This window comes from Vulpes vulpes, chromosome 12, assembly GCF_048418805.1.
Source record: "Vulpes vulpes isolate BD-2025 chromosome 12, VulVul3, whole genome shotgun sequence".
NCBI classification, from domain to species: Eukaryota; Metazoa; Chordata; class Mammalia; order Carnivora; family Canidae; genus Vulpes; species Vulpes vulpes.
Window position 1 is genome coordinate 20,563,448 of NC_132791.1, and position 119,116 is coordinate 20,682,563.

At 45.0% G+C, this 119,116-nt stretch overlaps 3 protein-coding genes across 8 annotated transcripts; 2 read left to right on the top strand and 1 right to left on the bottom strand.

Annotated features, from left to right (window-relative positions):
• Positions 1-7,019: 7,019 nt before the first annotated feature.
• Positions 7,020-17,366, top strand: TOMM5 (translocase of outer mitochondrial membrane 5). 2 transcript variants are annotated; one of them, XR_003237218.2, is made up of 3 exons: positions 7,020-7,219; positions 10,413-10,704; positions 14,332-17,366. XR_003237218.2 is itself a non-coding variant. In XM_026013326.2 (2 exons), exons 1-2 carry the CDS (start codon positions 7,099-7,101, stop codon positions 10,445-10,447), a joined length of 156 nt encoding a protein of 51 aa, XP_025869111.1. In that variant the 5' UTR covers positions 7,020-7,098; the 3' UTR covers positions 10,448-11,027. The 2 variants fall into 2 exon arrangements, 1 of the variants encoding a protein (XP_025869111.1); XM_026013326.2 differs by lacking the exon at positions 14,332-17,366 and having other exon boundaries at positions 10,413-11,027.
• Positions 17,367-20,956: 3,590 nt separating this feature from the next.
• Positions 20,957-72,755, top strand: FBXO10 (F-box protein 10). 5 transcript variants are annotated; one of them, XM_072727911.1, is made up of 14 exons: positions 20,985-21,074; positions 23,799-23,917; positions 29,131-29,297; positions 47,123-47,713; positions 50,985-51,818; positions 54,861-55,010; positions 57,503-57,639; positions 62,185-62,255; positions 63,976-64,128; positions 65,307-65,576; positions 67,130-67,443; positions 68,499-68,680; positions 70,919-71,089; positions 71,448-72,755. In XM_072727911.1, exons 3-14 carry the CDS (start codon positions 29,295-29,297, stop codon positions 71,467-71,469), a joined length of 2,898 nt encoding a protein of 965 aa, XP_072584012.1. In that variant the 5' UTR covers positions 20,985-21,074; positions 23,799-23,917; positions 29,131-29,294; the 3' UTR covers positions 71,470-72,755. The 5 variants fall into 5 exon arrangements, with proteins under 5 accessions (XP_025869106.2, XP_025869110.1, XP_072584010.1 ...); XM_026013321.2 differs by lacking the exons at positions 23,799-23,917; positions 29,131-29,297 and having other exon boundaries at positions 20,957-21,074; XM_072727909.1 differs by lacking the exons at positions 29,131-29,297; positions 71,448-72,755 and having other exon boundaries at positions 20,969-21,074; positions 70,919-71,355.
• Positions 72,756-97,219: 24,464 nt separating this feature from the next.
• Positions 97,220-111,341, bottom strand: POLR1E (RNA polymerase I subunit E). Its single transcript, XM_026013232.2, has 12 exons — positions 111,134-111,341; positions 110,514-110,617; positions 109,185-109,261; positions 108,260-108,345; positions 106,950-107,008; positions 106,020-106,164; positions 103,543-103,650; positions 102,872-102,968; positions 100,809-100,942; positions 99,812-99,893; positions 98,928-99,059; positions 97,220-97,564 (listed from the first exon to the last, which is right to left on the bottom strand). The coding sequence occupies exons 1-12, from the start codon at positions 111,207-111,209 to the stop codon at positions 97,405-97,407; spliced, it is 1,260 nt and encodes a 419-aa protein (XP_025869017.1). The 5' UTR covers positions 111,210-111,341; the 3' UTR covers positions 97,220-97,404.
• Positions 111,342-119,116: the final 7,775 nt, after the last annotated feature.

Consider the following 119,116-nt stretch of genomic DNA (forward strand, 5'->3'; position numbering starts at 1 on the left):
GAGAATAGATACTGATAGCTTACCTTTGTTTTCTGTGGAGACTGGATATAAAGAGCTCACTTCTTGCTTTTTAAAAGGGCTCTTGACATGGGATGAGAGGTCATCCAGCAGTGTAGAACTGGACCTATAATCACTGAATCAATAAATAATTATCTCTTTCCTCTTCTTTCACTTTATAAATATTAATCAAACACCTGTTATACTACAGGCAAGAAACCTGCACTTTTTATTGAAGGCAAAAAACTATACCCAGCTGTATAAACACATGTCCATAACATATATGTGTGTTTTTGTGCAATGGAGATAGTGTGGGAGTAGTGACAATATCAGCTCTCCAATCTCAGTGGGGAGATGGCTGGTAATTGTTATGTGTTCTAAATAATGTCAATGCAAACTAAGACCTTCAGTATGCTTTACTTTCCCTGCTGCAAAATAAAAAGAATTTACAGCACAAGGCAGCAAACCTCCTTTAAAAACAAATAAAATAAAAACAAAAAGTTTCCACCCCTTGTTTGTAGTTCTCAAAGGTGTTGAGATCTGACACCTACACTCTTGGCCAAACAGAGCTTTTTCCTCAGACAAAAAGAAGGTCACTAGGAAAAATTAAGAACTTTGAACTTAAGGTAATAATTGTAATGATTGGAAATTTTTTTTATGTGTGCACAAAGATATTGTTAGAATCATGTTCCCTGGAATTTATTTATAGAAAAAATATGAAAGCACATTAAATGGCCAAAGGTAGAGGAATAGTTAGATAAATTTTGGTACATCCATGTAATGGAATACCATACAGCCACCATTAATGATGCTTAGAAGAATATTTAAAGATATAGGAAGATAGTCAATATAACTTAAACAAAAAATGCAAGTTAAAATAGCATATACCATATGGCATATATATGTGGTGTGTAGATGTGTATATATATATATATATATATATATATATATATATATACACACACACACATGTCCAAAAAAAAGAAAGCTATACATGTATACAAATAGAAGAAGAAAGGCTGATAGATTGATTACCAATACGTCAATAGTGGTTGTGTGATATGGGGGATTGTTCTTTTTTTCTTTTCCCTTAATTATATATTTTCTGGGACACCTGGGTGGCTCAGCAGTTGAGCATCTGCTTTCGGTTCAGGGAGTGATCCCAGGGTTCAGGGATCCAAGCCTGTATCAGGCTTTCTGCGGGGAGCCTGCTTCTCCCTCTACCTATGTCTCTGCCTCTCTCTGTCTCTCATGAATAAATGAATAAAATCTTTAAAAGAAAAAAAAAGAGGGGGATCCCTGGGTGGCGCAGCGGTTTGGCGCCTGCCTTTGGCCCAGGGCGCGATCCTGGAGACCCGGGATCGAATCCCACATCAGGCTCTCGGTGCATGGAGCCTGCTTCTCCCTCCGCCTGTGTCTCTGCCTCTCTCTCTCTCTCTGTGACTATCATAAATAAATAAAAAATTTAAAAAAAAAAAGAAAAAAAAGAGGGATCCCTGGGTGGTGCAGCAGTTTAGCGCCTGCCTTTGGCCCAGGGCACGATCCTGGAGACCCGGGATCGAATCCCACGTCGGGCTCCCGGTGCATGGAGCCTGCTTCTGCCTGTGTCTCTGCCTCTCTCTCTCTCTCTGTGACTATCATAAATAAAAAAAAAAAAAGAAAGAAAGAAAGACAGAAAAAGAAAGCAGAGTAGGGGTATTGAGGAAACAGGACGATCATTGAATCCAGGGGAGGGATGCTTACAGATTGGACTCTTTTGTCTCCTTTTGAAATTCTCCATAACATCAAAAATCCCAAAGAGCATGGGTCATAAGATCAAGCCCCACCTTGGGCTTCACACTGAGTGGGGAGTCGGCTTGAGATTCTTACTCCCTCTCCCTCTCCTGCCTGTGCTCTCTCTCTCTGATAAATAATAAAAATAAATCTTTTAAAAAATTATGTGTTTTCTAAGTTGTATAAAAATAAACATGTACTTTTGTGGAAAAAGTTATTAAAAGCATATGGTTATATTATTACATATAATATATATTTTACTATATATGGTTTCAACTAGTTATATAGCCATAAATAAGTTAAAGCAAGTAAATTTTGAAGTTCTTTTTTTTAAAGTTCTTTCCTTAATCTTGCCTATGATATATAAAAATTATTTAACATATTTTAAAATCATTATTTAAGGATTTTTATTTAGGCAAACAAAAACAAGTTATACAAAAAGAGGTAAAAATAAATCACTACATTAAAATATTATGGAGGACTTTGGGTAAATTTCTATGGGGACAATTTCCTTTTTACATGATAGATATACAAAGCTACCAATTTTTCTTTTTCTTTTTCCTTTTTTTTTTCAATTTTTCAATTCTAAAGGTTAGCAGATATGAAGTTCATCCACTCAAGGGGTACTTTCTGAGTTTTTACCATGTATAAATATCAGTCCTGTTGTTTGGAGGATTAACGTGAATGTTCCTTGTACTTGAGGTACTTCCAGTCTACTTTGAAAGATAAAACATTCATGAATCATCCAGACAACAAAGCCCTAAAAATTAGAACAGAGAATAGGGTATTATAGAAGGTAAACGCCAGTGAGGTGAAGGTTATCAAAAATCTACTTATGTTCTAAAGTCCAAAAGGTCCCTCTTCCTGACGATGCCTCTTGCTGGGCAATAATTTCTAGAAGTAAGCTATCCCATTTGCTGGGTGAGGACTCTAGTTAACATCTATCACAGAGCACCCCTTCCCCTGTCCTCACTTTTGTTTCATTCATGGTGGGTCCTGGATGGACTTCAAAACAAAGTTTATTTGGGGAACATCAGACCATGTTCATCTCCTAAAGGAATGAGGAAGAAGATATATGGAGCTGTCTAGTAACACAGTCCAGATTAACTACTACTGATGGGGGTGGAAACATGGAAAGAAGGACTGCATTCATCAAGAGGGTGATGAATGCAACCACCCTTTCTCCTGTCCCTCTCAAACTGAGGTTGAACAACACCCCATTCTTCCAATCCTTACCTCGGAGGGGAGGATCATCCCCTCAGATGATTCTCTCAAAGTATTTAAATCTGCAAAGTAGTGGGGGAAAGTGCTGAACTGGAAGCCCAGAGACCTACCTGAGTTTACACTAGCTCTACCTCTAGACTCCTTCTAGGCCTCAGTCTCCTCCTCTGTCAAATGAAGGGTTGAACTGTGCAATACCCAAAGCCTATAGCTCCCTATACATTAGAAACCACAAGGTTTCTGTGAATATATGTCCAAATTATTCCCCAAACGTGAATCATCCATAAATCTCTGACCCTGTAAATACAAATTCCACCCCAATGATGGAATTGAAATGCTTAATTTTCTTACGGGTAAATTGGATACATCAAACAATTGTGTGTCTGGGAAGTCGAGGCAAAGGAAATAGCTCCTAAATCCCTCTTGTGATCAAAATGGAAAAGAAGATAGGCTATGACATCAGCTACCATTTCCTCTATGATCAGACTAGAAGTATCAATATGAAATTATGTGTGCATACTTTTTCATTTTTACCTTTCCTAACAAAATCATAGGGAATCCTTTGCTTTTAGCCTTTCAGCAAGGTTATGAAGGAAGAACAGGAAAGATGAACATAATTTCAGCATTTTTGAGCTGCAAGTGATATTAAAGATTAGGCCCAACCCCCTCATCATTCCAATGTGGGAAAAAAAATGAAGAGTCCAAGCTGTGGCATAGCCCACTCTGATGCGAACTTCCTCAAGTGTGTCCTCTCAATTTGTCTCATGTAAACCAATGGTCAGTGGACTATACCGCCACCCATAGGCCAAAAAAGGAGGGGCGCCCCCCCAAAAAAAGAGGAGCCTAAGCTCTTTTAATGAGTTTTCTTCATTCCAAGTGGAGGAGCCATGCAAGGGGAAGACAGAGTTCAGGCATTTTTTAAACAGTTCACCCTCCTAAGCTGTATCCAGAACCAGTTCCTCCCCTCAAGACCGACTGCTCCTTATTTCTTTCCACTACCTTCCTTTCTCCCTATAGGTAGGCTGCCAAGCACCACATACCTCTTTAAGAGAATTGTTATGAGAATAATGTTGCCCTTTAACAGGTCAGCTATTTGCCACATCACCAGTCCAGTCAATAAGTGCTGCTTCATATAGCATTGGATGAATAAAATTCAAACGCTAAAAAGTGGATCTTTTTACCAAGATACATGACTTTTTGCTAATTTCTCCCCTCTTTGAATCCCTGTGAACCCAGGCAAGTTACTCAAAAACATCTCAGTAAAGAAAAAATGGTAGTTCTATATGAGAACTGTGTATCTGGGGATCCCTGGGTGGCACAGCGGTTTGGCGCCTGCCTTTGGCCCAGGGCGCGATCCTGGAGACCCGGGATCGAATCCCACATCGGGCTCCCGGTGCATGGAGCCTGCTTCTCCCTCTGCCTGTGTCTCTGCCTCTCTCTCTCTCTCTGTGACTATCATAAATAAATAAAAATTAAAAAAAAAAGAAAAAAAAGAACTGTGTATCTAAACTCAGCATCAGGGACCTCAGTTACTGGTCCTCATTCCTTGAGGAATGAGGTCTGCCCATCACCAGCAGAAAGATTTGCCAACTCATTTTGCCAACTCATTTTGCCTCACTATTTAGATGGATGAGATATGCCTTCTTGTTACATTCTCCCTACTGCATTCTTCTTCCTGGCTGCCTTGATGCTTGATGTCAGACCACATTTGATAATATTTTGATTCCCATACACTCCAGACCAGAATGCCCTAGATGATGCAATTAGAAATCAAAATGCTTAGATTGTTAGAACTGAACAGGACTCTCAAGAGCATTTAATCATATCTTCTCCTTTTACAACTAAAGAAATGGAATTGCATTGAAACAGAGACTTGTCCCTCATCACATGGCTTGATGGTGGCAGTGCCAAATCTAGAGGCTGTATCTCCAGTCTTCCTGTCCAGTTTCTTTCCACAGGCCCTGCTGCTTTCCAGGGTCAGTGCAGGCTTTCTATACACTCTCAAAGTGTTGGATAGTGGCTGCTCCTTGGGAGCAGCCCCTTCCATTCCAGAGCTGCCTCTGCTATTCCCCTACATGAGTTAGGGATAGGAGAGGTTACTAAAGCCCGAATATGTAGAGGAGTTCTCTTTCTTGCCCCAATGTCTTACATTCTATCAATCAGGAAGGTGGGCAGCACTGCTTTAGTTACCAGTTACTGCAGTAAATTAATGTTCTAATTTATCCAAATCCAATGTTGTGCAATGTGCAGTCAGGAAGGCACATTATGGTTTTTTTTGTTTGTTTGTTTTTTAGAGACGGCAGCTGGTGGAGGGAGGGAGAGAGATAATCCCAAGCAGGCTCCATGCCCAGCTCAGAGCTCAAGGTGGGGCTCAATCTCACAACCCTGAAATCATGATCTGAGTTGAAATCAACAGTTGGACGCTTGACAGACTGAGCCACTCAGGCATCCCAGATATATTCTGGTTTTGAATTATGTGAGCAATTCAATCATCTGGTTTGTGTCTAAAAATTATAAATGGCTGGGCACTTGGGTGGCTCAGCGGTTAAGCATCTAGACGCCTTTGGCTCAGGTCATGATCCTGGGGTTCTGGGATCAAGCACCCTGCAGGGAGCCTGCTTCTCCCTCTGCCTGTCTCTGCCTCTCTCTCTGTGTCTCCCATGAATGAATAAATAAATAATCTTTAAAAAATTGTATATGGCTAGTTGGCCTGCAAAATTGGGGGCTGCACTCTTTTGATGACTCTGTGACAGGGAATCTGATTGCACTAAACCTCTACCTCCTGACTCCAGTCTTGGCTATCCAGGCAGGCACTAATGGTTAAAGATTAAGAGAGGAGCAGTGGGGTGCAGGGGAAAGAGAGTGCAACTTGATATTATAATTATCTGCATTAGAACCCTGCCCGTGGGCACCTGGGTGGCTCAGTGGTTGAGCTTCTGCCTTTGGCTCAGGTCATGATCCCTGGGGCCTGGGATGGAGTCTCACTCACATCCAGCTCCCCTTGGGGAGCCCGCCTCTCCCTCTGCCTATGTCTCTGCCTCTCTCTCTCTCTCTCTCTTTTTTTCACGAATAAATGGATAAAATCTCAAAAACCCCCATCACTACCTATCACTAGCAGAATGACTCTAAGCAGTGCATTTGGTTTCTCAGCTCCCCCTCCTCATCTGTGAAATGTTGAAAGGACCTGAACTTGTTTTATATATACTGTATTACTGGGCCAATATGATAATCTATCAGGAACAATTAACACCAGAAATGAGAATATAGCGATAATATGGAGTTAAAAACTTTTATGTCCGAGTCCTACAAATGTAAACATAAAACCCTACTGCAGGGGTGCCTAGCTGGCTCTGTCAGTATAGCATGGGACTTTTGATCTCAGGGTTCTGAGTTCAAGTCCCAGGTGGGGCATAGGGCTCACTTTAAACAAACAAACAAACTTCTGTATATAATAAAATGAGGATGACAATAACATTTTTAAAAACCTATTGCATTTACTAGTGTGTAATGTAAAGCAAGTTTCATCATCTTCATCTTTTGTTTTAACTTCTCAGGAAATTTTTCAAACATGCTCAAAATAGACTAATTAAAATGCTATATTAATCGTTCTAATTGATTTTCAACATTTTTCTAATATCCTTTCATCTCCCTTCCTCAACACTCCCCCCCCCCCCCCGCCCGCCAAGGTATTTTAAAGTATATTTGGGCAAGTTGTTTTAAAGCTCTCTGTGCTTCAATTTTCTCACCCAGGAAATGGAGGTTTTGATACCTAACTCACGGCGCAGAACCGTAGCTATTATGATGTACGGCGGGGTCTTCGTGCACCGCCCGCTCGGAGGTGTAAAAGCGCTCGCAGCGTACAGCGCCGGGCTCAGGACACAGGAGGACCCGGCGTCGCGCGTGACTGAGAGACCACGACCGCCCTCTTCAGGCAGCTCCCTGCAGAACCTCTCAGGCAGGAAGAGGGTTGTCCCTCGCAGCCCCCCGTCGCCGCGCGCGAACACGAGGGGCGGGAACAGGAAATGGGGTGGGGCCGAGTTCCGGGCGCCCGGCAGCCTCTGAGGAGAGCAGAGCGTGGCCGCCGCGAGGCTGAGAAGCAGAGCCGTGATGTTCCGCATCGAGGGCCTTGCGCCGAAGCTGGACCCGGAGGAGATGAAACGGAAGATGCGCGAGGATGTGATCTCGTCCATACGGAACTTTCTTATCTACGTGGCCCTGCTGCGAGTCAGTGAGTGTCCTTCCCGGGGTGCGGCCGCGAGACCCGCGGGGAGCTGGCGGACATGGCCCGCCCGACTCTGGTCCTGGGGTTCTGTGGGGGCCCGCGAGCTGAGCGGTCGCGGGGAGGGTAGGACATGTGTGTCGAGGAGAGCGGGCGCAGGCGCAGCTGGGGTCTGCGGGTCGGGGTCCGGGTACAGAAGTGCCTGCGGTGGCTCGGGCTGCGAGGGTAGTCCCGCCTCGCCCTGCCTTAAGAGCGTTTGAATGGAAGGAGCCTCGAGCGTTACTACCTCCGCCTCGCAGCAGCTCTCGTTTTGCCGACAGAAACGGAGAGCTCGAATGGAGAAATGGCTGGCTCAAGGTCACGCAGATCCAGTGAACGATCTTGATCTAGAATCCACAGTTCTTAATACCACGTTTCCTTCCTTCAGTGCTGACCTCTGAGATACAAAAAAATATTGCTTATTTGTACAGAGGGTGAGGTAAATAATTGCTTTTTTTCTTTTCTTTTTTCTTTCTTTCTTTTTTTTTTTTTTTGATAGAAATGAGAAGGAAAGGGTATGAGTCTATATGGCTAATAATAATAATACCTCAAGGTTTATTTGAATTTACGTTTGGCCGAAGCATATTTTTGCGTTGTCTGGTCTTGACAGTAGTGCTTTGAGGGAGACCAGGCTTAAGATTCTGTATATCCCGCCTGCAAATGAGAACTCACCTCTCAGAGGGTCTTAACACAAAATGTCAGAGCTAAAGGCACACTGGATATTAGAGCTGGGTGCACCTCTGTAGGTCACGTCTCTAGCTTTGCTGATAGGAATCTCAGAAGTGATTTGCACCCCACCCCCCAATTCTCACTTCACCTCTCTTTTCATTGCACCTTGTTGTGTTTTGCGAACATGTCTGGTGGAGAGGCAGAAGTGATTCAAATAAATAAAGGCCATACCGAGGTCACCCTGTAGAAGGCTCATGTTGGGCCTAGGCCAGAGCTCACTGAAGCTTGGTACCCCATCGCTGACTATGGTATTACCTTGCTTCCCCAGGAGAGGGAGCCCTGCTGAACAGAAACCCAAATCTTCAGCTTTTTTTTTTTTTTTTTTTTTGCAACTCCCAACTTATTTTTCTCTTCTTACCTTTTTTCTCTTCTTACCCATCAAACTGTGATCCATAGCAGCTGTACTATTTTACATTCTTTTTTGTTGACTTAGCTGCCAGTAAAACATTTGCTTCTTTTCAGTGACCTTTGTATCTGATATGAATTAGTTTTCTTAGGAAAAAAAAAGAGGATACTGTTTCACATTACCACTTTTTATTATTTTTTTAAATATTGGGGATCCCTGGGTGGCGCAGCGGTTTAGCGCCTGCCTTTGGCCCAGGGCGCAATCCTGGAGACCCGGGATCGAATCCCACGTCGGGCTCCCGTTGCATGGAGCCTGCTTCTCCCTCTGCCTATGTCTCTGCCTCTCTCTCTCTCTCTCTCTCTCTATGTGTGTGTGACTATCATAAATAAATAAAATTTAAAAAAAATAAAATTTTATTTATTTATTCATGAGAGGCACAGAGAGAGAGAGAGGCAGAGACACAGGCAGAGGGAGAAGCAGGCTCCATGCAGGGAGCATGACGTGGGACTCGATCCTGGGTCTCCAGGATCAAACCCTGGGCTGAAGGCAGCGCTAAACTGCTGAGCCACCTTACCGCTTTTTAAAAGAAGATATAATTTACATGTATACAGTTCACCCATTTAAAGTGTGCAGTTCAACCTAAGGGTCTGTCTATAAACGGACAAAGAAGATGTGGTGTGTATATACAGTGGAATATTACTTAGATATAAAAATCTTCCCATTTGCAACAACATGGATGGACCTATAGGCTATCATGCTGTGTAAAATAAGTCAGAGAAAGATAAATATCATAGGATTTCACTTATATATAATTTAGTGGTTCTTAGCATAGTCAGGGTTGTGCAACCATCACCACCATCTCCAGAACTCTTTATCTTGTAAAACCAAAACTCTGTGATTTTGACATCTCTTAAGGCTCTCATATAAGTGGAATCCTACAATATTTGTCTTTTTGTAACTGGCTTATTTGACTTTGCAGAGTCCTAAGGTTCATCCATGTTATAGCATATGTCCAAATCTCCTTTTTAAGGCTGAATCATATTTTATCATATACCACAGTTTGCTATCCATTCATCCGTCTTGGATTCAGATTGCTTCTACATTTTAGCTACTGTGAGTAATTCTGCTATAACATGGATATACAGATATCTCTTTTTAATTTTTTGAGGACCCATCAAACTGTGATCCATAGCAGCTGTACTATTTTACATTCCCACAAACAGTGCACAAGGGTTCCCATTTTTCCACATCCTTGCCAACAGTTTGATAGTAGCCATCCTAATGGGTGTTAAGTGGTATCTCATTGTAGTTTTAATTTGCATTGTCCTAGTGATTGGTGATGTTAAACATCTTTTTGTGTGCTTTTTATTTCGGCCAGAGCACTTTTAATATAGGACAGTCATAACACTTCTTTAGATTTAGATCAGTCTAACAACATTTTTGTTTTCTAGCCCTTTCTCTTTGCACCTTCCTACCAAACCCTATAAGAACTGAAGTAGGATTGTATCATAAATGATTTGGATTACATAAGTGATATATAGCTTTATTTATTTGGGAGAGGGGAACAGAGGGAGATGGAGAGAGAGAATCCCAAGCAGACTCTGTGCTGAGCAGGGACCCCTGGTGCCGGGCTCAGTCTCAGATCCTGAGATCATGACCTGAGCTGAAATCAAGAGTCAGACCTTTACCAACAGAGCTACCCAGCACCCTTCAGATAGGTTTTTAAAGGTGAAAAATGGCAATTTGTTTTTTCTAGTGTTTTATTCCTTTAACGGTTAAATCACCCAAAGTAAAAAGAGTGTCCTTTAAAGGAGGATTGAATTTGTTCTTTATGGTCGTAAGAGAACTACCTGGAGAAAAGATTTTATATAGTGTAAAAGTGGACCTTAGAATATAGTCAGAGCTTCATGACATTGGAAAGATGGTGATCTTTTACTAGGTTTTCAGTCTCAGGTTTGGCCATTATTTGGAGTTGTTTTTAAAAATGTACTAAACTAAATCTCTAAGATTTCCCCTCCAGTCTTATAAATTCTGTAATGTAACTTTTGGGCTAATAGATCTGAAATTCTGGGTTTATTTTTCTTTCAGCACCTTTTATCCTAAAGAAATTGGACAGCATATGAAGATGGGCATCACATGTGAATGCGAGATATGAGGAACCCAGTTACAATTTCTACTCGATCTGCAAATGAATAGGCCCAGAAAGATGTAAGAGACTCTTTGATGAATGGACATAAAAATTCTACTTGTTAAGAACAAGTGTGGCTCTGGTAACTGACCTTCATAGCTAAAGTTTAAAAATACTTGGGAAGTAAAGACATCTTGTGATAGTACACCCATATGCCTGTGATGTTCAGCTTCTGTGAATGTTGATATAATTGTAAGTAATGTCAAACTCTATTTTCTAACAAGTATTAATTATAAGGGAATTCTGTCTACAATAGCACTGTCTTGCTAATTTCTGTTTACATTTTTACTTCTTTCTGGAGTACATATACTGAATTGTTCCTTATGATTAAGTTATATTTTACAAAAGCCAGCACACAGCCACAACACTTGAGCACAGGACCGTTGGTCTATATTTTTAATTAAAGTATCAACTGAGGAAAAAAATTGGGATTTTATTTCTCTTAACCTACTTTTTGCTGCAGACCTCTTTGATACTGTAATTATTACAAACTACATTAAACTGAGTTCCTCTTGTTTTGGACTGAAGGATTTGCTGATGCTGATAAAGTGACATTATTTAATTGTTGAGCAATCTTTATGTATGAAAGGCAACATTACTGCTTGATGCTGGGAATCTATAGTACCACCAAAGGGAAAAATGCTGTATTTTACATCAGATAGTTCTCTAAGTTTATTGGAGGAAGGGGACAGTTCTTAACCTTCTTCCCAGAGGCAACTACAGTTACCTCTTTTAGCTAATTGTTTTGGTATTTACCTTCATGTCTCTAAACAGCATGATTATATTGTTATTTTTTGAATTTTCTCTTTAGACCTTGCCTTCTCCATGTATGGAAGGATTAGGTCTCTTTCCTCTCCTTAACTCCATCACTCTTACCTCTCCTCATTTCTTCTTCCTTCCAATGTACCTAGTGTGCTTTTGTTTGAATTAATTTCATAAGAACTCTAAGTGCTGTTTGTTTTCTTTTCCTATACGTCTTTTTGTTTTCCTAGGCTTTATTTTCTATGAACTTACCACTAAATCAACTAGACTTTTTGCCAAGTATCTAAATTGATCCCAGTGTTCAGTTTCACTAGATACTCTGATCTTGTCAAGTAAGTCTTTTCTAGGGCTTTATGACCTGTCCCAGTCTGGACTGTAGTCTCCTGTGCCTGGTAAAGGGCTGTATTCTGGGAACTCCCTTCACTGCAATCCTGAGAATTCCTTTCCTCTTCTTGGATCTCTTGAAGAGATGTTGGATCTCTTGTTTCTGTATCTTGTTTTCTTTATCTCCTGTCTTTTTTATCACTGACTTTTTAAAAATTCAGGTCATAAACTCCACAGGGTTGTGGGGTGTCTAATACTTAATAAACAGTTTGAACATGGTACATCAGAAAACAATTGGCCATGTGCATACATTTGGTTTGAAGGTGTAATGTGAAATAGGAAAGAACCATAGCAGATTGGAGTTTTGTAAACTTAAAATGGAGCATAACAAGAAATGTGGATAATTGGGAGAAAATATTATTCCACAAATTTTATAGAGGGATACAATCTTAGAATTTTGCTCCTCAATCAGGTTAGTGTTCTTCCTACTACCAGAGTTTCATTATTAAACTCCTTATCATTGCTTTTTGAAGTTCTTCCGTAAATAAGTTACCATTTCAATAACACTGTGTTCCATAGGTTACAGGTGGGCAAACATGGGCCTAGATTTGGAAGGAAGAACAAGTGTAGGAGTGTGAACTTTCTTCCCCCTCCTTTGCTTGAGCTAAGCATATCTGTTTACCTCTAAGATCAGGCAGGCACCAGATAGATACAGTAGATGGTACAGAAAGGAAATCAGCAAGACATTTTAACCTTCTGGTAAGGGTCAAATGATAAATACTTTAGACTTTGTGAGCTCTGTGCCCTGTCAACTCTTCTTGCAGTGTGAAAGCAGCCATAGACAATATGTAAACCAGTGCAGCTTTGAGCTGTCAGCAGCCAAAACTCTTAGCTGCTCGGGGAATGAGTGCCTTGGTCCTAAGGTTGAGATCTGGGTCATTCACCACAACATCCACCATAGTCCTCTTGAATCCTCACCCCTCCACATCTAGCATGCCATTTCTCTGTTCTCTTTCATAGTTCAGTGCCTCAGTGAATTGTTTTTTTTTTTTTTCTTTTAAGATTTTATTTATTTATTTATTCATGAGACACACACACAGAGAGAGAGGCATTGAGATAGGCAGAGGGAGAAGCAGGCTTCCATGCAGGGAGCCTGACGTGGGACTCGATCCCGGGACTCCAGGATCATGCCCTGAGCTGAAGGCAGATGCTCAACCGCTGAGCCATCCAGGGATCCCGAAGTGGTTTATTTTCATTTCCTTTCTCTGGTGGTCTGTTGAGCCCACTCCAGTTAGGCTTATATCCCCAGTGATCCTCTGAAACTGATCTTGTCAAGGTTAACACTGACCTGTCTCACACTGTCTGCTGCACTGGACACACTATTTCATTATTGTAACCACCTTGCAGACCTTCCATAACACTAATCTCCTAATTTTCTTTCCACCCTTTCTATTCCACTTACCCACTCTTCTTCAGGTTCTTTTGTGGGTTCCTCCTTATTTCTAACATGAAACTTGCAGTACCCCAGCCTTTAGTCCTCAGATCTCTTCTCTTTATTTATTGAATCTACTGCTTAAAATTCTCCAAAACCTCCCTATCTTGCTCAGTAAAAGCCACAGTGCCTCCAGTTGCCTACAAGGTCCTGTACAGTCTGGTCCTCATTACATCTCTGATCTCCTCTTTTATGACCCTTGCCTTCTTCACAGCATTCCAGCTACACTGGCCTCCTAGCTTCCTCAAACAAACTAGACATGGTGCCTCAGGTCCTTTGCATTGGCTGTTTCCTCTGTCTGGAATGTTCTTCCCTTAGATTTTTAAATGTCTCACTCCTTCAGGTCTCTGCTTAATGGCATTTTTTTTTCAGTGAGACCTTTCCCACTGTTTTATAAGTTATGGGATGTTTCAACTTGTGAAAATCCAGCAAGTTGTATACTTATGCAATTTCTTTTGTTATCTGTCTCCCTTCATTTAGTACATGCTTTATGAGGGTAGGGATTTTGTCTGTTATGTTCACTGTAGTATCTTAGTACCTAGAAGGCATCCTGGCACCTTATAGGTACGGAGTATTCATTAAATAGAATTAGAATGAAGATGTTTTTAAATTAGTTATGAGAAGTGTGAGAATAAGTTAACTAGAGAAAGCTAAGCTTGTCAGATGAGATTGGTACCCCAGTTAAGATGGGGGATTATGAATTTGCAGTGCCTCGATGTGGCCTTTTTCTCTAGCACTGCTTTGCTGTCCAAAGGCAGGCTCAGAGAACGTAGAGAGTTGGGTTCATCCAGAGCTGGGGCTTGCCACATGGCTGAGGTGAAATGACAGGGTGAGGGAGTGATTGAAATAATGCACAAGCCATCTAAGCTGGATCAGGAAGAAAAGAAAGGAGCTGATGGGCAGAAGAAAATAGAGGGGTCAGTGCTGCTGAGGTTAACTGCAAGAGTGGGAACAGTGGAGCAGCAGCCCTGAAGACCTCTTTATGCCTGAAATATCTTTCCTTCACATTCCATGTAGATAAAAGTTCCTCTTCTCTGAAATAGAATCCATTCATTTTGTGTTCTAAAAGAAAGAAATATCACCAATGTTGTGTGGCCTTTCAGGTTGTTAGCACAGGAGATGGTATATTTGAGTTTGTTGGTTTTACAGCTAAGTATGTATTGGAGGGGAGGGTTCTGACAAGGACCACATCCGGCCCTACTACCACAACTTACTCTTCCCCAATTTATATGTTCATTTAGGAGGAAAGAAAATCGCTAAGTGCAAATATGTTCATGATACCAGGAGACTGAAGACTAATTTTTATGGGACAGTGCGGAAACATCATGGAGACTACTGCTGGATGTGATACAGCAATGGGAGTTTATAAGATGCTTTTCTTCCCAAAATTCAAGTTGCATTGCCTCTGATTATTTGAGCCGATGGGATAGAAAGCAATACATAGATAATTTAAAATAATAAAAATATTGCAAAGAAAAAGTTTTTAGGAATGTGGTAGATAAGAAAACAAGGAAATATAGGAAATGATCAAATGAATTGCTCTCATAGTATTAGTACAATGCAGCTTTTATATAACTTTAGTGTACTTCTGAGTAAAATTTAATAGGCTTAATATATATTTACATCAGCAAAAATTTTATAAATACTCAATTTTCATAATTATTCTTTTCATTGGTCTGAAGCAAATGACAAAGAATCTTTATTGAACATGAAAGTAAAAGTACAAATAAGATCTTAAGCCTACTAAGTCTAAAAAATGATTCTTAATAAAATATTGTTATTAGCTTAGTGAAACAATGATTGCTATTAAAGTGTTGAGGGAAAAGGCATTTAGTTTAACATTTTTTTCCTCTTTAACCTTCACTTTTTTTTTTTTTTTTTTAAGATTTTATTTATTTATTCATGAGAAACAGAGACCGAGAGGCAGAGACACAGGCAGAGGGTGAAGCAAGCTCCATGCAGGGAGCCCAACGTGGTACTCGATCCCTGGTCTCCAGGGTCACGCCCTGGGCCAAAGGCAGGCCCCAAACCACTGAGCCATCCAGGGATCCCCTTAACCTTCACTTTTGTTAGCAAGCACTCTACTGAACTTGTGCTAGATAACAGACTCAAAACATCACTTAGTTCCTTCTTCCTGATTCATGTCTAAAAAGATGGTAAAATAGCATATTTTTAATATCTGTTTATTGGTAGAAAAGGGACTCTAAGATAAATGTAAATGTGTCTTCATATTTATGAGGAACTGATGTTCCATTCACATACAACTTTAATAAGAGTAAATGGCTGCTGGTTGTCAGATACCTGGGTATCAAAGAATGCATACTTAATGTTTGGAAGGATTTTCATACACCGGTACCTCTTGGCTCCCTGCCGCAGGAGAGCTTCAAGTATAACGGAAAAAAACCCTGGTAATGAGTATGGTATATAAGGCAGTGTCAGGCATTGTGCACAGAGGTGCTTTCCTTTTTTTTTTTTACAGAGGTGCTTTCCAAAACAAGCTACATACCAAATCACATGGGAAGCTTTTATTTTTTTATTAATTTGTGATAGTCACAGAGAGAGAAAGAGAGAGGCAGAGACACAGGCAGAAGGAGAAGCAGGCTCCATGCACCAGGAGCCCGATGTGGGATTCGATCCCGGGTCTCCAGGATCACGCCCTGGGCCAAAGGCAGGCGCCAAACCGCTGCACCACCCAGGGATCCCACATGGGAAGCTTTTAAACAAAAAATTCTAAATTAAAATTGCTCTGGATGGAGCCCAGGCATCTTTTTGAAAAGCATCCAGGTGTTTTAATTCGTCCAAGATCTGCTTTGGGTAATCACTAAGTGAGTTAACCTTAAGGCCCCTTCCAATTAATGAAATTCTGGGCTGATTTAGGAATAAGAGTCACAACTAAAAATGAAAGCAATTTTAGATTGCGTTTGTAAAATGACAATATTAAGGTCTCCTGACAGACTTCAGGAGTAGCCAACTTGTCAGAGTAGAGTTTGGTAGTTAGAGTACTAGAGGTGACTGGAAAGCCTGCTATGAAGATTCAAAGAATTAACGGTATTTAACCTTGAGAAGACCTAACAGTGGGAGTCTGAGTGCTGTTCTTAAGAACTAAAAGTGGGACACCTGGGTGGCTCAGCGGTTGGGCATCTGCCTTCAGCTAAGGGCGTGATCCCGGAATCTGGGATCGAGTCCATGGGGCTCCCTGCAAGGAGCCCGCTTCCCTCTCTGCCCCTCTCTCTGTCTCTCATGAATGAATAGATAAAATCTTTAAAAAAAAAAACAAACTAACTAAAAGTGTATTGTCATAGAATTGTCCCAGCAGACAGATTAGGATGAAGGTATAGAAGCTAAGAAAGATTCCTTCTTGAACTCCCTAACAGCTGCTGTGACCAATGTGGGCCAGGTTGGATATAGGCTCTTTGCTGGAAACAAGTAAGAATCTGAATATGGATACTCTAAAACAGGGATTGCTATTATGGGAAAAGGGTTACTATCATTGTCTTTTTCTCTGTTACTGAAAGACTGAATACAAGTGCTGTCTCACACGTTTTTCTGTCCCACATAGTATCTTTACAAAGAAGGGGCTGAATAAATGAGTGCTATATTGAAGGTGGAAAAACTGACTTTCTGGACAACACCTGTTGTATAGGCCTCAGAAAAATAATTCTGATTCTGTTTGGTGGAGGTGTGCACATTCACAGATATTTATTCAGTGGCTACAGAGGAGCAGGCACTGATAGCTGAGACTGAAGGGAATTCAGTCATGGTACCTGTCTTTAAGAGGCTTACAAGCTAGCAGGAAAGGCAGACATTACCTAATACTCTATAAAATTTTGTGGGGGTGATAGCGCAGGTAGTTGTGAGAACTTGAAATAGGGAAGCCCTGACCTGTTGGGTTGGGGAGGAAGTAGGGAAAGCTCCCTGAGGAAGTGATACACCAAAAAAAAAAAAATAAAAATAAGATTATAGATGAATAGTAATTGACCAGATAAAAGAATGGGAAGACTTTTGAAAGAGTGTTAAAGCATGTGTGTTTAAGGAAGAAAGGCCAGTGTGATCCAGTGTGTTTTGAGCACAGAAGAGCAAGAAAACCTTCAGTCCTTTCAGAAACTCCTGTTTATTTTATTTTCATTCTTTAGTCTTAAGAAAGAGATTGCATCCTGACATCTGCTGGCTAATGTATATACTGCAGTTGAAAATTACACAGGAATAACCACCAGAAACTTATTTTCTCAAAGGCTACAGTAGGAAATTACAAATAAAGCACCTGGTCTTTTCCCTACCTTGCATTATGGACTTCACATAGGAGACTGAATGGTTGTGACTTATAGGCTACTTGTGTGAACTCAGTATTACAGATGTGTATGTGGTGCCACTTGTCTACTTTTGTACAAGTTCACAAACACATAGAAATCATATATATAAAAGTTGAATAGACTTGTTACAAGATGTAAAAAAATTACAAAATCACTATCTTTTAAACACTACCCGATGAAATGTTTTGTGAAACGTTCTCAAACTATATCCTTCACAAAACACCTATCTTTAAGGCAGTAAACATTCTACTAAGGCTTAAGGTGTACTTTAAGCACATCTGATAATTTTCATCTTTTTCTCAGCCACATTTGTATATTAATTTTTCACTTATGTCTATAAAGGACAAAAAAAGTTAGTATTACATAAGCAGCTGTACTGACAATGATACTGCTGCATCTCAAACTTGCACTGGCAGCTGCTTCACCATACAGTCGTTTGAAATAATCAGCTGGCATTAAAAGGATAAGTTTGGTGAACAAAGGGTGATTCAGAGATATCAATTTGTAATGTAAAAAAAATGTGTTGTTGGAGAGTAAAGATTTATGTTAGGAAGGAACACTAGATTAGTAGTTAAAAGTCTTTGGTTATAGTTTCAGTTCCACTCTTAATTATGTGACTATGAGTCAGATTTTTTTTGCTTGAAACACCCAATTCTAGTTTGGGTAGATTTAAAGACAAAAGTAATTCATTGAAACTGTTAAAGATCATTTAGCATCACCCGGAGGCCTGGAGAATAGGGCTCAGACTAGGCAACTAGAACATCACCCTTTGTTACTTGGTCCTTCCACACAACCTTGTGCAGTGAAGATCCCGTCTCTGCCAAGGATTAGATGCCACCATTAACCAAAGCCACAGACCCAGAACCCTGTGGCTGCACTATCCTGACAGCCAGTGTTGCTCTAAGAACTTCACCTTGCTGTGTTTGCCATGGTCACCAAAGAGAATTATGCCAGGTCTCCACTTTGCTGTCTCTGGCTTCCAATTCAGAGTCCAGGGGATAATTTGTACTGTCAGGGTCATGTGGAGAAGCAGAGAAAATATCTGGATCTCAGCTTTTAAAGTGAAAGATCTGCTCTGATTCCCAACAAGCTCAAAGATGGGGAATTCCCAAATATAGCAAGGGAGTTCAGATAACTGGACAGCCAAAAAGAATAACACATCTACTATGTTGACCCTGGACAAATCACAGCCTTAATTTTCTGTAAAACAAGGTAAATAAAGATTACATGGCCAAGGAGATGGCATATGTTTACATATCCATTTTATAGTAAATACCAACTATGCTAGGCTGCAAAGGTGAGCAAGTTCTCACCTAATGGAGAAATCAGTAGACAGCAAGTGGTAGAATAGAGGCATGCATGAAAGATACAAGCAGAAAGAAGGGAGAGAGAAAATGTGAAAAATCACATTTTCCATGGAGCAAGTGAGGCTTGCACAAAAAGGCAGACAGCATGCTCTTGTGGAGAGCTGCTGTTGTACTCTTGAAGGGCTTAGCTGTTCTATAGAAACACCAAAACAATGTTGGCTGGCACAAATCCAGAAAGTCAGGCTTTTGATTGCTTATTGACATATATCTAGACTGCCAGTTTCATACAATAGGACACTTTTCAAAGGATTAAACATGTCATAGTTTTGCCAGTCATCAATAAGATAAATCATCAAGCTCATTGTAGTGTGAACCACCCCTATTCTGATCTGACCTAAGTCAGAGCAGTCTTTCTACTATATCTGGCTACTGTGTATACAGCTTTGTGTCTTTGCTCAAAAGAAATTGTTGGCTTTAGGCTTAGGGTGTTTTTTGCTTTGTTTTGTTTCAATTTATAAAGGAAAGCAGCTGCATGGTAACTTGGACCTTATCCAGAATCTGTAATGCCAAATTCATCATGTGGTGATAACAGATGGAATACATTTTTATCGAATACATTCTATAGAACCAGAACAGAGGTCAATGGGACCACAACAGTCAGCTATTACAAACCTCAATCCAGTGCAAAAATTAATTTTTCACAGCATTCTCAAGTTAAATTTCTGTAGCTGACATTCTCTTCTATAAAATCTAAGGGTCTACGGGGCACCTGGGTGGCTCAGTTCATTAAGCATTTGACTCTGGATATCAGCTCAGGTCTTGATCTCAGGGTCGTCAGTTCAAGCCCTGTGTTTAAAGTAATTAAAATCCAGGGGTCTAGATCCAGCTGTCGTTCTGATCACTTCATTTGGATGACCTGGCATCTTAAATTTAACAAGTCCTAAATTGATTTTTTGATCTCCCACTTGTAAATATCTTCCTCGTACAGTAGTTAACCAGTTCAATGAATAGCACCTCCATGTGCCCAGTGAACTAAGCTAAATGAGGAATCCCTGTAATGACCCACATCAAACCGGTTTGACTCTACCTCAAAAAAAGTATCTCAAATCTATTTCGCTCTGTCTTCATTACCATTACCCCAGTCCAAGTCTTAACCAATTTTCCTGCTTCCAGTCTTACTTTTGTCTATTCTCCACATAGTAGCTGGCATAGTTTTTTGTTTTTCTTATAAAGGTAGGAAACCATTCACACCCTCCACCACATCAATGGCTTCCTTTTACATAAAAATGTAAAACCCTTATCATGGCCTAGTAAGTGCTACATGATCTGGCACCTACCTACCTAACTTCACTTACACTGTTCTCTCTTAACAATCTGGACATCTTCCATTTACCTAAAGAGCAACCTTCTTTCCTTTGCCCTGCCTTGCCTCCCCCATCCCACCCAAAAGCCTTCACTCAGGCTTTCCCTGCCTCTCCTCCATCTGGCTAACCCCTTACCTTCCTCTGAGAAATCTTCCCCAACCACGTTCACCTTGCCCCATAATTTAAAATCGGGGTTCCTTCAGTGAACTTACCATAATTTTAAATACGTTTATTTAAATGATATGTGATTAATGTCTACCTTATCCACTCAAGAATTAACTTTAGGAGGGCGGGAACCATGTAAGTTTTGTTCATCTCTGTGTCCCTAACACCGGCAGCAACCACTAACACCAATGCAACATTTGCTGTGTGCCTGGCATTGTGTTCAGCACTATACACACAATAATTTAATACATATATTGTCTGGCCCCTAGCCAGTGGTCAGTTCGTTGAATGTGCTCCTGCGTACACACCCACAAGTCGCTCACCGCCTCCTGGAGCAGCGCATCACCCTGACAGATAACTGGTGATTGGAAGACTCTTCCTTGTATTGACCCCAGCACACCTCCCTGCAATTTCCGCCCACTGATTCTATTTCTGCCCTTCTGGGGCCATGCAGCAGGAGCCGTAACCGTCCTTCCACAAGCTCCACTTGGCAGCATCCGAAGCGTCTCCCTGGCGTCTCCCTCTGGCTCCCCTCCGCGACCCCTCCCTGCAGGGAGTCCTGGCCCTGCTCCTCGGCGGGGGTCTGGGAGCGTGACCCCCGCCGCCCGCCCGCCGGGCTCCCGGCATCCCCCGCCCCGCGCGTCACGTGACGGCGCCCGCCCGCAGGAGCCCCGCAGGTGTCCGCCCCCGGGCGGGGCTCGCGGCGCGTCCTCCCGCCCCTGGCCGCGCGCCGCAGTCCTCGTGGCTCGGCTGCGGCGCGGCTCCGGCTCCGGCTCCGGCTCCGGCTCCCTCGGCCCGGACTGCTGCGGGCGAGCGCCCCCGGAGAGCCCCCGGAGAGGTAAGAGGCGGCCGGCTCGCAGAGGCCGAGGGCGAAGTTGTGCCGCTCGCGTCCCCGGGATGCCCGGGGCCCCGAGCAGGGGGCGGCCTCCCGGGGACCTGAGGCGCTTGCCGCCGAGGCGCCGCGGCCCTGGCGGAGGCTGAACACCTGGCCCCGGCGGGACCGGGAGGGGGTGCCCTCGGCCGCCCGCGGGCGGCGCTCCCGCTCTCCGCCGGCACCTGGAGGCTGTGCCTCGTTTTCCCAGCCTGTAACACGGCCCGGCGGAGAAAGTGGACCTCCGCGGTTGCCTTCAGCCTTGAGGTTTTGCGGGTGTGTGAGTGAAGCCGAAGAGGAAGAAGCAGGTTCCTGGGATGGGGAGAGCCCTCCCCAGGATGGCAGGGGCGCCTGGGGCCGGGCACGTACTAAGTGTCCTCTGTATTCTGTGCAAGCCCCAAGTCTCTCGGAGAGTCTGTGTTTCCATCTTTTAAAGTAGAAGTGGTAACCCCAGCCCTGCCTCCGTCTTAGGACTGCAGTGGAGAACAGGTGGGACAGCCCTTTGAAGAACCGAACTCTGGAGTCAGGTTGACCTGGGTTCAAATCCTAGTTCGGCCACCTACCAGCTGTGTGACCTTGAGCCAGACAAAACCCTCATCAGTTAAAAGTAGATAATGATAGTACTTCGCTTGTGAAGTTGCCGCGAGGTTCTGTGTAAAGGGCTTAGCACAGTGTCCGGCGCAGAAGTGTTCAATGTTTCCATGTAAATACTGTTGAGTTAATTTAGTAAGCTAGAGAGTGCTTCACATGAGGGGTATTTAGAGTAATCACACTTCAGGTTGTATATATTTAGTCCTGAAAAGAGTACTGTTAGGATGTCCTAAGAAAGAGGCCAAGTGAGATCCTTTCCCCCTTTCTCTTCCTGGGCCCCCTTTGACTTCTCATTTACAATTGGCATGTGAACCTGTTGTTCCTACCAAATGAGTCAGGCAGGATGGGAACATTAATGTGCCGGAGCAGATGGGTATCAGATTCCTTCTGAGGGGGAAAGAAAAGTGCCAGGCATGTGCTGCCACCAAAAAAAGAACAGTACAGTGACTGATGGAGTAGGAAGATGCCTGGGAAACTCTGATCCAGCTGTCTCCCTTCTCACATGAAGAAACTGGACCCAGAATGAGGACAGGACTTTAATTCCTGGTCCCCAACAGCATGTTGGCACTGGGTGGTAGAAAGAACACATACTGTTAACCAGACGCTGTGCTTTCCCTGACTTCTAAGATAATTCATGTACTCAGCATGTATTAGTGGAGACCTACTATGTGCTTGTACACCTACTAGGAGCTAGGGGAGAAGTTATTTCTCTCCCTCTGCTGGTTCTCAGTACATTTTATAATAACAGTAAGTTCTGTCTCCCAGCGAGCTTTCCTCCTAGCAGCTGGCCCCAAGGGACAGAAGCACACAGAGAGGTCTGAATTATTTCATGATCTGTCACTGCGGGTCCCTTAGCTCTCGTTGAAGCCTCTAGAAGCTGAAGAAAATGCTGCTTTGTCAGGGCTTTTAGGAAAGGATTTCCTTCTGGCCTGAAGCACTTGGATTTCTTTGTCTTTCTGGTTTCAGGCCTCTTATTGTTTTTAGATTTCTGAAAAGAGCCACCCTCGCCACAGTGCCTTCATTTTGGTTTCCATGGTTATCAGATGAATTGTTTTTATGATAGCACAAGTAGCTGTTAAGTAATACATGGTCAAGCAGTCCTCAGCTCACTGTGGGTTTCTGCTTTCTAGTGGTGGTCCTCTGTTTTTTTTTTTTTCCAGTGCAGTGCATTCATACTATTCCATCCTCCTTTCCTCCATTCTTTCCTTTAAGAAACATGTATTGGTGCCAGGGCCAAGAGGAGTGGGAATAAGTAGAAATAGAGGTAAAAACAAAGATAGACCCTGGTTTAGGGAACTCGTAATCTTTGGGGGGATAGTCTGAGGGCATTACCATGTGCAAGGACAGATCTGTGGGGCACTGATAAAGGTGTAGATTAGGAGCCAGGGAGAGCTCTGAGAGGTGGGAGTGTCCTGGACAACCAAGAAGACATCACATAGTAGGGGCACCTGAATAGCTCAGTCAGTTAAGTGTCTGACTCTTGAACTCAGGGTTGTGAATTCAAGCCCTGCATTGGGCTCCATACTAAGCATGGAGCCTACTTTACAAAGAGAGGAGATATCACATATTAAGATGCTCTACAAGGAAGACGTAAAAGAAACGAATTCCTTTTACGTGTCTCAGTCAGAGTAGTAATAGATGGTACAAGAAGCATTTATTCTTTCAGTTTGTCTTAATGAACCTTCTCTTAAGTCACCTATCATGGACTTTGTTTGAAATGCCTGCTCATTTCTCTCATTACCCTCCTTCTGTTAGTGATATATTACTTTCCTGCTCATACACGTGGTATTGTGTGTCTAAAGGTAGATAATAGAGACACTTGGTTAAGATTTTGCCTGTTTCAGATATTTAACCTGTGTTAAACCAGGTTTAACCTGGTCTCATTTCACCAGTTGGGTTCAAATACAGTCAAAAATTTCTTTACTTTTCAAGTAATCTCCCAAGTCCTCTAATGCCCTTTAGTGAGAATTCTGAAGTCTCCCACTTCCAAGCGCCCTGGGGGCTTAAACAATCCAAAGAAGTCCCTCTGACTTCCACTCTCCAGAGGAGAGAGAACTCCAGAGTCTAAGCAGTCCACCCACATTGTTATTTCTGACACAGCTATATGGTATCACTATTGAAGAGCTGTCCTGCATACTCCAAGGATGTGTGGTCACTGCTGCTCAGCGCCCTTATTGGACCAGGTTCCTGTCAGCTTGATCCCATGCCTGGATTCCAAGGTTAGAGCTTTTCTAGTTTGTGCTCACATGCTTATTAGCCTTTCTCTTTTGAAGCACCTCACTCTGGGCAGTGTGTTGAGCATGTCACCAAGCTGCTTTCCCCCAGTCCTCTAGTGAGTTCTCTTTGAGGGAGGGGTGGGGCTTTTGTGCTAGCAGCCTTGGTCAGGGCCACCCCAGACCACTCAGGAGATTACCCTATTTTCAAACCTTTTGTCAGGGTTCGGCGGCTCAGTCCCTTCCTAACCCTAACCCAAGGCGTTTTGGCGAATTGGTTCTATCTCCTCTTCAGGATTGTGCTTACTAAGAATTCTCAAATGGCAGGTAGCTATCCTAGGACATTGGGTGCCTATTTAACTTTTTATATATAAGAGGAGTCTGGAAGACTCTTGGCAAACCATATTGCTGTTCCTAGGAAACTGTTTCTCCACCTGTAATCCCAAGAAAAGTAGGCATTATTGCAAATTTAAATGGCATGTATTCTGTTAGGAATTGGGAGCAAGGTTTTAATTTAAAAATGAAGTTACCTCAACTTTTCTAAGAATCAAACAATAATCAGTATGTTCGTTTCATTGTCTTTATTTTTTTATGATTTTATTTATTTGAGAGAGAGCACATGCCCACAGGTGGAGGGAGGGGAAGAGGGAGAATCAGACTCCCTGATGAGCAGGGAGCCCAACGCAGGGCTCGATCCCAGGACCCTGGGATTATGATGTGAACCAAAGGCAGCTACCCAACCAACTGAGGCACCCAGGTGCCCCTCATTTTCTTTATTTTAAACTTTAAAAATATGAGATATAACAATGCATGCAAGGAAACCCTACAAATGTATACATAGGGCAGCCCCAGTGGCCCAGTGGTTTGGCGCTGCCTTCGGCCCAGGGTGTGATCCTGGAGACCCAGGATCGAGTCCCACGTCAGGCTCCCTGCATGGGAGCATGGGGCCTGCTTCTCTCCCTCCCCCTCTGCCTGTGTCTCTGCCTCTCTGTCTCTTTCTGTCATGAATAAATAAATCTTAAAAATGTATACATAGTTTAACAATTCTAAGAGACATATAGGTGGAACCACCATCCATGTCAACAAGTGGAACATTGCCAGTACTCAGTAGCACCCCTTCTAAATCAACCTCCTTCCCAGAGAAGCCACTACTTTGACTTATGTGATAATCATGTTTCTCTGTAGTTTTGTCACCTATATTGGCACTCCTAAACAGTATAGTTTAATTTTACTAGTTTTGTAATTTCATACATAGAATTAATACTGTGTGTGTTTTGTGTTTGCTTTTGCTTTGTGTGTTGCATCCATGAGATTACCACACTCATTTTCACTGGTACAGTGTTTCATGATATATGTCATAATCCATTCTATAGTTTACAGATATTTGTGTTGCTTATAGCTTCTATCAAGAACAGTGCAGCTGAGAACATCCTTAGACATTTTCTGTTGTATTTGTGAAGCTTCTTTAGATAATCTGTCAGAGTAGAATTGTTTTGCTAGATAATGCCAGTTTTCTAAGAGATTGTACCAGTTTTCTTTCCTGCCAGCAGTATGTCAAGAGTTCCAGTTGCTTTTACATTCTTATAAATAGTATCATCCGTTTAAAATTTTTTAACTATTCTCGTGGGTCTATAATATCTTTTGTGGTTTTAATTTTCTTTTCCTTGCTTGCTACTAATGTCGAGTGCTTTTTTATTAATTGAATATCCTCTTTTGTGTACTGCCTATTCAAGTCTTTTGCCTGTTTTTCAGTTTTTCTTACTGATTTGTTGGAGTTCTTTATATACTTTGGTCCCTTGTCAGTTACATGTTTTAAGGTTATCTCCTACTCTGTGAGTCTCTTTTCACCCTCCTAAATAGTGATATCTTAGATCCTATTCTGTAGAGGCAGGGCCTAGAATGATGGGAATTCGTGTTCAAGTGGTATACTGGCAAACCTGCTCAGGAAAAGGAGAATGAGAGAAGCAGGATGGAGGGAGGAGGGGAACTGTATAACCAGGTGAGGTGGCAGTTTTCCAGAGAAGGGACATTAGTACATTGTAATCAGCTGACACTCCTATCTGGAGGATGGGTATGCTGGCTAGTAGAGACTCTGGTTAGGTTACTAATAGTATTCTCTACATTCTTTTCTTTTGTTAAATTCACTCCACCCAGATACAGCTGTAGGATTCTGGTTGGTCATAATTTCTGTGAAAATTTACAGGAGGAAGGTTAGTGGGACAAAGTATAATCCCTACTGCCACAGCTAGCGCAAAAATGTAACTAATGCCTGTTACCTTCCTCACCTACCATCCATTCTAGTTTCCTCTCATTTGTGCCTTGAATGTTTGGAGAATTCAGTGACGAAGCCATCTGGTTCTGGAAATTTTATTTTGTATTATTTTTGACCATAGATTCAATGTTTTTAATGGTTATAAAACAATTTAAAATTTTTCTTCTTTAGTTTTACTAAGTGATATTTTTCCAGGAATTGGTCCCTTTATTTTTTTTTTTTGAATTGGTCCCTTTAAAGGTTTCAAATTTATTTATATAAAATTGTTTATAATATTGTTATATTAATGTCTGCAGCATCTGTAGAGATGTGCCCCTTTTTGTTCCAGTTTCATTTTTAAATTTTCTCCCATTTACTCTTCCTTAGTTTTCAGTAATTTCCTTGCAAAGAACCAGCTTTTATGTTCATGGGTATTCTCCATAGTAAGTTGGTTTTCTATTTCATTAAGTGCTGCTCTTTTATTTTTTCATTCTACTTTCCTTGGAAATAACTTGGATTTTTTTTCCCCTCCAATTTCTTGAGATTGATGCTTAGTTCATTCATTCATATCCCCCTTTTTTTTTTTTTTTTTAAGATATTTATTTGAGAGAGTGAGCAAGGGAGAGTGGCAGAGAGAAGCAGACTCCCTGCTGAGCAGGGAGCCCAAACTCAGGACTTGATCCCAGGACACTGGGATCATGACCTGAGCTGAAGGCAGACCCTTAACTAACTGAGCCACCCAGGCGCCCCTCATTTGTATTCTTTCGATTTTTCCATTTAAGGCTACATATTTTCCTCTAAATACTGCTTAGGAAGTGCTCACAAGTTTTGATATGTGGTATTTTAGCCATTTATTTCTAAATATTTTATAATTTCCATTGTGATTGCCCCTTTGACTCATAGGTATCTTAGAATTGTGCTTAATTTTCAAACATGAGTATTTTCTAGTTATCTTTTATTAATTGATGATGGTCCGTGATCTTGTTCTGAATAATTTTAATCCTTTGAAATTTGTTGAAATTTTTGTTAGGTCTCTGTTTATGGTCCGTTTAAATGTTACATGTGTGCTTGAAAGTAATGTGACTTCTGTAGTTACTGGATTCAGTGTTCTGTATTCCAGTGGGTCAAACTTATTAATTCAGATCTTCTGATTTATTTTTGCCTATTTTAGCTATTAAAGAGAGAAATGTGTTAAAATATCCAACTATGATTATGAATTTGCCTGTACTTTTAATTTTTTTCTATCTTTGAGCCATATTATCAAATGTATGTAAATAAAAAGTTATTATATCTTCCTGGTAAATTAACCTTTTTATCATTATAAGGTTGCCCTTTTTACCTCTATTTAAAGAATGGTGGGGTTTTTTGTTTGGTTAGTTTGGGGGTGGGAAGAGGCCTTGAACTCTATCTGATACCAGTGTAGCTACAGCATCTGTTTTTGATTATGCAAGGTATATCTTCTCTCGTCGTTTTAGTTTCATTCTTTCTGTGCTGTGTGTTTTAGATAGGTCTTTTTTTTTTTTTTTAATAATTTTTATTTATTTTTTCATGAGAGATACAGAGAAGGAGAGAGAGGCAGAGACACAGGTAGAGGGAGAAGCAGGCTCCATGCAGGGAGCCTGACATAGGGGACTCGATCCCAGGTCTCCAGGATGAGGCCCTGGGCTGAAGGCAGCGCTAAACCACTGAGACACCAGGCTGCCCTAGATTTGTCTTTTATAAATCGCATGTGGGTTCTGTTTTTTCATCACCTGTTTTTCTCTTAATTGGAAAATTTAGTCCATATTTATTTAATATAACTACTGATGTACTTAGGGTTAAGTCGGTCTTTGTGTTTATGCTTTTAATGTATTTGTCCTGCCAGCACTCCATTTTATTTTAGCTCTTCCCTCCTTTTGGGATGTTTTTAGTCATTTTCTCTCTTTCCTTCTAGTTTGGACATTATATACTTACTCTCCTTTAATGTTTGCCCTTGAAATTTTAATTTAACGAAAGTTGATAAATTATAGAGGTGGTAAATATCCCTGTCTTGTTTTGGACAGTATGAGGACCTTAGACCACTCGATCTCTTATTTATCTCATCCCACTTAGTGGTAGACTAATCATAACACACGTCAGCTTTGATTAGTCATTTAAGGACCCACAAAACAAATGTGATGAGGGAGGAAAAAGGAAAGAGAGCAAAGAATTTACTTGAGAAAATGATACTGTTTTGTCAGAACTCTTGGTTGCAAGTGATTAACTTACTAGATAGACTCTCTGAACTTTAAAAAGAAAATGTTTGCTTATAAAACTGCATAGCTGGATCCAGGGGTTCAAAAAATCTTTTTAGATTTGAAATCTTGCATGTCTTAATTCAGCTTCATTCCTCAAACTCTCCTGAGTGGTCCCCATCCTTGGCGGGAGTGATGGAATCTTCTGATTCTACTTTGGGCCAAGTATGAGATGGAGGGCTGAGGCACTATGAATGATAGCCCCACCCCTAAATGGACTAAATGGAGTGGGAGCAGAATTCCTCTGAGCAACCAGAAGAGGGAAGGTTTGCTGGGCAAAGACAAGTCATGGCTACCACAGTCCACCTTGCCAAGTAGTGGCTTGGAAGAGTAACACAGAAAGAAGAGGATATGATTGGAATTAACTCCGTTAATCTGTACAAGTAAAAGGGGGAAGACATCACCTCTTCATGAGCCCATTGACGGGGAAGGAGGAGTCGGGTCAGGCAGTCCCTTCACCCACCAACTAATGCCAGTGGCGGTGCTTTGGCATTGCTGGTGATCCACAGCAGCAGAGATGAGGGAGAGCTAGTGTGGGACTCTCTAATATGTGGAGATGTATTCCACATGTCAGCTGTGCTGCTTGTTATTCCCATGGACCTAAGAGAAAGTTCTACCTCCACAGCTCTCAGTCATGTCAGCCCCACATAACCATGTTTTCTATAATAAAATCTTGCTCTGTTCCTCCTCCTTAGTCAGAACTTCCTGGGCCAGAGCTGAATGTCAGACCCAAGAACGGCCAATTCATAGGCTCACCAAGGACCTGTAATATGATCTACTGGAAAACAAGATGCATGTTCCTAGAAATGTGAACTGGGAATTATGGAACAGCACTTAAGCCACAGAAACTGAAGCTGAAATGGTATGTAGAGAGAAGCCATGAGGTAGAGTGAGGCCTTTAGTAATACTGGCTAGCTGGTATTACAGGGAAGCAGAAGCACTGAGACAGAAAAGGGTGGATAGACTCCAGGTAAAAGGAGATTGGAGCTGACCCATGGGTAGTGGCTGAGACATGAGAGGGCTAGCCGCTGAGGGCCTTGGGGCTGCTGTGGATCCAGACCTTTCATTCTAGACTCTGGGAGACTCAACCCTACATGGTCCTAGTCTATAAAATCCCATATCCTTAATAGCTCACATAAGTTTTTAAGATAAGCCCTCCCTTGTTTGCACTTGCTGCAATCAGAATACTCACTAGAACAGATACTTGGAACTTGCGGGCAACGCCCACGGGGGTGAATTTCTGTTACTGCCAATGACTGCTCTGGAAAGAAGTCTCACTCTCTTTTGTAATTGGATGGTGAGCAGCTACAAAACATGTTGGCTTGGTGACAATAAAGAATACACCCACTGCTTGGCCTGGTGTCAATGTCTGTATTGTTGGCCACGGAGTGGGGCAGTGGGCTCAGCAGTGAGCTCCACTCCCTCTGTGGTCTCCTTGTTCCCTGCCTCACACAGAAAACCCTAAATTATTGCCCATCAATTAATTTTTTTTCTAAGATGTTGGAGGATTGGTCCAAATGCATTACAATGAAAGAAATTAGGGAAAGGAAAGGGTCTTAGGAGAAAAGGAATTCATCACCATTTATTGTGTGTTTACTATGCGTCAGACACAATGTTAAAGGGATTTCCATCCATTCTCTCATTTCATCCTCACAACAACTCCCTAAGGTATTATCCCCACTTTCATAGATAAGCTGAGACACATGATGGTCTGACTCCATTGAATGTGTAATTTCGAGTATAAAGTAACAATCACTTGGTGTGGAACTGCCTCAAGCTGAGAGCGATTAAGGAGAAATGTTGAGAAAAAAAAAAAAAAAGGAGAAATGTTGGAGGAGTGTGTGGTCGTGTGGGAGGCAGGAGGTAGTGAGAAGGGCTCTGATCAGGTGTTCCCTTCACAGACCATGCCTGGGAGGAGGCCCAGAACTAATGCGTAATAATTGCAGGATTATAGTCATCCTTATTTCATGATCTGGGAGCTTATGTGTCTGTGTGGTGAGGTTAGAAGGTCCTCCACCATCATTTCACAAATTAGGAACCCCAGAAGCTCAGGAAGGGAACTAGGGGGCAGGCTGTTGTAGTGGAAAGAGCAGAGGTTCTGGACTCAGTCCAGGTGTAGGAACTAAAGCTGTCCCACTTACTAACTAAATAAAAAGCACAGTAACTATTCCTGGAATTGGGGCTAAGACCACTACCTCTGATGTTGTAATTGCTCACTTAGATGACATATAAAAGGCACCTGGTTTAGTAAGTGCTCAGTACACTGCTCCCTGCCCCCTCAAGGTCACCCAGTTGATCAGAATCAGGACTGAAACCCAGGTTTTAGGATTTCTCAAGCCCAGTGCCCTCTAAGTGAACTGCTGTGAAAGGGCTGCACATTGGAGGGAGAGAGGGCCCTTACCAACCACACTCAGCACCAAACGTGCATCAGAACACAGCGTTCTGGTCTATGCCATCAAATTTCAAAGCTAAAATAAGAAACAGCTGGTTATTTTTCAGGCTGAGGAGAGCTGAGGTTTGAAGAAATGATGAAAAGCCCAGCTGCGATTTTTGTCATCTTCAAAGCCTTAAGTTTTGTCTCATTTCCAGTAGTATGTGTGTAGGTATGTATACAGGGAGGGTTCTTTCTTGGTTTACAGTATTTTACTCTATTTTCAAACTAAAACCCACAAAACTCCAGAGAAATTTACTTTGATTTGAAGAAAGATCTAAACCTATTACAGTTGCTCCCTTAGTTCAGTTTGTGGTTATTTTCACTGGTTTCAGTATGCTTCATAACCGGGAGGATATATGTTTTTCCCCTTCGTTGATACTAGATAGAGTTCTGAGCTGTTCTAGAATCTCCCCCACCCCTTTCATTTATTAAAAGCAGAATTCCTGCCACTTTGATACTGATCTGGCCTCCCCTAGGTAGGAAGTAAGTGCATTTTCTTCAGTAAACAATGAAGAACATGGGAGCTGATTGTATAATATACACAGCAGAGTTGTGAAGTCCCCTTTCTCAAATGAAAAGCGTGTTGGGTCCCTTTTATCGGAGTCATCTCATTATGGGGTAGAACCTTTTGTGCTGGGACTCAAGGCAGTTCCCCACTGCCCGCAAAATTAATGAAAGCTCTGTGAACTGATTCCGCCAGCCTTTTTTCCTGACCCTTTCAGACTCCTGGAGCTGCTGCCAGACTGAGCTTCATACTGTGTCCTCGGCCTGCTTAGAGGTTCCATACCCTGCAGCTTTGCTGACATGCTTTCCTCTGCCTGCAGTCCCCTTTCCTGGATTCCCTGGATGCCCCAGCCCTGCCCATATCTCAGAGTGCAGCTCAGAGGCCAGCTCTTCCCTGAAGCTTGGCTTATTAATGGTTGAAAACCTAGTCTTTGGGGGTCAAACCTGGTTCACAAGGGGATTCTGCGGCTCTCCAGCACAGTGATTTGGGATAAGTCATTTGTCACGTTAGTTTCTCCCAGACTTAGTTTCTTCACTTGTAAAGTGATACTTTAGATCAGGGCTTCTCAAACATAGGTGCACAGGAGTTCCCTGGTGATCTTGTTAAAATGCTAGTTCTGATCCAGTAGGTATGAGATAGTGCCCAAGAGTTGGCATTTCTAACCAGCTCCTGGGTCCTAGGAACAGCATTCGGAGTTGCAAAGCTTTGGAGGGATATTGGGAGAATAGAATGAAATAATGCATGAAAAGTGCTTAATATGGTGTCTTTCAAATATTCATGCTGAGTAAGTGGTTGTTGCTGCTGTTATGGTTGCCTTCTATTACTGGTTGATTTGTCTACCTGGAAGTCACATTTATATTCTTTAAACAAAGGCTTTTTCCCCTCTTATGGCACTGAGCACCTCTTCACTCATACTGATTTTATGGGAGTAGAGATAGCTTTGTCTCCTACCAGAGTTGAGGATAGGGTCTTTATCTTGTTTCTGATTCCCTCACGGTGCTTCACCACACAATCTTCTATATAGTAAGAATGGACTACATACTCAGGCTTCATTTACTTCTTTTTTTATTCGATAGGGATCTATGTCACGGTAGGAATTCAGTGGCTAATGGTTTAAATAGTCTCAGCTATTCTAATACACCAGATGATGATAGTGATTATTCATTTAGTAAATGTTTATTGAGTACCTATCACAGACAAGGCAGAGATCTAGGCAAAGTTCCTATGCCTTTCTGTCCTTATGGGACTTGCTCAGGGGAGCCAGACAATAAATAAAGAAAAGCATATTTTTATAAAAAGATAAGCTCCTTGAGCACAGAGAAGGTATCTAATTCATCATGGTGAATTTCCTCATAGTAGGTGTTCAGACACTGTATCACCTGGGCACTCTACATCTGCAAACACTGTCTCACTTTCACATGGTAGTCCTTGTGGTATAACTCGGCACTCCCTCGTGTCCCTCCCACCTGCCCCACAAATCCACTCACACAAGCCTAAATGAACTATATAGATGTCACTAGAGGTTTTACTCCTAAGCCCACCCTGCCTGCCCATCATGATGCTCAGCAAACTAATAGGCCAATAGACCCATTCTCTCAAAAGCAGTGGGAGTCTAGACAGCAAAGCAAAGCTTCACTTTCAGTGCCTCACATTGATCAGAGCCCTGTACAGTCCTCTAAGTATTCAGTCCCAATTTCTCCTTTGCTGGGTCCTTTTCCATTTCATGCCCTTTATATTTCACCTGGCAAGGACTTGGTCATCAGACTTTTTTTCTCTAGTGATCTCATCCCATCCCATGACTTTAAATGTCATTTGGATCTCTATTCAAATGTCACTTCCTCAGAGACCTTCCTTGATGACCCTATCTAAGTGGCACACATGTTCATGCTCAGGTACATGTGCACACCCCTTAGCCTGCTTTATTTTCTCCTTGCAGCATCTGTTATTTTTTAAATTTATTGTCTCTAAAGGTAGGGACTTTGTCTTGTTGTTCACTGCTTGTCAGTCCTTAGAACAATGCCTAGTGTGATAGTAAACAATATATTCAGATTTGTTGAATAAATGATTATTTTTCCTTGGAAATTCTTGAAATGCTCATGAAATGTAGCAGGACAGCCATCATGAACGTGTTTACATATGAGGAAATGGGTTCAGAGGGGTTAAAGGATTTGCCTCAAGTCACAAGGCTGGGAAGCAGTAGAGCTTGCTTGTTGAGACTCAGGTCTTATGGGACTCATGTCCCAAGAGGGTAGCCTCTGCCCCTCCCACTAAGGCTGGGGACACCCTGTGGCCCAGAGGGTTAAGAGTGCCATACAGAAGCTCTGAGTTCTCACATTCTTGGGAACACACAAAGGGAACAGCTTGAGGCCTACCTCAGGCCCTGGTCCCTCATCCCAAACAAGTTCCCACTTTGTTTCTCCAGCTCTTTACAGGCTCACACTCCAGGTGCGCCAGCCCTAGGGGACATTCGTTACTTTTAATTCCATAGTTCAGAGGCCTCAATGGGAAAAAGGAAGGGCAAAACTTGAATACCTTTTTTTTTTTTAAGTGTTACCTGGTTATAGAAATCCCTGTTGCTGCATAGATCCCCATGGATTAGTGTAAAGATATAGTAAATAAAGCCAAATGGAACAACAGGGAGTGTGACCGTTGAATAAAAGGAAATCCTCTTTGAGTTCGGAGGGTCCTATGTGTAGAATTGTCAGCCTCATTCTAGATTCAGCCCATGGGGTGTTGCCAGATTTGGGGACATGTCCAAGTTTGGAGGAAAGAAAGCTCTGAAATGTGGAAAATCCCCTGCTGCCGTATCTTCCTTCCATTGACAGGCCTGCCACAAGACCCTTAGCTTTCCAGGCACCTTTGCCCCAAATCCTCTGGAGACCCTCACATCATCCTGAGGGAAAGAAACTGTCATTTAATATTTGCTGAGTTGTAAGTTTCTGCTCACTGTTCTACCTGTTGTGGATGGATCTTGAAATAGAGCTCTGATCAGGCCATTTCCCTCCTGAGGAATCTGCAATAGAATACAAGCTTCCATTGTTCACATCCAAGGCCCATACCAACATGCAACATCTGTAAGAGAGCAGAACTCTAGGGACTCCAAGGGAGCAGAACTGAAACCAACTGAAGAAGGAGCTAAGAGCTGGATTTTGGCTCAGTTTTAGGAAATATACCAAAGTTGGCTGCAGACAAACCATGGAATGGGCCATCTCAGGGTGTCCAGGAGCTTCCTGCTAGTGGCCTTTACAGTTTCACATGCTCTATAAGTCAGGAAGGGACAGGTTATACTGTAGCAACAGTCCTCAAATTCTTTTTTTTTTTTTTTTTAAGATTTTATTTATTTATTCATGACAGAGAGGCAGAGGGAGAAGCAGGCCCCATGCAAGGAGCCTGATGTGGGACTCAATCCTGGGCCTCCAGGGTCACACCCCAGACCAAAGGCGGCGCTAAACCACTGAGCCACCGGGGCTGCCCAGTCCTCAAATTCTTAATGCCTTAACCTGAAACAAAGGATTATGTTTTATGTATGATGTGTGTCTATTTTGGGTTAGCATGGGGACTCTACAAGAGTAGCTGTTGTCTCAAATGTTGCCAGTTGCTATGCCAGAGAAAAACAGAGCTCTGGTTGGTCTTGCATAGGCAGTTAAATCTTTAGTCAAGAGATAGCACACACCTCTTCTCAAAACTCACTGATTAGGGATCCCTGGGTGGCTCAGCGGTTTGGCACCTGCCTTCAGCCAGGTGTGATCCTAGAGTTCCAGGATCAAGTCCCACGTTGGGCTCCCTGCATAGAGCCTGCTTCTCCCTCTGCCTGTGTCTCTGCCTCTCTCTCTGTATCTCTCTCTCTCTCTCTCTCTGTGTGTGCGTGTCTCATGGATAAATAAATCTTAAAAAAAAAAAAAAAACTCACTGATTAATACTAGCCATGTGTCCCACCCAACCACTGGAAGGGCCAGTACAATCCTATCAGGTATGCAGGAGGGGAAACTGGGACTAGTTGCTGAAAAGCACTAATTCCCAGCAGTGTACATTGGATCTCTTCTTGGTTGCAAAAATCTTCTGGGGTAGTATCAGGGTCTCTAGTTTATATATGAGGAAACCAAAGGCCAGGGCTTAATTAAGTGACTTCCTCAAGGTCTCATACAGCATGGTCCAAGTCTTCTGACTTTGAGATAATACAGGGAGGTCCATATCACCAAGAAGGTTGAAAACTGAAGAGAGTCATTCATTGAGGATGCTACATCAAAGTGTGGAAGGGAGACCCTTTTCATGCAGTCACCAGGGAGCTTGATAAGCATGCCGATAATTAATTCCACTCCAGAGAGTCTCATTTCTGGAGATCTAAAGTGGGAGTAGGAGCAAGCCCTGGGTAATTCTGAAGTAGATGGCCAAGAGCCATGTTTTAAGAACCACTGTTACAGAAATCTCACATGCCTGGTTTAAAAATAGCCTGAGCTCTGTAAGCTGCAATAGTGCTCAATTCTTGCTATCCCAGGCTGTCCATTTCCTATCAATTGTTTTCTCATCCCAGTATCCCCCATACTCCATAAGGGCTATATTTGCAAAACAAATGAACTAAGGAATAAAAGGATTTTTTATTCTTTAAATTTTTTATTCCCAGTTGAATTTTAAGAATTTCTACATGGGAATTTTTATATGGATGCAGGAAACTTGAGTGGAGAGTGAAGGTCCTTGAAACTGGATTTCTTTTTTTTTTTTTTTTTTTTTTTTTTGAAACTGGATTTCTATAGTAAATTTACATAAGTTTGCAAAAATGAGATAAAAATTGGGGTGGTGCCATGATGGAAATTCACCTCTACCTATTCATTTACTTAAAAACACTATTAAGCATGTACTTGGTGCAGGTATTAAATGGTGTGTTTGGTTCTTGCCATACTCTATACTTCAGTTGTAGTGGCCCAGAGTATTCCTTATTGATGGACTGCTAGAGTAACTGGGAAACTCATCTGGGACAGAGATTGGCAGTGCTGGGTGCTGTGCAATGTCACATGGGGCATACAGTAGGTTGGCTGGGTCAAACACATAGTGAACAAGGTTCCAGTCAGCAGTGAAGCAAGATGCATTGGTGGTTGTAATTTGGGTAGTTGTGATTTGGGTCTCTTATATCCTCTGGAGAATTAGAATAGTGACCATTAACAATAGGTCCCAGAGAAGGCCCTATTGGGCAGACCTACCAAAGGCCATATGGAAGTCTCTCACCTGAAAAGCTATGTGGGTTAGGTCCCCTTAAGGTTAGTGGATTCACTCACATACAGCTATCAGAGTTGTCTCCTGTAGAAAGAACATCCTGGTTAAGGCATGTCGGAAAGTATACAATTTATGATGCTCTCAGGAAGAACAGCAGAGTCAGAGAAGCTAATAAATTGGAAAGTAGGAGATAGAAACAAAGAGAACAAGGAGCCTAAGAAGTCAAAGCTCTTAAAAAAAAAAAAAAACTTTCAGATGGCAGCAGTTGACCCTTGTTAAGAGGTTACCCTTTGGTGGGGCACCTGGGTGGCACAGTGGGCTAAGCATCTGCCTTCAGCTCAGGTCATGACCCCAGGGTCCTAGGATCTAGCCCAGAGTCTGGCTGCCTGCTCAGTGGTAAGTCTGCTGTTACCTCTGCCCACCACCCTCCCCAACCCCACACATGGACTCTCGTGTGCCCGCACACTGTCTCTCTCAGGTAAGTAAGTTCTTTAAAAAAAAAAAAAAAAGATTACCCTTTGGGAAGAAATGCTTGAGTGGTTGATAATTTGTCTACTTTCATATAGGAACTAGTTTTGTTTTTGTTTTTTTACAGAGGAGGGAGGAGCAGAGGAAGAGAGAGAGAATCTTAAGCAGGCTCCACACCCAGTGAAGAACCCATTAGAGAGCTCAACCTCATAACCCTGAGATCATGACCTGTGTGGAAATCAAGAGTCAGATGCTTAACTAGCTGAGCCACTCAGACGCGCCTCATATAGGAACTTGTTAAAATGAGGATAATAGTGTTCTTCTGGTGTTTTTAAATTGAAATGCAAAACAATAAGGAAAAAAAAGAAGTGAAGCAAAGATAACTAGGAACGTATTATAAATGAGCTCCTTTTAATAGGGAGATGAAAAATTTAGAAAGGTAAATGTAAACTGTATGGGACATATGATGGTCTTTATGTGGGAGAAGGAGGTTGAATCTGAGCTAGTCAGAAGAAAGGAACCTTGTGAAGGGTTGGGACTAGCTAGAAGAAATGTGATATATGAAGTCACTAAATTCAGAGAACCTTGTACAGGTCACCAAGACCTTATGGAGAAACAGCAAAGTAACATTTTAATATTATTATTATCATTATTATCTTTTAAGTGAGGTGAGCCAAAAACAGAGTTGAGGAAAGGTTCTAATTAAGACTGAATTACATCTAACCCCCTCAGAGTAGCCCTGGCATCAGAACTCCTTTCTTATGCAAATGATATCCTAATAAGAGCAATAGTCAAATTAGGAAAAGAATAATTAGAGGCAGAGCCACAAAAGATCTGGGAAGAAAGTTGATTTGGAGTACAGGATAGGAAGCTATGAGAGAAAGGAGTTATGTGAGAGTTAAATATAGAAGAGTTTGTCTTACCAGAAGTACTGCCGACCTGTTTCTTTTCCAGTGACTCTGGTCAAGTCAGTTGTGGGTAATACTAAATCATGTAGTTATTTCCTCTGGTTTACTTATTGGCATCATTTCCGGCAAGAACCTGGAGCGTAGGAAAAACCAGAGTCACACTCATTGTATCTGCGAAGAGTGGACCTGGTATTAGAGTAACCTAGGGTGTATCCTCTCACTTTTCTGTTGCTCTGACTAGTTGGAGTAGAGAAGGGGATCAGCACCAGGTACTGAACTTTCTGAGATCAAAGTATCCAGTCCCTATCTCCAAAGAACCCCACAATCTGATAGAGGAGCCAGGAATCCATTGAAAAGCCTTAGAAACAATGACCAAACCTAGTAGAAATAAACATCTCTAATACACTGGTTGTGGTATTGAAATATGACTTCCAATTAAAGCAACCAGGACAAAAATAAGCTCAACTGATTTTTGACAAAAGTACAAAAGCAATTCAATGGAGAAATGATAGCATTTTCTACAAATGGTGCTGGGACAAACAATCATAGGGCAAACAAAAACAAAAAAACTTCAAATTAAGCCTTACATCTTAATCAAAAATTAACTCAAAATGGATCGCTAATTTGCATGTAAAAGGTAAAATTATAAAACTTTAAGAAAAAGCAAAATCTTCAGGATCCAGAGCTAGGTAAAGAGTTCTTAGACTTGACACCAGAAGCATAATTCATAAAAGGGTAAATGTCAGAAATGTGCTAAAGTGGTGCTAGCATGAGGATTAAAAAATAGATCCATGAAACAGAATAAATCACCCAGAAATAGACCCACGCTACTGTTATTTGATTTTTGACAAAGGTACCAAAACAACCCAACTGGGGATAGTAGATTGTTTTCAACAACTGGTGCTGGAATAACTGAATTCTCACATAAAAAAATTTAATTTCAACCACTGCATCATACCATAACAAAAATTAATTCATGATGGATCATAGATCAAAATGTTAAAGTTAAAATCACAACACTTTTAGAAGAAAATACAGAGAAGAATGTCAGGCATCTGGGTGGCTCAGTTGGTTAGGTTTCTGCCTTCAGCTCAGGTCATGATCTCAGGCTCCTGGGATTGAGCCCCCACATCCCACTCCCAGCTCAGCAGGAAGTCTGCTTTTCCCTCTCCCTCTGCTGCTCACCCTACTTGTGCTCTCTGGTTCTATCGCTCTGCCAAAGAAAGAAAGAAGGAAGGAAGAGAGAGAGAGAGAGAGAGAGAAAATATATATATATAAAGAAAATGTCTTTCTGACACAGGAATTAGCAAAGCCTTCTCAGAAGGGATCAGTCATTTGGAAAAGGTGAATTAGACTTCATCAAAATGTAAAACTTCTCATCAAAAGACACCATCAAGAAAAGGAAAAGATAAGCTATAAACAGGGAGAAAGTATTCCCAGACCATATATCTAGTAAAGGATATATTAAAAAGTCCTACAATTGAATATTAAAAAGACAACCCAATTAAAAAAAAAAATAGAAGATGTGAACACACTCCTGAAAGGAGATACATGAATGGCAGTAAGCACATGAAAAAGTGCTCAACATCATTAGTCACAAGGGAAGTGAAAATTAAAACCAAAATGAGATGCCATTGCTTACCCACCAGAATGATAGAATTAGACCAACAACAATAAATGGTAGTGAAGTTGTAGAGCAGTATTTCTTATACATTCGTGGTGAGAGTGTAAAATGGTATAATTTGTTTGGAGAAAAGACCCAGCAGTTCCACTTTTGTAAGTATTTACTCAAGAGAAATTAAAACATATGCCCACAAAGCATTTGTATAAGAATATTCACAGCAGCATTATTCATAATAGCTTCAAATTGGAAACAGTTCAGTCTTTCCTCCATAGTAGAATCGATTTTTAAAAACTGATATATCAATATATTATACAGTGAAATAACTACTCAGCAATAAAAAGGGATGAGTTACTGATACATACAACATAATGGATGAATCTCAAAAAAATGTTATACTAAGTGAAAGAGCCTTAACACAAAAGCATACATACTACGTATTTCCATTTATATGAAATTCTAGAACAGACAAAACTAGTCTATGTGGAAATGTCACGACAGCAGTTGCTGCTTGGGGTTTGGGGTGGGAATTGACAGAAAAGTCATGAGGGAATATTTTGGGGGTGATAGTAATACTCTATTTTTGATACGGGTTGGAATTACATGCGTGAATGCATTTGACAAGATTATCTGGTTGCATCTGTGGCACATCCATACCATGGGATGTTCCTTAGCATTTTAAAGGAACAAACTAGTGATGCACACAACTTGAATCTCTAAGGAATTATGCTGATCGGGGAGGAAAAAAAAAGCCAGTCTCAAGAGATTATGTACTGTATGATTCCATTTATATGACATCTTTGAAGTGACACAGTTTTAGAAATGGAAGACAGATTAATGGTTGTCAGGGATTAAGAACAGGGAAGAGGAGTCAGGATGGGATCTTGTGGTATCAGAACTTTTTGGTATTTTGATTGTGCTAGTGGATACCCAAACCTACACAGGTGATAAAAGGTAATGGTTAGAACATAATACAAACACACAACAATGAATGAGTCCAGGTGAAACTGAGGAACTCTAAAGAAGGTGATAGATTATATCAATGTCATTATGCTGGTTGTGATTATAGTGTTGCAAAATGTTACCAGTGGGAGAAACTGAGAAAGTATACAAGAGGTTTCTCTGTATTATTTCTTACAACTACCTATGAACCTACAATTATATTAATAAAAACTTCAATTAAAAAATATCTTAGGGGCATCTGGGTGGCTCAGTTAAGTGTCTGCCTATGGCTCAGGTCATGATCTCAGGGTCCTGGGATCAAGCCCTGTATCAGACTGCTCAGCAGGGTGTCTGCTTCTTCCTCTCTATCCTTGTTCTCCCTCCTGTCTCTCTCTCAAGTAAATAAAATCTTAAAAAAAAAACTAAAATAAAATAAATAATTTTTTTTTAAAATTTCTTACATGTCTGATACCATGTCTGGGCAGGAAATGTAAAAACTGAGCCAGGAACATCTTGACATACCACATGGCAAGGACACTATCAAAAATTACTGAGGTTGTGTCAAAATGACTGAGGTACCAAATTGAGGTTCAATTTGAGCTTCAATAAGAATAGCAATTTCAAAGACTTGAAACCTGTAAAATATATTTAAATACATAGATTCTCATAATACACACACACACAAATTGCTTACCTTCAAAGAATCACAAAGACAATTCATTGTCTTGAGACTTGGGAAATGAAGACCTTTCCTAAATATATGGTACAACTGGGTAACTTTAAAGAATAGATGAAGAGGAGCATCTCCCAATATAATTACTTCATCAAAAGAATCCACCAAATGATACAGTTAGAGTTAGTACCATTTTGTTACCTCCAGGTGAATTAATGGATCCAGGCAATGAGTATCAGTGGACACTAACATCAGAAAAGAGACGGCCGGACTTGTGGACGTTTTCTGATAAAAACATGCAGTACCACTTGTAGCCTTGCTAAAGGGATCAAGGCCTGAGTCTCATCTGGCCTCTGGATCCAGCTGCCAATGTGCAGAAGAGACGAAAGGGCAACAAGGTGAACTCTCCGATGAGAAAGCATGCAGTCAGCAAAATTAAGACTGAGAAACTGGTCAGATTATTGAGGTTCTTCAACAGACAGCTTGTAAAGAAAGGAAAGGGATGAAATGGAACCCTGTGGATGGAATGAGAATCGAACACATACCAAGCTAAAAACCTGAGGACAAAACTAAATCTCTAGAACCTCAGGTTGCATACTTAGGTGATAAAACCACAAAGCCCCAAGGAAGTGATTACTACAGAAACAGGAATATGTTTTACCTTTGCAGGGAGGATTAGAGTGGGGCACATGGGGAGGCTTCTGGAGTAGCTGGCAAAATTCTGTTTTCTGATCTCGGTAGTTGTTAGTAGGATGTTTGCCTTATAAAATAATTCACTAAACTATACATTTGCTCTGTGTACTCCATTTTCATTTACACTGTAAGAAGGCTATGATAGAACTAAAGTAGTTGTGGGAGGCCGGAAGAGGCACTTGACGTCTGAGGAGAGAGGATGAAGAAAGATCCTTTGAGCAAGGTGCTATTGGGAGCACAAGGGTAGGTGGGGTGGATGTCAGTGATGAGGCTAGAGAAATAGACCAGCACATGACCTGTCATCTGTACTAGGTTTTCTTTTGGAAGGCATGGGAACCATTGAGGAATTCTTAGCTGATATATGGCATGCCCACATTTATACTTTAGAAAGCTTCCCTTGGTGGCTGTGTGTGAAGTGGATTGGATGGAGGAGGCGGGACTGGTTCCAGGGAGACCAGTTGAGAATCTACTGTGGTAATCCAGACTAAAGACAGTGAGGCCAGGAACAATTTGGTGACAGAGAGGGGAGAGAGGAAAGGATTAATTTGAGAGTGCTTAAGGAGGCAGAAACAGGACGTGAGAGACTATCTGAGAGAGAAGAAGAGAGAAAAGAAATCAGGAAGGTTTCCCTGGTTACTGACTAGGGTGGCAAAGTGGAAGATGATGGTACCATTAACTGGGACATGGAGTATAGGTGGTAGAGCAGGCCTGGAGATGATAATCTATACGATTTTTTTTAATTGAGATAAAGTTTACATACAATAAAATGCACGGAACAGAAGCACGCAGTCCAGTGAGTTTTTTTCAGATGTGTGTACCCATGTGACTAACACAGCAGTGAAGATGTAAACATTTCCTTCACTCCTGAAGTTTCCATGGGACCCCTTCAAGTGCTATTCTGATTTTTATCACCGTAGATTAGTCTGTTTTTAAACTTCACCCATACGGAATCATACAATATGTTGTCTTTTGTGGCTGGTTTCTTTTCCTTAACATATCTTTGTGGCTCACCTGTCTATTGTATATATATCAGCAATTCATTCCCCTTTACTGCCGAATAGTATTGCATTACATAAATATACCACAATTTGTTTATCTTCTCTTCTGGTGATGGACATTTGGATTGTTTTCAGTTTTTTGTTTGTTCTGCTATTATGAATAAAACCTCTGTAAACATTCTCATAAAAATGTTTGTGTAAATACACATTTTCATTTATCTTGGGTAAATGTCTAGGAGTGGAATTCCTGGGTCATAGCATAGGTGTGTATTTAATTGCAGAAGAAACTAACAAATAGTTTTCTAAAGTGATTGTACTATTTTATACTCCTACCAGCAATGTATGAGGGTCTGGTTGCTTCACATCTCAGTGCTTTGATGCTTTTAGTGTTTTTCTTTTTTTTTGTTGTTTTTTTTGTTTAACCACTGTAGCGAGTGTCTCATACACACACATCTATCTCACTATGGTTTTAATACAAATCAAGCAATGAATAATAATGATGTTGAGCATCTCTTCTTCTTGTCTGTTTTTCTTTTGTGAAGTTTCTTTTCAAATTTTTGCCTGTTCTTTATTGTATTTTTTTTTTATTATTGAGCTATAGGATTCTTGATATAGTCTCTCCTATATGTACATTGCAAATATTTTCTCCCATTCTTTCACTTGTCATTTTCTTAATGATGCCTTTTGATGAGCAGAAAATTCTAAGAGACCAATTTATTTATTTTTTGTCTTTTAGGATTAGTGCCTTTTGTATTCTCAGAAATCTTTGCCTATCCTGAGGTTGCATATTTTCTTAGGTTTTTTTTAAAGATGTATTTATTAATTATAGAGACTGGTGTGTGTGAGAGAGAGGAGGAGCCTGGGGAGGGGAGAGACAATCTCAAACAGACTCCCTGCTGAGCATGAAGCCTGACACAGGGCTCAATCCCACAACCCCAAGATCATGACCCAAGCTGAAATCAAGAGCTGGATGCTTAGCCAACTGAGCCATCCAAGCATCCCTTATGTTTTCTTCTAGAAGCTTTATAGATTTTGTTTTTGTATCGAGGTCTAAAATCAATCTTAAATTTTTGTATATGTTTTATATCAGAAGTTCATTTTTTTCATATGGGTCTCAAGTTTTTCCAGCACCATTTGGTGAAAAGGCTTTTGTTTATCCATGGAATTGCATTGATATTTTGTCAAAAGTCAAGTGCCCAGGGATCCCTGGGTGGCGCAGCGGTTTGGCGCCTGCCTTTGGCCCAGGGCGCGATCCTGGAGACCCGGGATCGAATCCCACATAGGGCTCCCGGTGCATGGAGCCTGCTTCTCCCTCTGCCTGTGTCTCTGCCTCTCTCTCTCTCTCTGTATGACTATCAAAAATAAATAATTTAAAAAAAAAAAAAAGACGGAACGGAAAAAGAAATTATAGAAGGGATTTCTGAAGGAGATTTTTGAAAAAAAAAAAAGTCAAGTGCCCAATATATATATTAGTCTGTTTCTGGACTCTCTTGTAGCTGGCGTGTTGAGGGAGCCTAGATATTGGTGGGGCTTGTTTTTTGTTTTGTTTTGTTTTGTTTTTTTGAGTGGTAAATAGTATTCTAACAGGCAGTTACGTTATTGCCAGAACCCTTTGATCCTATCAAGCTTGCCTTTTTTCTTCTAATTTGAATATGTTCCCATGACATACCCTTTTTGAGTCTCAGTGTGAACATTCCATATTCTGGGCTGGACTTCCATTATCTCCCAGGTCTACATGATCTTTACTATCAACATTTACCCCGTAACAGGCGATCTCCACTAAGTCTGATGAAGGCATGCCCTGTGCATGGGCAGTCCAGGTCTGAGCCAAGAAACGGGCCACCCACCCCACCCTGCCTCACAGATTCCAGCCACTTGAGCATCACAGAACTCCTATCTGCCTGCTCCGTGAGACTGCCACTCTACTTGGGTGCCATCTCCCTACCCCACAATGAGAAGGTGCCCCTGAATGAAAGCTAGAGAAGTTACATGCTCCCCTGTTGTATTTCCCTTCTCTCAAAGATTACGGTCCTGTGCAGTTTACTCTTTGGTGCCTGGAAGCATATATTCGGTCCAACTGTATGGTTTTCATGACAGGAGGGAGAATCTAGTTCCAGTTATTTTGTAATGCCCTAACATGAAAATTGAGGTTCAGTTTTGAATATAATGCTGAGTTTTTAGTATCTGTGGAACATCCCAGGATAAATGCTCAATAGGCATTGGTTACCTGTATGTGGAAGGCCTGAGAGAGACTATTGGGCCTGGAGATCTGGATTTTATAGTTGAAGCCAAGGGAATGGATATGATCACCTAGCTATATTTACCTTCTTAGGATAGAGAAGGAAGAAAAGAACCATTTTCTCTTGAAAAGCCTGAAAACGTATAGCTAAAGGAGGAGGTGAGGAACAGGAGACATGGCTATCACGGAGACCACTGTAAATAAAGCAGTGTTCGTTTGGGGGAGTCACAGCTACCAGGAGCCCAGCCTTTGCTTTGTAATGCTTACCAGTCCAGAGCCTAACTTTTCTTCAGTGCTGTCAAGGTCTTAGTAAAGTCATACTAGGTGATCATTACAGAAAAACCTATGTAACATGGCCCTAATACTAATCTGTGGAGTTAAAACCAGACCTGTCATGATGAAGTCTAGAATTCTTGTAGACATAAATCACACATTTGTGCTTCTGGCCTTCCTGGGCCTAGATAGCTGACAGGTATGATCATGATGTTCATTAAATGGAGAGGCAAACCAAGACCTTGAAGAGGTTAACAACTTGATTACAGTCTGTTGTGAAGTCTGCCCTATTTCCAATTTTAGTTTCTAGTTGTCTAGAGACTTTATAAGGTTTCAGACTTGGAAGTTGCTCTAGGTCATCTAACACAGTCCCCTTGTGTGTTAGGTGGGGAAACGGACACTCATAAATGAGAGGTATAAATAACAGAAATTCAATGAAGCCAACTTGAGCAAAAAGAATTTATCACAAGAGTACAGAGCTAGCTGATGGAATTCAAAAGGCAAAGATAAAGGTGAGTTTTGAGCATGGGCTGGAGCTGTGACCTGGAGTGCTATAGAGAAATTGGGATGGTGTCTGCCCTTCTCTGCTTGTTTCTGTGTCTCTGACTCATTCTTCTCTCAATGTAGACTAGCTGCTTCTGCCCCACCCCACCCTTACCCCCCTGCAAAGAAAATGGGCGCTAGCAGCTTTTCCTGAGTTTTATAACTTTAGGAAAGAAGCCATTCATTATCTTCCATTCAGCAAAGAAGTCAACCTGATTCTAGAATTGCAACTCCTATTCCCCTGGAGAGATCAGTGGCCCAGTTGGAGCCATCCAGAGTCCAACTGTTTGCTGCAATGGTCTGGGGTAGTATTGTCCTCTGACATGGCTACCAGGGGACCCTGCATCTCTAAAAATGTAGATTGTTGGTGTGGGGCAAAAAGCAAGGGGACAGATGGCTGGGCAGCCAGTGGGGTAGGTGTTTAAGACAGTAGAGTTGCATCAGTAGCAGAGCCAGGACCAAAACCCACAGCCTCTGATCCCACAGCAGTCTTTCCTGAAGTTTCCTTACATGAGAAAGCAATGGTAATTATTTGATCTGGCAATGAGGAGAGAGTGACAGATGGACACTCACTGTCTCAGTTCATTTTCCTCTTGGTACGAAGAAATAGAGTTCCCTTCCTTGGGAGTCTAGGGAATCCAGAGCTCTAGGACTGTAACAGCTAAAGGTGGGCTCCCTCTGTATTAGTTCAAAATCTTAGTTACAAGTCATAGAAACTCAAAAACAGCTTAAGCAAAAAAGGTCATTGAGGTACCCTGTAGAATTGAAGAAAGAACCGAAGATTCCAGGGCAGCTTCAGGAATCTGGAATCAGTACCACCAGGACACATACATGTGTGATCACTTACTTTTTCTGTTTTTCATTTTTCATCTTTCACCTCCTCACTTCTGCTTGGCTCTGGTACCGCAAGGTTTTCTCCACAAGTGGGAAGCATGGGTGATAGCAGTTCAGAGGTCATATCCTTATATAATGTCTGATCAAGAGAAAAGAGAGTCTTCCCTGCTGACTCCAGGTAGAAAAGTCCCAGAAGAGGATTCTAGTTGAGGGGATAGAGTCCTATGATTGGCGGTGCCTTGTCTGCTTGCACACTCTTGGGGTCAGGAGAAGGCAGGGAATATTTCAAGAAGGGGAGCTATAAGCAAGGTCAGCAAAAACCTCTCTGGTTTTGTGTCTATCTCTCAGGTGACCATGGAGGCTGGCGGCCTCCCCCTGGAGCTGTGGCGCATGATCTTAGCCTACCTGCACCTGCCCGACCTGGGCCGCTGCAGCCTGGTTTGCAGAGCCTGGTATGAATTGATCCTCAGTCTCGACAGCACTCGCTGGCGGCAGCTGTGTCTGGAATGCACCGAATGCCGCCACCCCAACTGGCCCAACCAGCCTGATGTGGAGCCTGAGTCTTGGAGGGAGGCCTTCAAGCAGCATTACCTGGCCTCCAAGACATGGACCAAGAACGCCCTGGACTTGGAGTCCTCCGTCTGCTTTTCTTTATTTCGTCGGAGGCGGGAACGCCGTACCCTGAGCGTTGGGCCAGGCCACGAGTTTGACAGCCTGGGCAGTGCGTTGGCCATGGCCAGCCTGTATGACAGAATTGAGCTGTTTCCAGGTGTGTACGAAGAGCAAGGTGAAATCATCCTGAAGGTGCCCGTGGAGATCGTAGGGCACGGGAAGTTGGGTGAGGTGGCCCTGCTTGCCAGCATCGATCAGCACTGCTCCACCACACGCCTGTGCAACCTTGTCTTCATGCCCGCCTGGTTCTCACCCTTCATGTTCAAGGTGGGTGTCCACATCCAGATGGGTGGCCTCTTCAGTCCTGACTTGGGCCTCTTCTCAGTGGGTTCGTAACCCCTTTGTTGTTGAAATTGGGAGTTTTTCGTTACTCCTAAAACACACTCCTCTGACCTCTGCACCAGTTGAAAAACGGGTAAGGGATCAGTAACGATCAACATTCTGCTTTATTCCTGGAAAGCTATATTAAAAAATAAGTCGAGGACTCAAGACCCAAACTGCTTTGTACTTCTTCCCTTCCACACTGAACGAACTGGAACCCCAGGTGAAGTAATTAGGTGGAAAAGCCAGGTCCTGGAGTATGCCACATGGTGACAGGAAACAGAACACCTCTTGCCCAGAGTTAGCCAAAGCCAGGAGAGGCTATGCAGAGCCAATGACCTTTAGCACGTTAGCCCCACCTTGTGGAGGAGGGTCAGAGAAGGTCAGGCTTTTACCAAGGGTGACTGAGGAGAGGGTTAGGAAATACCAGCCCAAATTAGAGAAGGTGACAAAACATGAGAGACACCTAACTCGGGGAAACAAACAAGGGGTAGAGGAAGGGGAGGCGGGCACTGAGGGGGGCACTTGACGGGATGAGCACTGGGTGTTATACTGTATGTTGGCAAATCGAACTTCAAAAGAAATAAAAAAAAAGGAAATACCAGCCCAACACTTACCTTCTAGGAACACAGAATGCAAGCTGTATTCAAACCAAAGGATGTATTGACATGTTGATAACTCCTGACAGCAGAGTTTGCAGTTTTACATTGCCTAGAAACATTTTACATTGCCTAGAAACTAGGTTTATTCCTGCTTTATTCCTGGAAAGCTATATTAAAAAATAAGTCGAGGACTCAAACCTAGTCAGTAATAATTATATCACCACTGTTACTACCAAGTAACAACAAATTGTCTCTGAGATTTGTAATGATCATCATACTACAGTCATTTACGTTGCACTTACTGGGTCCCTGGTATAGCTTTATAGCCATTCGTGAGATGGGTAGTGCCATCTGGTTTTATAGATGAACATAATGGGACTCACCAAGATTAAGTGACATGCCCAGGTCTCAGACTTAGTAAGGGACAGAGCTAAGATCTAAAGCCTGTATTCATAGGTGACTATCCATCTCTGACTTCATTTGATCCCCACAATAAACATTTGTGGGAGACAGTAGATGTGGAATCCCCATTTTTAGGTGGGGGTACTAAAGCCTCAGAGATGCTAAGTAACTTTCTCAAGTGGATAATTAATGAGGTTAGAACTCAAATTCTAGACACCTGGGTGGCTCAGCGGTTGAGCGTCTGCCTTTGGCTCCGGGCTTGATCCTGGAGTCCTAGGATCGAGTCCCACAAGGGGCTCCCAGCGTGGAGCCTGCTTCTCTCTCTGCCTGTGTCTCTGCCTTTCTCTCTGTATCTCTCATGAATAAATAAATAAAATCTTAAAAAAAAAAAATCTCAAATTCTAAGTACTTTTGAAATTACCTTGTGCTGGATTTCTTGGAAACTTAAAAGCCTGCTTTTTAGGCCCAGAATGTTTCAGAAGGACTAGTGAACAACTCCTATGCTGATCTGCAGACCCAGAAGAAGAGTTTGATTCGACACCCTTCACGTTTCATACGACATTTATTCTTAGAGTAATATGTTCGAGTCAGCCTTTCCTCCTTTAGAAGGGCAGCCACAGATCCTCATGGGGTGGGGCCTGGCATATATTAGCACCCCTTGAAAACCGGACAAGGGGCTAGGATGACCTTACCTGTAAAATGCAAAGGCCAGGGTGATTCCACAGTGGTTTTCAGTGACTTCTGAGGACAACCCCAGCAATGGTTCTGCACCTCCAGAGAACTGGTGTTCCATCTACAGAGGGGACCAAGTAAGGGAAAATAGATTTAAACTGCAGCAAGGAAAAAGCCATAAGGAAGAGCTTATAGAGGTTAAGGCGAGTGAGTAAGCTCTGGGCCAAGCTCTCCGGGGTGCTCACTGCCAGAGAATGTAAAAACTGTTCAGGGGTGGATGTGTCTGGATTACTCAGTGGAATCATGAAACACTCCGTCATTTTATGGTTCAAATCCATCTGATGGAATTTAGCGTGAAATCCGGAAACAGTTCTTTTTCAGGAATATAGAGTGGCTGGGCTTCTCAGCCATGCCTGGGAGCTAAGGGGCTCAGGTGAGTGGTGCTGTGGGATTCAGCTCTTCCCCACCCCAGAGGAGTCTCTGCTCTTTGTGTCCCTGACCCCAGGTAATGGTAGCTAATTTTTAGTGAGTGCCAACTCTGTACCTGGCTCCCTACCTTGTTCTTTGTTAGCTGGCAAGCCCTCTAGTGCAGACAAAGAGTCTCAGAGAGATGAAGTCCAGCCCAAAGTAACACACTTGAGAAAGGCAGAGCTGAGGGGTACCCCATGCAGTCAGACCCCAGAGCCCATCTTAACTACCGCTCAGCACTGCCCGGCTGTGGCAGGATACCTTGTCCCCCTCTTTAGGGACAGAGCCTGCTATCCTTTGATGTGCCACCCCCCACCCCCCATACCAGTTGCTACACAGGCTGGACTCTTTCCCAGAACCTGTGGCTGGGCCTCCCCTGCTGCCTGCCCCCGCCCGGGCAGGGCTCAGCCCCTCCTGGCCTCTCTTATATCAGCCCTCAGGCTTCTGCCTGGCTCTGTCCTGAGTTCAGATGCCAAGCTGGTGCTATGTGGGGTGCTGCAGGGCTGAGAAGATGGTGAAGGTGCCCTGAAGGAGTGAGACCTAGCAAGTCACCTCACAATCTCACACTTCCTTCGTGTAACCGAGACACCAAGCTGGGACTCCCTCATCCTTCAGGGGGCACAGTAAAATTGTGCTCAAATCCCAGCCTATTCTTGTGTTTGTAAAAGTCCAAAGCTCTCCTTGTCATTCCTGATCATCCCTAGAGCAACACTCACTCTCCTGGCTCACCTCTTGTGTTACCATGTTGACTTATCTCACCTAGCGTCCCTCTGAGCATTCAACTTCCTCCCTCTCTCTTCTCCATCTTCACCCCTCAAAGTTTATATTCTCACTAAATTTGGATTGGAAGGAGGGAAAGTCAGGCAACTCCAAATTATCCTCCCTCTGATGCAGAGCAGCTTCCTATCCCTGTGCCCCTGTGTGGGGGCTGACACATGCCCTTGGTGGGACAGAGAACAGGATCAGCAGGACAGATGGCCTCTCCAGCTCCACCCTCCTTAAAGAGCAGTTAGAGTACTGACTAGCAAAACAATTATCCCTGTTTTATCTATTTTCTCTTTTTTATTCCTCAGACAACATCAGGTCACATCCAGTTTGACAACTGCAACTTTGAAAATGGGCACATCCAGGTCCATGGCCCAGGGACCTGCCAAGTGAAGTTCTGCACCTTCAAAAACACCCATGTTTTTCTGCATAATGTGCCCCTGTGTGTCCTGGAAAACTGTGAATTTGTGGGCAGTGAAAACAACTCCGTGACTGTTGAGGGCCACCCATCAGCAGACAAGAACTGGGCCTACAAGTATCTCCTAGGGCTTATCAAGTCCTCACCCAGCATGCTTCCCACAGAGGACTCTGACTCTCTGATGTCCCTGGACCTGGAGAGCAGGGACCAGGCTTGGAGCCCAAGGACCTGTGACATTGTCATTGAAGGCAGCCAAAGCCCTACCAGCCCAGCCGCTACCTCCCCAAAGCCAGGCTCCAAGGCTGGCTCACAGGAGGCAGAGGTGGGCAGTGATGGGGAAAGGGTGGCCCAGACCCCAGACAGCAGCGATGGAGGCCTGAGTCCTAGTGGCGAGGATGAGGACGAGGACCAGCTCACATACAGACTGTCCTACCAAGTACAGGGCCCACGCCCTGTCCTGGGGGGCTCCTTTCTAGGCCCACCACTTCCAGGAGCGTCCATTCAGCTGCCTAGTTGCCTAGTGCTCAACTCCCTGCAGCAGGAGCTACAGAAGGACAAGGAGGCCATGGGCCTGGCCAGCTCTGTGCAGGGCTGCCTCATCCGCAAGTGCCTCTTCCGGGACGGGAAGGGAGGCGTCTTCGTTTGCTCCTATGGCCGAGCCAAGATGGAAGGAAACATCTTCCGGAACCTGACTTATGCAGTGCGGTGTATACATAATAGCAAGGTGCTGTCATGAGGCTCACTCTGCAGACACGTGAGGCATTACTGGATCACTAGGAACATTTTGATTAATGAGAGGGCTCCTGTGGCTATACACAGGAAGGCTTTGGTGGTGTTATTTTGCTTTCTTTTTTTAATCCTCTTTTCAGCTTATAACATACCCTTGCCTTATGTCTGTCATCTGATTTGGACAGAGCAGAAATTATTCTTCCCATTTTACAGAAGAGGACACAGGCCCAGAGGGCAAATGTGACTTACCCTGGTTCGCACAGCAAGTTAGTGGCAGAACTGGGACTAGAACCCAGGTCTTCCACCTCCTTTCACTATGTCATGCTGCTTCTCAAACATGTCCCCAAGTCCTAGGAGAAGGGACAAGTTTAGCTTGGATGAGAGAAAATTGAGGGACGCGTGATCACTGGCTTTGATCCAAACTGGAAAAGGCTTCCCAGAAGAGGTGTCTAAGCTGTGAAGGCTGAGTTGAAGACAGCCAAGGAATGGAATGGAGGGGAGGAACAAGGTTGGAGGCAAGATCAGTGAGGGGCAGTGGATAATTGTGGTCCAGAGGTGGAAAGGAGGGGACAAGGCAGCCTGGAAGGGTAGAAAGGAAGGCTTTAGGAAAGAGTGGTCAAAGGTGTGAGGCCTAGGTTTCCAACCTGAGTGGCTCAGGCAACAGCAGGAACATGGGAGGTAGAGACGAGGGTGCTAGGTTTGTGGCATTTCTGACATCCAGCAGAGATGCCATCTAGTTACCTGGATCTGGAGCTTTGGGGAGAGATGTCCCCTGCCAGACAGACTTGGGAGCAGGTTGTAGTTGATAGTCATTGAAAAGAAATGACATTACACGGCCTTACTTATAGCCCTTTTACACTATTGCCTCTGGGGGCTTTTGGCAGGAATTAGGCAGCCTATGAATTCCAAGTGAGTCTCTAGCAAGGAACCTGAGAAACTAATATTCAGGATTTTTGAGTGAAAAAAAAGAAAAGCCCCCATGGTATCTCATGCTAACCCAGCATCAGGTACAATTATATGCTAAGTGACATGCAGACAAACAGGGAGGTGTGGGCGGGGAGAACCAGGCCTGCTGAGCTGGTCCCATGCCCAGGAGCAAAGCCTTGATCCAGTGGCCTGAGGGCAGCCACCCGTCTCTGCCCTTTCCCAGGAGAGTAAGGATGGCAGAACTCAATTGCTTCAGATTTCACACAGAAAACCGTTTTTCTTGGTGTTTTGTGTATCTTGTCATTTTTAGTTGGAAGTTGAGTCTTTAGAGACTGAGGTCAGTCACATTCATGTGTGGAGATGGGCATACCTCTTTTACCAGGGCTTTAAAGGACCAAGTTTTGGGTCAGTACAGGGAGGATTGAGCTGGTTTGGATTTTGTTACGATTATCCTTCTCATACCATAGGCTTCATGCTCTTTACCTTCTGCTTTGCCAGTAGGTTTGCCAGTAGGCGTTACTCTGCCTCTCAGAGAGGGGCTGTCTCCGTGGCCTTGCCCCTCCCAGCAGTAGACTGCTTTCATTTGTGCCTCTGCGCTGGTGGTAGGCTTTCCCTCATGGACCTGTCTGTCCTTAGTCTTAGGTCATTGCGGTCTGTGGGTCTTGGAAGTAGGCCCTTTCCAGTGGCTCTGCCTCACCCTCAGCATTAGAGGGAGCTCTAACGATATGGGCCAGAGATGGGGTTTTTTCCTTTCCCTTGAGAGTGACAGGGTTTGCTACCCTTCCCCCAGTTGTTTCAGGCTCGTTCTGCAGGAGAGCTGGAGAGAAAACTCCAAGAGGGCCTTAGTGTGGCTGCCCTAGTTTTTCCCGTGCTTCCACCATGAGGGAGGCAGTCTCCAGTTTTCTGTCTTGTCCCCAGTATTTCCCTACAAGTACCTAGTGAGGTCCATGGAGAAGTGAACAGACACACCTACTCCCAGAGTTTCTGCACTGACACTGCTTCACACTTGGCCTTTAACAGCTGGCCAAAACTCATAGCTGGATGCTTAGGGGTTCATGTGGCGCTTGCATCTGTGCAGGCAAGCATGTGCTCACATCTCATCTCTTGGGAGGTACCTGTTTTCCTTAGATTTCAGGCTTGGGTGTCCTGCACCTCAGTTCTCTCATAGGTTCAAGAAAGGCTCTGTTTTGTATATGATTCTGTTCTTGTTGTAAGTGTGGGAACAGTGAATGCTCTCATCAGCTTTCTCCATGATAAACGGAAGGCTCCTCCTTGAAACTGTACTTCTGTTACCTCTCCCAGACTTTTATTTCAATGCAATATAATGTTTATTAGTGGCACACAGTTTATCGTAAGTAATATATTTTTATTAATACACAATTGTTTAAAATAATACAAATATATTCTGAATTTTTAATATACATATTAAATATGAAAAGAAAATGTAAGAGGTGATACATTCCCTTAAATAAGCTGTGCGCTGGGATGTGGTACCTTGTTTAAAGGAGGCTTCCTGGTACCAATACTTCTAATTGTCCCATAGTTTGGAGTACCAGTGGTTTTTGCACCTCCGGATACTACACCCAAGAAAGATTCAGAATGGACAAGAATAGGACTTTGTCTTACAAAGTGAAAGAGAAGGTGGGAGGTTATTCTCGGGTACATTCTCAGGTAGGTGAATTTTAGCAAAGGCACATGGGAACTTGATTCCATTCATTGTAGCTGTGCCCTTGGAACCTGGCGAGATCTTCATGTAACTCCAGTCCACATACAGTGTGAAGACCACCAAATCCCATCTTCTCTGAAGATCCTTTCTGTCCCATCATCCAGTTATTCTGCTCACAAGTTATGAATACAGGACACGGGGCCAAGCTTCGGTCCAGGTTTTATTTAAAAAACCACTGTGATTAGTAAGGAGCCTGCAGGGCAAAGCCAAGCAGGGCACAGAGCTCACTTCCACCAGGTAGGAAGAGGTGGTCCTTGCCTGTGATGGAATAGCATGAAAGGAGCAGATGGTAAGAAAAGGATTGAGGTATTCCCCCAGCAGTTTAAAAAAAAAAAAAAAAAAACCTGTGACAAGAAAACAAATGGCTTTCTCTTTTCTGCCTAGATTGTTATGCTCAGGAATGACATTCACCGCTGCAGAGCGTCAGGCATCTTTCTTCGCTTGGAGGGCGGAGGCTTGATCGCTGGCAACAACATTTACCACAATGCGGAGGCAGGCATAGACATCCGGAAAAAGTCCAACCCACTCATACTGGTACTTCTCTCTGTCTTCATACTCTTTTCAGAGTGGCTCTTGGTTCTTAAACCTCTTCTGAGATAATCTAAGTAAATGTTGCCATCTTGAATTTATATTGCTTCCTGTTTGCAAGTGGTTCCTGCCCTTTTCTGTGTGTCCTTATGACTCTGTCTCCTTTCTTCATGTTCTAGTGACATTGAATAATTCACCTCCCTGACAAGTCTCTTTGAAAAAAGAAAGAGGACTGGATAGCCAGGGACATTTCTAAGAGCACTTCCTCCGCCCTGATAGGCTCTGGTTGGCTCTGAGTTTGATAAGAATAAAGATCTAAGGGATCCCTGGGTGGCTCAGCAGTTTGGCGCCTGCCTTCAGCCCAGGGCGTGATCCTGGAGACCCGGGATCAAGTCCCATGTCAGGCTCCCTGCATGGAGCCTGCTTCTCCCTCTGCTTGTGTCTCTGCCTCTCTCTCTCTCTCTCTCTCTCTCTCTCTCTCTCTGTCTCTCATGAATAAATAAATAAAATCTTAAAAAAAAAAAAAAAAGAACAAAGATCAATCTGCCCTTTGAGACACCTGGATTAAAAAAATAAAACACCAAGTTAGATCATTCTTCACTATAAATAGATATTTAGGATACTTAGTTCTGAACATTATTTGTTTCATGGATATTCTGAGGCCATGTGAGTTTGATTTTACACCAATGTGAAAACCCCTTAAGATGATAGGATACAGGACAGTGACATGAGAGAACAGCCCTTTTTTCCACTCTTGCCTTCCCTGAAAGAAACATTTCCTAGAACTGGGAAATGTGTTGGACTCCTTATGGGCTTGAAAAGATAATATCCCCCCTTATGCATTGTGCTTATTGTATGCCGGATATTGTTCTAAGCACTTTGTATGTATTTACTTATTTTTGGTTTAATCTTTACACAACCCTGGGTGGTGGTAGAATTACTATCCCCATTTTATAGATGAAGACACTGAGGCACAAAGAGACTAAGGATCTTGCCCCAAATCCCACAGCTAGGGACGGAGCTAGGATTTAAATCCAGGCAGTTTGACTCAGGGCTGATGTTCTTGACCCATTATATTAGACTGCCCTTGCAAATGCAGATGAAGGAAAGTTCCTAACTATATTTGAAAAGACATGCCTAGCCAGCAGTGTCCTCTTTCAACCTCTTCCTCTCGCTGCGTTTCTGCCATGCAGCTGGCATCCGATGCACAGCCTTGACTGAGGAAATTATCACCACTGCTGCCAGAGAGATGAGAGGAGGCTGCCTTCCCAGGGATGGAGGGGACAGGCCAGTTTAGCAGGTGGAGGGGGAAGGGGGCGTTACTGTTCCGTCCTGGCTTCGTGAAAGGGTGTGGGGGATGGAAATGCCACTGCTTACGCTTCTCTCTCCAAGCTTTTCAGCCCTGTGAGGGACTTCTGTTAGGCCGTGGTTACCCAAGTGAGTGTGCCAAATCCTTCAGGAGAAAATCTGGAAAGTGAATAAGAATAGAAGAGCTTACAGTGTGGAACATTTTCAAGCAGGCAAGAACTTTGTTTTTGTGAAATCCTTTTGGAAGAGAAACTGCTAACTTCCTGGTTTAAGTAGGGAATCTATTTAGGCTGTAAATTAACAGAGTGAAACAATTTTATTATTTATTATTTAAAAATTTTGTCACTGTGCAAAAGCAGCTAACTGGGAAATGGGAAAACTAAGTTTCAGGTCTGGCTCTGCCTCATACTGTATGACCCTGGGCCTGCTTCCCCATTTGTACAAAGAGATATTCAAAATAAATCTAAGGGTCTTTATAATGCATAAGCTGCCTTCTTTAAAAAAAAAAAAAAAAAAAAAAAAAAAACTTATTCATTAGAGAGAGAGAAGCAGAGACACAGGCAGAGGGAGAAGTAGGCTCCAAGCAGGGAGCCTGACGTGGGACTCGATCCCGGGTCTCCAGGATCAGGCCCTGGGCTGAAGGTGGCGCTAAACCGCTGAGCCACCTGGGCTGCCTGCACACAAGCCTTCTGTGATCTTATGGCCCATGGAACAATCAGGCTCCCAGAGCTACACCTTTCCATGGGCCCTCCCTGGATGGGAAGTGAGGAATAGGAGTCAGAGAGCTCTCACCCCTCCTTGAAGGTGACCAGCATTGTCATGTAGTGGGGTGCTGCCCTTCCCTGAGACGTAAGCGCCCAGGCCTCCAGGTGGTGGGGCCTGGCCAGATGATTGTGTCAGTGTAGCAGGGATTAGGGGTTAGGGGGTGGACTCTGGGGGCTCAGCAGCTTTCAGTGGCATGCCTTGCAGGCGAAGACTCCTCTCTCTTGATTCTCCCTTAGAGCTGTGCATGTGTGCAGTGGGACAGCAGCGTGGTCCATTCACTTGGTCGTATGCTAGCTAAGGGTCTTCAGTGGCCTTGTTTTCTCCACTGTGTTCACCTTGGCCCTGCTGGGGGGCAGCATTTGAGCACTCTGCTTCTTGCTGGCAGGTCTGATCTGTCTTCTGTGCTGTCTCACATTCCCTTGCAGTGTAACCAGATCCACCATGGCCTTCGTTCCGGCATTGTCGTCCTTGGCAATGGGAAAGGCATCATCCGGAACAATCAAATCTTTTCAAATAAGGAGGCTGGCATTTATATCCTGTACCACGGGAACCCAGTTGTGAGGTATGTATGCTGTACCCAGGCCATCCTCACCCATGGTCCCTTCTTCCCTCGCTGATCTCTCTCTTTCCTAATCCTTGGGTTTACTCCATTCAAAAACGTTTTTGTTTACTGAAACAACTGTAGAGCCAAACAAGCAAAGACAAGACTCCACGCTGATCCCACCATAGTAACACAAGCGCTTTTGTTTGCATTCCCTTCCAGTTCAATGTGTAGCCATTCTATTCAGCAGTCATCGCTGAGCCCATCTAATAATGATCACAAAGGTTAACAGGGGCACTCTGCTCCCCTGGAGCTTACTCTAGCATGGAGGACATGCATGACCAGAAGTAACTCTAGATAGAGACGGCATAAAGATTTCAACTCACCTGAAGTGTGTTCAGTTGAAAGTGGCCACCTAGGAAGCTGTGTTAAAATCCAGAGGCTAGGGGATCCCTGGGTGGCGCAGCGGTTTGGCGCCTGCCTTTGGCCCAGGGCGCGATCCTGGAGACCCGGGATCGAATCCGACATCGGGCTCCCGGTGCATGGAGCCTGCTTCTCCTTCTGCCTGTGTCTCTGCCTCTCTCTCTCTCTCTCTGACTATCATAAGTAAAAAAAAAAAAAAAAAAAAAAAAATTAAAAAAAAAAGATTAAAAAAATCCAGAGGCTACATCTGGCCTTAACACAAAGGCATGCCATGATGGATCAGCGGTGTGAGCTGCCGTCCCAGTTCTCATATGGGGCAGACTGTGATGAGTGCTACTGAAGTGCTACCAAGGGAGGAAATCATTCTACTCGAGACATGGGAAGGCCTCATTTACAAGGGGGCATGAGAGATAGAATTTGCAATATGTGTAGAACGTGTACTGTCATGGAGGTGGGGAGTGGACATTCCTACCAGAGGAAACAACGTGAGCAAAGGCAGCAGAGCACGGCAGCCTCAGGACTTACCTAATGGTACGCTGTGGCCCGAGAACAGGTGTGACACGAGTGGTTCGATCTTGCTTTAGGAAAATAACTGTCAGGCAGCCCCGGTGGCGCAGCGGTTTAACGCCGCCTGCAGCCTGGGGTGTGATCCTAGAGATCCAGAATCGGGTCCTGCATCGGGCTTCCTGCATGGAGCCTGCTTCTCCCTCTGCCTGTGTCTCTGCCTCTCTCTTCGCTCTCTCTGAATGAATAAATAAATAAATCTTAAAAAAAAAAAAAAATAACTGTCACAGATGTGCAGCAAATATATTCTGAAGTAGTTTTTTCCCCCCATGATTGTTTCATTTGTACTCTTCCATGTTGTTGCATGGCCTTGATCAGTTTTGGAAGGTTTCAGAACATTCCGTCATTTTGATAGTCCATTATTTTTTGAACCATTCCTACTGTTAAGCATCTGTTTTTCACTAGTACAGGTTATTGAAAACAGTGGTCATAGAGCTCTTTTTCCATCTTTTGCATTATTGCCTTAAGAGACTGTGTTTGTATGTATGTGTGTTATCCATTTAACACACATTTAAGTGTTTGCTCTCTGTGTAAGGGGACAGTGATATAGAAAGTGTGTAAGAACAGTCTCTGCCCCATAGAATTTAGTCTCATGCTGGAGACAGACACACAAATAACCATGGGGGAAGACACCAAGACGAGTGCTTCAGTAGGCCGTCGTGTAAGTGCCTAAGGAGCCAGCCACGATACCAGTTGAGCAAGTCAGGGAAGGGCATGAGGGGAGCTGATACTGAGTTGTGCTGAAAGGGTAAGTAGGATTTTGTGGTCAGAGGGATGGTATTCTGGGCCCAGGGGCAGTGAAATTCAGAGTATGTCCTGGTAATAAATGTGTGTCTGCCACGAGATGCCCAGGAGGTTGAGTAGAAGATCAGCCTACAAAGGCAGGTTAATGCTGGGACACAGACCTTGAGATATCGAATATGATATGCAGAGTAATGGCTCTCTTGCTACATCCATTTCCTAATCCTTGGAATCCATGAACGTGTTATCTTACATGGTTAAAGTGATGTTCCAGATGTGTTCATCAGGAACCTTAAAATGGGGAGATTATCATGGCTTATCCAGATGTAATCATAAGGATCCTTAGGGAAGCAGGAGAATGAGCTAGGAGGAGGAAATGTAACAACAGAAACAGCTCAGAGTGATGAGGCCATAGGCCAAGAAATCTGGGCAGCCTCTAGAAGCTGAAAAACAAGAAGTGGATTCCCTTTAGACTTCCCAAAGGAACACACGTCTGCTACACCTTGATTTAACCCTGTAGGATCCATTTCGGACTTCTGACTTCCTAAATAAGAAGGTAATAAATTTGTGTTGTTTTAAGGCACTACATTTGTGGTAATTTGTTAGAGTAGCCATACACCAGTCTGGGAAGTTTGGACTTTACCTTGTGGGTCCTGGGAAACTGCTGAAGAGTTTTGAACAAGGACTATTACAGTCAGATTGGTGTCTTGGTTTTTAAAATAGAATCTCTTTGAGGGGCGCTTGGCTGGCTCAGTTGGTGGAGTGTGTGACTTTTGATCTTAGGATTGTGAGGTAGGTAGGTTGGTTGATTGGTTTTAAAGATTTTATGTATTTATTCATGAGAGACACAGAGAGAGGAGCAGAAACCTAGGGAGAGGGAGAAGCAGAAGCAGGCTCCCTTCAGTGAGCCTGATGTGAGGACTCAATCCCAGGACCCCGGGATCACGACCTGAACCAAAGGCAGATGCTCAACCACTGAGCCACCCAGGCGTCCCAGGATTGTGAGTTTTCCAGCCCATGCTGGGTGTAGAGATTACTTTAAAATCTTTAAAAAACAATGACAGAATCTCTTTGAGAGTATAGGTTGTGATGTTTATGTTTCTTTGTGATGGAAGGTAGGGACCTGGGGGAGGGTTTTGAGATCCCTGAAGTGGATCTCAGGATAAGGCAAACCACAGCAGGGTTTTTTGGTTTTGTTTTTTGGGTTTTTTTCTTTTTCTTTTTTTTGCCAGTGAAAGTTTTATAATGTTTTGTGTTTCTTTTTTTGCTTTGGCTGTAAGGAAGCACAGGGCTCAGTTGGGCACATCTGCAATAAATGTCCCACCCTTGGTTTTTGGAACAGTGATCTCTCCCCTTTTCCTAAATGTTTTCTGATAGCTCTTCATCTTTATTTTGCCCTCCCTGTGTACACACACATACTTGTTTCTCCAAGTGGCCATGGGTTCTTTCTGGAAGTGAGATTTATATTGGAAACACACCAGCCGTGCATTTGCTGCTCTGGCACAGGTCTCAGAAATATGGATGAAGTGTGCCCTAGCCCAAGGACTGTCTGTGACCATGAACTCTAAAAATCCACAGTGACCATCTGCTGATTGAATTGTAATCAGATCAAAGCAGAGCCCTCAGACCTAAGAGCAAAAATAGGGATGTTTTTAGCAAATGATTTCACTTGTTCAACTCAAAAGCATGGTGTAGGTGCAGTTGACATGTGGCTTCCCTAGTATCCACACATGCAATTTGCTGGGGTTTTTTCCCCCAAAGATGTAAACTATTTGGACCCTGCCCTAAGAGATGGGAAAACTTAGCCAACTCCTACTCAGTGAAATTCTGTGAGGTGCCAGGCCCTGTGTTAGGCTCTAAAGAGCCAGATGAATAGTTGGACCTAAATACCTCAGCCACATGATAGGAATTAGGAGGGTTGCCTCCTAAGACAAGAGGTGGGTGCCCTTCCAGGAAGAAAGGAAGTCACAGCATTCCTGTTAGTAAAAATAACAAATAGCAAATGTCTGTCCTCCAGGGATAACCCGATTGTGCTAAGTCCAGGTGTGACTGGCCTTGTTTTAACAGGCAGGAAACCAAGTTGCAGAGACTAACACAAACAATGCATGCCCTTAAACATGCTCAGGTGTCTGGTTTTTCATTCATAAGGCCTTTCCATGGCAGTGAGGGCTGTGTGTGTTTCTCTGAGCAGGAACGTGTTTTCCTGTATTTTCCGTATGTGGCTAACCCAGCCCGTTAGGTTTCACATGCACATTGTCTGATAATCTTTTTTCTTTTTTTTCCCCACATTGATATTCTTAAAACCCCCCTTTTAAGAATCTGCTTTTCTTCTTTTAAGGCATGTCATTATGTTGTCATTCAGTGGATGGGCGATTAACAGAAAAGGTAAAGAACAGCTGTTGGATACAAATAGAAGATTGTAGGCTCATTATAGGCAGAGAATGATTCAGGCTTTGGACACAAATCATGCCCAAATAAGCTTAACACAGTCTCCTAGGAATTCTTGACACTACCAAGACTTGACTTGTCACCTGGGCACCACGATGACATGCATTTCAAACTATGTATGTGAGCAACAGTCAAGAGAGGTCACAGAAATGTGAATATTGTTGTACTTGTATGCCATAGTTGCAGGTTTATTAGTTTTGGATCAGTTTGTCTCCAGGATAACAGATGATTTTTAGATGCCTAGCTTGTAGGACTTCAGAAAATGCTTTATGCCCCTGTGGACTTGAGTCATCTGGGGAAGGGCACAAGAGAAGGTAGTCACCTTGGGCAGCCATTGACTTTGACACATGACATTGGTCAGGTCTTAACTCTCTTCTTCTTCCATTTTAGCGGGAACCACATTTTCAAGGGCCGTGCAGCTGGCATAGCAGTGAATGAGAATGGCAAAGGCCTCATCACAGGTAGGAGTGGGAACCTCCTAGAGCCATGGCCAGCCAAGCAATCAGCAGCCAAGCCAACGTCCCTGGCCTTGCCCCCAGCCAGTCCTTCACCCTGACTACTGGCTTTTTCCTTTGAAAAGACGGCTAGCCCCTTAGTATGCCGGTTCCATGCACCGGCCATGCTTGTCACAAGGAGGACCTAACAGGGAGAGAGTGTCTGCTGTCTGCCGGCCCTCTGCTCAGAGGAGCTCACTGTATGGCTCACATAACCCTGTCAGGAAGATTTATGGCACACAAACTGAATCCCTCCTCTTGGCGTTTGTATAGGCTTGTATAGGCTTGCTCTGGAAATCCATCCCATTTCCCCCCTGCCTGACCAACTCCTGCTCATCCTTCAGGTCTCAGCCTGAATGTCTTCCTCAGGGAAGCCTGCCCTGACCTCCCATTGTACACGCAGACACTCAGGGGAACCAGCAGGCATGCTCTGTAGGACATCTTACTTAATTTCTTAGTGATCTGTGTGTCAGTCTCCTTCACTATAAGGCAGCAAATTCTCTAAGATCAGGATCAAGTCTACGTGGTACCTCAGTGTAGCCTCAGCACTGAGAATAGCCTTACCCAGGACATAAAAGATTGGCCTGGTGAATTCCTCTGACTGAATCCAGACTTCCTTCATTCGTCAGACATTTATTGAGCACATACTCTATGCAGGAGGGGGGACACAGTCGTGAACAAAACAGATCTGTGAAACGGGCTCCCTTAGGTTCCTGCTGTTGGGCACTGACATTTTAGGAGGGGAAAACAAAAGCATGCACACACACATATACACAAAAGAAACGTATCTGGGTGATATGTGCTCTAGAGATTAAGTAATAATTATACGTTAATTTTATTTATATTTACATAAATATATATTTAAATTTTATTATATATAAGTATATAGTATATCAAATATATAATTTATTGAAATTAAAAAAAATAATTTATTGAAATTAATTAAAATAAGGTAATAGAGGAACTATGTGGGTATATTTAAGATTGTGTGGTCAGGGCAGGCCTTTCCGAGAAGGGGACATGCAAGCCAGACCTGAGTGACGGGACAAAGCCTGGGCAGAGAACCGGAATTCTGTGCGGAGCTGCCTGTGGAACGCAGCTGGCATGCCTGGGAGCAGGGACGTCACTCCTGTGACTGGGTGTGGTGAAGGGGGGCAAGGGGTGAGATGGGGTCAAAGAGGCAGGAAGGAACCGGGCACACGGGGTCTCTCGGGCCATTGAGGTCTGTCCAGCCATAGCGCTGGGCTCACCTTGGGCCTCTTCAGCCCACTCCCGCAGAGGTGGTGGATGAGGAGAGGGGAGCAAGGCTGCAGTCAGTCCTCTCCTGACCAGAGGGAAGTGGCTGGATTCTGCCTCCGCCCTCCAGGAACAGCCGCCACGACAGGCGGCCCTACCTGGCCTTGGGCCCGGAACTTCAAGGCCAGTCTATTCTTAGTCGGTCCCGAAGGCCACTGGATAGAGTGGGTCCTAGAGACACGAGAGCACAGGGTACATACAGACCTTGCCCTGGAGGAAAGCCGACAGCACTCCAGTCCCTGCAAAGTCAAGCACCAGGCAAGATTCAGGGTGCTGTTGACAGGGTGCAGCCTGGGTGTCCTGGTCCAGAAGGTCCTTTCCAAGCTGTCCAATCCTCATGGCCACTATGGGTGGCCCTTGGGTCTTGATCCTCTCCTTTGCCTTTCCGTAGAAAATGTCATCCGTGAGAACCAATGGGGAGGTGTAGACATCCGCCGTGGAGGAGTCCCAGTCCTCAGGAGCAACCTCATCTGTTTTGGCTACTCCGATGGCGTGGTTGTGGGGGATGAAGGCAAAGGGCTAATAGAAGGAAACACCATCTATGGTGAGGCGCCCATTCCTGGGGGAAGGGGTCTGGGGTCCAGCCCAGCCAGGGAGGCAGGGAGCCCAGGTTCCATCTCTAGCTGGTGAGTGCGGAGAAAGTCACTGCCTGTCCCTGGGCCGCAAATACGCCCTGAAGGACAATGTCAGTCTCAGGCCACAGCCACACAGCCCCTCTCAGAATACAAAAGCCACTACTAAATCCCCTTGTAACCCAAGGGGTCAGCAAAGCAGAGAGCTTCATCCCCATTTAAAATAGCAGAAGGTGGGAGTTGTGTGAGGACAGGGCCATTGAGGCTCTGACGCATGGGCAGATGGGCGCCAACTCTTACCTTTCTTCTGATCCAAAGAACTAGAAATCTAATAGAAGGGATCCCTGGGTGGCGCAAAGGTTTAGCGTCTGCCTTTGGCCCAGGGCGCGATCCTGGAGACCCGGGATCGAATCCCACGTCGGGCTCCCGGTGCATGGAGCCTGCTTCTCCCTCTGCCTGTGTCTCTGCCTCTCCCTCTCTCTGTGTGACTATAATAAATAAATAAAAAATAATTTAAAAAAAAAAGAAATCTAATAGAAGAAGAACTAGGATAGCCCTAGAAAGGAGACTGTTCTCACTCATGTGTGACTTCGAGCAAAGCCTTACCCTCTGGACTGCAGCTCTAATAATAATAGCTGACATGTGTCCTTTGCTAGGTGCTTTATATGCACTATCATATTCAAACCTCCTGACTGCCTTCTGAGGTAGATACGGTCATTGTGCAGATGAGAAAACTGAGACACGGAGAGTCAATAATCTGCTCAAGGTCACGTAGCTAGGAAGTGGTAGGGCTAGGACTCAGAGGCCACCTCCATCTCTCTGCAGGATGGGGTTGCGCTGGATGAACTCTGAGGTCCCTTTGGCACTGTCCCTCTGGGCTTCTGTGCTTCTCACCTGGAAGTGTGGCCTTCACTGTTCCCAGAGCACTTTTACACCCTATGGGATGATTCTGGTTGTGAGACTGACCTGATTGTTACCCTCTTATATGAAGGAGAAGCCTCCAGTCATAGAGTGACTTACCCAAGGCCATTAGCTTACCAGGGCCTCCGTCTCCGAGGCCGGTGCCATCTTTGCTTCCCCTCTTGGGGAGGCACTGGGGCTGCCTCCCCCACTGCTCAGGGCCTGTGACCAGCTCCTTTTCCTGTCCCAGCTAATAAGGGCTGTGGTGTGTGGATGATGTCGTCCAGCCTGCCCCACGTCACCAGTAACCACGTCAGCTACAATGGCCTGTATGGAGTGGCAGTGTTTAGCCAAAAAGATGGTTCTGGCGAGTTCCCTGGAGGTCATGGAGCCCAGGAGAACTTCAGCGAGGACGGAGATGCCATCCTTTGGGAGCCGGAGCTGGAGAAAGATGATGACCCGCTGCGCCGGCCTGTCACCATAGCTCTCGTTGAGTCTAACAGTATTAATCACAATGGAGGTGAGTGTGTCCCTGCTCCAGAGCCTTCTGTGCTCACACTGCCGTAGGTACCCTTCTCGCTTTGTTGGTCATTCACCTGATACCCCAGACCTCTGGATTTACATTCTTCCCTGAATGTAAATCCATTCTTTCCTGACCTCCAGTCCTGCCTAGCTCTTGCTATTTCTGTTGCCTGAAATTCCCTTTCCCCCATCCACACAGCCCAAACAACTTGAAGTTCAAAGCCCACTGTGAATGTGCCCTCCATCCTTACCCTCTCACTTACTGGGGGCCCTGGGACAGGAGCTGTTTTCTGTGGCTGTTTCGTCAGCTCTGATAGGCTCTGAACATGAGGCAAGGAGCTGAACCTCACCGCTGTCGCTGTCAGTGCCTCACCAAGTCCCACACACCACATACATGTTTCTAACTCATTCTAAGACACTTTGTCCACATTTTAACATCTAAGGACATGCATTTGCAATTGATGGCATATCATGGTTTTTTCTTTGTTATGCAGAGAATAAGGGTTATCCAGTTATCTTAAACTGGATAAAAACTAACATTCATTCATTGTTTATTGAATTGAGGCGAGGGGGAGTGGTGGGAATGTACAGAGTTGATCCAAGGCCAGGGCTCCCGACGGAGGCTCCTGCCCTGGGAACAGCAGAGGGCAGGGAGAGTGGGAGCCAGCAAAAAACGAGTTCTGTCCCCTCCCAGCTCAGGGTTTTCCCCATATGGCCCTGTTTGAGGGACAGGCAAAGTCACATAAATTCACAGAGACTTGATTTATATTTGCTCTTCTCCATCAGGACAGGAGAAGTGGCAGGCAGGTGGCTGGAACTTGCAGACTCCTGGCTCCCCTAGGACCGCTGTTGGCCTCTGCACACCCCCTCCACCCCAGCACTGCCAGTGCCTCTTGCTCTCATGCTGGGTGCATGTCACCACTGGGGAGTCATTGTCCTCTTCACCCCCGGGTCCCCCTGCCACACTGTCTCTTCCTGACCAAGTCATGTGGCTCTAAGCCTGCTGATTTTTTATGCTGCTTTTCTAAAAGCATTGTAGTGTCTCTAAGCATATACAATTCCAGATACCATTTTCTTTTCAAAATTCTAATATATTTTAGATATTTAGCTTATAAATTTTTGTATTCAAAAATTACAGAATTTCCCTTGTGAAGAGTATGTCCCAAAACAATCAGGAGGCAGATTCCAACTCTGTGGAGGTGGAATGGGCAGCTTTAACAGGTAATGAGCACCCCGTTGCAGGAGGTGCAAATAGCAGGAGGATGGTGACCTGGGAGGCGCGCGAGCACAGGAGGAGAGCCTGGGTGGCACGAGCAGCTGAGCCCAAGGAGTCTGGCATCACTTTTCTGTTTCCTGAGCACTTGTTCAGAAGGAACAGCACTTCCTTGTTCCTGGCTTTCCTCCTGCTCAGTTTGTCATCCGTCTTAAAAGACGTGTAATTCCCAGGGGCTGGTTCTAAGTGTCGCTGCCTCTTCTTCCCCACTTCTCTCCTGGGGTGCACAGTTCCGCGAAAGTTTTTTCTGACTACTACCCAACCCTTCCCCCCCATAGCCTCAGGCCTCTACGTCCAGAGCAGTGAGGCACTGCACGTCGTCACCAATGTGATCCACGCTAACGGGGACAGAGGTATCACCGTGGCCCAGAGCGGCCAGCTCACCCGCGTGACCAACAACAGCATCTCCTGCAACCGCCAGAGTGGGGTCAAGGTCGAGGCCCAGTGCAAGGTGGAGCTCCGGGGCAATGGTATCTATGACAACAGAGGTCACGGCATCATCACCAAGGGTGACAGCACCGTGGTCATTGAAAATGACATCATTGGCAACCGGGGCAGCGGGCTGCAGCTCTTGCCCAGGTCCGACACAAAGGTGTGTGTGTATGTGTGTGCGTGTGTGTGTGTACACTGCGTGGTGCCAGCACAGGGCTCAGCCCTAGGACAGCCCTCATACTCTAGCTCCTGAGAAGCCCGAAGCACTCAGCACCACAGGGACGACATTCCTCCTGCCCACACCCAGCCTGGGAGACGCAGTGGGGCTTCACATGGGAGGAGCACATGCACTGAGTCCTGAAGGACAGACAGGAGTCCCCAGCAGGGAGCCAGGGTGCGGGTGCTCCTGGGGGCATCTCTGTGGTCTCCAGGTCAAGCTCAGGGCTCTTTCAGCCCTCCCCTAACAGAACAGTCTCCCACAGGACCTAGTATGCAGTAGGTGCTTAATGAAGAGGTCCTGTGTGCACACTGCTCCCTATATACCCGGCATCGCCTTTTCCCCTTTCTCTACCTCAGTCCTGTAGCTGGGCCGTCACTTTTTTCAAGAGGCTGAGGTACCCCTTTTCTGGACATCAGGGGTGCTCATGCCCACCCCCACTTCAAAGAGCACTTCCCACAGTATGTTTTGCATCTGCTCCCCAGAGGTGAGCTCTGAGCTCCCTTTTTTGGAAAGCACTGTACTGGGTGCTAGGGTTTTTTGTTGAGCCCGACGCACCCCGTCCCTGCACTTGGGAAATTACCATCCCAAAGCCTCTCTTTGGCTCTGCAGCTTCATGAGTAGTGACTTAGGCGAGGAGTAAAGAATTCATTGGCTCGACCTGTGAATACTGAGGAAGGGATGGGGGACACACTGTTGCCTCGGTCAGGGTGCCAGGGTCCTTGCCTCTGGTACAACCTCCCCTCCCTGCCAGGCCTCTGCATGTTGCTCCTTCACCCTAGAGCAGCTGTCCTCTGCGCTGCACCTGGTAAGCTCCTGCAGCTTACCTGCCATCCCCTTCAGGAAGCCTGCCCTGATCTCCACCGCCCTTCCCTGAGCTCCCAGGGCTCAGTGCTGCCCTACCTAGTGTGCTCTCACCCCTCAGTTTTATAACTGATGTTTGCCTTATCTGGCTCCCCACAGTCCCTGAGGTATGACAGACTGACTGTCTCTCCCAGGTGATAAAGAACCGGATCCATTCATTCCGGGCCTATGGCATTGCAGTGCGGGGCCGTGCCAAGGCCCTGGTGCAGGAGAACATCATCTTCCAGGGCAAGACCAGCAAGACCATCTTTCAGCAGATCTCAAACAACCGAGAATGTATCCTGCAGAACAACAAGTTCTTGGTCTTCAAAAAAAAGTAAGTGTCTGGGGTCTGCCTGTGGTCTTCCAGAATCACAGTGAGGTCACTAAAGAAGCCAGGCCCAGCGACCGTGGCTCCCTTTGCTCCCTGTGGTCCTGCCAGCTTTCAGCCCTGATCAGGTCATGCCAGTTGGTGCTGAGGCCCTGCGCCCGCCTCCCTGGGAGGAAACGGGCTTTAAGAGTCCGCTGTGTGTGGCTGCAGACCTCAGCTCTGCCAGCCACTGGCTGTGGAACCTCAGGCAAGCTACTCACCAGCTGGAGCCTCAATGAAGTTCACTTACTAATGTCCGCATTGTGGCACCGATTTACAATAAAATCAGGTCCCATGACCTAGCAGACAGTCTGGGGTATTCCAAAAATGTTAACTACCTGGTGCTGCTGCTCTCACTTGGTTTTACTGCCTCTGCCTCTGTGTGGCACCATGGCTTCACACTCCTCTGCCCCAAACCCCTCACCATCCTTCCCTGTACCCCCTTTCAGTGATATCCCCATCTCTCCCCACTCTGTTCTGGCAGCAAGACCTCTGCGACCAACTTCTCTCAACATCAGAGTTCAGTCACACAGTTACTAGGGCCTCTCAATTCTGACACCTCCTCTTCCCAATGGCCATCACCCCTGTTCGTGTCTCAGCACCCCTCACCCTGACCTGTGGCCCGTTGCCAGGATGCTGTTGCACTTGTGTATGGATGGACTCGGTTCTGCTTGCGTGGTGCTCTGCTAGCCTGGTTACGAAGGTAACGATCGTTATCCCGGTGCTGGCGGTGTTACTCCTCCACCGTGAATAGCTGTCCTGCGGCGCCAGCCTCCTGCCTGGTCGCCCCGCCTCGCCCCACCCCTGCAGGCTGTCCTGTGCATCCTGCCAGATTAATCTGTCTAAATCAGCTCTGGTCATGTCACATCCATGGTCAAAAACCTCTGAGGGATCCCCCTATTCTACAGTAGTGATCGCTATTCCTTTTTAAATTATATACAGTTTCAGTAAAAACAGTTTTGAGGAAACCTCACATAGTATACTTATAAAGTATTTTTAAAAAAATAGAAATTCTAATCTTTTCTGCCCACATCCCAGCAGATCATATCACGGACTCCCAGGAGTCTGCTTCCTCCTGCCTCTGTGGAGACCCCAGGATACAGACAGCGCAGACCTGTCAGCCTGGCATTATCCACTGTGCACCGTTGAGTCCTAATTTTCCTTTCCAGGCTCACTTTCTGCTTCCAAACTCGAATGCTGGCAATTCTTTGAACATACCTCCAGGCTCCTCACTTAGCCTACATAGCCAGCTTCTAACTATCCACACCTTTACAGTCCTTCTCATTGTAACATAATCATCATAAGAATGTGCAGAAGAGGGACACCCGGGTGGCTCAGCAGTTTAGTGCCTGCCTCAGCCCAGGATGTGATCCTGGAGTCCTGGGATCGAGTCCCACATCGGGCTCCCTGCAGGGAGCTTCTCCCTCTGCCTATGTCTCTCCCTCTCTCCCTGTGTGTCTCATTAATAAATAAATAAAATCTTTAAAAAAAATGCAGAAGACACTGTCAGTGGCTTAAAGAATTTAGGATTTGGTATAAGAGGTGGTTCCTTATAACTCAAATGACAGAAAGCCCTGACCAGAGCTTTCCCTGACCCTTCATAATCTCCATAAGAACTCAACAACTTCTGTTCCCTATAGATTTATGGTTTCTAGAATGTCATATAAAAACGGAAATCATACAGTATGTAGTCTTTCAAGTCTGGCTTCTCTCACTTAGCCTGATGTACCTGAGATTTGCCCGTGGTGTCACAGTTCATTCACTCTTTTTGTTGCTGAGTGGCATTCCATCATATGGATGCACCAGTTTGTCCAACCATGAGCTGAAGGGTACGTACGTAGTCTCCAGTTTCAGGTGACTATGAATAAAGCTGCCATCCTCATGTGTGTCATACACTGGGATAGGGGAGGAATGGAAGAGGAGAAAGTCCCTGATGTTCTCCAGGTCCTTATAGAGACAGGGAGATTGAAGCTTATAGAGGGAACTGGTCCAAGGTTACGTGCAGAGTTGAAAGCACAGCTGGAGCCAGAATGCAGGACTTTTGCCTCAGCTCCACACGTGCCCACCTCCTTGAGCTGTATCACTAACTTGGAGGCAGGACCTACACCTGGACCCGGTGAGCTCGAGCCAAAGGTGAGGTTGTCAGGGCATTCAGCAAATGCTCCAGACTCTCAGAGTTCATGGACTGGCATTTTGCACCTCCAGGTCTGACACATGGCGCCTGGTGAACCCACCAGCCCGGCCTCACCTGGAAAGCTCTATCCGAGGGCCCTCTGCAGCCCACAGTGGGCAGAAGGTGACAGCCATGGCGACTAGGATCACAGCCCGTGTGGAAGGTGGTTACCACAGCAACCGCAGCGTCTTCTGCACCATTCTGTAAGGATGGGAGCCGTGGAGTGGGGCGACTGGAGGGCTGTCCAGACTCCGGGAGCAGCAGCCCCACACCCCGCACTAGGCTCTGATGGGTGTTCAGCTGAGCCAGGAGGTAAAGGCAGCGTCAGGATGGAGGAAGCAGTATCTGAGGGACTTTGGGCCCCTCTTGGTCCTCTGCCTCCCTGAACCCCAGAGAAAACTGGCTTCCTGGGGACGAAGAGAGAGATGGGTGGGTTTCCTGTCACTGAAGTTCTTATAGAGGTTATGAAGAGTTGGGGAAAATTGATACTAAAGCTTTAGTTGAGTCTTTAAATGACAAGGAAGTTTTATTTTACACACACCAAACCTGGACTCTTGTCAGGAAGGAGCAGATGGACTCCTGAGGGAGGAGGTGATTCTGGTGGGGTGGAGAGAGCCCCAGAGGCTTCCCCTTTCCTGGACCCGTCTTGATGCCTGCAAGGACACGGCCACCCCCTCCCGGCGGTCTGCAGAGGCTAGAGGAGTTGAGACTTGAACATGGACCATGAGGGGGACTGGGAGCCCTTCTGGAATGGCTGCCCCCGGGATGACCAGGGACATGCTGAAACAGAAGGGCAGTGTGGAGAAGGCCTCGTTTGGGCAGCCCAGGTGCCAGGCTGGGAAGGGCAGGGATGCACAAGACTCCACTCTGCCCTCAGGGAGCTCCCGAACTCGGGGCCTGCAGCGCGGGGGTTCAGAGTCTGCGCATGCCCCTACTAGCTGCCCCTCCTGGCACCAGACTTCTGGAGATGGAGGCACCCAGGACCCCTTGTCTGTATCCGTGCTCTCATGGATAACTGCCTGCGTCACTGACTACCACGGTTCCCCACTCTGTGCCTTGGCCCGTGCTCTGTCCCCTTCTTGGCATGCCCTTGCCATCTGCACCTGTCCATGTCCCGCCTAGTCTGTGAGGTTTAGCTGAGACACTGCCTTCTCCAGAGCTCCCCTCCCTACAGTGACAATGCTCTTCCTCCTCTGAGGCTCTGCTGCCCTTTCTCTGCTCCCTCTCAGGTACTGAGCACTTTCTGCCTTGCTTTGAAGTTTTCTGGGTCCATCCCTGTCCCACTCACCTGCCTGTGAGCTCCTGGAGAGCAGGACCAGGTCTCACGGTCTGTCCCCAGTTCCCAGCCCAGGGGTGGGGTAGGGTGAGTAGCCTGAGTGAGGGGAGGAAGGGCCTCCCAAAGGGCTTTACGGAACCGTACTGTGAATGTGGCAGGGTCCCAGCGCCAGGTGGGCTCAGATCTCACCCGCTTGAGGATGGGGGGCTGAATGCAGGACTGGCTCAGCCGGAGCAACCCCCCTCCCACTCAGCCTTTCATGCAGGGCCTTCGCCAGCCTGTCGGGGTGGCTGTTGTGCACCTTGCCAGTGGCTTCCCAGGCTGGTTGTGCCAGGCCCTCGGTGCTGCTCTCCTGGGCAGGGTGGAAGGGGGTAGTTAGAGGGAGCCAGGAGCACTGGCTTCTCTCTGGGAACTTTGGGCACAAGAGCACCGGCCCCTCCCATCCCCAGCACTGTCCTTTGCACTTCTCTGGTGGCCCCAATGTGAGTCGCTGTACAAAATGCTGCCTTTGTTATTTTGTAATGACTTTTCTGTGAATCGAATGCTTACGAAAATCTCTGCAACCAAAATAAAGTTATATATTTTAAAAGAAACCCTCTCGGGAGACTTTTCTTGGCCTGCGTACATGCTAGAATTCCCAGGTGGCTGGATGGAGGCACCCACTCAGCCTTCCCGAGGCACTGCTCCTTCAGCTGAAGGGGACCGATGCCCCCACGGCCTCGTCTGTTCAGCATATTCCCACAATTCTGGGTCCCAGGGTCTGGGTGGCCAAGTCAGGGAGTGGATTGCAGCCCCCCACCCCCTGGGCTATGTGGGGAGGAGCAGTAATGGTACCTGGAGTAGAGGACAAGGTTTAGAGATCATGAACTTGTTTTTCCCAGCTTCACTCAGCACCTTAGTTTTTGTCGTATCTGCATGCCAGCTGAGGAGAAAGTTAGTACTTAATATTTTTCTTCAAATTCTCTTTTTAAATTATTTTTCAGAAGAGTTTTATATTTATAGAACAAGTGAGCAGACAGCACAGAGTTCCTGTATTACCCTCCCTGCCCCTGTGGTACCACACAAAGACTGTAAGATGGTCTGTCCATCAAAACCAACCAGTATGGGCTCATTGTTATTACCTAACATTAAAGTGCTACTAATGTAGTCGTTCTCCAATGTCCTTTTCCCATCTCAGGATCCTATCTTGGGGGATGCCTGGGTGGCTCAGCGGTTGAGCGCCTGCCTTTGGCTTCAGGAATGATGCTGAAGTCCCAGGATCGAGTCCCACAACGGGCTCCCAATGTGGAGCCTGCTTCTCCCTCTGCCTCTCTCTGTCTCTCTCTGTGTCTCTCATGGATAAATAAAAGTATTAAAAAAAAAGGGGGGGGGGGTGGGCAGCCCTGGTGGCTCAGTGGTTTGGCACTGCCTCGAGCCCAGGGCCTGATCCTGGAGCTCCAGGATCAAGTCCCACGTCGGGCTCCCTGCATGGACCTGCTTCTCCCTCTGCCTGTGTCCGCCCCCCTCCATATGAATAAATAAAATCTTTTTTTTAAATAAAATCTTAAAAGATAAAAATAAAAAAATAAAAAGGATCCTATCCTAGACATTTAACGTTGCAGAACTAAAATGTTTACATCACTATTTTTTTAAATAAATTTATTTTTTATTGGTGTTCAATTTACCAACATATAGAATAACACCCAGTGCTCATCCCGTCAAGTGCCCCCCCCCAGTGCCCGTCACCCATTCACCCCCACCCCCACCCACCTCCCCTTCCACCACCCCTAGTTCATTTCCCAGAGTTAGGAGTCTTTATGTTCTGTCTCCCTTTCTGATATTTCCCACACATTTCTTCTCCCTTCCCTTATATTCCCTATCACTATTATTTATATTCCCCAAATGAATGAGAACATGTAATGTTTGTCCTTCTCCGATTGACTTATTTCACTCAGCATAATACCCTCCAGTTCCATCCACATCAAAGCAAATGGTGGGTATTTGTCGTTTCTAATGGCTGAGTAATATTCCATCGTATACATATACCACATCTTCTTTATCCATTCATCTTTCGACGGACAGCGAGGCTCCTTCCACAGTTTGGCTATTGTGGACATTGCTGCTATTAATATTGGGGTGCAGGTGTCCCAGCGTTTCATTGCATCTATATCTTTGGGGGTAAATCCCCAGCAGTACAATTGCTGGGTTGTAGGGTAGTTATATTTTTAATTCTTTGAGGAACCTCCACACAGTTTTCCAGAGTGGCTGCACCAGTTCACATTCCCACCAACAGTGCAGGAGGGTTCCCTTTTCTCCACATCCTCTCCAACATTTGTGGTTTCCTACCTTGTTAATTTTCCCCCTTCTCACTGGTGTGTGGTGGTATCTCATTGTGGTTTTGATTTGTATTTCCCTGATGGCAAGTGATGTAGAGCATTTTCTCATGTGCTTGTTGGCCATGTGTATGTCTTCCTCTGTGAGATTTCTGTTCATGTCTTTTGCCCATTTCATGATTGGATTGTTTGCTTCTTTGCTGTTGAGTTTAATGAGTTCTTTATAGATTTTGGAAACTAGCCCTTTATCTGATACGTCACTTGCAAATATCTTCTCCCATTCTGTAGGTTGTCTTTTAGTTTTGTTGACGGTATCCTTTGCTGTGCAAAAGCTTCTTATCTTGATGAAATCCCAATAGTTCATTTTTGCTTTTGTTTCTTTTGCCTTCGTGGATGTATCTTGCAAGAAGTTACTATGGCCAAGTTCAAAAAGGGTGTTGCCTGTGTTCTCCTCTAGGATTTTGATGGACTCTTGTCTCACATTTAGATCTCTCATCCATTTTGAGTTTATCTTTGTGTATGATGCAAGAGAGTGGTCTAGTTTCATTCTTCTGCATGTGGATGTCCAATTTTCCCAGCACCATTTATTGAAGAGACTGTCTTTCTTCCAATGGATAGTCTTTCCTCCTTTATTGAGTATTAGTTGACCATAAAGTTGAGGGTCCACTTCTGGGTTCTCTATTCTGTTCCATTGATCTATGTGTCTGTTTTTGTGCCAGTACCACACTGTCTTGATGACCACAGCTTTGTAGTACAACCTGAAATCTGGCATTGTGATGCCCCCAGAAAAGGTTTTCTTTTTTAAAATTCCCCTGGCTATTCGGGGTCTTTTCTGATTCCACACAAATCTTAAAATAATTTGTTCTAACTCTCTGAAGAAAGTCCATGGTATTTTGATAGGGATTGCATTAAACATGTAAATTGCCCTGGGTAACACTGACATTTTCACAATATTAATTCTTCCAATCCATGAGCATGGAATATTTGTCCATCTCTTTGTGTCTTCCTCAATTTCTTTCAGAAGTGTTCTGTAGTTTTTAGGGTATAGATCCTTTACCTCTTTGGTTAGGTTTATTCCTAGGTATCTTATGCTTTTGGGTGCAATTGTAAATGGGATTGACTCCTTAATTTCTCTTTCTTCAGTCTCATTGTTAGTGTATAGAAATGCCACTGATTTCTGGGCATTGATTTTGTATCCTGCCGCGCTACCAAATTGCTGTATAAGTTCTAGCAATCTTGGGGTGGAGGCTTCTGGGTTTTCTATGTAGAGTATCATGTCATCGGGGAAGAAGGAGAGTTTGACTTCCTCTTTGCCAATTTGAATGCCTTTAATGTCTTTTTGTTGTCTGATTGCTGAGGCGAGGACTTCCAATACTATGTTGAATAGCAGTGGTGAGAGTGGACATCCCTGTCTTGTTCCTGATCTTAGGGGAAAGCTCCCAGTGCTTCCCCATTGAGAATGATATTTGCTGTGGGCTTTTCGTAGATGGCTTTTAAGATGTCGAGGAAAGTTCCCTCTATCCCTACACTCTGAAGAGTTTTGATCAGGAATGGATGCTGTATTTTGTCAAATGCTTTCTCTGCATCTAATGAGAGGATCATATGGTTCTTGGTTTTTCTCTTGCTGATACGATGAATCACACTGATTGTTTTACGAGTGTTGAACCAGCCTTGTGTCCCGGGGATAAATCCTACTTGGTCATGGTGAATAATTTTCTTAATGTGCTGTTGGATCCTATTGGCTAGTACCTTGTTGAGAATTTTTGCATCCATGTTCATCAGGGATATTGGTCTGTAATTCTCCTTTTTGGGGGGTCTTTGTCTGGTTTTGGAATTAAGGTGATGCTGGCCTCATAGAACAAATTTGGAAGTACTCCATCTCTTTCTATCTTTCCAAACAGCTTTAGTAGAATAGGTATGATTTCTTCTTTAAACGTTTGATAGAATTCCCCTGGGAAGCCATCTGGCCCTGGACTCTTGTGTCTTGGTAGGTTTTTGATGACTGCTTCAATTTCCTCCCTGGTTATTGGCCTGTTCAGGTTTTCTATTTCTTCCTGTTCCAGTTTTGGTAGTTTGTGGCTTTCCAGGAATGCGTCCATTTCTTCTAGATTGCCTAATTTATTGGTGTATAGCTATCCATAATATGTTTTTAAAATCGTTTGTATTTCCTTGGTATTGGTAGTGATCTCTCCTTTTTCATTCATGATTTTATTAATTTGAGTCTTCTCTCTCTTCATTTTAATAAGGTTGGCTAATGGTTTATCTATCTTATTAATTCTTTCAAAGAACCAACTCCTGGTTCTGTTGATCTGTTCCACAGTTCTTCTGGTCTCGATTTCGTTGAGTTCTGCTCGAATTTTAATTAACTCTCTTCTTCTGCTGGGCGTAGGGTCCATCTGCTGTTTTTTCTCTAGCTCCTTTATGTGTAAGGTTAGCTTTTGAGTTCTTTCCAGTTTTTGAATGGATGCTTGTATTGCGATGTATTTTCCCCTCAGGACTGCTTTTGCTGCATCCCAAAGATTTTGAACGGTTGTATCTTCATTCTCATTAGTTTCCATGAATCTTTTTAAGTCTTCCTTAATTTCCTGGTTGACCCTTTCATCTTTTAGCAGGATGGTCCTTAACCTCCACGTGTTTGAGGTCCTTCCAAACTTCTTGTTGTGATTTAGTTCTAATTTCAAGGCATTATGGTCTGAAAATATGCAGGGGACCATCCCAATCTTTTGGTATCGGTTCAGACCCAATTTGTGACCCAGTATGTGGTCTATTCTGGAGAAAGTTCCATGTGCACTTGAGAAGAATGTGTATTCAGTTGAGTTTGGATGTAAAGTTCTGTAGATATCTGTGAAATCCATCTGGTCCAGTGTATCATTTAAAGCTCTCATTTCTTTGGAGATGTTGTGCTTAGAAGTCCTATCGAGGGTAAAAAGAGCTAGATTGAAGTCACCAAGTATAAGTGTATTATTATCTAAGTATTTCTTCACTTTGGTTATTGATTTAAATATTTGGCAGCTCCCACATTCGGGGCATATATATTGAGGATTGTTAAGTCCTCTTGTTGTGTAGATCCTTTAAGTATGATATAGTGTCCCTCTTCATCTCTCACTACAGTCTTTGGGGTAAATTTTAGTTTATCTGATATAAGGATGGCTACCCCTGCTTTCTTTTGAGGACCATTCGAATGGTAAATGGTTCTCCAACCTTTTATTTTCAGGCTGTAGGTGTCCTTCTGTCTAAAATGAGTCTCTTGTAGACAGCAAATAGATGGGTCCTGCTTTTTTATCCAATCTGAAACCCTGCGCTTTTTGATGGGGTCATTAAGCCCGTTCACGGTCAGAGTTACTATTGAGAGATATGAGTTTAGTGTCACCATATCTATTCTGTCCTTGTTTTGTGGATTGTTCCACTGAACTTCTTCTTAAAGGGGAATTTTTAGAGTTCCCCCTTAAAATTTCTTGCAGAGCTGGTTTGGAGGTCACATATTCTTTCAGTTCCTGCCTGTCTTGGAAGCTCTTTATCTCTCCTTCCATTTTGAATGAGAGCCTTGCTAAATAAAGTATTCTTGGTTGCATGTTCTTCTTATTTAGGACCCTGAATATATCCTGCCAGCCTTTCTGGCCTGCCAGGTCTCTGTGGAGAGGTCTGCTCTTACCCTAATACTCCTCCCCATAAAAGTCAGGGATTTCTTGTCTCTTGCTGCTTTAATGATCTTCTCTTTATCTTTGGAATTTGCAAGCTTCACTATTAAATGTTGAGGTGTTGAATGGTTTTTATTGATTTTAGGGGGGGATCTCTCTATTTCCTGGATCTGAATGCCTGTTTCCCTTCCCAGATTAGGAAAGTTTTCAGCTAGGATTTGTTCAAATACATATTTTGGCCCTCTGTCCCTTTCAACGCCCTCGGGAACCCCTATTAAACATAGGTTTTTCTTCCTCAGGCTGTCGTTATTTCCCTTAATCTATCCTCATGGTCTTTTAATTGTTTGTCTCTTTTTTTCCTCAGTTTCCCTCTTTGCCATCAACTTGTCTTCTATGTCACTCACTCGTTCTTCCACCTCGTTAACCCTCGTTGTTAGGACTTCTAGTTTGGATTGCATCTCATTCAATTGGTTTTTAATTTCTGCCTGATTAGCTCTAAATTTTGCAGTCATGAAGTCTCTTGAGTCCTTTATGGTTTTTTCTAGAGCCACCAGTAGCTGTATAATAGTGCTTCTGAATTGGCTTTCTGACATTGAATTGTAATCCAGATTTTGTAACTCTGTGGGAGAGAGGACTGTTTCTGATTCTTTCTTTTGAGGTGAGGTTTTCCTTCTAGTCATTTTGCTCAGTGCAGAGTGGCCAAAAACAAGTTGTATTGGGAAAAGGAGAAAAAGAGAAAGAAGGAAAGAAAAGAGAAAAAGAAAAAAGGAAGAAAAAAAAAGAGAAAGAAAGAAAGGAAAAAAAGGGTGGGGGAAGGAAACAAATCAAAAAAAAAAAAAAAAAAAAAAAAAAAAAAACCACGGGGGAGTATCTTCCGATTCTGTATACTTTAAGTCCCTTGACTTCCCCTGGAACTGGTCCGTGTCGCTGGTCTTCTGGGGGAGGGGCCTGCTGTGCTGATTCTCAGGTGTTAGCACTTGGGGGAGCTGCTCTGCCCCCTACCTGGTGCAGGGTTCAGTGCGGGGTGTTTACCCCGTGAGGCCCCGGGAGGAACAACCCCAGTGGCGGGGCCAGCTCTGGGACCCTGGAGTCAGCCCCCGCAGTAGCTCCGGGGCTCTCCGTCTGCAGGGCCTGGAGGCTCCGGGCGGGGCCGCTGATCTGCTCAGCTTGGGGCAGTAGCGTCCTCGCTGTCCTGGGCCCTCCCGGCCTCTGCCTGTCCAGGGGGGAGGCCGGATCCTGGGCTGTGTCCCGGCGCCCTGTGCTCCGGGGCCTGCGCTGTTGGATTCCCGCTCCCGGCGGTACAGCCCCCTCCACGGAGCCGCCGCCCGAGCCCCTCCGAGCTGCTCCGGGTCCCGCCGAGCGCTGCAGCCCTTAGGGAGCTCGGCGCACTCTCCCGGGGCGCAGGTGCCTGTTAGTGTCCCCGGGAGCCCGAGGGCATCCCCGCCCTCCTGGGTCCTGCTCTAACTCCCTGCGGGTGCCTTTCCACGGGGAAGGTCGGTGCAGCTCCTGCTCCTCCGGGACGGGGCTCTCCTGTCCTGGGGACACTCGCCCCGGCCTCAGCCCGGCTCCTCGCGGGGCCCCTCCCCCTTGGAGGCCTTTTGTTTCTTTATTTCTTTTTCCCCGTCTTCCTACCTGATAGAAGCGAACTCTTCTCACCGTAGCTTTCCGGCTGTTCTCTCTTTAAATCTCAGGCCGAATTCATAGATTTTCAGGATAATTTGAAGGTTATCTAGGTAATTTGGTGGGGACAGGTGACTCGGGGACCCTACTGTTCCGCCATCTTGCCCCTCCTCTCTCTACATCACTATTAAATGCAAAGGTAGTGTTTCCTAATACCCATCTAAAAGAAACTTAAAATATTCATAATACCACAAGCAAATAAACCTTTGTTGGAACCAGATATATTACTGGTTACTGCGGTTTATCTTGACTGGCAAAACCTCATGTACTTCGATATACTAAAACTGTCTTCTGTTCCATCAACAGTATGCCAAATACTGACTTGGTGAGGTCACTGCCCTATTTTTTAAAAAGGAATTGAGGCTCTGAATGGTGATGCTTGTTAAGGCCCAGCAGGTGAAAGTCCGCTGTCAGATGTTCAGAGCTTGTAGGCAGGAGAAGGCTGTTACCTAAAGCTTTGGCAGAAAAAGGAACCGTGGAGACCCACACAGTGCCCACATTCTGCTCAATCACTTGGAGGTGGGCTACCCATCCTTGCTCTCCTGTGGGTAGGGGCAGGTAGGAAGTGAGCAGCCTGCTCCGGTCGAGTGCGCAGGGCCTGTCCAAGAGAACCTGTTCTGTCTTCCCCTCAAGTGAGCCAAAATCTCTCTCTCTCCCTGGCTAACTCCTACCCATACTTCAGGATCTTACTTCATTATCACTTCAAAGACCATCTTTCCTGATCCCTTCAAATCTCAGTAGTCCCCCTCCTCCCATGTTACCCCATGATGGCACTGAACCCTCCATATTGCAAAAATCTGTTGATTTCTCTGATCCCTTACCCCATGCCCTGTGAAAGCATTGCTCCTCTATGCCCGGCACAGACTAAGACTCACTAAGTTGGATGCATAGGTAGATGGATGGATGAATGGAGGGATGGGTGAGGAAATAAACCCAACCCCACTCCTAGCATCTCTCTACCTTCTGGAGCCCCCAAAGGACATCTCTTCCCTCTGTGACAACTCTCCAGAAATTTGCAGACAGCAGCCTTATGCTCCTTGGTCCACCCGGCTCCTAGCCTTCTTTCATATATGCCACATTGTAGACTGTCTCACCATATCCTGGTCATTGCTCCAGACCCACTCCAGTGTTCTGGGTGTGTCAGAGAGAGCCCAAAGGCAGAGTGGAGGCATCCTGTCCTGCATCTCAGGAAGGATCCCCCAGCTCTCCGAGTGGCAATTACAGGTCTGAAGATAGGATTCTCAAAGAATACTGTTTCCTTGGGTCACTTGCTTTTGGACTTCAGTAGCTAAGGGTTTCGCCTCCAGTGGGTTGTCACAGGTGAAGGCCTAACCCTGGTACAGAGTGCAACAGGTCTCAGCTGCCCCCTCAGCCTACCCAAATATCTTGATCTGTGGCTTCCCTGACCTTTCCTGCTGGCCAGTCAGGCCCACACATTGGTGCCTATTGATGGGAGTGTACAAGCACAACAAAAACCAACACAGCTTCATCCAGGTCTCCATATCCTGTTGAGGCCACTACCCTGAGGTGGTCTCTGCAACTACACACTTGGCACACTCGTGAGGCCGGACCTGACTGTATGCTTGGGATTCCCAAACCATTCATAGCCTTCACCTTGTTTGTTCCTCTGTCGATGGCGCTGACATTTTTAAAACTGCTTTTCAAGCCCAAGAAAAGCCCTGCTTTTTCAAGGAGGCCCTGAGTACAGGGAATGGTGGACAGTGTGGCCAGACCAGATACAAGCTAGCATTGTGTCTTAGAACAGTGCTTGATCCTACATAGTCTTTAGCAGCCCTGGCCCACTTTCCCCCTCCTTCCTTCCAACAACACAAAAGAAATGCTGCTCTCTTTCTCCATGAGGAAATGGTTCTTCATGGTGGGTTCCTCTTCATGGTGGGTTCCCACAGGACCTGATGGACTTGTTTCAACTGTAAGCAGTTTCTCTCAATTTGAACATGCTCATCCTATTAGATCTTTCTCCCTTGCCCAGAATTTTGCATGGTGCACTTACGGCCCTGGGGCTCCAGAACCCATCCACCATGATTAGCATCCTTTTTAAATGAAGTCCGGCCTAGCATGGCCCTCCTGGTGCATTCTGAGCAACTCACAACACAGCTGTCAACGTCTGCTTGGAACACTGTTCTTGCCTGAGCACAGCTGAAGAGCCTGATTGTCAGAATGATATCTCACATCTTGGTTTTGGCCCATTATTCATGTCATCTATTTGGGCTCCTTGGATAAAAGGCTGATTCCAGGGCTAGAGCAGGGAAAGTACAAGATGGCTGGAATATTTTGGGCCAGAAAGTAAGGAAGCACCCTTGAAATGATGGGGATACAGGAGCTGGTTTGAAGAAACTCAGATTGGCCAGATGTGGTACAATCTGAACATCAAAATATAATAGTAATAATGTTCACAAAATAAAGTAAGAATCTACAGGTCCATCCTGATAACTAAATGAACAAAAACATTTTAACAGGAGAGAGAAGAGGGCTTTCTCTGTGTAAGAAATGATAGGGTTAGAAAATCATTTTGCAACCTTCTTGGTAACTGATTCAACAAGAATCTTCAACTGAAGCTAAAACTCATGGTGACTTCATGATGGAGAACACAACCTAACCAAGTAATAAGAGCGTCACAAGTATAGAACAAACATCACGTGACTCTGCCGTGATACACTTGGAACATAGCATCATGTCTGATTTTCCCGCCAAAAATGTATATCCTGGATCTAAACACAAGGAAACACCTGACAAACCCAACTTGAGGGACATCCCACACAGTACCTGACCTTACTCTTAAAAACATCAAGGTCAAGAAAGCAAAGGCCAAGGAACTGTTTCAGATAGGTTAAACAAGACCAAAGGAGTGTGATCGACAAAATTTGAAGATGAACTGAGGGCTAGATATTAGAATGGGTCACTGTTCTATTTCCCACTATTGATGAATGTGCGTGGCTGTGGAAGAGAAAGTCCTTGTCCTTAGGAAACACGCTACGGTCCTGATAGGTAAAAGGGTAGGATGCTAGGGCAGCCCGGGTGGCTCAGCGGTTTAGCGCCGCCTTCGGCCCAGGGCCTGATCCTGGAGACCCAGGATCGAGTCCCACATCGGGGTCCCTGCATGGAGCCTGCTTCTCCCTCTGCCTGTGTCTCTGCCTCACTCTCTCTGTCTCATGAATAAATAATAAAATCTTTAAAAAAAAAAAAAGGGTAGGATGCTATTCTCAAATTTTCCCAAATGGCTCAAGAAGAAATCTATAAATGCTTAAAGCAAATTAAGTGGGACAACATATCAATGGCGGGAGAATCGGGGTAAAGGATATACAGTTCTACTTTTCTTTCAACGGTTTTCTAATCAGGACACTATGTAAAAGTCTCTAAAGGGAGGGATCCCTGGGTGGCGCAGCGGTTTGGCGCCTGCCTTTGACCCAGGGCGTGATCCTGGAGACCTGGGATCGAATCCCACATCGGGCTCCCGGTGCATGGAGCCTGCTTCTCCCTCTGCCTGTGTCTCTGCCTCTCTCTCTCTCTCTGTGACTATCATAAGTAAATAAAAATAAAAAAAAAAAGTTTCTAAAGGGAGACACTTTAAAGAATTTTTCTAGCTATTTCCAGGCTGAGGACTCCTGTAAGTGTTGTTAAATATAATTTCTTTTACCTCATCACTGTTAGCAGTGTCCAGTGGGTCAGGGCCACAGGCAGAGACTTCGCTCCAGGGGATAGACTTCATTCTGCTAACCAATGCTCAACAGTTGAGATTACTCTACAAACTCCAAATCTTACTAAAAGTGCAAGCATCTAGCCCACAGTCTCCCTTTCTTCCAAAAAGACACCGGGGGGGGGGGGGTGGGGGGGACGGGGAGGACGTCAGGAGACATTATGGCAAAAAACTTTGTGGGATCAAGGTGAATGTGTTAGTAAATAAATGTTTTTGTAGAGCTAGGGAAAAAACCTACTATGATTCCATTATCCTACAGGTGTTGACTGCCTAACATCTCAGCCATGGAAAGAAGGTGCAGTTCATGTACTGTGGTCATTCAGCAGACACTGACTGCTTATATGGCACATACTAGGCTAGGTTCCCTCTCACAAGCCTTCTCAAGTAGATCCTTAAACCCCTGGACTCACAGAAATGTGTTTTTCAGTCAACCCCTGAGAACATATCCCCTACATTTTAGCAGGTACACTGTGGGCAGCCAACACAAGTATTTATTTGCCTAAGTTCTAGAGTTTTGCCCATTGGCACCACACCTCTGTGTGAGTGAAGACAGGCTGCTTCCCCACCAGCACAGAGGTTGTTCAGAGTCCTGCTCACATGCTGTGATCCAATCATTCCTGGAAATGAAGTCTCACCGTGTCAAACCCATCAGAATCTAAAAGTATTCATGGAAACACATTCTACCCTATGAGCCCACCAGGAGTTCTCTTCGCCTAGACAGATCAGGATATTCTTTTTTCTGATGCAGAGTCACATACTTGATTTTCACAGCAGCTTAAAGACAAACGGGGTATTTAGATTTCCTGCTCACACCTCTGTTGGAGGGAAACAAAGGATGTAGTTATGCCACTACCCGGGATCAGACACAAATGAGACAAACCAGCACAGAGCCTGGGAAACATGCACTCTAGGCATGACCTCAGCTCAGAAGCAGCTTGAGAACTGCATCCAGGGCTCAAAGAAACACAAGGATGATATGTCCTGAATGAGTCATCCCAAGACTCATTTCCATGTTTTCCTTCAGGGTTGGCCCCACTGCTGTGTGAACTTCCCACCCGTCGCATTTTCAGAGAGAACTGATTTATCTTCCCTCCTTCACTGGTCCTGGCTCCCCAGTGCTGAGAACCACAGACCTTGGCCACTCCCACTGCCTCAAAAGCCCTGTGAAGATTTAACTTTGAGCATTAGCCACATACCCGTCTAGGTCTCATTCCTGCGCCTCACAACGCCCTGCCAGACACTGACTTCTCCATCACCCCGTTGGCAGGTAAGGTCAAATGATGGTCAGCATCCATTCCCATCTCCCGGGGTGCCTTCCTGTAACCAGACACTGGAGAGATGACACTGATTTCCAGATTCCCTTGCTGCTAGGATTCTACGTGCAAATTAGGTTCCTACATAGGTACAGGTGAGCCTTGCACAACACAGGGTTGAGCTACACGGATCTGTTCATATGTGTTTTTTCATATATATCTTAAGGATTTTATTTATTTGACAGAAAGCACACACGAGCAGGGGGAGGGGCAGGAGAGGGAGAAGCAGGCTCCCCGATGAGCAGGGAGCCCAGTGTGGGGCTTGACCCTGGGACCCTGAGATCATGACCTGACCGCTTAACTAACTTGAGCCTCCTGGGCAACCCCAAAAATGTACTTTAATATGTTTTTTTTTAAGATTTTATTTATTTATTCATAGAGATGCAGAGAGAGAGACAGAGAGGCAGAGACACAGGCAGAGGGAGAAGCAGGCTCCATGCAGAGAGCTCGACGCAGGACTCGATCCCGGGACTCCAGGATCATGCCCTGGGCTGCAGGCGGCACTAAACCACTGCGCCACGGGGGCTGCCCTCTAGCTTACTTTGAATAAACTCTACAATTCATATGACATACAAAATATGTGATAATCAACTATTTACAGTCAAGAGTAGGCTATGAGAAGTTTTGGACGTATCAAAAGTTATACGTAGATTTTTGACGGCACAAGGAGTCGGCATCCTTACTTCCACAATGTTCAAGGGTTAGGTGTACTGTCATATGCATGGGTGAGCCTCAAACACTTATGCTAAGTGAAAGAAATCAGACACAGAGGACAACATGGTGTGTGATTCCATTTACATGAAATATCTAAGTAAGTCCATAGAGACAGAAAACAGATTATTCCTTACCAGGGACTCAGGGAAGGGCAAAACAGGGTGTTTCCGTTTAATGGGTACAGGGTTTCTTTTTGGGGAGATGAAAAAATACAGGAACCAGATAGTGGTAATGGTGGCACAGCACTGTTAATGTACTTAATGCCACTGAATTGTACATTTTTAAATGGTCTTTTAAAGGTAATGTATGTATATTTTACCAAAAGAGTATGTGACCAACCCATGTCACAGCAAAGACAACCAAAAGACCCACCCTGAAAGGGGCCACAGACTTGGCGATTGGACTCTGGTGATAACAGACCCCTGCTGCCACCTGTTGCTGCACAGCCACAGAGGATCTCAGGCTGACCCTGAAGCCAGGGAAGGCCTCTCCAGCCAGACACCACCAGATCCCACAGTATCTAGTGTGTCCTTGGCGTTCAGTGTAAAATTCTTTCCCTCCCCATAGACTTGTTGGTTTTTGCAAATGCCCTCATCTGCTTAAGAAAAATTCTCTTGACAACCACCTGGACATAATTCACAAAATAGTGGAACATAAACTCAGCCCTCAGACTTGTTTTTTACTACCAACTGAGTCACCAACTGTCATGCAAGACAACTACTTTGCAGTTGCTTCTGAACACGTTTGATACCAGAGGCACCAAAAATGAAACCCACATCAAGTGCAGTGTTGGGGAAATGCAGACCGACAACTCCTACAGGGGCCCAAAAGAGGCAGCTGGATTTGATGGCCTGTGTCTTCATCCACAGAAGGAAGGTGGGATCCCCAAATCCATCAGTGGACGCATAGTAACCACCACAGGTACAGCCCAGAACCAGACTGGCATCTGGAGCTGGGCCCCACACGCTTCCCAGAGCCCCAGCCTCTGGGACCTGGGACATAGGCTCTGTCCTGGCAGAGAGGTCTTGGATCTTCTCTCAAGGTCCTCATCCTCCCATAGAGTTGTCAGTGGCCAGAGACAGGGGGCTCTGGTCTGCAGAGTTCAAGTCTAGTCCCTGGGTCTTCCGAGCTGAAAGGTCTCCACCATCTTCAGTCAAGGAACTTGGTCCCAAATCAATGCCTTCCGTTCAACTCATCAAGCACCTCTTGAGACTGGGCCTGGTGATGGCCTTGGTAGAGGAGACAGGGTCATCAGATAGTCCCCACCCTTGGACAGTTCACAGTGTGACAGAGCCTATAAGACACCTAGACAAATAACTCCTGGCAGGGTGTGGGGCCCATGAGACAGGGACATCTACAATGCTCCAGAGACCGACGAAACGGCTCCTGCCAGCCACTGGCACAGCATGGGTCCTGCATCACTGCATGGGGCTCGGGAACGGCTGATGGCTGTCAGGGAGCCAAGAGTGCCAGGTGCCGCCTGCCAATCGGGCCCCTGTGCAAGGGTTCAAACCAGCAGGCCACTCTGGCTGGCTTCATTAAGCCCTCATTAAGCATTCTGCCCAGAAACCTCTTTTTGCTCCTGTACGATTGCCCACTTTAGAGCAAACCATGCAGGGAACTGGATCAGCTGTTGGGGGATGGCAGCTATTGGTGGCAGTGCTGACAATGGTCAGTGAATGCCACCTTGGGGCCAACAGGGTGGTTCGGTAGGTTAAGAGTCTGCCTTTGGATCAGGTCATGATCACAGAGTCCTAGGATTGAGCCCCACATCGGGCTCTCTGCTGAGCGAGTAGCCTGCTTCTCCCTCTCCCTGCTGTTTCTCCTCCTTGTGTTCATTCTCTCTGCCAAAACATAAATCTTAAAAAATTAAAATAAAAAAAAAGAATACAACCTCGACTCAGAGGTAAGTCACTGAAACCACAGGGCCCCACAACCAGATTCAGCCCTAAGGAAGCATTCTGGTTTCTGTCCCCTGAACTCACAGAGAAGTGCCCACAGGGCTCACCCCTCTCTGAAAGGACATAGAAGTTGCCATGGCTGGGCTTTTGCCTAAGGAAAGGAGGAATAGCCTAGGCCACAGGAGCTCGGTGAATCACCATCTGGAAGGACAAGAAATTAATCAACTGACATAGACAATGGGTAAGTTACAGCTCATCCTCTGTGGGGAATCCTCAAAGAAAAGCCAAGAAACTGTACAACATTCCAGGAACAGCAGTTGATTTAATATAAGGTGTGAAAATATAGGTGGTAAAGCAATATCTACATTTGACAGTGCTCTGGGCAAAACTGTAAAGTGATGCTGGGCAGAGACAGGCAGAGAAGCAAAAGCAACAAGTCTGACCTGCTGGATGCTGGATATAAGCAGAAAACTTTTTTTTTTTTTAAGATTTTACTTATTTATTCATGAGAGACAGAGACATAGGCAGAGGGAGAAGCAGGCTCCATGTTGGGGGGCTCAATGCCGGACTTGATCCCAGAACCACGCCCTGAGCTGAAGACAAATGTTCAACCACTGAGCAACCCAGGTGCCCCTCCTCATTTCTTATTAAAACCCCATTATTGGGATCCCTGGGTGGCGCAGCGGTTTAGTGCCTGCCTTTGGCCCAGGGTGCGATCCTGGAGACCTGGGATCGAATCCCACGTCGGGCTCCCGGTGCATGGAGCCTGCTTCTCCCTCTGCCTGTGTCTCTGCCTCTCTCTCTCTCTCTCTCTCTCTCTCTCTCTCTGTGACTATCATAAATAAATAAAAAATTATTTAAAAAAAAAAACATTATTACTGATTGTGCACAACGACACCTAAAAATCAGAGATATCGTCTCAGAGAGATTGAATCTAAGCTCCAAGGACACAGGTTCCCAGGGGAATGGCACCAGGGCCAGTGCCCACTAGCAACCCTGCCCCTTCTCCCCTAGCCTCCTTAACTCCTGCCTGCAGACCTGGAAGGGTTCAAAGGTCTGCACCTCAGATTCCATGCTCTGGCTGGCAGAGAGCTCAGCTGTCTGGTCGGCTCCCCTGTGACACACACAAACCAGCCCACCTTGGGGCCATCGGGAACACCATGAACACCCCACTCCCCAGCCTAGAACCCGGGGGTTGGTCTCAGAGCCTTGGTATCCTCCCTGCCAACCCCACCACTCTCCAGCCCCTGCTGCTGTGACCCTCAAACATCTCCCACGTTACCACTTCTTTTACCTCTGCTGCCCTCACACACCTTGAGGCTCTTACAAGGTCTCTTACCTGGGTCACATGGCACCTGCTCTCCCTGCTCCAGTCTTGCTCTCCTGCCAAGCCATTTCCACAGCACACTGCCATCTTTTTCTTTTTTTAAGATTTGAGAAAGAGAGAGAGCTTTCACAACCCAATGGGGGGAGAGGTGGAGGGAGGGAGGGAGGGAGGGAGAGAGGGAGAGAGGGAGAGAGGGAGAGAGGGAGAGAGAATCCTCAGGCAGGCTCCCCACTAAGTGAGGAGGCTATAGTGGGGCTTAATCCCAGGACCCTGGCTGGGATCATGACCTGAGCCAAAACTAAGAGCCAACTGCTTAACCAACTGAGCCACCCAGGTGCCCCACAGCAACTTTTCTAAGATACAAATCAGACCCTGCATCAAACCCTATGAATCACCCCATCACTTTAAGGATAATTGATTAGGGTCTGCAGTCAAGCTCTGCAGCCAGGCTCATATCGCTGGTCTATCACTTACTAGATCTGTGACTATCAGATTCCTTAAGCCCTTGGTCCCTCAGTTTCCCCACCAGTAAAATGTGAACAACAACACTACCAGCCTTACCAGCTCTTTGTGAGGACTAAGTTAGTGCATGGAAACTGCTTAACAGCGCCTGGTGAGAAGCATTCTGCAAATGGTAGCTACTATTTTCAGATTTGTGCTTTCTATAGACCTTCAAGACCCTGTCTGCTCAGGCCCCACTCAGCTCTCCAGGCTCTTTACTCTCCTACATCCCCTGTATTCCCTTCCCAGGGTCGTCCAGCCCTGCTCACCCTCTTCCCTTCTGCTCTGGCCACTGAGCCTTTGCTCAGGCCACTGTCATTGCTGGCTGTGCTCTTCCCTCTGTGGCTTGTTTCCCTCTCTCACAACTCTATTTGACTATTTATAATATCCCCTGCTGGAATAGAAGATCCTTGCGAGCAGGGCCTTGGGCGTCTGAGTCACCATGAGTCTTCAGTGCTTAACAGACGCTCAGGAAATATTAGCTCAAGAACTGAAACCAATGGTGCGAACCAGACAAGCCCAGGCCCCAGAAATGCTGCCCTACTGAAAATAATCAACAGGAACACAGTCTTCCCTAGAGGCAAATCCTAGAAGTCACAGCACATCTAGAACTTCATGGCATCCCAGTTTGCTACAACTCTTCCCACTGGAACAGCTGGAAGGAGGCAGATCCTTGTGAAATGAGCAAGATTCAGGTGCTTTAACAAAGCAAGTCCCTGACTGAGATGGAAAACAGATTAGGAGGCAGAGGAGGAAGCAGCAAGGAAGAGCCACATCTCAGGTGCTTGCTGTTTAGATTTTATATGACCTAACATTACCAGGTCATTACTGAGTAAAATGAATACAACTATTTTTATTTAAAAGAAAATGTTAGAGAAGAAAAAGAAGGAAGAAGTTCTGGACGTTTCCTATAAAGCTATTCTGTTGAGCAATTTCTATCTTCTTGCAGATTTCTCATTATGAAATGAGAACTGTGTCCCCTGGACAATAATCTAGCCCCTGGAAGCTTATTTCAAAATTCAATGGCCACCATGAGAAAAGCAATTACCTCCTAATTAAACATTAAGATGATTGTTTAATGTATCAACATACTGTGGCAAACAGTTACAAAATAAAAACAAAGCCTCCCCACTTCCCCTTCACACACTTCAGTCTACTTCATACTCTGATGGCAGATTACTCTTACTAAAAGACAGCTCTGCTCATGCCTTGCCCTCATTCAAACCCTTTCAATGGCTCTCCATTGCCTTCAGGATAAAGGACAAACTCCTAAGTGAGTGTTAAAGATCCTTCTCCTTTTGGCACTGACCTACTTGAATAGCCAGCCTCATTTCCTCCTAATCACCTTCAAATAACCCCTGCTCCCATCAGAATGCAGCGAGAGCCCCTGCTGTGCCTTTGTCTTTTTCCCACCTCTGCCTATAATGTTCTTTACCCACCCCCAAACTCCTCCTGTCCAAACCCTGCCTCCCTGTGAGACTCACTCTGATACTACCTCTTTTCCACGAAGTCCTCTGTGATGTCCTCCATAACACAGGCTGCCCACCACCTCCAGGCTTCCACAGCCTTTACTGGAGATGATTCCCCTCTGTTGATCCCCCGCTGGCTTGTCTTACAGTTATTTCTGAACAAAATCTCTACCTCCTGATAAACTATAAACCAATACATTTTCCCCTCACACTGAACATATGTCACGCAAACAGAAGGTACTAAACAATCCTGAATGACTAACATATGGCAGCAAACAGTACAAAATGGTCAGCAGCCACCCAACTTATCATGTGCTTAGAGAGGGAGCAAGTCTGGAAACACAGGAACTCTATCCAGTGGTCAGAACATTTGGTCTACAAACCTGTTTCTACTGAAACCCCCTAATTACTCTCATTTTTTACCCAGAGATCTCTCAGTCCTGCAGGATGTGCGTGTGTGAGAGTTTGTGCACGTGCATGCATGTGCGTGTGTGTTGTACAGGAGGAAGGAAGCAGAGTGGAGGAGGGGGATGCTCATCAAAACCTGGCAGCAGCAACAAAGAAGCTCCTTCTTCAGGGAAGACAGCTCAAAATCCACGAGAGCCAAGCGTGTCACTGCACTTGCTGTCAAGCACAGAGAGGGAGGGTACGATGAAGTCCTGCCAGGCAGCGGTTCTGACTTTACCGAGTCGCTGCAGAGCTTGTTAAGACACAGTTCTCCTATGCCCAGTTCTGTGTCTCTCACTTGGGGTGGAGCTCAGATTTTGCACTTCTAACAAGCTCCAGATAATGCTGATAGGGACCTCACTTGAGGGATCCTCCGTGTAGATGGGCAAATAAATCAAGAGGTTCAAGGTAGGAGGATCAGCTGTGGTACATGACACAGGCATTTTGTTGTTGTTGTTGTTAAAGATTTTATTTATTTACTTCAGAGAGAGAGAGGGAGAGAGAGAACCTCGGCAGAGGTAGGAAGGCCACAGAGAAGCAGCCTCCCCTCCCTAATGAGCGGTGAGACTGACACAGGACCGGATCCCAGGACCCTGAGATCATGACCTGAGCTGAAGGCAGAAGCTTAACTGATTGAGCCACCCAGGAGTCCCTCAACACAGGCATATGGAAAGCCAAAAATGCTAATTTTTAATCAGATTAAGGCAAGCATATGGAAAAACAAAATCATACCGTGATTTTTCCTTCTTGCTTGTAATTCAGAAATTAAATACTACAGGGTAGCCTGGAGAGTTACGGACAAGGGGGTCAGGAGACCTGGGTTTGAGTTCTGCTTCTGTCACTAGTTAGCTGGGTAGTAAAGACCCCTTGCTACCTTCTCAGGACATCACTGCACCATTAGAACCACAGATGCTCCACCAGAAAAATCTCCAGGATCAGGTCTTACATCCTATGATCTCACAATGTAGAAAACCTGTTGGCAATTTAGTTCCAAAACAAAATAGTATCCCATTTCTATAGAAGATGCTTAAAGATACTGCAATTTGGGGCCCCTGGATGGCTCAGTTGGGTAAGCTTCTGCCTTTGGCTCAGGTCATGACCTCAGGGTCCTAGGATGGAGCCCCACTTCAGGCTCCCCCCGCTCGGCAAGAAGCCAGCTTCTCCCTCTCTCTCTGCCCCTCCTCCCACTTGTAGGCACCTACACATGCTCAAATAATAAACTCTTAAAAAACTCTTTAAAAAAAGATACTGCAATTGCAAACTTAAAATATGAGCAATATTTAACAGTTAAATGGGAGAAGAGCCCAGAATGAATAATTGCAATTATGAAGACTTAAAGAACCTTCACTTAAACAGGTTTCACAAATAATAATTGTTCAAGATTGGGTATCCCTGGGTGGCTCAGCGGTTTAGTGCCTGCCTTTGGCCTAGGGCGCGATCCTGTAGTCCCGGAATCGAGTCCCATGACGGGCTCCCGGCATGGAGCCTGCTTCTCCCTCCTCCTGTGTCTCTGCCTGCCTCTCTCTCTCTATCATTAAAAAAAAAAAAAATCGTTCAAGATTATACCATGAAAATAGATTTTAAAATATACAGCAAAAATACTCAATTAGGAATACTACTCAGCCATAAAAAAAGAATGAATTCTCGCCATCTGCAATGATGCTGATGTTGCTAGAGAGTACAAAGCTAAGTGAAATAAGCTGGAGAAAAACAAATACCATATAATTCTACTCATGTGTGGAATTTAAGAAACAAGCCAACGAGCAAAGGGAACAAAAGAGAGAAACCAAGAAACAGATTTAATTATAGACAACAAAATGATGGATACTAGAGGGCCGGTGGTTGGGAGAAATAGGTGATGGGGATTAAAGAGGGCACTTATGATGAGCTGGGGTCTCGAATGGAAGTGCTGAATCACTATATGGCATGCCTGAAACTAACATAACACTGTATGTTAACTAACTGGAATTTAAAACTTAGGTTAAAAAAAATTAAGTTAAAAAATGCTACAATTTAAAAAGCCCAGCTACCTTTCTGCAACCCTCTGGAGGAAGCAGGACAGGTTACAGAATGAGAAAACAACTCACCAGTGGAGCAGAGCTGAGGGGTGTCGTCCAAGGAGAGAATCCAGCCCCCCTTCCCCGCGCTGGCCCCCCCTGCCTCCCCACACTGCTCCTGGGCCTCCCAGCACACAGCTCTCTTTAAAGAGAAAAGGCCGCCTTCCCAAGATCGTGGCCACAGGAATGGGAGTATCAAATGACCTCCTCATAGCTCGTCAATGAGCCCCCGTAAAGCTGATGACCTGGCCATGTGGGCGAGCAGGATGGCCCCCACAGTGGCCCGGGGGACCCCCTCTCCTGTGGATCCCGGGCAGCCTCACCCTTGCCCTCCACAGGAGTCACTCTCCCCTCTTCCCCAGAAGCCCTCCAGATGCCACTCTCATCTCCCTCAGCCACGTGAACTGGCCCAGAGAGGAGACCCTACAGGTTCTTTGCAGCACCCTGGCTGCTCCTGGGCCATGGGCAACAGAGACTGTGACACCTGAGGTGTCTCAAGGTGGCTACTGTGCGGCTGCAGGGCTTACTGGGTGCCTGCTCCCCAGCTAGGTCTGCCCAGCTGCCTCGGGTTAAAGTGAACGGCATAGCATTAAGTCGATAAGCCTCCCATGGGGGTAGGTCACCCTTAAACACTTTATCCCCCCTCAACAGATGGGGGAATAACGCCACGGGAAGATTAAATGACCTGCCCGGCCTCACACAACCTGCCGCAGGTGGAGCCCGTGGCAGTCCCAGCCCTGGAGTCGGCTCATGAATGGAGAGAATGCTCTGGAGAAAGCCCTTCCGGCAGTAGGAGGCCTTGTACCCCAGAGGTGAAAAAAGACAAAAGCAGAGAGGTCACCTGCTGAAGACCCTTCCATGGTCCCTCTCTGCCCCCGTTTCTCCAGACCTCTGTGACAGGACTTTCAACCACAAGGATGGGTGGAACGGGGTGTGGGTGCTGAGAGGACAGAACAGGCGTGCAGGCAGTGAGGGGCCTCGGTGATTGGCACCAGAGGAGGGGTCAGGCCCGGCGGGGTTCCATCCGGGCCCTGGGTCCTCTGCACCCCACAGGGGCAAGTCACTGAGAGATACAAGAATGAACCGGACCATCCCTGCAGTCAAGAAAGGTCACTGAGCAGCATACCCAAACCCCTAAAATACCAAGTAGAGACTAGAAAGGGCCAGAGCAGATGAGCTGCTAGACTTGGATGATGGGAGCTCAGGTACAGCTGTGGACACAGGAGGGCGCTCTCAGGGCAGGCTCCGTGGAGTGGGGGACCAGGCCACGGAGGGCAGGAGAGTGACACCTGCAGAGCTGGGGAGGACAGAGAAAGTGCACAGACGGGAGATGGCCCAGGGCTACCCTGAAGACCAGGAAGATGGACAGAAGGACCAAGGAGATGTGCAATAGGGTTGAGGGACTTCTGGTAGGACAGGCAGGTAGAAGCCCTATCACCAAAGGCCTTAAGTGTGGGACTAAGGAGATTGACCTTCGCTTCTGGCCACAGTGCTCAGCCCTGCACCTGCTCACAGCAGGCCCCCATTAATGCTGTGGAGCAACATGCAGGAAGGCAATCCCACGTGTGTGAGATGAGTGACAACTGTAGAAAAATATGCCACAAAGAGTGCCTCCACTCTTTATCAGTTGGTATCTGGTCAGGACCACTCCTAAGTTTAGATCAACTAGCTGAAGCATTTGCTACGTTCTGTCCCAAATGGAGACCATAAGACTTGCCATCAGCTTCTCACCCAAGAACGCTGTGAAAATTAAGGATGATGTAATGTCTGAAATGCTCAGAGCTCTTCAGAGATGTGTGGCAAAAGGCATCACTAGTATTAATATTTAAAGAGTCTCTACCCAGCTCTGATCTCTTTTTCTGCAGACTAATGTTATGTCCACAGGATAAGGTGATGCCAGATTGGCGTCTACATAAACCAGACAGTGCCCAACATAGGTGCCTGACCCTGGGCCCCTTTCTTACATGTTGCCGATGGGACCCATGATCCCAGTGATGCAGGGCTGGCTTTGGACCAGTTACCCAGGGCTACCAGAGAGCAGGGGCAAAACCCCATTTTTTAGGCAGTCAAGAGAGTGCAGTGAAGTGTTCAAGAGGAATCATTTTAGCAAAAAAAAAAAAGGAATCATTTTAGCAAAACCCACATCCTAAGCCAGTTAACATTTTTAGGTCTAATGCAGTGCCCAAGAAAGGAAGAAATAAGAATACTCCACGGGCTCACTTATAAATCGAGTGGTAAGGATAATTTCAAAAGTCAAGGGGGGAACAAAACAATTTATTTCCTTCCCCGCAAGTTTTCATGTCTATAAATACACTCACACAAATGCACCCAAGACCACTCTTCGTTATGAAAACACTACCAGTTTGGCATGTGCAAGATAAACCATAGTTGAGTCACCATCTTGCTTTCAACCTCTGAAGCTCAAAAGTGCTCTCCAGTAGCTTCTCTCTTCTTCTTAAAGAACTCATTCATCCCTATGGATCATGAAGCGATACATGTGCCTAGTAGAAAGTTATGTAATTACACTTGACTCTTGAACAACGTGGGTTTCAACTGCATGGGTCCACGTAACATAAGTTTTTTTTTTTTTTTCAATAAATACTGTTTTCCTATTTTCTTTTTCCTATCCTACTTTATTGTAAGATAACAGTAATATGTGTAACATACAAAGTATGCTCTGAGTGCTTACCAGTAAGGCTTATAGTTAAGTATTAGGAAAGTTCAGGGAGAGTAAAAAATTACATGCGGAATTCTGACCGAGTGAGGCGTTGGTCCCCCCACCCGGGGTCGTTCAAGGGTCAAATGCTCATAGAAGGAAGATAGAAGAAAGCCAGCTTCTTTATCTTTTGGCTATTTGTGCTGATAAGCAAAGGAGCGGAAATGTGGGTACTGAGAGGATGGGTAGCTGACATCAGCACTGCAGGGCGTCACAGGCCTCATGTCCAGGGAGCAGTCAGGCAGGAGTGGTTTCTCCACACCTGACCTGAGGGAGCACCCGCAGCTGTGTGTTCCTGAACTCAGTGGTTCCAGGGGCCACCTCCTGATTCCCACTCTTGCAGCCCTTTCAGAATTCTGTAACATTCCATCCATGCATTATATCCCCTTTTATTTTTTTCTTTAGTATTTATTTGAGAGAGAAAGTGTGTGTACATGAGTGGGGGATGGGGCGGGGAGGAAGACCTGAGAGAGGAAGAAGCAGATTCCCCTGCTGAGCTGAGACTTGGAGCTTGAGCCCAGGACCCTGGGATCATGACCTGAGCCAATGGCAGATGCTTAACCACTTAGCCAACTGAGCCACCCAGGCGCTCCTTAAATCCCCTTTTAAAGAGATCTACAGGGACCCCTGGGTGGCACAGCGGTTTAGTGCCTGCCTTTGGCCCAGGGCGCGATCCTGGAGACCCGGGATCGAGTCCCACGTCGGGCTCCCGGTGCATGGAGCCTGCTTCTCCCTCTGCCTGTGTCTCTGCATCTCTCTCTCTCTCTGTGTGACTATCATAGATAAATAAAAATTAAAAAAAAAAAAAAAAAAGAGATCTACAACAATTTGTTTTCTATACTTCACTCTGATTCATCGCTCTCAAAAATGTGCTTTTAGAGCTGACCCCTGCCCTGTGTGGCCTGAGCCAAACAGAGCAACTGGTGTGGCTAACCACCTCCTCTCATTTGGCTGTACTCTGTGACAGCGACCACAAACTAACTGGCCTCCTTTGGCAACCCCAAGACACAGGTGATCCACAGTTAGTTACTGACCAAGCCTGAGGCCTCCTCTTCTAGCCCAGCTGGGCTGTACCCTCCTCTCTATGGACTCCCCAGCCCTTCCAGTCTAAGCATGGCACTTCACATTTCTCTTTATTAACATTTGTCCACTACATCTGGCCTAGGGTTCAGCCTCTAAGATCTGCTGACTCTGACTCTTCCCAGGCCCCACCCTCCCACGGGAACCAGCTGCCAGTCATAATCACAGCAACACCAAAGGAGAGAGGTCAAGGCCAACATGGTCATCACTTTATGTTTCCACTGAAGACAAGCACAACTTGAGATGCTGGCTTCTGGCTTCATACCCACGCCAAAGCGAGGCTTCTTTTTCCTTCTTATTATAAAAATAAAAATGGAAACAAACAGAAGTGGCTGTGGGTGACCAAAATGCTCTTATCTGGGAAGCACACCTCTAGGTGATTTTCCTCCGCTTTGACTGGTGTTTTGAGGTCTGGGCTGGAGGCAGCGGGATGGACAGGGTGCCCAGTTTGTGATCCTCTTCCCTGCCAGCTGCCAGAGACACCTTTCTTTTAGAGATCTTCAGCCTCATGGCTTTCGCGATCTCAATCATCCTAAGGAACAAAAACATAGAAGAAATGCGGGAGAATGACCTCAGTAGGTCTGCTTAGGAAGGCTAGCCAGGTGAGAGCAGCACATTCACGAGCAGCACATAGAATCCTCAATGTGGCCGCCAGGAGCAAAGCAGAGAAGCAGACAGGATCCAGAGCCATCAGAAAGACAATTTCAGTTTAATGTGTGGCCATTACAAAATATCCACAGAAGTGATGGAAAACCAGGTTATCCAGACACTACTAATGACTTTGTTTACTTCTGATAACCAGGACTGAGCACTTAGCTAGAATTTTGGTAGAACTTTTACAGGCTCCAAATATCTTGTTTCTTTTTTCTTTTTTTACTATTTTATTTATTCATGAGAGACAGAGAGAGAGAGGCAGAGACACAGGCAGAGGGAGAAGCAGGCTCCCTGCAAGGAGCCCGACATGGAACTCAATCCCGGGACTCCAGAATCACTCCCTGGGCAAAGGCAGGCGCTAAACCCCTGAGCCACCGGGGGCTGCCCTCTCTTTTACTTTCAACCTCATTGCCAGTGAGAATGCCTTTTGTGGACAGCCTTCAGGATAATTCCTCCAGGGACTGCTGGAGCAGTCCAGACAAAGGTATTCTCACAGGCTCTCTTGGCACACCAGTAGCAGGCCCTAAGTCAGTGACATATCCCACAGTTCACTATCCTGGAAGTTCTGCCCCCTACTTATCTGAATCCCTGCTAGCAAGGCCGGAAAGAGCCTAAGACCACAACTCTGCCAAACTCTCCCAGGAACCTCCAAGTCTGTCCCTGCTGCTCAGCCAGGCTCCTGGGTCACAGAAGCCCACATGTGACATCCCTGACAAACAGCAGCCCCGCCCTGCTTCGAACATCTGACCTGCCAGCCCCTTGTATCAGACTCAGAGAAAGTTCTTTCTGCTAAGCTGAAATTGGATTCTCTTACAACTTCCACCCCTCAGGACTATACAGACCCTCTCGCCCCAGGGACAGTGATTCAGAGACTGCTTGGTTATCCAGAGACAGAATGCCATGTATGAGAAGGCTTAGGCCTGAAGCCCAACTATTCCCCTTCTTGGCTGTGTGACCCTGGAAAAGTCACAGATTTCTTTGAACTGAAGGTTCTCCCATTGTTTTTTAGGGAAATAACTGAGATCATCACAGACTAATTACTGTGCCTAGCACAGACAAGGCATTCCATAATATCTGGTTGCTCATCCATGTAGTCACTCACACACGGACAACTGTCCCCTGGTCCCAAGTCCTGCCCATTCTAAACATCCCCAATTCCCTTGATGGTATGTCCTGCTTTCCAAGAGTACTAGAAAGACATGAAGCACCCTGCAGGGAGCTTGCTATTCTGTTGTGCTCACCTTCTCTCACTGAGCTTCAAGTCCCTCTGTAACACTGTCAGGTCAATCTGGAAGTCGCTTATGTGCAAGGCAAGTATGATTACATATGCAGTGATCTTCGCCTTCATAGAATCCGAAATTAAGTTCCGTAGGCTACAAAAGCAGTGGCAGTGAAGAAGAGACAGCATTAAATTCTAAAATGATTATTCCAAAAGTAAAATAAAAACATACAAACCTGTTTTCACGCACACTCAATGTCTTCCCATCTTGGGGGGGAAGAAGAGAAAGTTGAGCAACATTCCTGGTACTGTTGAGGTGCCCACAACTTGGCTTGGCACACTGTGAGCCAATCCCAGTGTTCTATTAGAGTGGGACAGAGAAAGCCACACCTATACTTTCCAGGCAGTCAGAGCCTTGCAGTGACAAGGACCCTCTGAGCTTGACCCTGCTGCTCAGCAGGGGTGCCAGGAAAAGTTATCCCAAACACAGCTGCTACTGATTTCTCCAAGTATGCTCAGATTTTTCCAAGCACATTCCAAGTGAATGGCAGGAAAGAAAGCCAGGTGTGCTGCTTAGGGTTCCTTTTCCAAATTCATCACACTGGGCTGCCTTGTTTTGTGACACTGCCTTCCCATAGAACACTGGTTCTATGGAATATTAGGAAGGTTCCTTGAAAGAAGTCTCCGTTGCAGGAACTCCCTAAAACCTCTACAGTGAACCTCTCCAGGGGGGACAGAGCAGGCTTCCTCAGTTGACTTGACCCCTGCCCTTGCAGGCGGCAGTGAATGCCCCCCTCAGCAGTGTCTGCGGACATGGAAGCCAGTTCATGCTCTCGTCCCACACTCGCCACCTGCCCCCGCCTGCTTTCTCCTTTATAGGCCAACACCCCGAAGTCAATCCCCGACCTGCCGTTGTTGTAGGTCAAGCAGGTGAAGTGCTTCAGCAATTTGGTGTTGATGACATGGGGGATTCCGGGTCCCAGAGCACCTGCGACACAAAGGTGAGATGGATCGTTTTGTTTCCAAACCCTGGGAACAAACCTACCCCCTGAGCTGGGAAAAAAAGGCCAACAGCTGAGCCACTGCGATGCAGAGAACCATGTGGTAAGAGGAACAGGGGCCCACGACACAGAACAGCCACTTCCCAGTGAAAACAAGCTCAGCTGTGCTCCGGCTTGCAGACCCCACGCACCCAAGAGACGTTCGTGACGGGGTGGTAACCAGGAGGAAAAACAGACTCCACTAAGGCCTAAAGACACAGGATTCATAAGATACAATACAGCTTGTGGTGAAAGCCCAGGGAGAGGGAAAGGAAAGGAAACTGAAAGGCGAAAATAAACCAAGTAAATACTGAAAACATACAGACTCTTGGGAGCTCAAGCAACAAGATGGCACCAGCTTGTGCCTAAAACCACAGGCGGGTTTCTAGCTCCAGGTAGACAGGAGTGGGGGGCTCCCACCTGTGGCCCTCACTATAGAGGACACAGGTTACCAGGGGGAATGGACTCTCTTCTTTCACAGAAAGAATAAGCTGACACAACAAAAACCTGCCACAAGCCTTCATGTGAGCCAAGCCGATTTTTCTCCCCATGGGACTGATGTTTGTCCAACCATCCCTTAAAATTTTCATTCGATTTGACTGAAGTCTATACTTCGCCCAATACAGAAGAGAAGTAGTGAACATTAGCTCTGAACAATCGGACCACCAAGCCTGTCCCCCTTTTCAGAGGAGTAAAGAGCTGGGCCAATCCTCCAACCCGTGTTGGCAGCTACAGGAACCTCACTGTTACACAGTCAGAAATAAAGATCTGGACAAGCACACGCATTTTCTTCTCTCACGAGAGCTGGTTGAACAAGTAACAGGCTGGAAAGGACTAGAATAAAATGTCTATCATGGACTTACTTTTCCGCTTAATCACTTTCTGTGCTCGAAATTTGATGAGCGTGTCCAGAAACCATATGCATCGGGCCTGGCGGTCTCGGCTCTTCTCATCTGATGGCAAAGACTTCAATGCTTCTATGACAAAGGAGCAGTGGCTAAAACAAGGGGGACAAGGGAGGAAGGAATGTGTAAGACCAACCCTGTCAGGAACCATTGACGCTCATGATGAAAACAGCGGGCATCCTCCACAGCTGATCCACATTCAACCGTCGAAGGGCCATCCTAATATCCTCCTTATTACACAGTGAGCATGGTTTAGTGCTAAGGCAGGAAAGGGCTAGAAAAATAAATATTTTAGGCTCTGTGGGCCATTGGATCTCTGTTAAATCTACTCAAAGCTGCCAGTGTAGTGCAAAAACAGCCATTAATAACAAATGAACCGCCATAGCTGTGTTCCAATAAAACTTTACTCATAGACAGCAGCCTGACCTTGGCACACAGGCCATCATCTGCCCTGTCCTGATGTGTGGTCTGGAGCACAGGCCCTTCAGTTAGATTGCCTGGGTTTGAACCCTCTCTCTACCAATTAGTAGCCTGGGCAAGTTTCAGTGTGTCTGTACATTTCCGTACAACATCTTCACCTAAAAATTAAGGACAAAGATAGTGGCCTCCCTCTAGAGGTTTTTTGTGCATTAAATGAGGTAACACAAGTCTCATTTAAAGCATTTAAAACAGTACTTGGCACATATAAAAGCTCCATCAATGTCAGTTATTCTTTTATGAACTGTTCTACTACCATGAGGCCCAGACTCACAGAAATAAAAAGGCTCTTTCAAGATCATCTTGCAGCAGGCTCATTTTACAGATAGGAAAACTGAGGCTCAATGAAGGGAAGATCACACAGTACCTCAGGCAGAACTCAGGGACTCAGTTCTCCAGACTCTCAGCCCAGAGCTCATTCCTCACCTGCTGCTGAGCCATAAGTACATTACGACAACCAAGAACCAGTAATAAGTTTTTCTGGAAATGTATCTTTGGAACAACAAAAGCATCTTCAAAAATCAGGGAACCAACCTAGGGTTGTCAGTTTTTTATTTTCTCAAGATGAAATTATTAAAAGAAAAAACTCAAAAGCAAGAAAATTCCACTGTCATCATCAAAGAGAAGCTGCTTAAAACAAACAAAAAAACAAAGAGAAGCTGTTTAAGGGTCAAAAGGTACAGGGGAGATCATCTGAGTTATTTAAAATATACAGTATTTAGAAATATAAACTTAACTTTTTAATTTTTTAAAAAGATTTTATTTATTCATTAGAGACACAGAGACAGAGAGAGGCAGAGGCAGAGACACAGGCAGAACGAGAAGCAGGCTCCATGCAGGAAGCCCGATGTGGGACCCAATCCCAGGACTCCAGGATCATGCCCTGGGCTGAAGGCAGGTGCTAAACAACTGAGCCACCCAGGGATCCCCTAAACTTAACTTTTTTAAAAAAAGATTTAAAGAGCACACGTGAATGGAAGAGCAGAGAGAGAGAGACAGATACAGATAAGACAAGAGAAGAACCCTTGCTGAGTGTGGATTCCAACTTGGGGCTTGATCTCACTACTCTGAGATCATGACCTGAGCCGAAATCAAGAGTCGGATGCTTTATCGACTAAGCCACTCATAAATTTAACTTCACGTATAAAAGCTCACTCGGCATCAACCATCACTTGCACTGGCACCAACTCACGGGCTAGCGCCTGGGTCACACTGGTGATGATCACAATCAGCATAGCCCTGGGGACACAGGCCTGCTCCGGTTCAAAGCCCAACCTTAAGGCCTCACCACCCTCTGCTCAGCCACGGGCTCCAAGCACTCAGAGGCCACCTCGTTCTCCCTTGAATGCCACCCACAGCTTTGGGACAAGAGGCTGGAAAGCCCAAATATTTTCAAGAGAACAGTGGCTCGTTCATGTTCAGATCCTGAAAAGACATTATGCCCTCACCGACTGACACCCCTAAAGGTCTGCTTCATGTCTGATTACTGTTAAGCTCTGCCATCACAGCCCCAGATGCTCCATCCACCCAAGAGGGGAGGATACCTGTTCTCTTCAATCATCTTCAGTATTTCCTCTGATGAGACATTCCTGAAAGCTTCGGATGGGCTCTGAAGAGCTTCATACTCCGCAGTGGAGAGAACTAGTTAAACAGGTCAAGAATATAATCTGATCAAAAGAAAAACATCTAACCAGCTATCTCATCTCAGAGCGGCCCCATATTAGAGATGGGAAAGTTGAGGCCCATAGTACACTGGGGCTAAGTGCAGGGACACGGTTCTCCAGACTCCCATCCCAGAGCCCATTCCCTGCCAGGCCTTTTCTGCTTCCTTGGCTCATCACAAAGCCACTGCAGGCATTCTCCCTCTGACCAGACCCATGAGTAGGGAAATTCTATGCTCCACCTTTTACAGATCAGTCTGCTCCAGACTTAGGGCTGACTTAAAAATCTTATTTTGACTACTCATAGCAAGTGACCTCCATAGGGCTGAACTTGAGGGTATCTGGCACTTTGCTGAGGAATGGGCTTGACCCTCAGCCAGTAAGGAAGCCCAGGTAACTTCCCAGCAAAAGGGCCAGGGCAAGGGCGAAGATCTGGATGTAGCTTCTGTGAGCATCATGGGACCACCAACAGCCTCAGAAAGCCTGTCTGTCCACTCATGTATGCACATCCCAACTTGGGAAGTAAGGCAGTGTTTCTACTGCAACAAGGATACGGTCTTCAAATTTATATACGTCTTCAGGCTTGGCTGCGTCAGCGTGGCAGGGAGGAAGGTAGAGGGAGTCATCCTGCAGATCATCATGGATGGCATCATTGACCAGAGCTTTTTGATAAAGGAAGAGACAGTGTTAGTATCATCCTGTGTGGCTTCAGGTTCCCCAATACTCTGAAACTTGTGCACTCAAGGTTGTAATTGGTCCAAAAAATCCTAATCTGAATGCTTCTGCCAATGTGGCCTGAACTCTCCATCAGGCTGGCTGCTGGGTCTGGGCTGATGTCCACTCATAACACAAACCTAACCAGGCACTGGAGAAGGCTCACACAGTGAGGGCCCTCTCAAGTAACTCGCACAACAGTTCAGAGGACAGGTGTGCTAATAAATATTTACAGTGCAAGAGAAGCCAAAAGTCAGGAAGAGAGCCTTTAATGGCTTCACTTCTGGAAAACTTCTCCATATATTACGAGTAAAAATCAGAATATAGGGACGCCCGGGTGGCTCAGCGGTTGAGCGTCTGCCTTTGGCTCAGGGCATGATCCCAGGATCCGGGATCGAGTCCCACATCAGGCTCCCTGCGTGAAGCCTGCTTTTCCCTCTGCCTGTGTCTGTGCCTCTCTCTCTGTGTCTCTCATGAATAAATAAATAAAATTTTTAAAAAGGAAATAGTTTATAAAAAAAAAATCAGAATATAAAACTGTGAACTACACTACAAAAATAACCATGTAAGATTAAGAACTTATATAGACAAGGACAAAGAGGAATACAGGAACATTCTAATAGTTGGTCTGGTAAAATGATAGGAAATGAATGAATTATTTATCTTTTTTTTAATTAGGATTTTAAAAACCAATTTATTTTATTGATTTGAGAGAGAGACTGAGTGCCAGTGGGGAAAGGAGCAGAGGGAGAGAACCCCAAGCTGACTCCCCACTGAGTGTGGAGCCCCACTCAGGGCTTAAGCTCATGACCCCCTAAGATCATGCATGACCTGAGCCAAAATAATGAGTTGGGTGCTTAACCAACTGAGCCACCCAGGCACTCCTTTTTCTTTCCCTTTTAAATGTCTTTTGACAGCTGAGAATTAAACTAAACAAAAATATTCAAAAAATTTACTTATGCTTTCAAATAAATAGAGAAACATATTTCTATATTCCAGGATAAAAAAACATAATATTGTAAAGATGCTGATTCTCTCCATATTCATCTCAATTGAGGGAATTTGATGAAATAATTCTTAAGATCACCTGGGGGAAAAGGCATGCTATTCTAACCAATGTTTGTGAAAAATAAGGAGGGAAGGAGAAGAGGAGGAATTTGCCGCATCAGAAATAGAAGCAGGAAGATGAGGGTACTGCAATCAAAAGAGCCTGGTGCTCCCGCAGGAACAGAAATGGACAGTTAGACAGAACACAGAATGTGCTAAAGTGAGAAGGATAGCTTTTTAAATCATCTTCTACAAAGAAAAGGATGGAGTTGGGGCAGCTGGCTAATCCTTTGGAAAATATAAGGTCTTTACCATATGCCAAAAAAGTATCTTCATTAAAATTTATACGTAAAAAGTAAAATTGTAAAAATACTGAGAGAAAACATAAGAAAATATTTATATAATCATAGGGTTTGGAAAGATTTTTCTAAAAATTACTAAAATCCCATCTTATTTATTTTTTCTTAGGTAGGCTCCATGCCCAGCATGGAGCCCAATGTGGGGCTTGAACTCATGACCCTGAGACCAAGACCTGAGATAGACAGATGCTTAACCAACAAGCCACTCAAACACCCCTAAAATCCACCCCCCTTTTTTTTAAAGATCTTATTTATTCATGAGAGACACAGAAAGAAAGAGAGGCAGAGACACAGGTAGAGGGAGAAGCAGGCTCCACGCAAGGAGCCCGATGTGGGACTCGATCCTGGGACCCCAGGATCACGCCCTGAGCCAAAGGCAGATGCTCAACCACTGAGCCACTCAGGCATACCCTAAAACCCCATTTTAATAGAAAAGCTGCTCTTATGTAAACTTTCTCTTATGTTCTCATAATGCTTTTGAACAAATACACTTTTAAACAATACAATTAAACACTCAAGCTACTGATGAATTTAGGAACAGAAAAAGGTCCACTGATCCCAGAGTGAAGCACTATCTGTAAAAGCTCACTTCATCGTATCAGTCTTTTTGTCCAAAACCTCCCTGTGATTCCCAGACACTGAGGCTTTCTCCCTCCACACCCTGGCACTCAGGACACAGTGTAAACATACCCATTCCCATGCCTGTCTCCTCCGCTTGACTGTGAGCTCCCTGAGGGCAGATGTTTCTTACTATTTCCAAAGTCTGTTCCCAAGAAGGTGCTCAGTGAGAGTGAGGAAGGAACCCAGCCCTAAAACACCCTTATTTCCATCTGTGAAGCAGGTAAGAGATCTCAAGAGACAAGGAAGCTGTCTCAATGAGCAGACTCTTTCTCCAAGTCCCAGCTGCTTACCAGTTACACCCTTCGCATCAATAATATTCTCTGCAGCTTTAGCTACGGCACAGTTCAGAGATTCACTGCCAACTGTGTTCATTCTTCTGGAGTTCAAAGCCCGCTTCTGTTTGGTGGTTCCAAAGGCTTCAATGCAAGAATCCATCTGTGCATAGACAAATTTGGTTTGTGTAGGGACAGCCTGGGCACTACTACTCCTAGCTGTGTGACCATGCGGAAACTCAGCCTTTCTAGGCCAGGATTACCTCACCTATAAATCAGGCTAAATCATACCTCTCTATCTCACAGGCTGGTGTATTAGCAGATCTGAAGTACTTGCTTTGGAAACTGTCATGGGCTCTTTACAAATCAACAGTGTCTCCATTTGTACAGTGAAAAGCCTGGATCAGAATGAGGATTGGTAAATCTGGCACATAACTTACCATTTTCCAGCCTTACACCCATAGCAGATGTTGCTAATCACTCACTCTTTCCCACTGAGCCTGAAGACAGCCTCACACCTTCTCAATACAGTGCTCCAGGCAGCACTGAAGACTCAATCAATTTGCAATCCTGGAGTGAGATTAGCTTTGTAGGAACCACCTACGCTGAAAATCCTGAAGTTTACTCTGTTTTAATGTGAAAGCTTCCAGGCTACAGCCAGAATTTTCTGAAACTTGCATTCAATCCAAAAACAAGTGTTACACTATACCTATGTCAGCCCAGAGAATCAGTTCCAAACACTGGGACGGAGCTGAGTACAGCTGCCCTGGGCGGGAGGACGGTGCTCTGTGAAGCTGAGAAGCCTCCACAGGCAGGCTGACTGGAGAGCCACAGACAGAATGAGCTGGGAGCAGCCCTGTGCTCAGTCAGCTCATTTTCCTGATGGAGAAGCACAAGGCACAGAAGGTACGTGAGGCAGGTCCCATGTCTCACTTCTGTCATTCTTACCTTTTCTCTAAAAGTTTTGGCCTGACTCTCTTGTGTCAAGTCGCTTTCAAGTGATTCATCTATCAAGACACAAAACAAACAAAAATAGGAAAAAAGGAAGCTGTAAGGCCCAGATTATAATAGCATTTAATATTTATTCACTGTTAATCTAAGAAAGACAGATTTCTTTACTGTAGGACTTCCCAGAGTTTAACATGATGGATCCCATGAATATTTAGTCTGTCGCTTTAGTATACAGTTGGAGGATATGGAGAAAAAATTAAGGAGTCAAATGAAGGGGTCATCTGGTCCAACCTCTTCATTTTACAAATAAGGAAAAAGCCTCCCAACGAAATGATTTGTCCTAAGTCAGTTCACCAGGCAGTGGCCGAGATGGGATTAGAAACCAAGTCCTCGGCTCTTTGCAGTAAATAGTTTTGCCTGCCTTATAAAAGACAAGCAAGCATAAATGTAAGGTATGTGTTACTTACATGAAGCTCTCTTATCTCCCATAAAGTATTCATATAAGGGCAGTATAATCTAGAGGGTAGGAGTATAAGCTCTACAGTGGCCTTGTCTGAGTTTCAATCCCAGGTCATATAGATAGATAAAGACAGATAAAGGAAATTTATATTTTTACATATATACATTATACATATATATTATACATATATACATTATAATTATATATAAAGGTAAGGCCAAAGAAGAGAAGCAGTACAAGCTCTCTCCCTAAATTAGGGGAAAAAATGGATCTCCTCCTAATTAGAAAGTATAGAGAGACTTCTCATCAACATGAAAAGGGCTGTCTAACCTCTAAGTAACTCCCATCTCCTCTAAAAGCCTCTACTCCAGGGCAGCCCCTGAGCCACCCAGAAGGCAGACGCTGAGCCACCCAGGCATCCCCCTCACCACCTTTCAGTCTCCCTCCCCACCTTTTAAAGATTTTATTCACTGATCTGAGAGTGAGAGACCACAAGCACAGAGAAAGAGGGAGAAGCAGACTCCCTGCTGAGCAAGACCCTGAGATCATGACCTGAGACAAAGGCAGACGCTTAAATGACTGATCCACCCAGGCAACCCTGCTCAAATGGCTTTAACTGATTATTTTCTGATCTCAAATCTGTAAACATAGCAACGACAGGACCTGTATCTGTTCTGCTACATCCCTAGCCACTAACTTGTGCCTGGAGCAAAGTAAGTTATCAATAAATATTTGCAGGAAGGCACCCTTTCAAAAATAACAAATGTGTTTTACAAATCAAAACCAAACTCATCCAGCAAACCTAAAACATGGAGTGTTCTTGCAAGCCTTCGTGACTGGGTCCTACCTGCAAACAGTGGCTGCATGTTGAACAATTCAGCATCATACACTTGCATCTGGCCAGAGGTCTTGTTGAGAATTCCCACAAAGTGCCTGAGCAAAGTTGGAATAATACCAATGACAAAGGATTCCTCAAAAAGTACTATTTTACAACTTCCTTTTTCCTGCTTAAAAGTTCTTAACAGTCCTTCAGCAGGGAGCCGGCTCCTCCCTCTCCCTCTGTGCTCTTAAAACAAAAAAGTTGCTGAGAGCAAATCTTAAAAGTTCTAATTACAAGAAAAAAATTGTAATATGTGTGGCAGTGGATGACTTTTGTTTTGTTTTTTTTAAGATTTTATTTGAGAGGGAGAGAAAGAGTGAGAGCAGGGGGAGGGAGAAGCAGACTCCTTGCTGAGCAGGGAGCCCAACATGGGGCTTGATCCCAGGACGCAGGGATCATGACCTGAGCCAAAGGCAGAGGCTTAATCAACTGAGCCACCCAGGCACCCCTGGATGACTGCTTATTGTGGTGACCATTTTGCAACATATACAAATATCTAATCATTATATTATATACCTAAAACTAGTGTAAAGTTATATCGCAGTTAAAAAATTATTTAAGACTTTTTAAAGTAATCTTTACTCCCAAAGTGGGGCTCAAACTCACAGCCTCAAGACTAAGAGTCCCAAGCTCCACTGACTGAGCCAGCCAGGCACCCCTAAAAATTATCTTAAAGAAAATTACAAATGAATGAGATTTTAGGAAATCCAACAAATGTTAACTTATTTTTTCTTTTTAGGCATGTTGGTTGTGAAGGCCCCTGGATCTGGGAACCCAAGGACATGGTAAACCTCTCCAGATTTGCCCCCCACTCCTAAAATAAAGACCGAAAACAACAGTGCCAGGCTCACCACCACTATCCTCCCCTTCTTGTCCCTTCCCCGACCCCTACCTGCACAAAGTGTTGCATTTGAGGGCTCCAGTCCCGAAATTGTTTCCCACGTAGGAAAGTCTGTCTGTTTCAGCTGCCTAAAATGTAAAGTGAAAAAGCACCACCACAACCAATGTTGAAAGGTATCAAGCATATTGTCTCCCTTTCCCACATTTGCAAAAGCTTTAGAATCCAAACCACAGTGGATCAGAACTAGAGAGCCTCTGGGAGGTGATCCAGCCCCACTATCCAAGTGAATCTGGGTGTCTCTGGGAGAAAGGCAAGAGGACTTTTGAAAGGGAAGCCCCATATAGTGCTGGCTTCTAGCTGGTCTGAAAAGTGCTCAGGGGAGCTATACCACAGGACTTGGGAGAGAGCTCCTGGGCTCCCAGCACTTAGAGGCATGCAACAAAATGGTTCTGCCAGCAACCTCCTGGGCCCAAAGTCCAAGCCTTCCTGAACTTCCTTGTCCATCTCTCCCATGGCTGCTGCTTATATGCTGGCAGGACTATGGAGACAGCTAATTCACTCCTCAATCACAGCCAAGCTTTCCTGCTTCCCTATGTTTGTCCCTGCTCTCCTTTTCACTTGGAATAGGGAACCTCAGCTGTCAAACCGTCCTCCAGTCTTCAGAGCTTAGCTGCTATGTATCCTCCCCCAGAAAGGCCTTCTGGCAAGCAGAGACTTCCTGAGCTCAAATGAGCTCGTTCCAGGCTCAGAGCTTGCAGGCTTGTGTGAGTTACTGAACTCAAAACCAGTTCTCATCTTTCTAAAGCAGTTGTTCTCACCCAGCAAATCACCCTTGGTTGAGGGGGGGTGAGGGGGCGTGAGGGACACCTCTGGGAATTCTGGGTGTCACAAAGAGGAGGTTCTACTGGTATTTAGTGGTTAGAGACCAGGGAAGCTGAACATCCCACAATGCACAGGTCTGGCCCACAACACAGAATTATCTGGGTCAAAATGTCAATAGTGCCAAGGCTGAGCAGCAACCCTGCTCTAGAGTAGGAGCTCCCCCGGGGGTGGAGCCAAGTCCCATTTCGCTATTTCCCGTGCAGGTTACAGCACAGCCACGGTGGGTGCTCAATAAACGCTTGCTGAATGAATAAATCAATGAAAGGTCATCACTTCACCAAAAGTACATAACTGAATGAATGGAGCCTGTCCCCACACCCCAACCTGCTGGGACTCACGGTTCTCCCAAGGCTCATTTGCTATCTTTATCTTATCTCCCAAGGCTCATTTGCTATCTCTTTTCTCCTCTCCCTCCCTCCCACATCCACCCACACCCAAGCGCCTCCAAGACCTCCAGAAATCTGCAGAGTGGAGGCAGCTGGCCCCCACAGCACTTACCAGAATCCGCTGACTCCTCTTCCTGGGGTTTGTGGAGTCATTGCTCTTGTACAAAGTAAAACGCACGTTGCCTGGATTCTGCAGCTTCCCGTTGGAGAACTGCACTGTAAGATTGCAGCCCAAAAATGAGATGAGTAGAAGGACCCACAGTGTGTATGGTGGGGAGGAACCGGACTGTTCGTTGGGAGGGAGCGTCTGAAGGAATGGGAGTGGTAAGGAAGCCCAGGTCCTGACCTAAACGGGGACTGAAGGAGGTCCCGGTCCGGTCGGGAAGAGGACACGGGGAGGTGAGGGCAGTGCTGGCGAAGGGCCGCGACGGAAGGAGATGACCAGGGTTAAACAGCTGAAGCCTAGCCCAGACCGTGGAGAAAAGGATACGGGGCAGGTGTGAGTGCGTGAGGGGATGACTGGTAGAGCCCTGAGGAGGGGGCTGCCTGGGATGTCCCCATCCAGGTGGTGACAGAGAGATGGGGGTGACCAAGTCCCAAGCAGTGCCGGAGGCTAGAGGGCGTCTTGGCCCAGCCGGGAAAGGGGTCCAGCAGGGGCAGGAGGGCTGCAGAAGCACCCAGACGGGAGCGGAGGGAGCTGTGGGGGACTGGCTCCGGCTCCGCAGTCTTTACCCAGTACGGCTCTCTGGCTCTCGTCGGGCTGCCCACAGTATAGCCACCTCGCAGTCGGCAACACCTCCGCCGCCATCTCCCGGTCCGGCCGCCGAGGCTAAGAACCCGGAGAGACTCGGCCCGGAGCGCTTTAGCCGTCCACACGCGCCGGCAGAACCGCGGGGCGGAAGAGGCGTGGCCTCCTCGGGCCCGCCCCGCGCGTGCGCACACGGCGCGGCCCCGCCCCCGCCGCGCTCCCCCGCCCACTCCTCGCCCCGCCCCGCCGCCTGGAGAGGCGGGGACTCTCTCCGCTAACTCTGGGGGCCCCAGTCCTCGGCCCCGCTGGCCTCCCGGGGGCGCCGCGCTCGCTTAGGCGCTGAGGCTTGTGGGGGACCAGGGGACTTAGCAGAGCGGAAGGGCCAAAGCCGGACCTTTTGAGCGTGGATTCAAAGGCAGGTATCTTTGAGGGCAAGAACTCAGGTGGCCTCATCTGTTACCCAGGTCGCCTTCGAGACTCAACAAAGTACGTCACCAATTGTCCCAGTAAAGTGTTTACAGCAGAAAGAACCTGTCCGAAAACACAGGTTGCATTTACTCAACGGTCTTTAGTTTCCTTCAACCCAGAACAGTTCCTCATTTGCAGTTCCTGCAAATTTTAAAGATTATAGGCCAGTTGTTCTGTAGAATGTCCCTCAATCTGGATTTGTCTAATGTTTCCAAGTGACTAGTTTCAGGTTATGTGTGCGCCTTTGGCAGGGCTATCACGAATACGGATGCTCACTGTATCCTATTAGATGGCCCACAATTTCTCTTTGTCCGATTACTGATAATTTTGACCACTTAAACCAGTTAGAGGTTTCCCTGCTGTAAAATTACTCTTTTTGCATTGTAATTTCCCTTTGTACCTGACCCTTATTTTGTGAGTGGGTATTGAGAAACTAATTTCCTGTTCATCGCACTACCAATTTATTCATTTATTTATATCAGTCTGGACTTGTAGATTCCTATTTTATTCAATAGATTAGAATCTACTATCACCTATTTTTCAAGTTCTAGTTTTATCAGATCGGGCCAGTGGAAACTCCATTAAGTTGGTTTCCGGGTTCTTTTTACATGTCCACATCATTTTTTTGAACATGTCCTTACTTTCTGGCACAAGATATTTCAACTTGTCATGTAGTTTCCCTGCCCCAGCCCTGGAATCACCCATTTCTCCAAGGAGTTCTGGTTTCTTTTGGTAGGGAACAGTATTTAGAAACCAGGATCTCTGTAGTAGGTATGGACTGCTTTGGGGATGTCACAGCTCCCAGGCCTGAATGAACTGATTTAGGGATTATATGTAAGTAAACACACTTTCACAACTAACAGTAATTGGTTTCTAAAACTTAGAATTTCTAGATCCATATATATTGAAAACCATGAGATCATAGTGACTTCTAATTCCAATTCAGCACCACAGAGTTTATTCTGATTTTCCTTCCTCCCATATTTGTAACTTCCTTCTCTGACAGTGAGAAACCTGGGTTCCATTAGTTAATATATTACTTATTTGATCAGTCCTCCTGTAACACATCTCCCATCACTATCACCACCACCATCACCTGACATGGGGTGATTATTAGCCCGTTCAGGCTCTAACACCTTAAACCAAGTTCTGACCACTACATGGGTACTGTATTAGTTTAGAGTTCTCCAGAGAAGCAGAACCAGTAGGATATCTCTATCTATATATATATTTAGAGAGAGAGAGGTTTATTATTATGAATAATTGGTTCACACAATTATGAAGGCTGAGAAGCTCCACAGTTTGCCATGTGTACACCAGTAGGAAAGCTGGTGGTGTAAGTCTGAGGGCCTGAGAACTAAGGAACCCTGCCAGTGGTTTAATTTCAAGCGCAATGATCAGAGAAGATGAGACAAGATGTTCCAACTCACAAATGAGGCAAGAAAAAAACCGAAAACACTCCTTCTTCCTCCACCTTTTGTTCTATTCAGGACCTCAAGGGATTGGATGATGTCACCCACACTGGTGAGGGCAGTCTACTTTACGGAGTCCACTAATTAAATTAAAATGGTAATATCCAGAAATACCCTCATAAACACACATAGAAATAATGTTTAATCTGGCACCTAGAAGCCAGTCAAGTTGACACATAAAATTAACTATCACAGATGCCCTCCTTATCCTGTTTAGACTCTGACAACCCTCACCAGGGTGTCCCCCTGCCCAGATGCCCTTCTCACCTTGACTGGGCTCAGAAAGTCTGTACCAGGCCACACTTTCCACTTGGATAACCTTCTCATCTTGCTTGGCTCCAGTACCCCTGCTCTAGACCACTGCAGGCTCCCCTGTACCTCTGAGGGGAAAGCTACTTTGCTTGACCACTGAATGGCTTTTGGATTGAGTTGTTCAGGAAGAGAAAAGTAAAGAAGGTAAGGGGGAAGGAGCTTAATTGCCTAATTATTTACCTGTCTCCCCTATTGGAGACAAACTTACTTGAGGCTAACAATAAACAAGTTGGGGGTTAAGCAATAAACGGATTTATGGATTTTTAAAATATTTATTTATTTATTTATTTATTTATTTATTTATTTATTTATTTATAAGAGAAACAGAGATAGCACATAAGCAGGAAGGGCTGGGAGAGGGAGAGAGAACCTTAAGTGGACTCAGAGCTGAGTACAGAGCTGGGCACGGGGCTCAATCCCACAACCCTGAGATCATAACCTAAGCCGAAACCAAGAATCAGATGCCCAACAAACTGTGCCACCCAAGCATCCCAATTTATACATTGTTTTGTGCATCTCTAGCTCCTGGAACAGTACCTGGCACATAAGTAGATCCTCAATAAATATCGAATGAATGAATGACACGGCAAGGAATGAATTTGAATCATCACTAAATCCTAGGAATCCCGGGACTGGAGCTCAAAGATGCTTACTAACCGTGCTTCAAATTGACTGGCATTGGGGTTCACACAGAGTAGATGCTCTGTAAATGTTGGTTGGTTGAATGAACACATGAACAGTTAAGTCAAAGTTAAGGGGTGACAAAGAAGACAGCATGACTACAAGGAGTCAATTGTAGCTGAGAGGTGTCCTGACCCTCTTGATATAAGGACATTTAGTTTAGCCTTGCTGCTCAAAGTGTGGTTCTTGGGCTAGCAGCACTAATGTTATCTGGGAACTCATCAGCAGTGCAGAATCTGCAGCCCTATCAAATCTCCTGAATCAGAATCTGCACTTAACAAGATCCCTGGGTGATTCATGTGTGCTTCAAGGTTGGGAAGCGCTGTTGTAAAAGATTGTTTCCCTTTTAGGCACATGTTTACCAGTCTGACGAGTCTGTGAAAGTCCTTAAAATTGGATGCTTTATGGCTACATGGAAGAATGAAGAAAGCACACATGGATTGAGAGTAAAGACTCCCAGAATAACCACAGTTAAGAATTCAAAGTGACAGCGCTTCTACTTGGGGAAGCAAAGTGTTAATGGCAGGGTGACTAGGAAGGGGACTGTAACATACCCCTATGTTGTTTAATTATTTAGCAGTGATTCAAAACACGTGTAGACTGTATGTGTATATATACATGTGCATATAACTGGGAGGAGGCAAGCTGGAGGGAGCCCTACTCAGGCAGTGCCCCAAACGCAAAAGCTACAAAGCCTTCTTCTCAATCAGAATCAGGGGTAATCAGAGGCAACATTTACCATTAAATGTTTGTTTATAAGCTTAGTTGGAAATTCAGAGACTTCTGGAGTTCTCACAGCATCATTTTTCAGGAGAGTGAACGGATATTTAGAGAATAAGAAAAGAATAAGGTTCGGGGTAGGGTGCGGTGGGCCTGAGGCAGTCCCCTTTTCCTTGGGTGATATCTCCATCTGCTGGCGGTTCAGGATATGGCTAACGAAGACCTAAAAGCGCTTGCAACTCCATGTGTACTCTCTCCCATTTCTTCTGCCTCACCTTTTCTCTCCCTTTTTCCCACCTCTGCCTCTCTTCTTCCTTTCTTTTTCTGTTTGCTCACTCTCCCGTTCTCCCCTCTCTATTTTTTTTCTTTCTCTATATCCCTGATGCAGATGCTGCTTGTATCCTGTATACGTGGACAACCCCTTCTTTATGGGGCCACCTTCACAATGGATAGGTCTTGCCTTACACGAAGCTGAATCTACCTTCTGTAGCTTCTGTAATTCTAGTCCTGCTTTCTGGAGCCACACAGAACACGACGCACTGCTCTGCCCTGAGCCCTCCAAAAATTTGATTACTCCGATCACACTTTCCATTTATCTGCTCCTCTCCTTCTCAGCAACTCCCTCAAAACCCTCAGTTATGTCATACACCAAAGTTTCTAGGTCTCTCCTCTTTCAGGTCACCCCTGCTGGACATATGGCAATATATCCGGATCCCTCTTACACTGTGGGACCCCACATGGATCAATACTCCAGTTCTGGGCTGGGTAGCACAGAAAGGATCCATCACTTCCTGAGGGTAGGTGCCATGCCTCTCCTAATAAGACCAATATGTGCATTTATTCTAAGTATCTTATATTGTTCAGTTAACTTCTTTGGAGTTAACAATAAATGAAAATTCTTGACTTTGCTTCTGTTAAGTCACATCTTACCACAATTTTAAAATTTTTATTATTTATTTTTAAGAAGATTTTTTTTTTTTAAGAAGATTTTATTTATTCAAGACAGACACAGAGAGAGGCAGAGACAATGGGAAAAGCAGGCTCACTGCAGGGAGCCTAGTGCAGGACTCTATCCCAGGACCCCGGGATCACGACCTGAGCCAACGGCAGATACTTAACCACTGAGCCACCCAGGTGCCCCATACCACAACTTTTTAAAAAAAACAAAGATTCAGAGCTTTATATGAAGGCTTGTTAATCATGTCAGATTCGGTTTTTAAAAATTTCCCCAATACATTTGATTTTTAAAGACTTATCGAACCAAGACATATTTGATGTACAATATTGGGGGAGAATACAAAGAATGCAATTATAGTAACTCATGATCTGTTCCCCACTAAAGGCAAACATTTTAACATTTTGATTTTTTTTGTATCATTCTGATTTCTTTCTAGATTTTTCTCTGTGCCTATGTATGCTTATATAATTAATATATAAGCATAATTCCTTTCTTTCTAATATATAAGCATAATATATAATTATGTTCAATTTTTTATACTGTATTCAATTTTGTATCTTCCTTTAAAAATTGTGGTAACATTATCTTGTAAGCATTTTCTCAAATCTCACATGATAATCCCTTGAATGTTGCCAGAGTTCAATCCTTTAGTTGAACACTTAACCATTCCCAATTTTTTCAGTTATATGTAACATTTCAGTGAACTTCACATTTTTTACTATGATGAAGAAGCTTTATTATGGGTTTGCACATAATGAACAAAGAATAAACATTTTCAATTCCCAAGGCATTTAATTTTCACTTTTTCTTTTTTTTTAAAGATTTTATTTATTTATTCATGAGAGACACAGAAAGAGGCAGAGACACAGGCAGAGGGAGAAGCAGGCTACATGCAGGGAGCCCGACATGGGACTTGATGTCGGGTGTCCAGGATCATGCCCTGGGCTGAAGGCAGCGCTAAACCGCTGAGCACCCAGGCTGCCCTAATTTTCAATTTTTAAATTTTTCTTCTAAAAGATGTTTATTTGAGAGAGAGAGAGAGCACGAGTGGGGTGAGGGACAGAGGGAGAAGCCGACTCTCTGCTGATCAGGGAGCCTGATGCAGGGCTCGATCCCAAGACCCCGGGATCACGACATGAGCCAAAGATAGACACTTAACCAATGGAGCCACCCAGGCACCTTAGAGTTTAGTTTTAAAAATATTTTCATATTTGATTCATTTACAATAAATTTGTTGTAAGAAGTCACATAAATATCCAACATAGTTTTCCCCTCTAAGACTTCCAGTTTCACAGTTTCTTTTAAATATTAATTTATATTTCTTCCGCAGCTTTGAAATGCCAACTTTTCATACATCAAATTCTGTTAAGATTTTATTTATTTATTCATGATAGACATAGAGACACACACAGAGAGAGAGAGAGAGAGAGAGAGAGGCAGAGACACAGGCAGAGGGAGAAGCAGGCTCCATGCAGGGAGCCCGACCCGGGACTCAATCCCGGGACTCCAGGATCACGCCCTGGGCCAAAGGCAGGTGCCAAACCACTGCACCACCCAGGGATCCCCTCATACATCAAATTCTTTTCATATTTATGTCTATTCTGGACCTTCTGTGTTTTTTTTTAATTTATTTATGATGGTCACACAGAGAGAGAGAGAGAGAGAGGGGCAGAGACACAGGCAGAGGGAGAAGCAGGCTCCATGCACCGGGAGCCTGATGTGGGATTCGATCCCGGGCCTCCAGGATCGCGCCCTGGGCCAAAGGCAAGTGCTAAACCGCTGCGCCACCCAGGGATCCCCCTTCTGTGTTTTTTAAAAAAGATTTTATTTATTTATTCATGAGAGACACACAGAGAGAGGCAGAGACACAGGCAGAGGGAGAAGCAGACTTCCTGCAAGGACCCCAATGCAGGACTCAATCCCAGGACCCGAGGTTCACACCCTAAGCCAAAGGCAGACCTTAACCACTGAGCCACCCAGGCACCCCTCTGGATCTTCTGTTTTGATCCATTGATTTGTCTATAAGTATGCCAGTATTAAATTAAAATATTCCATGCTCATGGATTGGAAGAATTAATATTGTGAAAATGTCAATGTTACCCAGGGCATTTACACGTTTAATGCAATCCCTATCAAAATACCATGGACTTTCTTCAGAGAGTTGGAACAAATTATTTTAAGATTTGTGTGGAATCAGAAAAGACCCCGAATAGCCAGGGGAATTTTAAAAAAGAGAACCGTAGCTAAGGGCATCACAATGCCAGATTTCAGGTTGTACTACAAAGCTGTGGTCATCAAGACAATGTGGTACTGGCACAAAAACAGACACAGATTAATGGAACAGAATAGAGAATCCAGAAGTGGACCCTCAACTTTATGGCCAACGAATATTCGACAAAGGAGGAAAGACTATCCACTGGAAAAAAGTCTCTTCAATAAATGGTGCTGGGAAAATTGGACATCCACATGCAGAAGAATGAAACTAGACCACTCTCTTGCACCATACACAAAGATAAACTCAAAATGGATGAAAGATCTAAATGTGAGACAAGAATCCATCAAAATCCTAGAGGAGAACACAGGCAACACCCTTTTTGAACTTGGCCACAGTAACTTCTTGCAAGATAGATCCATGAAGACAAGAAAAACAAAAGCAAAAATGAACTATTGGGATTTCATCAAGATAAGAAGCTTTTGCACAGCAAAAGATACCGTCAACAAAACTAAAAGACAACCTACAGAATGGGAGAAGAGATTTGCAAATGACGTATCAGAAAAAGGGCTAGTTTCCAAAATCTATAAAGAACTCATTAAACTCAACAGCAAAAAAGCAAACAATCCAATCATGAAATGGGCAAAAGACATGAACAGAAATCTCACAGAGGTAGACATACACATGGCCAACAACCACATGAGAAAATGCTCTACATCACTTGCCATCAGGGAAATACAAATCAAAACCACAATGAGATACCACCACACACCAGTGAGAAGGGGGAAAATTAACAAGGCAGGAAACCACAAATGTTGGAGAAGATGTGGAGAAAGGGGAACCCTCCTGCACTGTTGGTGGGAACGTGAACTGGTGCAGCCACTCTGGAAAACTGTGTGGAGGTTCCTCAAAGAATTAAAAATATAACTACCCTACAACCCAGCAATTGTACTGCTGGGGATTTACCCCCAAAGATATAGATGCAATGAAACGCTGGGACACCTGCACCCCGATATTAATAGCAGCAATGTCCACAATAGCCAAACTGTGGAAGGAGCCTCGCTGTCCATCGAAAGATGAATGGATAAAGAAGATGTGGTTTATGTATACGATGGAATATTACTCAGCCATTAGAAGCGACAAA

What these genes read in the sequence shown, in the direction of transcription:
- FBXO10 (XM_072727909.1), top strand. Translation starts at nt 23,843, where the DNA reads ATGTGTGGTCACTGCTGCTCAGCGCCCTTATTGGACCAGGTTCCTGTC. An exon ending in TCTCACCCTTCATGTTCAAG is followed by an intron (nt 47,714 to 50,984) that starts GTGGGTGTCCAC and finishes TTTATTCCTCAG; the next exon opens with ACAACATCAGGTCACATCCA. An exon ending in AGTCCAACCCACTCATACTG is followed by an intron (nt 55,011 to 57,502) that starts GTACTTCTCTCT and finishes ATTCCCTTGCAG; the next exon opens with TGTAACCAGATCCACCATGG.
- TOMM5 (XM_026013326.2), top strand. Translation starts at nt 7,099, where the DNA reads ATGTTCCGCATCGAGGGCCTTGCGCCGAAGCTGGACCCGGAGGAGATG. An exon ending in CGTGGCCCTGCTGCGAGTCA is followed by an intron (nt 7,220 to 10,412) that starts GTGAGTGTCCTT and finishes TTTTTCTTTCAG; the next exon opens with CACCTTTTATCCTAAAGAAA.
- POLR1E (XM_026013232.2), bottom strand. Translation starts at nt 111,209, where the DNA reads ATGGCGGCGGAGGTGTTGCCGACTGCGAGGTGGCTATACTGTGGGCAG. An exon ending in GAGCCAGAGAGCCGTACTGG is followed by an intron (nt 110,618 to 111,133) that starts GTAAAGACTGCG and finishes GCAATCTTACAG; the next exon opens with TGCAGTTCTCCAACGGGAAG. An exon ending in AAATGCAACACTTTGTGCAG is followed by an intron (nt 108,346 to 109,184) that starts GTAGGGGTCGGG and finishes AACTTTGCTCAG; the next exon opens with GCACTTTGTGGGAATTCTCA.